This window comes from Equus caballus, chromosome 2, assembly GCF_041296265.1.
Source record: "Equus caballus isolate H_3958 breed thoroughbred chromosome 2, TB-T2T, whole genome shotgun sequence".
Lineage (NCBI taxonomy): Eukaryota > Metazoa > Chordata > Mammalia > Perissodactyla > Equidae > Equus > Equus caballus.
In genome coordinates this window covers 125,257,321-125,401,499 of record NC_091685.1, presented here as the reverse complement: position 1 = coordinate 125,401,499, position 144,179 = coordinate 125,257,321, and the positions used below count along the sequence as shown (strand labels likewise).

At 44.7% G+C, this 144,179-nt stretch overlaps 1 protein-coding gene and 1 long non-coding RNA gene across 6 annotated transcripts; one reads left to right on the top strand and one right to left on the bottom strand.

The window, feature by feature from the left end:
- Nucleotides 1-52,006: 52,006 nt before the first annotated feature.
- PPA2 (inorganic pyrophosphatase 2) lies at nt 52,007-132,755 on the bottom strand. Of its 5 annotated transcripts, none has more exons than XM_070259821.1 (11): nt 132,259-132,755; nt 112,771-112,835; nt 105,265-105,318; nt 103,750-103,869; nt 96,533-96,619; nt 90,990-91,116; nt 70,684-70,811; nt 68,330-68,415; nt 64,565-64,634; nt 53,262-53,298; nt 52,007-52,210 (listed from the first exon to the last, which is right to left on the bottom strand). In XM_070259821.1, the coding sequence occupies exons 1-11, from the start codon at nt 132,281-132,283 to the stop codon at nt 52,182-52,184; spliced, it is 828 nt and encodes a 275-aa protein (XP_070115922.1). In that variant the 5' UTR covers nt 132,284-132,755; the 3' UTR covers nt 52,007-52,181. The 5 variants fall into 5 exon arrangements, with proteins under 5 accessions (XP_070115922.1, XP_070115921.1, XP_023492558.1 ...); XM_070259820.1 differs by having other exon boundaries at nt 53,258-53,298; nt 132,259-132,278; XM_023636790.2 differs by lacking the exon at nt 132,259-132,755 and adding an exon at nt 131,734-131,985 and having other exon boundaries at nt 53,258-53,298.
- On the top strand, nt 131,336-137,039 carry LOC111772601 (uncharacterized). Its single transcript, XR_002806608.2, has 3 exons — nt 131,336-131,432; nt 132,046-132,312; nt 135,729-137,039. It is a non-coding gene; the product is annotated as an uncharacterized lncRNA (long non-coding RNA).
- Nucleotides 137,040-144,179: the final 7,140 nt, after the last annotated feature.

The following is a 144,179-nucleotide window of genomic DNA, read 5'->3' as shown; positions in this document are numbered from 1 at the left end:
TCAGTGTGAGCATCATTCATTCTGAGATTTCCTGAGTCAGAATGAATGAATAATACTTGTCTCTATGCCTCAAAGCAGCTCACTTAATCTCTGGATTTATGTGTGTATTTTTTTATTTTGCCCTTGCCATATGCAAATTCTCTGAGGACAAGGATGGTACCTTATTCATCTTTTATCTTTAGCTCATGTTAAATTTAGCACAATGCTTCAAGCAGGAGAGATTCTCAGTTAAAATGTGCTATATGACTGAAAATCAGAGAAACATAGAAATATTTGAAATGCCCTCACGGAGCTTATCATCTTGTTCTAGAAATAAGAACACAGAAAAGAAGGTAATTCCACCCTTTCTGTGACCAACCCAGGTTTCTCTCCTGAGCTTCAGGCCTGTAGCTCCAACGGCTGGCTGGACACAGGTCTCTGGTCAGATGCTCTGTGGGCACCTCAGATTCAGCTGTCAGCCTTCATCTTTACCCACCTTCACCTCCACACCTGCTCTTCCTCCTCCTGGGGTCCTAGCGTAGGAAATGGCTGCACCATCTGCCTGCACCTCAAGTCAGAAATTTGAGCATCATGCTCTTTCCTCTTTGTATCTCCCATATCATCAGCCTAGCATCCATTCTAAATAATTCTTGATATCTACTTCTTAAGTCCTTCTTTTCCTTCACATGCCACTATCCAGTCTGGGACATCACCAGCTACAGCCTGCACTACAATATTCTGTTTCCCTACTTCTATTTATTAGTAGTTATTTTTTATTAGTAATTATTACTTATTATTCAATTTTTGCCCCTGCCCTATTTAATTGATTTGTGGCATCTTGAAATATTTATTTGGCTGACAAGTTCATTTCAATATATTTCATTACATTGGTGAACTGAAATGTAGTTCTATTCAAGAACTGTGTTCATAAGTGAATTCCTCTAACCAGCAATGAGATCTTACTTCATATCTGCTAGGATGGCCATGATAACAAAAATGATAAAGTATGTGTGCTCCACAAAAAATCTAAGTCCATTGAGCTCCATATGTTTCCTAATTTAATATAAAAGCAATGTTTATACCTGTCTGTTCACCAAAATTTGCGTTTTCACAAAATAATTATCACAAAATAATTTCTTGTTCAAAGTTGAACTTCTTTTTAAACTAAATTTGCAGTAACGGTCACAATAATGCCAACCAAATGAACTTCCAAAATGTTTACTTTGATTTCATGAAGTATATTTTTTAAGAAAATGACCATTATTGGAATTATCTGATTTTCTGTTTGAAGCATCTGATAACAATACTGATACAAAACCAGAATCACTTAACTGATGAAGAATGTCTCGTCTGTCAGTGGAGCCGATCGTCACCCCTCGCTGTTGGTGTGTGCACCGGGAAACCTGGGGTGGAAGATGAAAAGAGCAGTCGTGATCTGATGAAAAGTCATGTTCGCAGAGCGATAAGGAAATGTACTCTCTGCATCTGCATGCATGAGATTGTGTAGTCATACTTTCTTGTAAATACTAAGTTGTGAAAGATGATTTTTCAGAGATTTCTGTCTTCTGCTTTTCATTTGGTTAGTGGTATTTTGTTTGATCATTTTGTTGATCAACATCAACTTTCTCAAGAAATAATAATTCAGTACTTAATTTTTCTTTAAACATGTGCTTTTGACTTTTTTGAATTCATGGCTACTGAAAGGGTTTACTAAATAAAAGGCCATCAAATAAGAAAATCAAATAATTGCAGACAGTCTCTGACTTATGATAGTTTGATTTACAATTTTTTGACTTTACGATGGTACAAAAGCAATACTCACTGAGTGGAAACTGTACTTTTGAATTTGGTCTTTGCCCAGCTAGTGATAATCAGTGCCACCCTGTCTCATGATGCTGGACGGCAGCAGTGAGCCACACAACCACGAGGGTGAACAACCGACACACTTCGAGCCCTTCTGCACCCATCCAACCACTGTCTTCACTTTCCGCACAGTACTCAGCAAACCACATGAGACGGTCAACACTTTATTATAAGATGCTTTGTGCGAGAGGACGTTGCCCAACTGTAGGCTCGTGTGAGCGTTCTGAGCACGTTGAAGTTGGGCGAGGCTAGTTTAGGATGTTCGGTAGGCTAGCTGGATTAAATGTATTTTCAACTTACAATATTTTCAATTTATGGTAGGTTTATCAGGATGTAATCCTGTCGTAAGTTGAGGAAGATTTGCAGCTGTAGATTTATAACATACAATAAATGACAGAACCACTGCAGGGGGACTTTTCTCTTTATGCACCATAGCAAGATGACCTAACTTCTATTTCCTGCTCGTTATTTCTTGTACATTTACCCTTCACGGTCCCGTTTTCCACTGACCATGAAGGTTTCCTGCGTCTCACAGGCTGGCACATCAGGAGAAGAGCAGTTTTATATACTGCACCCACCATGACTCGAGACCTAAAGGACTCAGATGTCGTTATCCATTGGGCTGTTTTATCGTGGGAGGTGCCTTTCAGACTCAACCACATGTTAAGGCGAGAATTCTGTTCACTGACATACATCTCAAGCACTCAAGAAGAGCCCATGGTACAAGCTAGAAGTATAAAGTGGAGTTCCTAATTTGTTAAAAGCTGAAAAACCCCACGCCCCTCCTCCATCGCTCACATCTGGTCTCACATAGCAGAGTCCACCTGCTCAGAATAAGGAGAAAGGAAGAGGTCTAGAAAGCACTGACTCAGCTTCCTAGTCCACAAAGGACCCTGCCACAGTTTCTTTGCAAGAGCTAAGATCTCTCACCTGTGGGCCTGGTTGATGACTCCCCTCCCTTCAGGTATCAGCCTAAATATCACTTCCACAGGGAAGACCTCTTCTTCTGAATCCTAAACCTGAGTACGGGGTTCTTCTTGTCTGCTCTCACTGTGCCTGCGCTTCCCCCTTGTAACGTTCTCTGCGTCATGTTATAATGACCTGATGTCGTCTCTGATCCCCTATTGAACTACAGTGGCCAGGACGATGGGCACGTGTCTTGTTTACCCTTATATCACTAACAGCAGGGACGGCACACTTCGTTAGCCCTTAAAAATACTGTTTAAATACATAGATAACAAAAAAAAGACAGCATATAATCAGTGCCAAATTAGTAGTATAGAGTGACAATACTGCTCAGAGTACAAAGGAGTAAGGGTGCCCTTTAGACATGCTAGACATCACTGAAGATGTATTTGTTCTAGATCCTCAGGAACTCAAATAGGAAGCACCAGGGCCAGGATTAGAGTGGAGGTTAGGGTTAGATTACAGCAGGCTGGGCTCAGGGAGTATGCGATGATTGGAGCAGTTTGCCTCCAGGGTATGCATAAGGACTCAGAACAGAACTGAAGAGACCAGTGGAGACCACATTTTGGAAGGTCTTGGATTCTAGTCTAGGGCATGTTTACTTTATCTTGTAGGCATTGGGAAGCCATTGAAAAGCTGTAGCCAGAGTGTATCACAACATAGATAAACCGGATTACTTTTGCTAAGGAACAAACTGGCAATCCTGAAGCTCGACATCTCCAACTTCCTTAATTCAGACTCAGAGCTGGACCTGCCTTCTAGACCCATAATCATGAACCCACAGAAGCAAAATAAAATAGACAACTAATTTCTGAGGAAATCACGGAGGCTCCTGGGAAGCTGAGACATACCATCTAGGTCTCAAAAAATAAAAGGCACCAGTGTTAGCATCTCGGTAATTGGGAAGAGAATTCAAATGCTACCAGTAATGCAGTTCAATCTACCCCATTTTGGTAATGTCATTGAGGCTAATTTCTCAGTTATGAATTCGAAAACTCTTATTATATCATGTAAACAAGATATTCTCTTCTATTTGCTCCTGACTTTTAAGGCTAACTCCCTCTGTCAGAAATACCTCTTGCCAGTGTAAAAATACAGTCTGTCTGTCTCTCTCACACACACACACACACGCACCTCAGAGCCAAACATGACTGAGAAGGGAATTATTGACATAGCACAAAGCTGTCACCAGCTGTGGTATTAAATGCAGCACTCTGGTAATGACTGCCTGCCTCCCGTGCCTTCACCCCACCTCCCAATGACCTAGCTGCCTTTCATTTTGAACTGAAGCACCCATTACAGCAATCCAGAATGGCTCTTTCTCCATTAACACACACAACATTTCATCATATACTCTCTGGTTGGTTGCCCTTATGCATCCATCTTTCCAGCCACAACACAAAAGCACATGTGGTGCATCTGTCCTGGCTAAGGACCAATGCACATGACAATCCGGGCGGAGTTTATTTCGTCAATCCAAATGGCAAAGGGGATAAAAATAGGAAATTTCACAGTTCAGCAGTAAAATAATAGTAACCTGTTATTTAACTGACATGGACAACCATTCTGTCTTGAAAATATACATCTGACAATTTTCTCTCATTGCCAAAGACTTCCACCTTCCAGAGACACAATCAATAATTTTGCTCATCCAGAGACATAGCTGACAATTTTGTCTTCCAGGGTTTAGATTGACAATTTGTTCTTGAAGAAATGAAACTGACAGCATTGTACCCATCAATCACCACCAAAACTCATCACAGAAGGTAATGTAGCTTAAGTATTTTCCTACTCTGAAGAATACAGGCTTTCCCCCTAAACTTTATTTCTTGCTTTATTTCAATAAAAGAAAAATGAGTCCACCAGAAAAGTTTGTCTTCAACGACAAAAAGAAAGAATTTCTCACAGCTTGCTTGCACATAACACCTTGTTTTCATCATCTATTCTCTGTTCCTGCTGTTATTAACTTGGATGTCGGTTTATTTTAGTCCAAAAGATGTGCTGGTTGCATCATAGGAATGATTCCCATATATTATTGCAAAATCACTAGGAGAGCCTAATCTATTTCTTTTGAGTGGGATAAAAGCATTTTGGACTTAGGCAATGAGGATATCTCTTTTGCTGTGAAAATTCAAAATCTACAAGATTAGCTACAACTGGAAAAATTTAATAGGAATATAATCACAAACACTATTAGATTTTGTCTATCAAATTGTGAAGGTCACAGCCACACTGGTCCCCTGTGGTCCAGGAGACTGGCCCTCTGAGAAGCCTTCCTTCGACTCTGGGTCTCCTGCCACCCACCAAGCCGGCTGACCTGCTGACGTTAGTGCCCACTGTTCCGCTCTTGTGAGGCTGTGTTTCCAGACTGAGGGGGAAGTTTGGAGGAGCAAGGGGGGAACTAAGTCTTTTCTTGATAGGAAGAGTAACATGTTTCCCTTTTATCATCTACTCATGCTACTTCTACCTCAGTCTCTGCACACGGAGGCTCCACATGGGAAAACAAAAACATATCAGCAGATAAAGGAAGTCAAGCAGCAGTAGTCAAGACACGTTAGAAACTGCCCAGACAGCTCTGGGAATTGTTTCTTTTTGGCAGCTGGTTTAAATTCTCTCTAACAGCCATAATGCCTGTGTCCTGTGTTCTTCTTACAAAACCTGTTTGATCCAAAGCACTTTACTAACCGTTTTCAGTGGCAGCAGGCACGAGGGAGCCAGATGCCCCTAAGAACACAGCGTGCGTAGGAGGGCTTCTGATGATGCTCTTCCATCCTCTCTGGCTCCCTCCTGAACCCATGTCTTCCTGCTCTCCTCCTTCCTAGGGGGAGTTTTGTTTGCAATGAACAAGTCTGCTTATTATGAACAAAGGAAACGAAGGAGTTCGAGTCGCCTCTCTTCTTCCTCAGAGCATCTCACACAAGGACAGCTGCTCAGCATCTGTGGGAAATGGTTTTGTGAAAGGGATGGAGAGCATTGATTCACCCTAGTGGACTGGGGAAGTCAAAAGTACAGGGGGCTACCTTAGAGCTCCTGCCACCCAGATGGAGAGAATCAGGGGGCTCCTCACTCAGAGGCCACGTGAAGGAAACCGCAGTTACTTCCCTGAGGAGCCCTTCACCACGGCTGCAAGCAGACACCCCCAGGGCACTCAGCTTTTGGCTCAACAATGAACGGCCCACCTGCCACTGCAGGTGCAGAACGCATGCTGGGGCTAAAGGTCGGGGTGACTTTTGAATCAATTTCTCATAATGTAGCCAATAAAATACCTCATTATGAGCCACCAAATCCTGCAGGCGTTACTGGGACGGATGTATGAATGATGCTTTGCGCTAGACTCTTGGATCTCCACAAAAGAGCAAATGGAATTCTGTGATTTCACCACTTATCAAAATCTGCAGACAAGGAAAAGAAAAAACCCAGCCTCACTCCCCAATTGGCATATACCCCCGCCACAGCCAATTTCATTTAATCTCTCAAATGGGCTTTTATTTTGGAGGGATGGTGTCCCACGATGTCAAATACACATTTCTTTAAAAACCTGCCCTGATTTTGTCTTAAATTGAGGCCAGGCAAAAGAATCAGTGACATGAAGAAAATGGTGCTGCATGTGGCTATTGCAATTTGCAGCTTAAGGAGACAAATAAAGCCCCACATTCCCCACGCTGTTAACCTTTTCTCCCCTGCCCTGATGAGATCCCAAATCCTAATTCTAAATTTCTCAAGTGCTCACCAGGAAAACCTGAATCCCAGACCAAAAGGCCACTGAAAAATGTTTAATGCATTGGAAAATGTGATTTGTTTGTTCTTCAAAACTACGGGCTTGAAAAAAAATAACATATCACAGAGCCAAGCACAAGGACGTTTCCTAGAAACAGCAAACCCTTTTCCCCTGCTGGAGAAAAGGGCTTTCATCACTCCTCCCATCCTCTGTAGCCACAGATGGGGTGATCAACAGTGGACACCTTTCAGAAGGGAACCAGACCCTCAGGAATCTGAGCAATGAGACGCAAGGACTGAGTCAATGATGTGATCACAGGTGCGAGGATCATAAGAAGGGTTAATGAGAAGAAGGAAGAAGAATAAGAGGGATTATAAGAAGAAGGTAGAACTGGGCTGGGGCCGCCATATTGGGCTGTGCCTTGGTAAAACCATTTAGATTTGGGAAGAAGCGGGAATAAAAAGATCACACAGACAGAAACGGCAGGGAAGCACCTCGCTTCCTGCCTCTGCAGTCCTGGCTTCTGCATGGCCTCACTGTTCTTGTTTTCTGTTCTTAAATGTGCACCTTCTACTCTAGCTTACGTGGGTGCTTCTTCCTTACAAGCAATAAAACTTCAATAAAGAATTATAACCGGCCCAAGTTACTAGTTCACGTGTAAGGTCAAATTGTGTATTTATTGAGAATGAAGACACTGCACAACAGGCCAGAAAGGAGAAGTCTTCTGCAGCATGGCGGGCGCTTCCACTCTTGGGCCACCAGGGTCCCTTCCTCCCCTGTCACGGCCTCCAGACAGCCTGGTGCTGTGCAGCTCCCAGACCAGGGGAACCACACGTCTGTCTGTCGTCTAAGCTCTCTGGCTCGCACCGTCGTCCTCCACTTCGGTACTTGGAGATTCTCAGTCTCCTCTGATGATTCCAACAAATCTTTTGAGAAAAAGAAGAGGATTTTTGTTGTTGTTGTTTTACATCATCCAGTTTATTTTCTAAATCCTTGGGCATCCCATAAAGATAGCCTGATTTTTCAAAAGTTTACCAACTCCCACTCTCATAGTCCATATTAAGAAAAGTGACATCAGAGGAAATTTGGGGCACAGACAGTCTGAAAACACAAGATGAAGTGTTATCGAGTGTCAAGAGGTGCTGGTTTCACATCTCTCTCCTTCTCCCACGACGAGCGCGCACACCTTGCTCGTGCCCCTGCAGCACCCCTCAGTTTGCTGGGGAACCGCTTCTACCCGAGCGGGCCCCGCTGTCTTGTGGCTGGGCATCGCCTCCTTCACCCTCTCTCAACATGAGGCCCTGCTCTTTCATCTCTCCCTTCCCTGCAGGCCTCTGGCATTTCCCATTGGGGTTTCTCCAACAGGTCTCACCTACATCCTCTCTTGACCAACATCCTCCTTATCCCAAGATGTCCAGGAAGAACTAGAAGAGACTGAAGACACGGGGACCAGCCCAGCTCTGCCGTCCATCAGATGTGCAAGCTGGTTACTCAGTTTTATCATCTGTATAATGACAAAGAGTTCAAACAGGTAGTCTCCAGGAGCCATCCCAGCTGTAAAGTTCTGTAACTTCATAATGGTTTTTCAAGTGGGAAAAGCTTTGAAAAGTATTTCTCTCATTACTATGTCTTTGTACCCCAGCACTTAGCACAGTATCAGGTACTGGAAGGGCTTCGAATAAACGTCTGTTTGCTGCAATCAGGTATCACTCCTACCACTGATTCGTGGCACAAGCATCAGTCACATTACACTTCCACATCATCAACGTGGAGAAACGGAAAAATGTGTGTTCCTTGTAATTTCAGGTGTCAGTAGCAGGCAGAATAACCTGAAAAAGAATGTTCCCCATAAAAGAAGGGATTGAACTGATCAGAGTGGCCCATGCTTTTCAAGGGCCTGCGAGTCATGAGAAGGGTCTTCAGTCAGGGGCCCAGGCGTTGAAAAGGTGGCAGAGCCCGACAAGCAGGGCGGGCACTCTGGTGGGAGACTGTGATGTGGTCACTCCTTACAATCCTTCACGTTTGCAGCTACATTACCAAATCCACGAGGTCTTAACTGATTGGATTTTCTCATGGGAAATAAAGTGAAATGGTGAAGGTCTTCGCATTGGCTGGTGAAGGCGGGGTTATAACAGTGTGCGTGTGCTAGGACTGACGATGAGTGGGACTGACTGTTCGAAAATAAGTGTGGGAAGTCACAGAAATTCCATGGAGAATCCTGCATGCATAAAAACGGGGATATTGAGGCTTTCACCTAAATCTTCTGGAAACAGAAGCCCCAACTGACATCTGGGTTGCATGTTTATTTCCTTGCCGATAGCGGGCCACAGATGCCTTGCTGGTCTGCTATAAATGTGACGAACTATAAGGCATTAATAAATCAAAATTATACACAAATGGCAGGACGTTATAACTAGGCCAACACCAATTATAATGGAAATACTTCCTTTGAATAAGGCAGAATTCCTAATGACACAACTCATGGAAACAAGCCTCTCATACACTCATGGAAAAATAACCTGCCTTCACTTGGTGAGTGAGACTGTGTCTGCTTGTATACCTACCTAAAAATACCAACTAAAACTAAAAAGAAACTATCTCTGTCTTTTAAAGTTTGCCATATCAATAACATCTAAATCAAAGCTGTCAATAAGGGAAAACCATAAAAGAACCACCTATAATAGGCCAGCGTTATTTTGAGGAGCAGAGAGACTGAAGCGAAAGATGTTCACCCCCTAATTATTGTGCAGTTTTCAACCTGCTCAAGTTGACATTCAAAGAGAGATGTGACATAGTCTGCGTGGCGTTGTCCCTGCCTCGCGAGCCTGCAACCACAGCACATTCAGGACCCACATGACGTAACACGCAAGACTATTCATCTTAGGGTGCACCTGACTCAGCGAAATCATGCCTTGAAAGGGGACAATCACACGCCCTACAATCGTGGAAGTGGCTCAGAGGTGACCAACCAGAAAGTTAGAGAAAAATGGAGTTATGCTGAGGTTAGCTTCAAAAGCCACTCCTTTTCCCCAAAGGGAAATTTTATTTTTTTCTTGAATATAAAAGATAACACGTTTACTGTAGAACAGGTGAGCAATATAGAAGAGAATAAGTGAGAAGGTTAAATGTCACCCAAAACCTACCAGAGACAACCATTGTTGGTTTCTTTGGTGGACATCCCTTTAGACATTTCTTTCTGCAAAAACGCAGTCATAAAATTATACATAAATGAGCTCACAATTCATGCAAGCTGCTCACCCCTGTACTAGCCTGCTTGGGCTGCTCCAACAAATACCACAGACTCGGGGCTTAAACAACAGAACTTAGCTTCTCACAGTTCTGGAGGCTGGAGGTCCAGGACCCGGGGGAGCTGGGCCGGTTCCTGGCAGGAGCTGTCCTCAAGAGTCCTCACAAGGCCTTTCCTCTCTGCGGGAGACAGCGCTGCCGTCCTCCCTCTTCCTATAAGGACACCAGTGCTATAGGACTAGGCCCGCCCCAGTCATCTCATTCAACCCCGGTTACCTCCTAAAGGCTCTATCTCCAAATATGGTCATGGTGGGGGGGCGGGGCAGAGGGAGCAGGGGGAGGCTTCAACATAGGAATTTTAGAGACACGAATCAGTCTATAACATCCTCCATAAAACTGTCGGAGAAATTTAAGTTCATGTCATTAAATATAGATCTATATGATCATTTTAATGCTTTCCTAATACGCCCTTGTATGGATGCACTATCATTTAAACAATCAGCATTTATATTGTTTCTAAAGTTTTTGATGCTCTGAAAGAATCACTGCGATGAAAACCCTTGTCCGTGTGTGTGCATGTGGGTTTGCACCCTTTTCCAATAATCTCCTTAGAATACATTCCAGGTAGAGTCACCTTGTGTGAACTGAGGCTTAGAGAATTGGCACAAAATATGCTGCTCTTCTGGCTATTGTTATCGCCGTGAGCGATGACCTGTTGTCTCTGACCCAGGCCTCCGTGAACCACGCAGCCTAACTCATCGGCTTACGTGTCAGGTAGACCTCAGAGCTCGTGACACGTTTCCACCCTAACACGTGGTCCACCATCCTTGCCAGGATACAGCATTATGCACCTCAAACCTCCTCAGGCTCATGGTTTTTGAAACAATGGAACCTTGTTTTATTTGTAGTTTGTTTATAGGTTTATTGGTCATTTCTATCGCTTTTTTGGTAAATACCCATTTTTCCATTGTGTCATGTATTTTGCATAAAAATGAAAGAGTTCTTTGTATACTTGGAATATCGCCATTTTATCTGTTTGATGTTTATAAAATCTTTTTTTCACCCTAAGTGTACATTTTATTTTTTCCTAAAGTCAAATCTAAAAATCTTTGCCTTATAGGTTTTTGTCTTGGGGTCATGTCTTCCCTTCTTCAAAATATGTGAATTATTGAGTGAGGCCTTTGCAGAAATTCAGGTGGACCAGAGGTTAGCAGGAAAAGTACACCAAACACACACACATACACACCCTTCCTGATTGATTTACCCGGCTTGGTGACAGCGAGGCAGCTGCTCAAAGCAGCGACAAATGCTTCATGCCCAGTGCAGTCTCCTTTGCCACATCTCCACATGCTGCTGCAGTGGGCATGCAGCCCAGCGATGCTACCCCGCGCGTGCTGAGGCTTCGCTGTGCTCGCCACAATCCTGTTATACCTGAACTTACCTCCCTATTCCGGAAGGCTGACACAAACGGCGTCTGGGCTTCATTCCACTTAGGGGACTGGTTCCCACGACCTGGCTCTCCGGAACCAAATTCCGTTTGGCCACATCTTCACTCCTTTCACTCCTCTTCTGCAGACTTAAGCTATTCTCATATACTTTTACTTGGCCAGAAAATTTTAGATTCAATTTTCAAAGTTCCCCATCTCACTCCCCACCCCTAATGCCACTAGGGTGTTAATTATGATTGCAGTAAATAGACTGGTAAAGGAGAAGTGACATCTGAACACATTGCACATGACTGTACATTTATTCAAGAATCCTTTCATGCATCTTGCATTTTACAGTTTTCTTGATATTATCCCATGCATTTCTTGCTAAGTTTGATCTCTATTTTTCATTGTTGATTGTTCATTTAAATAGTATTATTGGTTCAGGTTCAAGATGGTGACTTAGGAGGTTCCTGGACTCACGTCCTCCACAGACACACCAAATCTACAACTGTACAGGTGTCGACGAAAATAATCCATAACCAATCTATAAATGAAAATTTGGGTGAGTTTATTCTAAGCTGAAATCTGAGGACCATGGCCCGGGGCCTTTCTTCCCAAAGGAAGAAAGGGCACCAAAGAAGTGAGGTGCACAGAGTGGTTATATACCCCCAAACAGGCTGTTTCACATATGATTGAAATGTCCCTCCCACAATAGTCACAAGATTGCCCTGTCGGCGCAGCACTTGGTGGACACAGCAGGTAGTGGGTCTGCTATCTTGGTGGGCGTAGCAGGAGGCAAGTCTATTGTCTCAAGCTGGGCCGTCACAGATGAGCGCAGCAATCAGTTTCTAGCCTGAGGAAAGATGCTTAATCCTTAAGGAGATGCCAACGTTGGGAGGGAGAGGGAAGTTGCACCTTTATCTCAAGGGCCTTTGTTCTTGCCATAGGGAATATCTAAAGCAGAAATACAATGCACGCTCAACAGCCACGGTCAGGCCCTTTGGGAAAGACAAGGTCAGGCCGAATTAGGTTTATACCAAATGGCTTCCTCATATTCTTCAATATATCCTATTGTTTGCCATTTTTACTTGTCACAGGGAAGGTAGTCCTCCGAAAGAAATCCAGAAACCAGCTGAGTGGCTCCTACACATTAGGCAAACAAGAAAAAACCCACATCAAAGCGGGTAGGAGAGGCTGAGACACAATCTTGCCATAAACCCCACCCCCAGCGCAGCAACACACAACCAGGAAGGAACTCACAACTCCCAGCTTCTCCCTGAGAAGCAAAGGGTGTGGACCCACATCTGGCATCCCAACTTTTAAGACTTCACTCTGAGAGGCGGGCCCCCAAAACATCTACTTCTGAAAGCCAAAGGGGCTGGCATCCACAAGGCTGTAGTGAACTTCAAAACCAGCAGGGATATCCCCAGGGCACAGCACAGAGGCCCCTGACTGAAACGGGCCCAGCCTTTCATGAACGAGGCCTATCTGCTTATCTTAAAAGCTTTGGCCTGAGAGGCAGGCTTCTATCTTAACATGTATCCAGGCACCCACTTCAATACTCCCCAGCGACTGCAGAGGCCAGCAGGTCTCTGCCTCACTCCAGGTTGCTGCTGTCTCCTGGAAAGGAACGTATGCACACATCTGGCAGCCCAACTTTTCAGGCTGCCATGGGGGGACACACCCCTTGATCACCTTGCTCTGGTGGCCAGCAGGAGCATGTGTTCACATATTCAGTGAGACAGTAGCAAAGGAAGAAGCAGTTCTTAACTGGCTATCCCCCAGGGCTCAGTGCAGGGAGAGCAGACAGAAACACCTAGCTCCCATCCCCTTGCAAGTGGCTATCTGCATACCTTAAAAGCTGCTGCCCAAGGGCCCAGCTTCCAATCAGCCTGCACCTTGGTGCAGACTCAGCTCCTTGCCTTTGGCCTTGGCACACCCTCAACTGTTGGGAGTTGCCAAGAAGAAAGAAGACTGCTTGGATAATCACAAAGGTTTGAGAGACACCCAAGAGGCAGAGTAGGGTTGAACAATGTGACAAATTGAAATGGCAAGCAATAGGATATATTGGAGTATATGAGGAAGCCATTTGGTATAAACCTAATTCAGCCTGACTTTGTTTTTTCCAAAAGGGCCTGACTGTGGCCATTGAGCACGCATTGCATATCTGCTTTAAAACATTTCCTGTGGCAAGGACAAAGGCCCTTGAGATTAAGGTGCAACTTCCCCCCACATTGGCATTTCCTCAGGGATAAGCATCTTTCCTCAGGCTAGGAACTGATTGCTGTGCTCACCTGTGACCACCCAGCTCACCTGTGACCACCCAGCCCGAGACAGCAGACCTGCCACCCTGCTGTGTCCACCGAGACAGCAGACCTACCTGCTGTTTCCATCAATCGCTGTGCTGACAGAGCAGTCTTGCAACTATTGTAAAAGGAACATTTCAATCATATGTGAAACAGCTTGTTTGGGGGTATATAACCACTCTGTGCACCCCACTTCTTTGGTGCCCTTTCTGCCTTCGGGAAGAAAGGCCCCGGGCCATGGTCCTCAGATTTCAGCTCAGAATAAACTCACCCAAATTTTCATTTTCGTTGACAAATGTTTCATCTCCCACAGGAAGCCACTCCTTCAAGACTGGGAGAGAAGGCTGTTTTACCTACTGCACAGAAGCCAGCACAGAGATTCAAGGAAAATGAAGAAACAGAAGAATGCATTCCAAACAAAAGAAGAAAATAAAACCCCACAAAAAGTCCTTAATGAAATGGAGATAAGTGATTTATCTGATAAAGAGTTCAAATAATGGTCACAAAGATGCTCACTGAAGTCAGGAGAAAATACTTGAACAAAGTGAGGATTTAAACAAAGAGATAGAAAATATAAGAAAATACCAAACAGAAATCATAAATCTGAAGAACTAAAAAATTCAATAGAGGGGTCAAGAGCAGACTAGATGAAGCAGAAAAAAGGATCAGCAAATGCAAAGATAGGGCAGTGGAATTCATCTACTCAAAGCAGCAAAGACAGTGAAAAGGAGTGAAGACAGCTGACAAGATTAAACGGACACTATCAAGTGGACTTATAGTCACATATGGGGTCCCACAAGGAGAAGAGAGAGAGAAAAGAGCAAAAAACTTATCTGAAGGAATAACGGCTGAAAATTTCCCTACCCTGGAGGAGGAAACAGACATCCAGATCCAGGAAGCCCAGAGAGTTCCAAATAAGATGAACCCAAAGAGATCACACCAAGACACATTATAATCAAATTATCAAAAGTTAAAGACAAGGAGAGAATCTTAAAAGCAGCAAGAGAAAAACAACTTATTATGTACAAGGGAACCCCCATAAAACTGTCAGCAGATTTTTCAGCAGAAACTTTGCAGGACAAAAGGGAGTGGCACAATATATTCAAAGTGCTGAAAGAAAAAAAAACTACCAACCAAGAATACTCCAGCAAAGTTGTCCTTTAGAAATGAAGGAGAGATAAAGAGTTTTCCAGACAAACAAAAGCTGAAGGAGTTCATAACCACAAGACTGACTCTATAAGAAGTGTTAAAGTGACTTCAAGTTGAAACAAAGGAGCACTAATTAGTAAGAGGAAAACAAGTGAAAGTATAAATCTCACTGGTAAAGGTAAATATATAGTTAAATTCAGAATACTCTAATGTTGTAATGGTGGTGGTTTAATCACTTGTAAGTCTAGTATGAAGATTAAAAGACTAGTAAAAATAAGTATAACTACAATCACTATTAATGGATACACAAGATAAAAAGATGTGATTGTGACATCAAAAAATTTAGAACTGTAGAATGCATTCAAACTCAAGTTGCTATCAACTTAAAATAGACTGTATAAGTATGTTTTATGTAAGCCTCATTGTAACCAAAAAGGAAAAAAACTATAATTTATCAAAAGAGAAAGAGAAAGGAATCTAAGCATACCACTACAGAAAATCATCAAATCACAAAGGAAGAGAGCAAGAAGAAAGAAACAAAGGAATCACAAAATACCAGAAAACAATTAACAAAATGGGAATAAGTACATACCTACCAATAATTACTTTAAATGTAAATGGATTAATTCTTCAGTCAAAAGAGATAGAGTGGCTGAATGGATAGAAAACAAGACTCAAATATATACTGCCTACAAGAGACCCACTTCAGCTTCAGGGACACATATAGATTGTAAGTAAAGGGAAAAAAAAAGATACTTCATGCAAATAGAAGCCAAAAGAAAGCAGATATATTTATAGTCATAGAGACAAAACAGACTTTAAGACAAAGGATGTAATAGGAGACAAAGAAGGTTACTATGTAATGATAAACAGGTCAATCCAAAAAGAGGATAACATTTGTAAATATTTATGCACCCCAAATAGGAGCATCTAAATATATAAAGCAAATATTAACAGACCTAACAGCAGAAATAGAAAGCAATACAAAAACAAAAGGAGACTCCAATACCCCACTTACATCAATGGGTAGATCATCCAGACAGAAAATAAAGAGGAAACATTGTACTTAAATGACACTTTAGACCAGAGGAACTTAACACACATTTGCAGAACATTCCATCCAAAAGAAGCAGAATACGCATTCTTCTCAAGTGCACACAGAACATTCTCCAGGATAGACCATACGTTAGGCCACAACACAAGTCTTAATAAACTTAAAAAGATATAAATCATATCAACCATCTTTTTTGACCACAATTCTATGAAACTAGAAATCAATTACAAGAAAAAAACAGGAAAATTCACAAATATGTTGAGAGTAAACAACATGCTACTGAACAACCAATGGTTCAAAGAGGAAATGAAAATAGAAGTCAAAAAATACCTTGAGACAAGTGAAAATGGAAATATAACATATTAAAACTTATAGGATTCAGCAAAAGCAGTTCTAAGAGAGAAGTTCATAAAGATGAACACTTAAATTAAAAAAGGAAGATCTCAAACAACATAGCTTTACATCTCAAGGAACTAGAAAAACAAAAGCCAACTAAGCCCAAAGTTAGTAGAAGGAAGGAAATAATGATCAGAGTATAAATAAATGAAATAGAGATTTAAAAGACAATAGAAAAGATCAATGAAACAAAGAGCTGGCTTTTGAAAAGACAAACAAAACTGACAAACATTTAGCTAGACTCAGCAAGAAAAAGAGAGAGGACCCAAAATCAGAAATGAAAGAGGAAACGCTACAACTGATACCAGAGAAAAACAAAGGATCATGAGAATACTATGAAAAATTGTATGTCAACAAATTGGACAATTTAGAAGAAACGGATAAATTCTTAGAAATATATAACCTACCAAGACTGACACATAAAGAAACAGAAAATCTGAAGAGACCAATTACTAGTAAGGAGATTGAATGAAAAATCTCACAACAAACAAAAGTCCAGGACAAGATGGTTTCACTGGTAAATTCTACCAAACCTTTAAAGACAAATTAATAGCAAGCCTTCCCAAACTCTTCCAAAAAATTGAAAAGAAGACACCACTTCCAAACTCATTTTACGAGGCCAGCATTACCCTGATATCAAAACCAGACAAGGACAGAACAATAAATGAAAATTACTGGCTAATATCCCTGATAAACATAGATGTAAAAATTCTCAACAAAATATTAGCAAACCAAATTCAACAGTATATTAAAAGGATCATACACCATGATCAAGTGGGATTTATTCCAGGGATACAAGGTTAGTTTGACACACACAATCAATCATTGCAATACTCCACTTTAACAAAATAAAGAATAGAAATCATATCATCTCCTCAATAGATGCAGAAAAAGAATTTTACAAAATTCAACATCTATTCATGATAAAAATTCTCAACAAAGTGGGTATAGAGGGAACTTAGGTCAACATGATAAAGGCCATATGTGACAAGCCCACAGGTAACATCACACTCAACAGTGAGAACCTGAAAGCTTTTCCCACAAGATGAGGAACAAGACAAGGGTGCCCATGTTAGCCACTTTTATTCAACACAGTACTGGAAGTCCCAGCCACAGCAGTCGGGCAAGAAAAGGAAATAAATGGCATCCATATTGGAAAGGCAGAAGTAAAACTGTCACTGCTTGCAGACAGTATGATATTATGTATAGGAAACCCTAAAGACTCCAGCAGGAAACTGCTGGGACTATTAAATTCAGTAAAGTTGCAGGATACAAAATCAATATACAAAATTCAGTTGCAGATCTATACATTAATAACTATCAGAAAGAGAAATCAAGAAAACAATCCCATTTACAATTGCATCAAAAAGACGAAAATACCTAGGAGTAACTTTAACCAAGGAGGTGAAACATCTGTACACTGAAAACTATAAGACATGGATGAAACAAACCGAAGAAGACACAAATAAATGCAAAGATATTCCATGCTCATAGGTTAGAAGAATTAAACTTCTTAAAATGTCCATACTACCCAAAGCAATCTACAGATTCAGTGCAATCTCTATCAAAATTCCAATGGCATCTTTCACAGAAATGGAACAAACAATGCTAGAATTTGTATGAAAGCACAAAAGACCCCAATAGCCAAAGCAATCTTGAGAAAGAAGAACAGAGTTGGAGGCATCATGCTCCCTGATTTCAAACTATATTACAAAGCTATAGTAATCTCAACTGTATAGTACTGGCACAAAAACAGACACACAGACCAACAGAAAGGAGTAGAGAACCCAGAAATAGATCCACAAATATATGGTCAATTAATTTATGACAAAAGAGCCAAGATACAATGAGGAAAGGACAGTCTCTTCAATAAATGGTGTTGGGCCTCATGCAAAAGAATGCAAAAGAATGAAACTGGACCGCTGACTTACACTATACAGAAAAACCAACTTAAAATGGGTTAAAAAGCTGAACATAACACCTGAAACCATAAAACTCCTAGAAGAAAACAGGTGGTAAGCTTCTTGACATTGGTTGGCAATGATTTCTGGATTTGACACCAAAGGCAGAGAAAACAAAAGCAAAATAAATAAATGGGACTACATCAAACTAAAAACCTTCTGCACAGCAAAGGAAACCATCAACAAAATGAAAAGACAACCTAACAACTGCAAGAAGATATTTGCAAATCATATATCTGATAAGGGGTTAATATCCAAAATATATAAAGAACTCATACAACTCAATAGCAAAGAAACACCAAGCAATCCAATTTAAAAATGGGCAGAAGTTCTGAAGATATTTTTCCAAAGAAGACATACAAATGGCCAACAGGTACACGAAAAGGTGTTTAACATCACTAATCATCAGGGAAATGGAAATCAAAACCACAATGAGTTATCACCCCACACCAGTTAGAATGACTGTTATAAAAAGACAAGAAATAAATATTGGTGAGGATGTAGAAACAAGGAACCCTTGTGTATTGTTGTGGGAATGTAAACTGGTGCAGCCATTATAAAAAACAGTATGAAGGTTCCTAAAAAAATTAAAAATAGAACTACCATATGATCCAGCAATCCCACTTCTAGGTATTTATCCGAAGGTAACAAAAATCACTATTTTGAAGAGATTTCTGCACCCTCATGTTCACTGCAGCATTACTCACAATAGCCAAGACATGGAAACAACCTAAGTGTCCACTGATGGATGAAGAGATAAAGAAGATGTCACACACACACACACACACACACACACGGTGGTATATATATACAAAATGCAATATTATTCAGCCATAACAAAGAAGGAAATCCCACTATTTGCAACAGCGGGGATTGACCTTGAGGGCACTATGTCAAGTAAAAGAAGTCAGACAGAGAAAGACAAATACAGTACATTTCACTTAGATGTGGAGTCTAAAAAGCACCAAACTCATAGCTACAGAGAATACATTGGTGTTTGCCAGAGATGGGGCTAGGAGGAAGAGATGGATGTAGATGGTCAAAAGGTATAAACTTTCAGTTATAAGATAAATGCCATGGGGATGTAAGGTATAGCACAGTGACTAAGTTAACAATGCTGTGTTGTATATTTGACAGTTGCTAAGAGAGTAGATCCTAAAAGTTCTCATCATAAGAAAAAAACTAGGGCTGGCCCCGTGGCCGAGTGGTTAAGTTCGTGCACTCTGCTTCGGCGGCCCAGGGTTTTGCCGGTTCAGATCCTGGGTGCAGACATGGCACCGCTCATCAGGCCATGCTGAGGCGGTGCCCCACGTGCCACAACTAGAAGGACCCACAACTAAAATATACAACTGCGTACTGGGGAGATTTGGGGAGAAAAAGCAGACAGAAAAAAAAGATTGGCAACTGTTGTTAGCTGAGGTGCCAATCTATAAAAAGAAAAGAAAAAATTATAATTATGTGTGGTGAAGGATGTTAACTAAACTTATTGTGGTGATCATTTCATAATATATACATAAATCATTACATTGTACATCTAAAATTAATACAATGTTATATGTCAATTATGTCTCAATTAAAAAAATAAGTAAATGAAAATAGTACTATCGTCCATTACATTTTCTAACTAGTTATGGTTAGCATATGGAAAAGTCACTGAATTTTGTATATTTTATAGCCCATCATTTGTTTTTCAGTACTAATAATTTTCCAATGATTAGTTGCAAATATAAGTCATATAGTTTTAGTCTTTTTACTTAGCTGCACTTAAGGTAGCCAGATGAAGTAAAGAATCAAAAATTATGTGTTCAGTTACACAGATAACTCTTTAGCATAAGTATTTCCCATGCAATATTTCAGCCATACTAACACTAAAACATTATTTTTGTTTTTCTGAAATTCAAATTTAACAAGGTTTCCCACAGCACTGCAAGAATCCTGCCCGATGCCGACGCTGATGGCATTGCTGTGCTATTTCGGATTTTACTAGGAATGACTCCTCTTTGTTTCCATGCTGAGTCCTTTAATGACTGTTGATTTTAGGATTATCAGTTCAACAGGGACAGAGACCCTCCCAAATCGGTAAACTGAGTCCCAGCACAGCACTGGCATAAAGCACGTGTTTAACAGATACTGGCTGAACAAATGGTAGGGATGCTTTATCATGCCAGCAAAGTTTAGTAAAGACAAAATGATATAACCAAGTTTTATTATTTTGCAAAACTATGTAGAGATGTTTAACTCAAGTGGCAAACAAGACAGGAATGCGTACTCAGACATGAAACAACGTACGTGAAGTCAACAGCAAACAAGAGCTTAGGTCCCGCCTAGAGTCGTTCCACCCAGGTCCGTATCTCACCTCCGTCTTTGCTGACTGCACGTCAGTTTGCACATCTGTAAAATGAGAATAATGATAGCATCTACTTCATAGAGCAAATACGAGGATACACCGGGCAAATTCACAGTCAGTAACGAGCACAGTGCCTGGCACAGGGTGTGTTCGTAAATGCTTTCTATGGGTAGAAGTTATCATTATGGTCACTCTGTATCGAACACCAGCAAGGGCTAAGCACTGTTCTAAAACTTTTACATGTTATTTCATTTCAAATCATAAAAACAACCACCTTCGCCTTTGCTTTCCCCACTTCAGACAACAGATACTAAGAAAACGGTTGAACTTTTTCAGAAGTCTGTCAATTGGTAATAGGAGACTCACACCAGACAAGCCAGCGATTCTCACATTGTGGTCCAGCAGCATCAGTATACCACGAGTATTAACTTTCTATTGCTGCCGTAACGAATCACCAGAAATTCAATGATCAGAACAACGCAAATGCATCCTCTCACAGTTTCTGTAGGTCAGAAGCCCAGCACAGCGCGGCTCAGATGCCTCTCTGCTGAGCGTCCAGGAGACCTGGCTCAGGGCTGCAGCCCTCTCCAGAAGCTCTGCGGATGAATCTCTTTCAAGCTCCTTCAGGCTGTTGTCAGAAATCAGTTGCGTGCAGTCTCAAGGCCCTGGGTTCCATGAGCTGTTTGGGGCTGTTCTTGGTTTCCAGAGGCCAACCGCATCATTGGCTCCAGCTCCTTCCTCCGTCTCCAAAGCCAGCAAGGGCAGAGGGAACCTTCCTCATGCTCCACCTTTGTCTGACCTCTCTCTGCTTTTAGGGCTCAGGTGACTACCCTGGACCCACCCAGATAAGCCAGGAGCATCTCCCTCCTTCACAGTCAGTCCGTTAGGAGCCTGAACCCCACCTGCTAGTCCCTTCCCAGCAGTTCCTGGATGGTGTTTCAGTGACTAACCAGGGGATGGGGTTCCTGCTGGGATAGCTTTGGAAAGCTGCCTATCACACCAGGGAACTTGTAGAAATTCAAACTCTCTGGCCCCGTCCCAGACTTACAGAATCAGAAACTGTCAGAGTGAGACCCAGAAACCTGTTTTAACAAGCCCATCCACTGATTCTGATTCACACGCGCTAACATTTAAGAACAATTGAGACACGTGGAATGGTGAAAGCACGCGGCTTGATTTCAAACTTAAAGTTAAGCCAAGAAAATCTGTTCTCAATTTTAAAGTGACTCTCTGGGAGGAGCTTACTTTAAACACGTTCTTTTATAACACATGGCTACATTAATTACATTATATCAGATATTACCGAAGCCAGTTTTATTCAGTGGTGATGGATCTCTAATTTTTTTTTATTAAGGTTATAAAAGTTAACATCCTTGTGAAATTACAGTTGTACATCATTATTAGTCATGTTGTAGGTACACCACTTCACCCCTAGTGCCCTCCCCCCACCCCCCTTTCCCCTGGTAACCACCGATCAGTTCTCTTTGTCCATACGTTAACTACCACCTATGAGTGGAGTCACGCAGAGTTCGTCTTTCTCTGTCTGGCTTATTTCACTCAACATAATACTCTCAAGGTCTATCCATGTTGTTGTGAATGGGACAACTTTGTCCTTTTTATGGCTGAGGAGTATTCCATTCTGTAAATATACCACAACTTCTTTATCCAATCATCAGTTGCTGGGCACTTAGGTTGGTTCCATGACTTGGCTATTGTGAATAATGCTGCAATGAACATAGGGGTGCATAGAGCTTCTGAAATTGCTGATTTCAGGTTCTTAGGATATATACCCAGTAGTGGGATGGCTGGATCATAAGGTATTTCTATTCTTAACTTTTTGAGGAATCTCCATACTGTTTTCCATAGTGGCTGCACCAGTTTGCATTCCCACCAACAGTGTATGAGGGTTCCCTTTTCTCCACAGCCTCTCCAACATTTGTCACTTTTGGTTTTGGATATTTTTGCCATTCTAACAGGTGTAAGGTGATATCTTAGTGTAGTTTTGATTTGCCTTTCCCTGATGATTAGTGATAATGAGCACCTTTTCATGTGTCTATTGGCCATCCGTATATCTTCTTTGGAGAAATGTCTGTTCATGTCCCCTGCCCATTTCATAATTGGGTTATTTGATTTTTTATTGTTGGGTTGTGTGAGTTCTTTGTATATTATGGAGATTAGCCCTTTGTCGGATAAATAACTTGTGAATATTTTTTCCCACTTAGTGGGCTGTTTTTTCGTTTCAATCCTGTTTTCCCTTGCCTTGAAGGAGCTCTTTAGCCTGATGAAGTCCCATTTGTTTATCCTTTCTATTGTTTCCCTCATGTGAGGGGTTATGGTGTCCGAAAAAATTCTTTTGAAGCTGATGTCAAAGAGTGTGCTGCTGATATTCTCTTCTAGCAGACTTATTGTTTCAGGCCTAATCTTTAGGTCTTTGATCCATTTTGAGTTTATTTTAGTAAATGGTGAAAAAGAATGGTCGATTTTCATTCTTTTACATGTGGCTGTCCAGTTTTCCCAGCACCATTTGTTGAAGAGACTTTCTTTCCTCCATTGTAGGCCCTCAGCTCCTTTGTCAAAGATTAGCTGTCCATAGATGTGTGGTTTTATCTCTGGGCTCTCAATTCTGTTCCATTGATCCGTGCATCTGTTTTTGTACCAGTACCATGCTGTTTTGATTACTGTGGCTTTGTAGTATGTTTTGAAGTCAGGGATTGTGATGCCTCCAGCTTTATTCTTCTTTCTCAGGATTGCTTTAGCAATTCGGGGTCTTTTGTTGCCCCATATGAATTTTGGGATTCTTTGTTCGATTTCTGTAAAGAATGACATTGGAATTCTGATTGGGATAGCGTTGAATCTGTAGATTACTTTAGGTAGTATGGACATTTTAACTATGTTTATTCTTCCAATCCATGTGCATGGAATGTCTTTCCAACTCTTTATGTCGTCGTCGATTTCTTTCAAGAAGGTCTTGTAGTTTTCATTGTATAGATCTTTCACTTCCTTGGTTAAATTTATCCCAAGGTATTTTATTCTTTTTGTTGTGATCGTGAATGGGATTGAGTTCTTGAGATCTTCTTCTGTTAGTTCATTGTTAGCATATAGAAATGCTACTGATTTATGTATGTTGATTTTATACCCTGCAACTTTGCTGTAGTTGTTGATTGTTTCTAATAATTTTTGTATGGATTCTTTGGGGTTTTCTATATATAAGATCATGTCGTCTGCAAACAGCGAGAGTTTTACTTCTTCGTTGCCTATTTGGATTCCTTTTATTTCTTTTTCCTGCCGAATAGCTCTGGCCAACACCTCCAGTACTATGTTGAATAGGAGTGGTGAAAGTGGGCACCCTTGTCTTGTTCCTGTTCTGAGAGGGATGGGTTTCAGTTTTTGTCCATTGAGTATGATGTTGGCTGTGGGTTTGTCATATATAGCCTTTATTATGTTGAGGTACTTTCCTTCTATACCTATTTTATTGAGGGTTTTTATCATAAATGGATGTTGGATCTTGTCGAATGCTTTCTCTGCATCTATTGAGATGATCATGTGGTTTTTGTTTCTCACATTGTTAATGTAGTGAATCACGTTGATTGACTTGCGGATGTTGAACCATCCCTGTGTCCCTGGTATAAATCCTACTTGATCATGGTGTATAATCTTTTTGATATATTGCTGTATTCGGTTTGCCAAAAATTTGTTGAGGATTTTTGCATCTATATTCATCAGTGATATTGGCCTGTAGTTTTCCTTCTTTGTGTTGTCCTTGTCAGGTTTGGGGATCAGGGTGATGTTGGCTTCATAGAATGTATTAGGGAGTGCTCCATCTTCCTCTATTTTCTGGAACATTTTGAGAAGGATAGGTATTACATTTTCTTTGAATGTTTGGTAGAATTCTCCAGAGAAGCCATCTGGTCCTGGACTCATTTTTGGGGAGGTTTTTGATTACTGTTTCTATTTCTTTACTTGTGATTGGTCTATTCAGATTCTCCATTTCTTCCTGATTCAGTTTGGGTAGGTTGTATGAGTCTAGGAATTTATCCATTTCTTCTAGGTTGTTCAATTTATTGGCATATAGTTTTTCATAGTATTCTCTTATGATCCTTTGTATTTCTTTGGTATCTGTTGTGATTTCTCCTCTCTCGTTTCTAATTTTATTCATTTGAGACTTCTCTCTTTTTTTTTTTTTAGTGAGTCTGGCTAAGGGTTTGTCGATTTTGCTAAGTTTTTCGAAGAACCAACTCTTTGTTTCACTGATCCTTTCTACTGTCTTTTTTGTTTCAATATCATTTATTTCTGCTCTAATTCTTATTATTTCCCTCCTTCTACTGACTTTGGGCTTTGTTTGTTCTTCTTTTTCTAATTCTGTTAGGTGTCGTTTGAGGTTGTTTATGTAAGATTTTTCTTGCTTATTGAGGTGAGCCTGTATTGCAATGAATTTTCCTCTTAGGCCTGCCTTTGCTGCGTCCCAAATAATTTGGAATGGTGTGTTTTCATTTTCATTTGTCTCCCGATAATATCTGATTTCTTCTTTAATTTCTTCAATAATCCATTGTTTGTTCAGTAGCATGTTGTTTAGCCTCCACATTTCTGGCCCTTTCCCAGCTTCATTCTTGTAGTTGATTTCTAGTTTCATAGCATTGTGATCAGAAAAGATGCTGGATATTATTTCAACCCTCTTGAACTTATTGATGCTTGCTCTGTTTCCCAAGATATGGTCTATCCTTAAGAATGTTCCATGCGCACTTGAGAAGAATGTGTAGCCTGCTATTTTTGGATGAAGTGTCCTATATATATCTATTAGGTCCATCTGATCTAATTTTTCATTTAATTCTGTTATTTCCTTGTTGATTTTCTGTCTGGGTCATCTGTCCATTGGTGTTAATGGGGTGTTGAGGTCCCCTACTATTATTGTATTACTGTTGATGTCTCCTTTTAGTTTTGTTAAGAGTTTCTTCACGAATTTTGGTGCTCCTGTGTTAGGTGCGTATATATTTATGACTGTTATGTCATCTTGGTGGAGCGTCCCTTTTATCATTATATACTGTCCCTCTTTGTCTTTCGTTACCTGTTTTGCTTTGAAGTCTACTTTGTCTGATATAAGTATGGCAACACCTGCTTTCTTTTGTTCATTATTGGCTTGGAGTATTGTCTTCCACCCCTTCACTCTGAGTCTGTGTTTGTCTTTGGGGCTGAGGTGTGTTTCCTGGAGGCAGCATATTGTTGGATCTTGTTGTTTGATCCATCCTGCCACTCTGTGCCTTTTGATTGGAGAGTTCAATCCATTCACATTTAGTGTGATTATTGAAACGTGGGGGCCTACTGTTGCAATTTTATCACTTGCTTTCTGGTTCTTTTGCATTTTGTCCTGATGGAGAGCTGTTACTTTGTATTATTCCTTCTGCTTATCTCCTTTGTTCTGGATTTTGTAACCCCTTTCCTTTTCTTGATTTTTCAGGAATGAGTTTCTTCCTGAGCAATCTTGTAGAGGAGGTTTTGTGGTGATGAACTCCCTTAACTTTTGTTTATCTGGGAAAGTTTTTATTTCTCCATCGTATTTGAAGGATATTTTTGCTGGGTAGAGTATTCTTGGAAGCAAGTTTTTATCCTTCAGAGTTTTGACTATTTCATTCCAATCTCTTCTAGCCTGTAAGGTCTCTCCTGAGAAATCTGCTAATAGCCTTATGGGGTTTCCTTTGTAAGTTATTTTCTTCTGCCTGGCTGCCCTTAGTATTTTCTCTTTGTTGTTGACTTTTGCTAGTTTCACTACTATATGTCTTGCGGTTGGTCTTCTTGTGTTAATAAAGCTTGGAGATCTATTGGCTTCTGTGACGTGATGTTCCATCTCTCTTCCCAAGTTTGGAAAGTTCTCAGCTATTATTTCTTTGATCAGGCCTTCTGCCCCCTTCTCCTTCTCTTCTCCCTCTGGTATACCTATAATCCTTATGTTGCATCTCCTAATTGAGTCAGATAATTCTCAGAGAGTTTCTTCATTTCTTTTTAGTCTTAATTCTCTCTTCTCCTCTGCCTGCAGCATTTCTATATTCCTATCCTCCAAATTGCTAATTCTGTCCTCCATATTATCAACCCTACTGTTCAGAGAGTCCAGATTTTTCTTAATCTCCTCCATTGTGTTCTTCATCTCCAGTATTTCTAATTGGTTCTTCTTTATGGTGTCAAGCTCTTTTGTGACATAGCTCCTGAGCTCGTTGAGTTGTCTATCTGAATTCTCTTTTAGGTCGTTGAGTGTTTTCATAATGGCAGTTTTGAAATCATCGTCATTTAGGTTGTAGATTTCATTGTCTGCGGGATTGTCTTCTGGATGCTTATCATTTTCCTTCTGTTCTGGAGATTTAATATATTTTTTCATACTGCTTGATGGCGTGGATTTGTGCCTCCTCATAGAGATAGAGTTTAGTCGCTGTTTCCACTTGTTGCAACTGGTGTATGTGTGTGTGGGGGGGGCAGCTGTTTAGACTGCACCAACCAGGACCCCGTCAGCTGTTACTGACTGGACCTGGACCCCTCCTCGTAGTCACAGTGGTCCTGTGTGGTCCCTCGTCGGTTGTGGGGGCTATCGCAAGGGGGCCTCAGGCTGCTGGTGCCTACTGCTGCAGCCCACCTAGACGCGCTCCCTCCTTGTGGCCTGCAGCGGTGTTGTGGGCTTTCCCATCAGCCAGGAGCAGGATCACCTATAATCTCCGATTTGTCCCTAACAGAGCCCACCAGATCAGACTTGTCCACTATGGGTCCCAGCAGAGCTATGGGTATCTTCTGCAGTCTGTTGTTAGCTCGCCTAGCTGTGCTGCTTTTGCCCCAGGGCCTTTCTGCCTTGCGACTGCCAGTTGGGACCTCTCCACTAGTGCTGTGCAGAGGCTTTCACTGAGGCTGCTGTAGGAACCTGGAGATCCCCCCTGGGCTACGTAGCCATTTCACTGGAGCCCCACTCTGCCCCACTCCACTCTTACGGGATCTCTGGGAGCCCCTTGCCTCGTCTGGGACACGGCCAGAGTCCGTAGGCCTGGCGGTGGCTTGTAAGCTGCTGCCTTGTGGGGAATTCTGCTCTAGGGAGCTTCCTGGTGTTCTGAATGCTGTGCAGGGCCTCCCTGCCAATGGCGAGCAGAGGCCCTCCCTGCTGGGGGGGTGTGGGACCCTGGAGCAACCCCCCGGGCCGCAGAGCCGGGTGTTGGAGCTCCACCCAGTCCCCAGGCACATCCACGGGAAGTCCGGGCACCCCCTGTACCGACCCGGGTGCAGGAGACCGTTAGCCCAACAGCAGCTTGCAGCCTGGAGCTGCCCCAGGGGATCCGCTCACTGGGAGCTTTCCTTTTTCCTGGATCCTGGGCGTGGCCTCCCTGCTAATGGTGAGCAGAGGCTTTCCCTGCCAGGGAGATGCAGGACCCCAGAGCCTTCCCCCGTGCCACAGAGCCAGGCGCTGGAGCTCCAACCGTGTCCCCAAGCACGTCTACGGGAAGTCCAGGTGCCCCTTGCACCGAGCCAAGTGCCGGAGACCGTAAACCCAGCGGCAGCTTGCAGTCTGGAGCCGCCCCAGGGGATCCGCCCACCGGGAGCCTCCCTTTTTCCTGGCTTCTGGGCGTGGCCTCCCTGCTAATGGCGAGCAGAGGCTTTTCATGCCGGGGAGATGCGGGACCCCGGAGCCTTCCCCCACGCTGCAGAGCCAGGCGCTGGAGCTCCAAACGTGTCCCCAAGCACTTCTACAGGAAGTCAGGATGCCCCCTGTACCAAGCTGTGCACCAGAGACCGTGAGCTCAGTGGCAGCTTGCGGTCTGGTGCCGGGCCCGCCAGGAGCTTCTCTTAGTTCTGGCTTCTGGGCGGGGCCTCCCTGCTAATTTCGAGCTGAAGCCTTCCCTGCCGGTGGGTGCGGGGCCCTGGGATTTCCCCCTGGGCCTAGGTGTGATCGCCAGGGGCTTGGGTAGCGGTGTTGTCACCTGTTTCCACCGTTGCTCCGCTGGTGAGTGCACACTCCTGCCCTTGGTGTCTGGCGATGCTATGGTGGAGTCCGTTGGAAGAGAGCCTCCTGCAGGAACTAGGCTGTCCGGGGGTCGGGGGTCAGAGAGCTTTCACCTATTTCCACCTCCTCCCCGGGGGGGGGGGGGGGGGGGGGGGGGAGTCTGTCCATGTTCCGATGTGTAGTAGCACGAGACTTTTAGGCGTCTTGAGATGCTATCTGGATATCCTTTGTTAATCGGTGAATGTTCAATTAGTTGTAGATTCGATGGGGGAGAGACAAAGAAGACCTCTCACTCCGCCATCTTGGTCCCGCCTCTCGATGGATCTCTAATTTTTTTTTTTTTTTTTAAAGGACAATTCATTTTTTTTTTTTTTAAAGATTTTTTTTTTTTTTCCTTTTTCTCCCCAAAGCCCCCCGGTACATAGTTGTGTATTCTTCGTTGTGGGTTCTTCTAGTTGTGGCATGTGGGACGCTGCCTCAGCGTGGTCTGACGAGCAGTGCCATGTCCGCGCCCAGGATTCGAACTAACGAAACGCTGGGCCTCCTGCAGCAGAGCGTGCGAACTTAACCACTCGGCCACGGGGCCAGCCCCTGGATCTCTAATTTTTAATGAATACAAATGAAATTTTTGTTTCCCCAAACAAGTTTTTGTATGTACTTTCTTGAAGAGGAGTCTAGTTTAAGGGGAAAAGTTCTTAATCATGGAGGATAATGTACAATGAAGAGCACATGAGGAGCTCCGTACACAGCCTGAGCCCCTTCAGCCCTGGATAGTAGGGGATGTGAGAAGGACTTTCCAGGAGCCATTCCTCACTTATTTGCCTCCTTGATTTGCAACTTTTTTCTCATTTCTTCTGAAATCTCAGTTTAACTCTCAGATGAAATGAGGCTGATGCAGAAGAAAAGGGGTATAAGGCAAGAGGAGGCGAGAAGACAAAGGCTGGCTCGAAGCGGCAAGGGTTCCAGTTGGCTTCCCAGTTGGCCAGACTGTGTGTATGTGCAGTTCGCAAGTGTAGGCAAGAGAGGAATTATTTCCCAACGAAAACACGCTGAACAACGCTTGTATCCTATACAGCTATGTTACATGCTCTAAAGACGTTCTGAAATGAAAGAAGAATAACGTGCCATAAACCTCCTTCAAATGAAATGCAGAAAGATTGCCACAGCTACTCTGCCCGTGATGTAATCCTCTCACCTGAGTTGTAATGAACTGTCTTCACTTAAACTTGCCTATTCTCTCTAAAATTTGGGGGCTGTGCAATGATAGCTATACATTACACTTGACATATGAATCATTATAGAATGCTTCCTTGAATTTCATTTCATACACCTTGAAAAATCTACCAAAACCTTAGGGGACTTTGGACATATCATAGATTTCTTTGATCATAGCCCACACCATAGGACCCAGGTTCTGAATGACGCTCAAAATCCATCATCTTCCTAGCCTTCTAAGTCCACAAATGCAGTTGAACTTGTCTGCCAGGGTGCTAGATACTAGATGTGTGCGTCCCCCAAATTCACATGTAACGCCCAAGGTGACGGCATTTGCAGGTGTGGCCTTTTGGAAGTGATTAGCTCATGAGGGTGGAGCCCTCAGGAAGGGGATTAGTGCCCGAATAAAAGAGGTCCCAAATGTGAGGACATTGAGAAGATAGTCATCTGGGAACCGGGAACGGGGCCCCCATTAGACACTGAAACTGCTGGCACCCTCACCCTGGACTTCCGGGCTCCCAGAACTATGGAATACATTTGTTTAGAAGTCACTCAGTCTGTGGTATTCCTTGACAGCAGCCTGAGTGGATTGAGACAATCATGTTTTGTTTTGTTGTTGTTGAAGTTTCTTCAATGCCCAACACAACTCCCCACGACAATCCGGAACAGCTCCGGCCAGCGCTGGCGAGGGCCCCGGGCACTCAGCCCTCGCCCAGCCGCACACAGCGCGACGGCGGAGATAAAGGCCACGTGGATCAAGAAACGGTGTAGAGACCTGAGGAGCGGCGGCAGCCCTTCCACCTGTGTTTAAAAACGTCCCGCATAAGCAATCTCCCAGCTAAGCTTGTCGCCTGAAGGGGAGATTAGCTGGAAACAGTGAAAACGGTCTTTCTTGCCACCTTTTCCTCTCCCTTGTGTGTTTCTGAAGCAGAAACAGTTACAATTCTATTTCAAGCTTTAAAAAAAAAAAGGCCCAGCCCGATCCCCGCAGCATGAGACCTGGTTTATCACGTCCCCGGAGGCGTCTACACCGGAGGACCGCCACCAGTGCGCGCGGCGGGACCGCGGCTCTCGGAGTTGGGGCTAATCGGCGTAACGCAGGTGACGGCAGCCGGCTCCCGGGAGAATCGGGGTCCTGATGAGAAGCTGGCTGCGCGGCAGAGGGAGACGGGAGGATGCTGCCGCCCGGCTCCTCCCTGGAAGCCTCGGGTCTCTGCTGGCGCGGGCTCAGTTACCGGCGTTTAGCGCAGAGGAAGTGGAGCCTCCCCGGCCCACGGGCTCCCGGCATTTCATCGGCTCATTAAATACAGGATTTTGCTTTTCAGCCCCGGCTGAACGCGAAGCGCTATCCAAACAGAAAGCACGGCGGAGCCGGCCCGGCTGCCACGCGCCTCCTGGCCTCTGCTCCTCCGGTCCCTCCGGGGCACTTTATTGCCGTCGCAGGACTCACACACAAGTAAACGGCAGGAGGCCGCTCTGCAGCTTCTGATCGGAAGGACTCCAACCTCAGTCACTCACTCAAAAGGCACCTTTTCAGCACGTGTGTGAGAGTAAGTCACGCAGACGTCTTTCCCACCCCAAATGGCTGACGAGGTGGAAGATGACACAGGGAAGTAGACCAGGCAGACTCACATTCTACTAAGCAAACATCAGTTAAGCCAACTAAAACGTCTCAAAGTCAGAAATGCCCCGCGAACGTGAGACAACCTTGAGCAGATCAGGAAAAGTCGGGAAGAGTTCTGGCCTCAGTTCCCCATCCTAACGAGGGATAGCTTGTCCTCTGGGGTAATCTCACATGTAACGACCCTTCCGCATGTGGAGTGGGGCCCGCTCCCCCCACGCACAGGCAGGACGTGCGGCAGTGGCCCTGGGTCAGCACGGTGGAAGCGGGGAGGAGTGGAGAGAAGCGGGCTGGGGTCCTGGACGGCCCCAGCAGGCCCGTGGGTGCCTGCCCCCTGCACGCTTCCAGATTCTTCCTTCTCTTTCCAAAGTAAGCAGCTTACAAAAACTGAGGAAATACATCTAAAAACAATCTGCCGCACACAATCCTCCTAGATTAGTTAGAAAATAACAGCAAGTAGTAAAAAATACAACCGTATGAGTGCAGCGGTGGTAAAATCCAGGCTTTCGTGCGGTCCCGCAGGCACCCTAAGCAGTCCACACTGAGCTGATGAAACCCTGAGAGCAATGGGGTCATGCACCTAAAGAACCAAGAATACGTTTGTGCCTTTTGACTGAGGGATCCCACCTAAGGAATTCGCCTGAAAATAAGTAAATGAATAGAAGAAAAAGTCATATACAGAAAGTTATGCAGAAAAATTACCAAGCCCTGTCAGGCCCTGTGCCAAATACGGATCCCACAAAGATGAACAAGAAATTGTCTTCGGTGACAGACTTCAACCCCTCAGTATCTAGTGGGGGAGATAGGCACACAAACAATCGCAGTATGATGAAAAGAACATGTCCCCTGAGGTATGTGCTAGGTATAGGAGTCAAACAGAGGAGGTAGAAGAAATAAAGGGGCATTTATTCCACACGTATTGTAAGTACCGGGCTGGTTCTGAGAATAAGAAGTAAGCAGCACAGATGGTCCCACACTCAGGATGCCCATGGCGTTCCAGTGATGCCAGGCTCCCACGGCCCCCAAAGGATGAGGTAGCCTAGTGTATTTGGGGAACTGAGGGTAACGTGGTGTTCCTGGAGCACAAGGATTAGGGCAGAGGGCATGGAGAGAGAATAGAGGCTGGCTGTGGGGAATGCATATGCCCAAGAAGGTGCCGAGACTTCACCCTGCTCGATGGAGCATCGCTGAAGGATTAGTGCAGGAGACAGAGTCAGAGCCACATTTCACAAAGGGGATTCCGTCACCAGCGTGGAAAACAAGCTAGGTGGGGCTGGGTGAGCAAGATTGGAGGCAGTGAGGCCAGATGAGAGCCTACTGCACTAGTCCAGGTGAGCAATCGTGAAAGCTGGCACTAGGTTAGTGCCGGAGGGGACACAGAGGAGAAGACCAGCTCGGAAGGTGTGGTGGAGCAGGCCTTTGGCATTCTCAGGGATCTGTCCCGGCAAAGCCCCAATCTGGAGAAGATGGCGGTGCCTACAGAAGCACCTGTTTTCCCCCGAACAACTTTCCAGTCCACTCAGAGATTCCTGTCCTGTGCCTGTCTAAACACCATAAGGTAAATAACTTTTAATTTTTCGTTGCATCTTCCACTTGAGCAGGTTTTGCACTCAGATGGAATGCCCAGGGAAATCCTCCACAGCGACACGGTTGGTTATGGTGCTGATCTGAGCCAGGCCAAAGACGAGACTCCCCTCTTCAGTCTGCCCGCTGGTGTCTTCACTGCTTCCTCCTTCACTTCACCTGTGCCGTCAGCAGTAAGTAGTGAGTGTTAAGTTCTCCATGGAGTCATACTTCATAAGAAATAAAGTTTCATTTTTGTCACTGCAAATGCGACCGCAAGCAAGGCCCCACAAGGCTGAGTGTGAAGGCAGAATGGGTGGGACTGGCTAGAGTTTGTGAGCTGTGAGTCGCTTCTGTGGATCAGCCTTACAACCCCTGCAGTAAAGGTGCCTCAGGTGCGATGAAATCGTGCTTGTAGAGCGGTTAGTACAGTATCTGGCCTGGAGGACGCATTCAGAAAGTGTTGGCAACACAATGCCATTTAAAGTCGTGCAACTGATTAATTGTTGTTCAGTTAATGGGTATGAACCCTCCTCCTCACGCTAAAAGGATTTTAAATACAATTTCAGAATTCATGAAAATATACAAAAATAAGGGCCACAAAGGTATCAAAAAGCATACGCTAAAAAGCGTGTATAATAGTACATAAGGATACCCAAGATCATTGTTAGATGGAAAAAGAGCAAGTTGAAGATGTATATATTGCAGGATCTCATTGGTGTAAAAAGACATAAAAATTTCATCTCAGGAAAATATTTAATTTTATAACTCTTAAAATATCTCCTTGTATTATCAGAATAAACTGATGAAAATATTCACAATGGTTGGAGGAAAATATCCATGCGCTGTTCTCAGGCTAATACGGTTTATGCTGCTGACGACATTTTGGCGTCTCGCAGGCCACAGAAGTCTTCGTACCGAGTGGCTGAGGGTGAGGCTCAGAGACGTCCCAGCTGCTGTGGAGGGGTTTTTAGGTTCATACTCTGTAAACACGTGTATTCCCAGAGTGTTGTTTTGTTTTTTGTGTTTTAATCTTTGAAGAGTTTATATGTCTGTAAAATGTATGATGTCACTGGGATTCACACAAGTTGAAGCTTTTACCTCTAGTATAAAAAGAGAGGTTATGACCCACCACGAAAACACGTGAATGGGTCATCCTTCTGAGGGGTGGCTTCACCAGAGGAAGAGCGTCGGAACGGTGTTGCCAGCATTTAAGAGCCAAATTTAATGCATCTCCCAGGAAGACAGAGGATTTGGGGGCAAGACTTCCTTGAGATGCCAATGAACATACTGAGAGCTGTAAGGCTGAGGGCTTGCTGCTGAAAGTTGGTCCTCCAACCAGCGGCAGCAGATGCCCTGGGAGCTGGTTAGAAATGCAGCATCTCGGGCCCACCCAGACCCACTGAATCAGAACCTGAGTGTTAACAAGATTGCCAGGTGGTTTCTAAGCACAGGAACATTTGAGGAGAACTGAGCTCAAATCAGCCTTGTTTGGACACTGTCATTAACATTTTTTCATGAAAGAGCAGTGTCTGTATTCATTTTTCAATAAACTGTCTTTATTATTCACATTACTACCATATGGTATTCTATTTTAACTACTTGAATAGATATCTCAGAAACTACTGCTTTTATATATAGAAAAATCCTTTTTTTTTTTTCTGTTGGTGAGGAAGATTGGCCTTGAGGTAAAATCTGTTGCCAATCCTCCTCTTTTTTGCTTGAGGAAGATTGGCCCTGTGGCTCTGAGCTAATGTCTGTGCCAATCCTCCTCTATTTGTTTTGTATGTGGGTTGCTGCTATAGCATGGCTTGATGAGTGGTGTATGTACACGCCTGGGATCTGAATCCTCGAATCCCAGGCAGCCAAAGTGGACCACACCGAACTTAACCACTACACCACTGGGCCAGCCCCATGTTTGTATTTTTTTAAATGACCCGCTTTTCAGAAACTAATCATCACTTAAATTGAGAGAGAAAATTACTAAAAGTGATGGACTTTAAGGGTGGCCCAAGATGAGCACAAACCACAAAGTCAAAGATTTACTAGGAGGCAGAATTGACAAGAAGGAGCGAGACTGGAGATGGAGGCAATGGAAGAGGAATTGGTAAGAGCTGCTCCTGGGTTTCCGGCTTAGGCAAGTGGATGTGGGCTGGGGCCCGTTCACCAATGAAAGCTGTATGATTTCGGAAGGAAGAACTAGGAGTTCACTTTTTGGATGGGGTGATGCTTGTCGATTTTCTGGCTGGAGATGTCTAAAAGGCAGCTGCATACACAGGTCAGGCTCCAAGGAGAAGTTCGAGTTGATCAGTGGGTCACTTCTGCCAGGCCGAGGGCAGGCTGCGCCAGCATCAGGATTTGGTCTGCTGCCTTTACTCTGTCTCTAACCGGCTCTAGCCATTTCACCACCAGGGTACCTCTGATATCTTCCACAATGTCTGTGCAACCCAAAATGTGTCAGCCAGGCATGATACATCCACCATGAAACCATATTATCTTTACTCCCCGGCCGTGGAGGGCCCTTGAAGTCCGTCTTATCAAGGGCATCCCTGGCAGTTTCAGGAGGTCTGTGCCAGAAAGGACTGGATCCAGGCAGGACAAGGATAGACCCCTGATGTCATCCTAAACCAGGATGTAGACTGAACGTCCCCCCACCCCGGTTCTCCAGCCTGAAACCAGAGGTCACCACGGCCACTTCACCATCGTGTGCACTCGCTCATGTTGGTTTTGTGTGAGATGTTCCCTGACAGGCGCATCGGCACCCTTGCTTCTAAGATAAATACTGACCCTGGACTGAAGTAGGACTTCGCCCTGAAGGGTGAAGTCTGAAGCTACAAGCGGGGAAGAGGGAAGCGTGTTAGGGAATGTTTCCCACGGTGTGAAATCGTTCCGGAATCTTTCAGAGAGCGGTTAGCTGTTGGCCTTTTTCATATTTTTTGGTTTTAAAACTTGACAGCCCAGCAAATGAAGGCATTTTTTAATTTAGTACAATATTAATAAATTCAAATCATCTCAAAGAGAAACTACTTAGTGTGTTTGGGTCTTTGAATTTTTCAAAAAGTTCCCTATGTACGAACATGCATTATAGCACTCAAGTCTATCGGGCTAATCTTTCTTTTGTAGATAACAGCATCTCTAGACACAACTGCTTCAGGTGCAGAAGAAAAGCGCGCGCATACACATTTCATAATGTTTTTTTAATTAGAGGGGATATTTAAATTCTAAAAATAGACCCTCCTTTAAGCAGGAATGAAACGGCACTGCTGGGACACAGCCTGCGTGTCAGCTGAGCTTGGCTATCTGGGGACGTGACTGCTGCTTTCCGCGTGGGGGATGCCGTCTCACAGCCAGAGAAGAGGAGCTTGTGAGGAGCAGATACGATCTCAGTGTTCACACCAGGAGCTTTCATGACTCTGATATTCTAGAATCTCACTGAAATCGGTGCAGGCGGGGAAAACAATTTAACAAAAATAGTCAACGGCCACATGTGTTTTATATAAACTCAAAGAAAATATCCAAATAATTTACTCATTCTGCTAGGTAGCTTTTCAAATCGTCATCTCCTCAGTGACCCATAGTCAGTAAACGTAGAAGGGAAGCTCAAAGCAGACCCCAAAGATGGGAGGCGGGATGTGAGCCTTCACCAGGCTGGAGGAACTCTACCGCAACCTCAGCTGCCGAGGCGGCTCCTTCTTGTAGTGGACACTTTGGTCAAGAAATAAATGTTTCACGGATATCATGTGACTGACGTTTCTGTGAGCGTCCTGCTCTGATGACAGGTGCAGCAACACAGGAGTTCAAAGGTCAAGTGGACAGGAACTTATGGCCCTGGCCCGTCACCTGGGTTACTTCACAGACTCCATTCGTTTAGCTTCGTGTCAGGCACCATTCTGGATACTTCACATGCATTGTCTCATTTGATCCTCATGTTGTCCTTAGGAAGTCAAGTTTCCGGTATAGAGATGGCTGTCATTTTCTCTTTATGCCCACGTCCTTGTCATATTCCAGGAAGCGATTGACCTTCATATGACAGAAGCCGCAGCCAGATCCACCAGGTTGCAGTTGACTAGACCAGAGGTGGACACCTGACGTCACATGGACTGTGCTGATCAGCTTCATATTTGTAGAAGTTGCAGTTGGATATAGATAAATCAGGTTGGTCTCTGTTGAACATGACAACCGATAAAGGTTCTAACAGAGAGGCCATGTCAGATCCACTTGCAAGTCTTGGGAGAGAATCAAGAATGATGCAGACAGAGCAGCTGGCCTTAAGAGAGACGAACTGACTGAGAAGTCACATTGGTGCCTGACTTTATTTGAGTTCCTGGGTTGCTCGTGAGGCCTGCCACACTGCCTGTCCTTGGGGGTTCATGAGACACCCTGTATCCCTACAATTATTTCTCCTTTCTTCTTAAATTACCTCGAGCAGATTTCATTCAATACAACACAGTGGTCTCTAAGAGAGAATTCTTACCCCATTTTGTTGAAGAGGGAACAGACTCAGAGTTTAAGCAAGTTGCCCAGGATGATGCATATAGTATAAAGTGCAATTCAAGCCCAGATCTATAAGACTCCAAAGTTTGTGTTTTCACCACTAGGTTAATTTAGATCTGAAGATATCACCATACGTTGTGGACTGCTAAAGCCATTTGAATCTACTAAGCTAGAGCCTTTGTGATTTTCAGAAGTGACTTCTGTGTCTTCCTAAAGTTTAATCTGCAAAATGAGTGCTCACTGGAAACAGACAGGCGCAGAGTCTCCCCATTTTCATCCACATCACTAAGTCGAGGGAAGTGAAACTTCTTGTCTTCCAGCTGAGCTGCCTCTTGCAAGGACTCTGATGCTCACTGCTTCTGCAGAGCACATGCATCTCCAGCGGTTAGACCCGTCTCCTCCTAAGGAAAAATTTCATTTTCTTCTGGTCAATTTTCTACGCACAATTTATCACCACTAGACCATCCTTATTGTTTATCTTCATGGACTGTTTCCTAGAAGAAATCGACATGCATTTTTTCTCTTTGCAACTAGCCATGAACCCAGAGTTACTCACGTGATTCTGAACAGCCAGCTTTGGAGCTGTGCTCTTGGCCCTCCTTTGTGGAGAAAGAAGCTCACTTACAGGATCCTCTTACACTCTCTGAGCTCTCTTGGCTCGTGTCCTGGGGTGTGAGGCCTCACCACTCTATCACCCTACATGACTGCTTGGCTCACAAGAATCTGGACTGGGGCCACTCCCTGATTCAGTGATTATGTGCATGGTTTAGGTTAAGATGTTTTTATTGTAGTTCAAGCAAAAAACCGTCACTTGCTATAAATCCATCAATTTTGGTTACTTTAAATTTGTTACACTCAAACATTATAACATCAACAAGAATTTTAAAAAACCATCCAGACACGCAGCACTCTAATAAATCACCTTCCTCAGTTTTCTACCTCCTTTGTGTTCTGTTTACATGTAAACCCTGGACCTAGTTTCATCATAACAGATGCTGCTTTGTATGTAGCTTCCCTTCACCTAACTTTTCAGGAAGCACTTTTCTGTATGGCTAATTTTTAAATTATCATTTGAGTGGCCACATCCACACATGTTAGATGTTGAACTGTTAATGTTTCCAGTTACGTCTTTAAACAACTCTAAATGTGGTAACTACCTCGTTGCTAGGAGACAAGCTCGCCCTCATCCCCAGCCATGAGTGTTGACAAGCATTGGCCACATGCAAACAAACAAAGACCAAGCAGAGAGCTGATCCCAGGATATTAGCAGGGCTTTTGGCCACATGGGGAGTCAGTATGCATCCCCCACTTCCTTGGCCAGAATCTAGGCAGACGTGGGGAGTTTTCTTCACACTTAACTGAGGGTCCAAAAACAACAGAGAAAGAAGCTGGGGACCATGGCGGTGACACCTTCGTTCCTGGGGGCAGTGCAGGTCAGTGGGGGACAGGCAAGACTAGTGGAACTCGTGTTTCTCTGAGCACTGAAAGCTGTGTGCCTGTCTTCTGTCCAAACAGGTCCGCTGTGTTACACAGAAACCTGGTATGGACTCTTCTCCCTTCTGACCACAGCCGAGACTCAGAGGGACCTGCGTGTCTCTAGGAGGGATTATCAGTGGACATCTCTGAATCTCTCCATCTGGACCCTCAGTCAGACTTCTGGAAGACCGGTGAGTCTCCTCTGGCTAGTGGAAAAGCACAGTGATTTCAGCCTGCAGAAATGAAAGTCTGGGCAACCAGCAAACTACTATTTACCCTTAAAAAAACACACTTTTTAAAAAAATCAGTCCATTTCCTCATCAAACACAAACACAGGGAACTACACAGTAACAAGAAAAACAAAAGGGGGACAAAAAGGGGTCTCCGCTGATTCCTATGCTTATGCTGAGTGTCCCTCAGCCTTCCCTTCACAGGGGCTTCACTCTTATTTTAAGACGGGTCGCAGTGTTTGAAAAGCTCAACAATTTGCCACTTCGTTAGTCGGTTACCGGAAGCTACAATGTACTCGATTCGCCTGTCCTCAGTCTGTCTTGGTTCTCAGAAGATCCTGTCTCTGGTCAGCTCCGTTCTTCTGGGTCACACTGCATCCTGATCTGGGGCTGCTCCATCCTGTGAGGCCCCCCTCCAGTCCTGAAGCAGCCTGAACTACCCCCCCTTCTCCTGCCTTCTACAGCAGCCACAGTGGTATCACTCCCAGCTGTTCCTGAGCTGGTTCCCAAGCTCAAGGCTAAGTGGCTCCGCCCGGATCAGCAACCTTGCCATGAACAGGTCAGACTGTGTTCAAACACCACCAATGTAGATTTAATGCAATCAGCCACTTACCCAACAGTTCCAAATTAAATGCAGACGCACTCAACACGTCTGCTAAGTCTTATAAGGGAGGGAATACTATTTGCCAAACTTCAAAAAAGTTTTCATTAAGAGATTTCATTACAGATAGTCTGTTGAGAATGGTAGACATCTTTAAGGTTACCAATGGTAACTCCAAAAAACTAAATTTTAATTAAAAGCTTAAAAACTAAGTTCAGTCAGCTTTCCCCCGACCTTATTTTCCCTGACTACTCTGTGGCGGTTGATGGCTTCTCTGTCCATCCTTCATCTCTACATTGGTACTCACAACACTGGATGAGTTTCCCTCTCTTCCCTGCATGGCGCCTTCCCTGTTCCCTTCACGGTTCATTTACTCCAAACGCCTGCAATTATCACCCACTCGTGGTTCCTGGGTATCAGCTGGAAGTTGCAAGTAATAGAAACCTAACTTGAACCAGCATAAAAATGCAAAAGATACAGGTTTCCTCTGCTACCTGAAAGTAGGGCATTCCCGAGAACCCTTTCATAAAGTGAAGAACAATTACCATTAATTTATATGGGGAAGGTTTTTGAGCGTTCACAGACCCAAAAAATTACCCCCGAATTCATACCAAATAACACACAAAACCTAAAATAACGCTAACACGTAGTAAAAGCAGGAATGATAGGAGAAATACCCAGCCTGTATAAGGTAGAAATCATGTATGTACTGTGTAGTTTCACTTACCAGAATCGGGAAGACGTGGAACACACGGGAAGGCTGAGAGGTGGTGGTGGTGGTGGTGACAGTGAGGGGTCAGGCTGAGTCGTCGGAGGACGGGGCGGTGGGAGGTACAGGAGGTACAGGCGGTGGGGCGTAGGAGAGAGAGGGAGAGAGTCGTCTGTTACCATCTCATCGTCAGCTGAATCCATCAGGGCAGGCAGCTCCCTGACATCTATACCTTCTGACTCTGTCACCTCCATGTCCAGGGTCGAGGTTCGCTGTCTGATATGGAAGGCTTGAAACATGACTACGCTTGACTGCTTAGCCTCCATAACTGGCTCGCTGAGAAACAAATGCTGAACACTGTTCTCACATTTCATCTTCTTCGTAGAAGCAAAATTCCTCTTCGGATTTCTTTCAGTTAGGGAAAACAGGTACAATGTAGGTCTTTCTTCACAGCGAAGTGGTCTAAAGTGAACTTCTGGATAGAGGGAGAAACCAGTATTTAATTTAAGGATCCTAGGCAAGAATGAAGCTGAGCCTTAGGAACACTGAGCATCAGGGACTCAAAACATGTGGGCTTTTTATCTATTCTGTTTTCTTTTTCTGTGTCCATGTCATTTTCCTTTGTGCAGACTGAATTTACATCTCGTTTGTTACAGAGAGCAGGAACTCTGGGCTGTAATGTCTTGGTCTCAATTTCAGATCTCTAAGAAATGATATTGATTGGCTCAGTGTAGGCTTAGGTCTTGAATAAATCAATTTTGACTGGGGATACAGTCAGGGGAAAGGGTCAAGTGCTCGCCTTGGATCCATCAATATGACTAAGTGGTCGTAAGAACATGGTATGTCTAGTTGTCACCTCCAGACTTAACCTCCCACCTGAGCACATAAAGAATTGCAGGATATCGTCACATGCTGCCACTTCAGTTTCAACCAGCCTGAAGCTGACCTCGTCATTTCCCATCCAAACAATTTGCCACCCTCACCCCACCTCTACTCGTTGTGAACGAATGGTACCGGCATTCTCCCAGCATCTCGGCCCAGCCTTGAATCATGCTGTCTCATCTCTTTCTCTCTCCTCTGTGTGCGGTCATCACTTTGTACAACAGTAATAGTTGATATTTAGGGAACATTTACCACGTGACTCTCAGTGGTATATAGATTAGCGCATTTAATTCTCAAAACAAACCCATGAGGTAGTTACTGTTGATAAAGCTGTTTCACAGATAAAGGAACTGAGGCTGAAAAAGATTCAGTAACTTGCCCAAGATCACACAGCTACAAGTAACGGGCGCTAGGAAGCAAATTTAAGTCTGATCTGGAACAAAAGCTTTAACAACGCGCCATGCCATCTCATGGCTTCTGAAACGTTTGTTACTTAATCACTCTGATCTCTCTTATGCTGTGAACTCCTTTGCGATCGCCTTGTGCGCCCACGCAAACAGCCTGGCACTGCCACCCCCACAGCCGTCCAGAGTTCTGGAACTCCCCTGGCACCTAGAGTCAGGTGTGAGAGACCCAGGCTATCAGCGTTCCCAGGATTATGTTCCTTGATGGTTGTACGTTAACATCTCTAATCGTTTTTCAGAGTTTTCTAAAAAAGCAGTTAAGGTTATGAGCTTGTTCTGTTTTTCCTTTAACTCACTCATTCCTCTGTACCTTCTATGTTTTTCATGAGTCACCAGACAACTACAAAAATCCCAAAGTGTAAAATTCTTTAGACGGACGTAACTACTGACTGTTGGCTATGCGGTGGACAGGACTTTTTCTTGACTGGATGTCCTTCATCTTAGGACTCCTATTACTATTTCTAGGAAAAACTTTCCCCATGATGTGCCTCGATTTTCTAAAACAATACTTTTCTGGAAATCCTACTCAGGTGAACTCACAAATCCTCCACCCGAGTCATTTTCCCTTGGAACATGGCGGTAGTGATCCCCTTCACACAACCTTCTGCAGCCCTGTTGAGTTTCCACTGGTCGTAGAAGTTGTGGTTGTGGTAGGCAGACTTGAAAATGTGCCCAATGATCCTGGCCTCCTGGTGCCCACTCCCCGTTTAATCCCTTCCCTCCAGGGTGGCTGGACCCAGTGACTTGCTTTTAGCCACTTGGGTACAGTGTGATTCTGCCGTGTCACTTCCATGATCTGGTTACAAAGATCGCGACTGCCTTTGTGCTGGGAGACCCCTTCTTTCTTGGCCTGTGCGCTCTGAGGAGCAGAGCTGCATGTGGAGGGCCCCGTGGCAGGGACTGAGGGCTCCAGCCCCCAGGGAACCGAATCCTCCTGAGGATCAGGTGGGCCGGAAGGCAACCCCTGCCCAGCCGCACCTGGAGACATCCTGAGACAGAGGACCAGCTCGGCCCCGCAGGCGTTCCCGACCCACGGAAACTCAAGGCAAAGTGTGCTGTGTTAATCCACCAAATTTTGTGATAACTTATGATGCGGAATAGTTAATAAAGTAACAAAACTCAAAAAATCAACTTACCCTTATCACAGTCATGTAATCATGTATTTAACGTTTTGGAAATAATTGTTGTAATAACTGTTTGACTTTCAGGTGAGGCAAACAATAGGCTACTCTTGTTTCTCCTCAGACTGTTCCTATCTGTCACTCACAGCGTCCTCTGCTAGGAACAGAGAAGGAGGCCAATGTGGACCTGAGGCTGTTTCTCCCGGAACACGCCAGCATTTGGGGAGTGGGACAAAGTACCCTCTGAACGTAACATGGGGCCCCTCACTTTAAGGAGAAATTGCATGGGCACGATCATATGACTTGTTCAAGGTAACTTCCTGCCGAGGTCGCTCAGCTAAGACTCATTCTACCACCGATCCCTTGATGTAAGATTCTTGTGTCTAAATACTGCACACCAACAATTTAAATTTCAAAATGTGAAAATAGAGCATAGTAGTTTAAATCAATGAGAACAATAGGAAAAACTCTCTTTATGATCTGAAACGATTTCGACATTAATCCTACAGTGAATGTGAATCTGGCTGCCAATAATCTATTCACCATCACTTGTCGTGAGGGACTCACAATGATGGACGCCTTCTTGTGGTTCTGTCACAACTCTGGCCTTAATGACCATATTCTGTGACAGTAAAGGGCCGGGGGGGGGGAGCATCCACGCCCTGATGATGACATTATTTCCTTATCTGTGAGGCTGTGCTCCTGTTTTCACAAATTACAGGAAGATAATGGTTTTTGTGAATTACTTTCTTGGGAACAAAATTTTTACGCTGATCCTGTCATCACAGGTTTATGTCCTGTATAAAGCAATTGCCAAATTTCTGTTTGCGGAGAAAGTAAACAAAGACTCATTGTCTCTCCCTATTTTCTCCAAAAGGCACAACTGTAAACCATATGTATGGGTGTGCACACAAAACAGTCAAGTATACTCGCCACTCAGGCGATGCTTCAGAGGAGGGGAGGGGGCCTCTGCACCTGGTGGGAAGTCCCTCCTCCCTCCAGGAAAAAGCTCCAATTTAACCCGAAGGCGCAAGTTTTCAAGTGCACATTGTTATCAGCAAATGACACTTCGTCACAATCCCTCCGCATGTCCAGCCCTGAGGCCAGCTCTGAACACTCCCCACATCATATGTTCCTTGTGACACACTGCAGGGAGCTTCCTGGGATGGACTCTTGGCTAGAGAGGATGACTCTGTGCCACAGAGTATTCGGCCAAGGCCAATTCCAGCTCCCACGCCACCTGTTTTCTCTGGAATCCCGTCTCTGTTCTAAATCTTTCATTCCATGCACACTGGAAAAAGCACCGGGGAGTGGCAAGCCCAATTTGTTGCACTTTTGTTTCACACCATGGGAAACATCCACTGGACAGACTCCAGTACAAAGAGAGCATTTGTAAGAGCATGGTCGGTTTATGTCCCTCCCGTTTGCTCCAAGTACTGACACGCCACGAAAAACTGAAGACTGATGCATACTTTCACGGTCCAACACGAGCGTCAGGGGGAACAGAGCTGCAGACTGCCTTCCTGTCTTCCCTGTTCCCAGCGTGGCATCTTGCAAACTGGAAACATGCCAAAGACGAGCAAAAGCTCATTGTCAGGCTCCTAACAAGAATTAAACATACTTTTGCCCCCCCAAAATGCTGTAAGTCAATCACAGGACTATTTTTCAATTTAAGATGCTAAGCCACACACTGTATCCCTGGACTTATGTTTGATCTTTAATTCGCAGTCACATTTACAAGAAATATTACGAGGCTGGGCAGTGGTAAAAATCAAGTTATGATTTGAGAGCGTACCAAGAGGTTCCTATTACAAAAAAGGAATCTCCATATAAAGAGTACTGTTTTGTTCTAAAATCATAAACGTTTTAAAAAGCTGTTAGTTGGGGAAAAAGTTTACAGCAAAGAATGGCAGGCTGGTGTACATCTTCATTTCCACAGTCACAACAGCACACTTGTTTTTAAAGCACACCCCACAAACGGGCGAAAGTTACATTTCTACTTTAAAAGCGGTAAAGTGCACAACACACATGCCCAGAAAGAAAAGCAACACCAGAGCTCCAGACTCGGCCCCAGAAGGCGCAGTTCAGGCCGTCTCCCCACCTGCCAGCTGGGGGCTTTTGCCAGCAACCTCTGCCCTCTCCTCCCTCACGTAACAGGCAGGGATCTCCTCCGTCCAAGTCACTCTGCGTTCTAAACCCTCCTTCAGATTCAGAAAAGCGGGCTGCCGTCTACACCTGCTGTGCTTTCGGCAGGTTTCTGAACTACAGAGACCCTCCCCGCAGCGGTTGCGTATGCTCCCCGCAGCATCCTTGGTTACATCCCAGTGCGTTTGGAGGGGCAGGGCACAGAGGCTGGGGCGGGGGCGGGTAAAAGTCAATGAACTTCTAAAGTCGCCGTGAATAAGTTAGGGTTTTAAATTGCTCTTTAAAACTAAAGAAAAGCAGAAATCGGAGGAGCGACATTTGATATTCTGGGAAGAAAAGGGAAAACTAACTTTTGGTTAGAAAAATATTCCCTGAAACACAGTAGTTTGGAGTCCGTGGAGTTTTAAATGCGACAGATGCATTCAAACGTCTTTCATGAGTTTGTCGCCTGAACCGCTCGTGTGAGACCCACAGAGGCGACGTCCTCTCCTTTCTCACCACGTGTACTTGCTCTCCCACTCTCCCAGATTGTGCAGGTCAGCCGTCCCTGTGCGGCTCGTGGTATTCCTAATCTGAAAATCAGAATGTGCTACTTCTACCTTCAAATTTGGGAGGTCAATTTCAAGCATTAAAATTGTCAAGAACTACACCAAAATCCGTGTAAGAATCCACGCTGGAGCAAGAATTGTGGCCTTGCTCTGAGCCTATTTTCAAGTGTTTCGTGTCTATTTTTGCCTCGTACTCCAACAAAAAAGCAGCAGTGAACATGTGACGGTCAGCCTTACTATTTTCACAATTAACGTCTTGTTTTTACATCAAACTTTTTCTCCTGGGGCATTAGAGGAATCTTGTGTAAGAACTCTCACAATGCCTGAAATACTAATAATAGACAAGATCCTTCGAGAGAATCTTACTTTCTGGATATCACTTATTCCTTGGGGAAAAAACTGGGTAACACCAATTATTGTTTCAAAAAGCATAAATATTCTAGACTGCATTAAAAAGGTGTATGGAATGCATAAAAAATAAAGAACCAGTTTTTTTTTTTTTTAACCCAAGGCTGACGTTTACTGTATTCATTTGAGGTTTCCATAGCAAAAAAGACAATAAAATAATTTCGAAAGGATTTCAAGAAAAATCTCATGAGTAGTAGAATTTTTGGAAGCAAGAATTATGCAACATGGAAAAAGGAAATTTAATACTCAATTTTATGCCTTAAGATGTATGAGTTCTCTGAGTATAGTGAGCAGATCCACAGGCATTAAAAATAAAATGAGCTGAATTGAGCACTGCTCCTTAGGTCAGATACATTAAATCTCCTCTTTTGTGGATCCCTCAGAGGAATAGATTCTTCTGTTTCAAAGATCTTCCATGGGCTTTTGGAACAGAGCAGAGAGACCCCTCAAACACTTCCGGCCGCTGTGGCAGAATCCTGACTCCAGGCGGAAGGCCTGTGGTTTCCAGGAATCCTCTCACCATCTCTAAACCTCACTTAATATGATACATAGAAGGGAAGAGAGTCTTCCTCACAGGAGGTTGTATCAAGGTAACATGACAAACATGAATTGTGAGCATGTGAAACAATGTGCCCGGTTGTCCTGGCACAAGCTTTGCTCTGAGCCAGCTGATGACCCAGCAGTGGAGATGACATGAACGAGTCCAACATGATGACCTGGACACTGGAAGGGGTACACCATAGCGCTATCCTCTCTCAGAGGAGGATGTGACTGACCGACATGAAAGGCTGGGTGGCCTCACAGAGGAGGCAGCATTTGAGCTGGGCTTTGAGGATGAGACAGACTCAGGAGCCACGCAGGCATGGAGAGGGTGTCAGGCAGTGCTGAGGTCAGCAGCCCAAGTCCGGTCCACCTGTGCCCACACCTCTCCTGGAAGCTTGTCAGTATCCTCCACACACAAAGGCCCATGGCTTTACCAGGATGCTGCTGGCTCGGTGGGGGGCCAGCCAAGCCTGATTATGCTTTCACTGTGTGCATCTGTGCTGTCACGGGTGCACCTGTGCTTTCACCACGTGCACCTGTGCTGTTCACCGCATTCACCTGTGCTTTCATGGTGTGCATCTGTGCTTTCACTGGGTGCACCTGTGCTTTCACCACATGCACCTGTGCTTTCACGGGTGCACCTGTGCTGTTCACAGCATGCACCTGTGCTTTCACCATGTGCACCTGTGCAGAGAAGCACTTCCAGGCATGAGATTCTGGCCTGGACCCCGAGACCCATGAAAGCCCCTGCTTCAGGTGGTTCCCTCTGAGCTTGCCAACTGCCCTGTGCCCCTGCTTGAGGGCACAGCACACCTGCCCGCTCTTCAGCTGCTCTACCTGGATGAGACTGTCGTCTGGCCTTCTTTCATGATTTCTTTTAAAACTCTACTGGTTTCATTATTTTATCCATTTCTAATTTAGAACGTTAGCTTTAAAAAGTCATCTTTCTTTTCCTGTTTACCTTTGGACAGAGAACAGGAAGCAGTAACATAATAAGCACAGTTCTGCCTCGAACAAGAAAAATTAGCATACCCCACTCTCTGCTCCCCGGGGAGCTCAGCATAAATATTTGCAGGGCCCAGGTTTCTATTTTTGAGTGGAAGTGTGGGCTAATCTCTTTAAACTTGGATCCAGCATTCAGGATCCAAATTTTGCCCCTAAACTAAGGATATCATTTAAATTAATAAAAACATTAAGATCCAGGAGATAAATAGGCAAAGAAAATAAACAGAATATCCATAAAAGACACTACAACCAGTAAATATGTAGGAAAAGAATTAAACCCCATTATGAATAACAACAAGAACACCAAACACCCTGTCCTGGAAGGCAGGAAGAAGGAGACCAGGAGTCTCTGTACCGCTGGTGGTGGTGTATTCGGAATAGCACTTACAAAAATCTATTTGGCCATAAAAGGTTCTTATTCTATGACTCTTACAGAATTTATACTAAGAAAATGATCTCAAAGGAGGAAAAGCTCTTGGCAAGTTTCTTGGTGATCTTCCTGTTTCCATCCTTGCCCTCCACTGCCCTCACCCCTCACCTCCGGCACGACCTATTTTTAACAGAGTGGGTGACCCCACCCCTGCTCAGGACCCTCCAGCGGCTCGTTGATCAGGTGTAAGGCACGTCCTGATGTCGGCCTACAGGTGCGTCTCCTCCTGTTCTCCCTCCTTCCCCTCCAGCCACACGCCTTTGTTCTGGGGTCCCTCTGCCTCTGTTCTTCCCCTAGGGCCCCACGTGGGCCACTCCTGCTTCTCTTCCACCCTTGTCCCACTCTCCTCTTCCCAGTGAGGCCTCCCTGACCTGCTCAGTCTACACTGCCAATCTCTACTCTTGCCCTGGAACACAAGCTGCACGGCTGGCTCCCATTCCTGTTCTTTCCTTCTACATGCTACGTGAATTATGTGATGATCTTTCTTCCCCAAAATGCAAGGTCCACAAGGGCAGGCATTTTTGTCTGTTTTGCACTAATGTATCCTGAAATCTTGGAATAGTACCTGGCACATATAGGAAGTCAATAAATGATTGTTGAGTGAATGCATTTAAAATGGCATAAATGGGGAAGCATTCCTGAAAACAGAGGGTTGGCTAATCAGTCATCATAATGGGTGTACTGGATTCATGTAATGAAACCCCCCTAATCTTTCTGTGTGACTCAAGCCTCTGCAACCAGTACCCTACGGATCGGGCGTGCTCAAGAGAGAAGAGGAAGCACCAACAGCTTCTCCGTTAGGGTGCACGGGACACCCCCTGTCTCTGGCCTTCAGGAGATGATGGACAGATGCATCGTTGGACCTGACACAGCGAGAGCTCAGTAAATCCTTTTTGACTGAAGGGGAAAAGAGCTTATGCCTTCTCTCCTGGCTGCACTGGGCTTCTCGCTCCTTCTACGGGGAACAATCTGAGAAGTGGAGTCTGTTCTCAAAGGTCATCCCAGCAGAGGAGAGGTCAGGTCAACCACAGAAGCCCTGGTCCGTGGCTGGGGCTCACACGCTTGACAAAGCTGCTGTGTCCTCTGTGGCCACCCCTGTCGTCCCCCCTCCTGTCAGAGCAGGGCCACCTCTCATTGTGTCAGCCCCTCAAGGCTGCCACATCAGAAGCAGAGGCTTGTCTCACTGGGTCCTGGGAAGACGAAGCCAGGTGTGGGGCTGGCGGGCGTGCAGTGATCATGTAACAGTCTGATGACGTAGAAGGCAAGTTATTCCCATCAGGTATAGTACCTTTTTCTCTGATTTGAAACCAAAAAGCACATTTAATCTTTAATGCTAGACTTAGTCTAACTTCTCCCTTTTGTTTCTTCTGACAGGAGGTAAAATAATAGTCTGTGCTTGTGTTCCTACACAGGCAGGCGCCTGGTTTCTTCCTCAAACAGAACACTGAGAAATTCCCAGGATGATCCGTCCCTTGATTTTTTAAACCAATGGGTTAAAAACTTTAATTTAGACCCATGGGGAAGGGGGAAGGGAAATTGTGATTCAGTAGGTCTGGGGGCAAGCCAGAAACCTGGACTGTAAGAAGCATTCTAAGTGATTCCGAGGCAGGTGGCCACAGCCCCCGCCGGCCAGAGAGAGTGCAGGACGATGAGAAGAACAGACGCCACCAGGACTCAAAGATGTGACCCACTGCGTCGTAAGTAACACAGATAAACGAGCAGGCACAAGCCCATCCTGGCCTGTGACAAAGCAAGGAACCCCTTCTGGGAATAAATTGTGCCACTTTGCTCCTAATGAGGAGTACAAAAGCCACCGGAAATGCACGTAGGAAAGGGCGGAATGAAATCCGTGTGCTCCCTCTGTAGAACCGCGGACGAGCGATCCTAAATACACCATGTATGAAATGGTTCTGTCTGTATGTGAAAAGTGAATAAAAGCTAGAAAGTTTAGATATTTGTAATGATAGCAAGTTTGAGAAAAAGGAATCTCGGATGGTCCACCTGCTGATTTTTCATGCCCAGCGGAGCTGCCCGTGGCTGTCACCTGAAACCCCAACCACGAGTCACTTTCGGTTGCTAATTTGTTTTAGGCAGTTTTAACAATGATTCACTCTATTTTTTCCCAGGAGTTTTTCTTCATGTTAGTATAAAGTCTATTCAACTGAATTGCTCCATGCGAATGGGCTGGAAAAAAATCAGATTAGCCAGTCTGGAAGACATTCTGAAACAATCCTGAAATAGTCAGTCAATGAAATACAATGTCACCATAATAATGACTATAAATAAGCAATGAGAAAGATGTTTATAATAAAAGAATTAAAATTCAAAATTATATGCTTATGAAGATAACTATGTGAATCAGATACCATGAAGACACCTGTGACTCATGGAGTTGGGTGGTGGCAAAGAATCTCGGTGCTGATTGCTGGGAGGGGGTCCAACACGAGGCGTGGGGCCCCCTGCGAGGCCAGCAGAAGCGGCTGCTCTCTCGCAACTCTCAGGAGACAAATACGCCACAGGCCGCTGAGCCACAAGCCCGTGACTCCATCCTTGGATGGTCCATCTCATTGTCTACAACTATTGCAATAACAGTTGTTCGTTATCTCCTTTCTATACGTTTCATTGTTTTCAGTTTAAAAAAATCAATATATCAGTAAAATTAAGAACAGATTCTCTTCTTAGATTCTCTGATGACCCTCAGAGAGGCTCACACATTCCCAGACATCTCAAGTGACCCGCTGCTTCAGGAGGGGTAATGGCTCCGACGCCGTGTGCCTGTCCCTGTCTGTGGACGAGCTCTGAGCTCCGCCTACATCATCAGGTGGCTGTGTGTGTAAAGCAGCCTGCACGGCGGGCGGGAAAGCCCTAACATTTAGAGCTGTAGTCATGAGTTCTAGTCCTGGCTCTGAACCTCATCAGCTGTGTGAGACGTTTTGTAAGACCTCGGGCAAGTTACGGAACTCCTCGGGGCCTCGATATGGAGAGGGCAGCGTCCACCTTACAGGGTCTGTGGGTGTGCCACGTCTAAAACAGAGCCTGATATTCAACAGATGCTCAAGAGATGGTACTATTAGCGCAGCAGTGCTCTGTAAAACACACAACACGTGTAACTGCAACGTGATGACGATGGTAATAGAAAGGGAAGGAGGAAAAGAGGGCAGCAGCGCCAGCAAGGGCAGAGCAGAGCAGCACAGCACTGGGAGGGAAAGAACAGACGTGTGCGGAGAGGAGCGAGGAGCCTGGCACGGCTGGAGGCTGGGACTCCTGAGGAAATTGGAGTCTGATTTTTATGCTCAAGAATATGGAAAGCCATTGGAGGCATCTTGAGAAAGAGATGATAAGGCAAGAACCATGCTCTAGGAAAACAGCGCTTTGGAAATGTGGAGGATGGGATGGAGGGAGAAAAAGCAGAGGCAGGACAATCCCTTGGTTAGGAGCCAAGAGGGCAGGACATTGAGCTGGAGGCCTGGGGACGAGGGCAAGCGTGGATCTGAGGGGCATGGAGGGGAGCCGGGAGGCTGTTAGGAGAGTCTGAGTGAAATGTGGGGCAGACCAGCACAGCGTGGATGTGACGGGATGGAGACAACAAAGAAAGAAACCCGTGGAGGATCTCCAGGAGCAACGACAGGAGAGGAGAGGTTCAGCGTGACCACAAGTCTTCAAGTGGGGACAAGGTTGTTCCGTGGCTCAAGAACCAGGGAAGATGACGAGCTCAGTGTGGGACCAGAGGGTCTGGGCACTTAGAGTGACACCCACAGGCAGACCCAGGAGAGACCTGGCCTCTGAGGAAGACTTGGGAGTCACGACCATAGAGATGAGACCCAGAGTTCAGGCTCTCCAAAATCGTAAATTACAGGAGAGGGTCTTAACAAACGTGAACATATCACATGGGCCTGATAAGAGGACAGAGGCGGGCGAAGTGAAGCCCCACCAGCAACGGACTTGAAAGAGGAGAATACGGCATGAAAAGGAGAACAGTGAGACCCACAAAAATCTTACTAACTTCTAAACTTGGGATTTTCACATTCACCTATAGAAACAAAGCTAGTAAGATCATTGGGTTCCTTCAGGTTTAGAAGTTAGAACTGGTCAAAACTCGGTGCTTCCAAACTTCTGCTATGAAATTAAACAAAATATTTTCATATCATAAAAATATCCAACAGAGACTAATTCAGAGGTTTCAGTGTTTATTTATACATTGCATATCTCAAATAGTTTGGGACGAAATGAAGGTTCGACAGGAAGTCAGCAGATTCTCATGGAGCAGGCTGCCCGTGTGCAGCACTGGGGAGCAGAGTCCAGAGCCCCTAGCCTGGCATCCAGATGGCAGACTGCACACGGCCCATCACTTGTCCAGGAAGTGCCACATTTGCTCTGTGAAGACAACGGGGGAGAAGGGGTGAGGGAGGCAGGGAGGGAGGGAGAAGCTAACGTAGATCTTTAGGGAGTGTGTGGGTCTGGCAGTAAAAACAGCCATGCTCAGGACGACACATCCCTGAGTAAAGCTGCTCCCCTTAGACTCCCGTCCACCTGCTCTCACGCGGCCAGGTCCTAACAAAACACACGGACACTCCTAGAGCCTCCCACTTTATTTCCTACCTCCGTCTGGTCATTCTAGTCTCTACTGAATGATACAGAAGTTACTGTCCTGGCTGCAGCAGGAAAGGTCTAGAAAAATACCAAAGTGCAAAAAGTGACTGCCCATCGAACACCCAAAATGAGACAGTACTGCAAAGACCTCATCAGCTTCCCATGAAAGGAACGTGCTGCTTTCCCATGAAGCCACGTCTGCGGATTCGCTCCTTTCTCCACACGTTAGAACTCGACTCATCGTAAACAGTTCTCATTTTCCCTCCAAATTTGCAAGTTGAATATTCTTCTAATGTTTTACCTTAAAAGGCCAAAGGCCTTGCAATAGTTTGAATGACAAATGACGTGTGCATATTCTTGTACTCTGAAGTTTTTACCACAGAACATTTTTACTTGTTTCTCAAAACAGCCTCAAATAATGGTAATAAAAAATATGGTATTTTTAATCCTACTATAAATTTTGATTTTAAAAACCTTCAGTTAAAATCAACGATTCATTAAAATGATGAGAGATAATAAGGAAAATCTCCCAAATTCACATATTTTGAGTCTTTTAAAATTTATTAGAAATGGCTGGAATCTCTCAGCACTTCACCAAAAAAAAGCACAAAATCAAACTATTTTCTTGCCTAAAAGTAATAAATGTGCTCTTTCTCATTTTCTGAAGTTAGGAAATAAGGCAGCTCATCTGGAAAGTTTAATGACTATTTTAAAAAGTATTTTATTCAGTTTATATGACTTCTGAATTAAGCTATTATATTCATTTTTTGCTTTCCACTACTGTAAACAAATTTACACATCCAGCTGGTCAAGAACTGAAATACAGCATACCTACCGTCCTCCTCTCCGTCCTTGTTCACTGAAGACGACACCTGAGAGAAGAGCAGAGTCAGTCTGTTACAAGGAACGCTGAGTGCGGAAACTGCATCCAGAAAAGCGTTTTCACGACCGAAGGGAACAGTTTACACACGATGGGTCTCTAACCCGAACCAAGCAAATACCGCTGTTTGCCCTTGAGCAGCACTGCTCCTTCTTTCAGAGAAGCGGACGCGGCTTGGCGATTGGTCCTCTCATGAGCAGCGGGACCACCGAGGATGAGGGAGAGAGGTCCCCGCAGCTGCTTCATCGGCTGAAGACTCGAGAACCAGGCAAACTCTCACACTCACAGTTTGCACATGCGTGTGTGCACACACACACATTACACAGTTGATTTAGCTTCTTCTAGAGCTCTTAAGTTAATTTATCTGTTTATTTCAATGACTGGGCCACTATTAAGAGCAGACGTAATATCCTCTGTGGCAGACAAATTTGAAAGCAAGGTTTTTCTGAGATAAAAGTTTTTTTTCTAACTAAAAATATGTATTTTTTTAGTTTTTTTAAACATTTCATTGGGAGATCCATCTTTCATAGAGAGGATGCACAAAGCCCAAGAATACTTGGAATAAACCCGCCTGCAGCCGCCGCCCAAGCTGGGGCACGCCAGCCTCCCCGGTTGAACCTCTTCTCCCAGAGGGATACCCACGACCCTGATCGTGTAACACACTTACAGGTTTCAAACTGAATGGTCAACTTCTAATTCTCTGAACGTGCTCACCCTCAACAGGAAAGATCTGACTGCAGCATCTGAGGTTCGAGGCAAAGTACGAATGGAGAGCCACACACCACACACCTGGATATTGGAAAGTTACCCGCGAAGCTAACAAAGGGACGAACAGAACACAAAAGATGTTCCCTCCAACTCTCTTCCACAGTACCCGTTTGCAGGACCTGGAAGCTGTCGTCTGGCTCTCTGAGCACCTCAGAGGCGGCCTGACTATGGCAGAGCAAGGAAGCGAGACCTGTGGCCTCATCCTGCCCCTGGCTCCATCGTCACTGTGAGGGCCGCCCCTGCGAGGGGCAGACATTCCACACACCCCCTCCCTGCACACAGCCGCCCATCCACAGGCCCCTGCAGGACGGGGGCACACAGTCCACAAAGCATGACGGGGACTTGGGGAGGTGCCCACAGACCCTGCGCCAGGCTTGAGCTGTCTGGGCAAAGAATTCCAGGGTCTCAAGGAGCGAGAGGTGATCTAGACTGGGGGGCTTGGGCTCCTGGTGGTGCTGAACTTTGGTTCCTTCATCTTGTCCCGTGGATGAGCACCAAAGCAGGAGCCTCTGAAAAGCAGGACCCCCAGCAGGACCCCCTTGCTCAGGTCTAAGGGCCATATCGAATATGAACTCAGCAAGAAGAAAAATTTAAATTTCAGCAATATTAAAATATTTCCTGTAATAGTCAATGTGTCAGCCTGGAGGGTGTTTTTCGTGAGATTAACATTTAAATCAGTAACTCTGGGTAAAGCAGATTGCCCTCCATGCTGTGGGTGGGCCCCACCAAATCAGCTGAAGGCCTGAATAGAACAAAAAGATGAGCCCCTCAGAACAAGAGGGAATTCTCCAGCAAGGTGCCTTTGGACTTCCTCTGCACCAGCCCTCCCGGGCCCCCAGCCTGCCAGCCCACGGTGCAGGTTTTGGACTTCCAGGCTGCACAACTCTTTTTATATTTATAAAAAGATTGTTTCCCTGGAGAGCCCTAATGTGTTCCCCCAAGTCATAAATAGTTTAAAGTTATTTTTCCTTCCATTCTTTAAGAAAAAGCCTGATCAAGGGCCAGCCCAGTGGTGTACTGGTTAGGTTCGTGTGCTCTGCTTCAGCGGCCCAGGGTTCATGGGTTCGGATCCTGGGCATGGACCTACACCACTCGTCAAGCCATGCTGTGGTGTCATCCCACATGCAAAATAGAGAAAGAGTGGCACAGATGTTAGCTCAGCAACAATCTTCCTCAGCAAAAAAAGAAAAAAAGACTAATCGACTATGCTTTGTTTTATTTTCTGTCATGGGAAAGGATGATGTAATGATGTAAATACAGACCTCTGTACAAGTTTTATGTAAAACGTCCTTGAGATTTTCCAAGTATTTCAAAAAACAAGAAAAATTCTCTTCAGCTTCCTTGCACGGAGACCACGCTTAACCACGGCTGGTTTTGGAGATGGCAGAACTTAAATAAATTTGGGTGTGAAAGTAACACTACAACATAAACGTTATACCAACTGAGATTAGGCCTTTGGGATTTGACGGCTCTCTTTTTCTAAACAGACTATAAAATCGAGTAACCTGCTTATTCTTTGAAATTGTTGCTCTTTAACTTGGGCAGGATGCCTGTTACAAAGTTCGTTAGAAAGTTAGCCATTTATTTAGATTTCCTGCTTAAATGAGCAGCTGCTTCTTGCTGGAGCTGCCAAACATTTCAAAGGAAGAAAATATGTGGTATATAAAATAGAATAATTGAGCAGCTTCTCATTGACCTAAAAAGTATTACAGAAATGGACAAACTACCCTAACTAAAACATTTATCATTACATTTTATTTTTAAATTAATTTCCAGAATGTTTTTATTTCTTCACTCAAAATATTTTCTCGGTTGGTAGAAGATATTCAGAATGTACAAAACCTTATATAAAAGAAAACAAACGTCACGGTAAGTCTAACACTCAGAGAGGATCACTACTCAATTGGGGGTAACTTTTTCTTACATTTTTCAGTATTAACATACGCCCAAAGAGACCAACATTTAAATGTGAAAACAACAACAGTGGTTCCTGACACGCAGCAGCATTAATTTCCCACCTACTGTCAATGGCTTCCTGATCCTTAAACATAACAGCCAAGAGAAGTCTTGCTTATGGAAACGGAAGAACAAAGAGGGGCACACGGCAGCATCGCGTGTCCTCAGGGGTCACCCCCGTCACATTTTCTTGTAAGAACTGAGACAGGACTCCCAGTGACTCACTTCTGGTTTCTCAGCAGGGGAGAACGTGGGCACCCTCTCCCACCTGAGATGAAGTCTCCACACAACAGTGAGTTTTACTTTTCACTCTCATCTGCTATCTCCTCCCCGTTCCCACTCCCAAAATACTTCTCATGAAGATTTGTATCTTTAATTCCTGTCAAACACATCTAGTGTTCTTGTTGTGAAGTATTCCTCTCCTTTTATCAACCAAGGCAAGCTTACCCCAGCCTCTGTGCCCCTTCCGTATAAACTGTATTTTAAATTAACAGGAAGCTCTAGTACAACCCCTCTGCGCTTGGTGTCTCGCCCCCAAACCCCACCGCCCCTGCCAGCAGTTCCCGCACAGGCTACACCTGTGCAAAGTAACTCCCCGGCACGACACCTGGGGCCGAGGCAGAATCCGGGCACCGTGCGACCGAGGGTGGCCATTCCTCCACTTACGGCGGGTTCACAGTCACCCACCAGGGGCGGCTGGGTCCTGGCCTCTGCGTGTGTCCCGGGTCATAAGGCAGGGAGTCCAGATTCACTGCATTTTCACATTCCTTTTCTGATTCTTGCTTTAGAAACCCACAAAACATGACCAATGTTTAGTTATCCATAAACAAAATGTAAGAGTATTTTAAGTTTATGTAAGTTTCATCCTCTTCCACTTCCTTTCAAGAATGTAAATAATTGGCTGATAGCTAACAAAATGATGGATTTACTCTCGTTTCCTTTAAGCTTTTCAGAGGCAAAAAAGGGAAAGAAGCAGGGAGATGCAGGTTGACTAGAATCAGACCCTGACTTACGAAGAAAGGACATGATTTGAAAATCTCTTACAGCGCGCTGTCCCAAAGACGCTCACTCTCAGCGTCACAGGCACACAAACCTGAAGGCACGGACTCGAGCCGCGCCTCACGCGCCTCAGGAGGGCTCTGCCCAGGAGCCAGTCCTGGCGGCCAAGGCTGTCCAGCCGCGCAGGGGCAGAGCGCAGCCCACACCGGCTGCGCGTCAGTGACCAGAAGCCAGGGCTGGCCCCTCCTTCTGGGACGTGAAACTGCTGTCGCCACATCCTCAACGGCTCCACACAGAGATCAAGGGCCCACCTGAAGGAGCACGCTGCTGGCAGTCGGGTCCAACGACCAGAGTGGACTGGAACATCCTACCCTGGCCGCCACTTCTCCTACTTGTAAGTGAGTTTGAACACTCCTCGTTGGCATTCTCCTACCGGAGCACAGACCCCAGAACAGCACTCCTAGGCTGGCTGCCTCTCTGACACGGTGTCTGTGGCCTCAGGAAAAGGGCGCACACAGGCCTCGGTGTGGATGTTTTTGTGCGACTGCCTTCCGTGGTAACCACGCCGCAGACTCAGACGGCGCTCACGTTGATGGGCTGGTCCACCTACACTCCTCACCGGGCCACCTGTCTCGACCTCAAGCCGACGCGTGCTTGGGGACTGCTGGTGAGGGTCAGGGATGGACGAGGCCACACGTGAACCACGACCTGATGTCACTGCCCCCGGACGCTGTTCCCTACAAGCCAGTTACTGAGTCCTGACACCAAACACAGCAAAACCATCCGGAACTCCACACAGCACTGTGGACATGATCGCTTCACTGAAGAAATAAAGCTACCAAACTAGTCAGAATAACACATATTTCTTTGCTGAGCTAACATCCACTGCCAATCTTCCTCTTTTCGGATGGGGTCGCCGCCACAGCACGGCCACTGACAGACAAGCGGCAAAGGTCTGCACCCGGGACCGACCTGGGTGGGACCCACACACTAGGCCACTGGGCCGGCCCAGAGCGACACATTTTCCATCAAAGTTGAAATTCCGTTCAGAGCGTTGCTCACTGTGCACCACGTGCCATCACCGCTGTCTTCTCTCAGCAGAAACGAGGCCACTCGGAGGCAAAGCAGAGTCAGACGGAGGTGCTGTGACCTCTGCAGGAGCATGCTGCCCTCCAGTTCCGCGGGTTTCTAACCTTCCCGAATGCTGTCCCTCTCTCCCGTGAGCCCGGGCGGCGCCCCCGCCGCTGAGAGGAGTGAGGTGACTGTCTCCTGGCCTGAATCCCAGATTCTATGAGTCTCAAACCCTGGGGGCGCCCGGCTGCGCGGGGTCTGAGCAGGTCTGGGAAGCCTTCAGGAAGGAGCGTGGGGCCCTCTCTTGGTCCCACACACACCGAGTTTGTGTGGAACCTCACAAAGTTCAAGCTTTTTTTTTTTTCCAGTAAAATGACTACAGTCACCAAGTATTGGAGAACCTTACAAGTTACCTAATGCAAACTTGCCCCACTTCACGTGACGCCTGCAGGTTTCCATTTCCCCAGAGAGCAGCCACCAAGAAAACGCTTCAGCAGAAGCACGTGCGAGAATTCCGGGGGAAATGCCCAGGTGGGAAAAGGGTTAAGTACCGGAATAAGTTACATTGTGGAAACTACCTTATGCTCTTTCTCCCTCCCCTTCGTCCTGCTAAGTCTCTGGAAACAGAACACTTCTTAGAGAATAACTTAAATCAGGTTGGCTTTTCCGCTTCCCAGCAGTGAAATGGGCTATATCGTGGACTCCCCTCTGCAGGCGACGTAACGCTACGACTAACCACAACAGTGACAACAAAACCCAGCATCCGTGGAGTACTTTCCAGCTGCTCCACACTCAAGCTGGGTCATCTCCTTCAACTCTACATGACAGCTCTATGAGGAAGATACCATTATTAACTCCATTTCATAAATAAGAAAACCAAGGCATAAATAAGTTAAATAATTTGCCTGAAGTTAGAATAAAAAAGCTGAGATTTGGACCTAGACAGTCTGACGCCAGAACAAACTTTTTTCCTTAAAGAAGCTTCATTGGACTAACACCGACATGAAATAAACTGCACGTATTCACAGTGTATAGCTGGATAAATTCTGACATATACACACACTTGTGAAGCCATTATCACAATCAGGATAATAAACATGCTCCCCACCGTCCCCCAGTTCCCCCCGCCCTGTAAAAGGGACTGTAAGACGCCCTCAGCTCTCTCCCAAACCCCCACCAACGGTCTGTTTTGTGTCTGCACTCCCTAAATTTATAGATGGCACGATACGACACGTGATATTGCTGCCTCTTTTCATTCAACTTTTGAAATTCAGCCATGTTGCAGCATGTGTCAATGACTCACTTCTTTTCATTGCCGAGCATCTTCCTTCCTGTGACTACACCACAACTTCTGTACCCCTTCACCTGGGGCGGGACACTGGGTTGTCTCCAGTTTCTGTTTCTTACAGATAAAGCTGCCGCAAACATTTGTGCACATGTCTGTGTATGACACAGCCTTCGTTTCTCTTGGGTAAGCAGCTAAGACTGGAATGGCTACGTCATGGGGCAGGTATGTATTCAACTTTCCAAGAAAATGCCAATCCGGTTTCCAGAGCATTTGTACCGTTTTGCAACTCACCCAGCAGGGCACGGAGGACCAGTCCTCCACATTCCTGCCAGGCTGGTATAGCTAACCCCTCGCACTCCTGGCTCTCCTAAAGTGTATCTAGGCAGGTCACTGTGGTCTTTAATTTGCATTTCCCTGGCGACTAGAAAGTGGCATCAGCTCCTGTGTTTTCAGTGTATCTTCTCTGACAAAGTGACCAAGCAAAACTTTTGCACATTTTTTGGGGGGGAGGGAGTGTTGTTTTCTTATTATTGAATGGTGAGAGTCCTTTACATATTCTGGATACAAGTCCCTTTATCAGGTACATGGTTTTCAAATATTTTCTTGCAGTATGTGCCTTCTTTTCACTCTCTTAAGACTGTCTTTTAAAGAAGTGTTTAATTTTGATGAAGTCCAATTTATCATTTTTAAAAATAGATTATGCTTTTAGTGTCATATCTAAGAAATCTTGCCTAACTAACCCAAGGTCAAAATAGGTTGACGGTTTTGTTTGAAATTTTGGTCTAAGACACACGTTAGACAATCATCATACACAGTGCAAGGTACGGATGGAAGCGGTTTTCCCCATATGGAATAACTAGTTGTTCAAGCACTATTTGGTGAAAAGATGATCATTTTGAAACTCAGTTGTCCCTGTGTATACGTAGGTCTATTTCTGGGTTTGGTTTCGTTGATCTCTTTGTCTACTTTTACACTATTTCTACACTTTGTTGATTATTGTAGTTTTATAAAATGTCTTGAAATCAGGAAGAGACACTATTCCAACGTTACTGTTTACAAACTTACTTGGTCTCTTCTAGGTTCTCAGCATTTACATATGAGTCTGCTGGTTTCTATAAAAAGCGTATTAGAATTTGATTGACATTGCATTAAATCTAAAGATCACTTTAAGGAGAACTGACATCATAACAATATGGAATCTTCCAACCCAAGAACATGACATATCCTCCCCTTTATTTAGTGCTCTGATTTCTTTCGGCAACGTGTTATAGTTTCCAGGGTATAAGTTCTCCACATATTTTTTTCCAGATTTATCCCTAAGTGTTCCATATTTTTGATGCCATTATAAATAATGTATTTATTTTCAATTTCCAAGTGTTTGTTGCTAGTATATAAAAGTACAATTGTTTTTTGTACGTTGATCTGTATCCTGCAAATTTGCTAAAATCACTTATACTAGCAGCTTTTGGGTAGATCTTAGGGCTGTTCTTCCTCTGCGATCTGGATGCCTTCCCCTCCTTTAAACGCCTTACTGCGAGGCTGGAACCTTCAGTGCGGCGCTGAGCACAAGCAGTGGGAGCCAACGGGGCCGGAGTTGTGTTGTGGAAAGGCTTTAAGCACAGATTTGACTGGTTTATGTCCGTTCCTTCCTCAGTGGCTCTGGCAGTGCACGCATTTCGAGCACTGTCCGTTTCGTCCACACGGCTGCCCTTGCTGGCACGGAGCTTCGCAGGGCCTCCCTGTTGTTCTCTGACGTCTCACGCCTGACCCTGGAAACCTGTCTTCTCACTCCTTCCTGGTCACTCTGGCTACAGGCTGATCAATTTATTGGTCTTCTCGAAGAACTAGCTTTTGGGTTCATTAATTTTCTCTTGTTTTTCTGGGCATACAGTTTTTTTAAGTTATGAAATACTTGGAAAATGCAGAGAGTATTATAATACATACCTACTCCCTAGACTTTTAAAAGAGTTATTAACTTTACAACCGAAGTCTCTGTTTCTCCCCACTCATCCAAAATAGAAATCTTATCATTTCCTTCCTTCTCAGAAGTAACTTCTAATCCCAGGCTAACACTGTGTTTACTGTTCTGACCCATGTTTCTAAAACGTGAACGCCGCATCTGTCTGCATCAGGGATGGAAGGAACTGCCTTGGCTGTCTACCTTTTACACCAACGCCCAACCCACGTCCTGCAGCAGACGCTCTGTTCACCCCATCCTGCGCCTTCAGGCTCCATCCACGCAGAGCCGCAGCTTTGCTCCCCACGAGGCACCTGTGGCCAGGACTCCACTGTCGGAACGTAAGTCTGTTCCCCCTGCTGTCTATCAATGGACGTTTACCCATTGCCAGTTTTCCCATGTCTGATCACGTAAACACAGGTATTAGTGTCCATAGACTGTGTATCTAGATGAGTAATTTCTGAGTATGGGTTATAAGCATCTTTGACTTTACTAGAAATCACTTGATTGCTCTTCAAACTAGTTGCACCAATTCATGCTCCCACTGGGCATGTCAGCAAGTATGGGAGGTCTCCTTTTCCCACTGGCTTTGTATATCAGGCTTTTCTAAACGTTTGCCAGTCTGATGCTGGGAATTACTCTGTGTCTTAGTTTGGCCTCACTGATTACTGGGAGATCTGGCAAATTTCCCCTTCACCGGCCATTTAGGACTGTCTCTCGGGAGCTGTCCATTCGCACTGTATGCCCAATTTTCTTCCTACTGGGTTATCTTTTTCTTGTTGATTTGAATAAATTGTTAATCTTTTTCTCATTTATATGCAAACATCTTCTCCCAATCAATGGCTAATCTTTATTTTATAGTATCCCTAGTTGTTTACAGCTTTTTTCTTTCTTTTTCTTTTTTTTTTTTACTTTATTTAAATGTATCAATCTTTTCTAGACTTTTGCTGGCTCTTTACTATCCTGTCAAGTTCAGTGAAAACTCTATCGGGATTCTGATTAAAAACCGATGGATGTCATTAATAAATATGGGAGAAACTGCCATCTTCACAACAAGTTTTCTTTTAAACTATTGTAAATCTAGTCAGCTTTTCTATTTATTCTTGATTTAATATTGGTAATTTATATTTTAAACAAAACTGTCAATTTATCTGTGTTTAGAAAGGTATTGCCAAAAACATCTCAGAATATTCCTTTCTGATTATTTAAATATCTCCTACGTCTGTAATTATGTCTTCACTTTAATTTGTGCCTTCTCTGTTTCATCATCCTTCCTATAATAGGTTTGTCTATATTATCAGTCTTAAAAGAAAGCCCAGTTTTTGTTTTAATTGATCCCTGCCATTATTTCTTTTTCTATTTCATTGAATATTTGCTCTACTCTTTATAATTTTCTTTCTTATAATGTAAAAAGGTAGGACAAAGAACAGAGCAATTGTTGAGTTTAATGTTTGGCCTCTCAATTTTCTTTCCTCATTTCTGCTGTATACATTTAATTTCTCTCAAAAACTATTTCTGCTGCATTGCACAAGTTTGGACACAGTGATTTAGGTGTCATTCAATTTTAAGTATTTTATAATTTGTTTTTTGAGACATGACTTATTTAGAAGTGTTGTTAGTTTCTAAATATATGGATTTGGGTTTTTCTTTTTTACTATTTTCATAACTGATTAGTAACTTTATCATATTGTAGACAGAAAATGTAGCCTGCATGACATCAACTTTTTGGCATTTTTTTGCAACTCTTTTATACTCAATTTTTGCAAGTGTCCACATGTACCAGAAAAAACTACGTATTCTCTAGTTATATATATCTATTAGATTAAACTTATAAATTTTGTTTCAATCTTCTCAACATATTTTCAAAATAACATTTACATATAGTAAAGGATCCTAAAAGTAGCATCTTAAACCCCAGTAGTCATATCAATTGTCGTTAAATATCCACTAGTATTAGATCTGAAAGGCAAATTGCAGGATGTGTACACACATGTGTACATACACACAGTCTCTGTTCCTTACAAGTGCTCTGAACTTTGCTCCCTGAAATAAACCTCCAATTTCTAGTCATATAGTCCTCAAGAACTGGGAAAGAATCCCATGTTCTTTGGCTATAAAGTTGGGTAAAAGTTAAAAAAACTTGACACAATATCCAAAAAATGTAACCGGGTGTTCCTGTGGCTGAACTCCTGCTGCCGGAGGCCACATGCTGTGCCCGGACACCCAGAGTGACAGGACAGAGGGCTCTCCTCTGGGCACCCCAGCGCTCAGAGATCTCAGGAACAAACCTTGTTTTGACACAGCGATGCCTCTGATGAGTGTATATGATTCAAACATCTATGTTCATAAACACAACCCAATAATCCTTTCGACTGTTTCAATTCTCATCTTCCTGAGATCTACCACCTTTCTTAAGGTGTCTCACCTAAGTATCACCAATTACTTCTGTAGATTTTTCTATTTTGTTTCCAAAATGCTTCCAAATAACACCCCTGAGGCTGTCGGCTTTCAGGTTAGTGTACTTGGTTATAGTGACAATATTTTTCCTAATCTGTACATATTGTTGGGTGACATTTAATGACTTTTTTGGTCTCAATGCTACTTCACTTAATTGTATTTTGATCAACATATGCTTCCTGCAACAGTTCTATTAACCATTCAAAGGTTTAGTTCATTTCTTCTCTTTGCGTATTTTAAAAGTATTAATTTACTAATGAATTCAGTTGCTTCCAGGCAGCATGATCACTAAGACATGTAAAATTCCAAGGATATCTTCTTATTAGAAGAAGGAAAGCCTGTGAGACAGCCAAACTAAATGGGAAAAAAAAGGGAAAGAGTCTTACTTATTTCATTTTCCTTGAGCCAAAATGCATCTGCACCAACAGCCAGACGCAATTTAGACACTTGGTGAATAACTCATGGAACAGGACAGCGCAGAAGTGAGCAAATGTATATAAATGACAATAAATTGGTGATGTTAAGACAAACAGCATCATATGAAATTAGTTGAATGGTTAATGTACTTTAGAAAATAGAATTTTAAAATTCAACTGAAAGGTTTTAATTTAAATTCCCTGAATTTAAAAATATAGATTTTAATGTTATTTTTGAACTTTATGCTTCTCAAAAGACTCAATGCACTTCGCTGCTGGGCTTTTCAGGGTTTCTGGTGGACTCCCCAGGACATTATAAGACCATGGAGGCCTCAGGCATCCTTACCGATTCCACTAACGACCTTGCCTCCTCTTGGGTGCAGCGGAAAGGGCTGTCACAGAGCTGCACGTTCGTGCTGGAGAGGAAAGGAAAAGATTATTATTAAATAGGATAAAAAAAGAGCAATTACCAAAAGGAAGTCAGGTCCAACCCTGCAGTGACAGTACAATTCCGGCCAATGAAAAGGGCCTGGAGGGACACGCGTCAGGACAAGCAACACTCGTCCAGGCCAAGCTACAAAGGTAAGCACTCGCAGCGCTGTCCTCTCCAGATTAAACGAGAGCTCACAGCTCTAGACAGCCTCCCAGGGTAGACACGAGGCTGGACCACAACCGCGCTTCACCTTCCTGATGAAAAGGGAAGCCACACTTGCCCCCAGGATGACGGCCACTGGAAGCCGTGCCCCCAAGTGAGGTGAGAGACCTTTTAGCTGGCGACTGAGCCATGCGGTGGAATCTCAGACACGCATGGGAGATTAAGCTGAGTGCTGAGCGGAAACCATACGAATAGGGAACCCGGTTTTCCTACGAGGTGGAGGCTCAGCAAGGCACAGCCCAGCTCCTTCCAGGGCCAGGAAAGGCTCTGTGAAGTGAGAGCTTTCCCACACCACGGGGAACGCACGTCACGTCCTCCTCCTGGAGGACGCACAGGCTGCACTCCTCTCAAACGTGTTAAGTCTGATATCTAGAAATTTCATCAGCAGATTAAAATAGATACAGAACAAGGTAGGAGAGAAGGGAGCTAAAGCCAAATTAATTTTTTTAAACAGAAGAAAACAGTGACGAGCAGACTCTAAGGGGGATAAATGACAGACGACTCTCAAGACGCACCCCCAAGCGGATCTAAGGGATGTGTCACCAAATTTATTTGCCCAATGGCTTTGTAAAATATGTGGGGATAAACACAATAAAAAGGTCTATTTGCCTATTTATCTTTTTAACTACATCTCTCTGTCATCAGACTTTAGCTACACGGCAATTACACTACGTGTCATTTTGCTTTCTATCCAGACTCAAAATGTGGGATTTATTTTCATTCTTGGCATGAATAGAATTTGATGAAAGTTGGCATTATCATCCGGAAGACTAAACTATTTTGTATCCTCTTCTCCACAGCCCATGTTAAGTAAGCTGAAAATTGAAAAAACGTAAGGCCCTTTTTTTTTTTTCTGCTTTATCTCCCCACACCACCCTGCAGTACATAGTTGTATATCTTGGTTGCAGGTCCTTCTAGTTGTGGGAGGTGGGATGCCACCTCAATGTGGCCTGACGAGTGGTGCCATGTCCGCGCCCAGGATCCGTGAACTTAACCACTTGGCCACGGAGCCAGCCCCGCGTAAGGCCTTCTAAGTCAGATGTTTCCCTAAAGAAAGTCAAAACTAAACTTAAAAAGAACAAGGTAAAAAATTAGACGCTGCGCAGCCTTCAGTGCTGGTCCTCTGAAGAGAACACGGCGTATACTAGATATGCTGTGTACCACGTTTTTAACATTATAATTAAACCAAGTAACACATTCCTTGGAAATTCTGGGAAACGATGGTAAGAGGCCGGGGAGCTTCTGCAGCGGTGTTGCAGACGACCTCCAGCACATGGATTAAATTCGAGTTTCAGATAAACTTCAAACTATTTTTTAGTATAAGTCTGTCCCAAATAGTGCATCAGACATACTTACTAAAAAGATGCATTGCTCTGAAATTTAGATTTAACTGTGTGTCCTGTATTTTCAATCTGTCAAATCCGATAACCTATTTCTAAAGGAAAGCTGTTTCCAAAGGGACTTGGAGAGTCTTGCATGATATACCAATTAAAGATGGGTGATTACAAGGCCCCCGTTACTGTTTCTTCAATAGGCTCTTACATTAGCATTTTATATCCAGAAATTTATATCCTGAAAATTTTGAAGCTAAAAAATCTTATTTTGTTGTATTCTTTGAAAATGTGGAGGTAGAATACGGCTGTGCAGAGAGCAGGGTTAGAATCTGGCTTACGTCCCGGCTCAGGTCACTTCTTCCCAGTGTGGTCTCAGTTTCCACGGTTTGAAATGGAGGCAATGATGACACATACCTACAGGGTTCTCACGAGCAGTGATTAGGTAACACACATAAAACACGTGGCACCTGAGAGCCAGCAGAGTTCAATGAGCGTCGGCACACTGTCAGCGTAATCGCCCCCGGTGGGTGACAGCACAATGACCCCAGAGCTAGAAGTAACTCTTCGCTCAGAGTAAACACAACCAGACCCAGCACAGGAGGACCGACACCAGCCAGAGGAAGACGAACCAGAGATGGTCTCCAGCCATGCAGCTGAGGAACCCGGAGAGCGCGAGCCCAGCAGGGCTGCAGAGCTTCTCCGAGAGCACCCGTAGGAGGGAGACGGCAGCACACAGAAGCCATTCTCCCCTGGACAAGCAGAGCCCCGTCTCTTTAGAGGAGCTCACCCCATTAACATAAGGAGCAGCTCAGTCTACAGCTATAGGACAGTCAGCGCTGGAAGACATTCAATCATACCCAGTTTTGTTGTTAATAAATTGTACTATTTAAATGAGAAACACTTACCTAAATTTTAAGACTATGCTGAAAAAGAGAGAGTGGTCTGCAGTGTAAGAGGTAAGAAAAAAAGGAGGAGGAGGTGAAGGGTTGACGGTGTTACTCTGGCTCCAAGAGAGACTCTGGAGCTAGGATACTCACGCGCTTGCGTTGTGACCAAGATGAGCCTCTCGGTGGCTCAGATGAGATGTTCCTTGAGACCAACTGATCCTTCACCCCTGGTGACTCCACTCTAGCCATGTCTTGAACGTCCCTCTTGCCTCCCAGACCTTATGCACCAAAGGGCAGGGGCGCTGTTTGCTGCATTGGCAGCGGGAACCCCGGGTTGGCACAGGACCCGGGAAGACCTGCATCCGGCTGACAAAGCACGTGGTTCCCGGCTCCCTGAGCCCAGAAGGGGCGGCACAGCGCTCTCCACCGTGTGCGCTTCTGCCCCCAGTCGGGCTCACCCAGGCAGCTGTCTCTGTGCCACAATCTCCTAATTTAAGCAGCAGCTGTGCTCACAGATGCAGGAGTGTAGACAGAGAGCTGCCCTGGGAACACTTAGTGGCTCTGAACTACAGCGCCTGGAGACACCGCTGAGGCTCTAAGAAGCCTCAGTAAAGATGAATTGCTATAAAAACCTGGTGTCAAACAAGGTGTGGTAAGACAACTGTAAAACGCTAGGAAAAAAAACCTAAAAATCTCTAAGGGTTTTTAAGTGTAAAGACTTTAAGGATTACAGGATCTGACCTTTATTTTCTACTATATATGATGTTAGAATATATAGAATCTATGTGGGATCTATCTACATAGAGAAGGTCTTAGCTCTATATCCAAGACTGGTGGATAAGTACATTTAAATGTTTAAAGTAAAACAGACTGAGTTATACACATGACTCTTGTCTGACTGCCCTTAGTCAGCCAGCCAGTGACCCACATCATGTTGGGTAAAAGGACTTTCACTGTTTTCATCAAGAAACGATGGGCAGTTACCACGTAAATAAGATAACCGTTGGTTTCACATTGAAAAACCACTAAACTACAAGTGCCTTGGGGACAGGGACCACGCCAGCCCCTGGTTTCAGTGCCCAGCACTCAGCAGTGCCCTCACAACAGGGGCCCCGTGAGCAGTGTTTAAATGAAAAAAACCACAATTCTCTTTTAAAAGAATAAGATCTGAGTAGTAATATATGGCTACTTAGTACCATTAATAATAACATTACATAGAAAAGACAGATTCTTACCAGTTGATAGCCCCTCCATCACACTTCTTCATGAGCAACGCTCTCCAACACTCATGAGTAGACTTAATAACTCCAAGAGCAAACGCCTAGTCCAAACAAAAACAGACACAGCGTCACAGCGTCAGACCAACGTGGAGCTGTCCTCGCCGCGACAGAGACAGCAGGGACGCGAGCTCCGGGCGCAGGCAGACCTGAGAGGTCCAGCTCTGAGCAAGTCACCCCGTCTCACCAGGGCTTAACTTCTTCATCTATAAAGTGGAACTTTGTCAGGGGCTGGCAAACGAGTGCGGGGGGCCACATCCAGCCTGCCGCCTGTTCTGCAGGTGAAGGTTTATGAGCACAGTTGTGCCCACACATTGGTGCACGGCCTGTGACGGCTTTAGCGCTACGACAAAGCGCTGAGTGGCTGTGGCGGAGACCACGTGGCCTACAAAGTCTAACATATTTCCCACCTGGTCCTTTACAGAAAGCCACCTGCCACCCCTGATGCAAATCAGACTCGCTGAAAGAATAAATAAGATGCTGTAGGTAAGGTGCGTGGCCCAGCGCCCGGCTCGTGAGGAAGTGCACACCTGTGCCCTTCATCCTCGACCACTTCGGACTGCCCACTGTCTGAGGCAGTCAGCCTCCTAACACTTGCCAGTTTTTTCTTTGTATGAATTCATACGGCGTCTAGAAATGCAAAATCAACAACAGATACACCTCTTGCCAGATATGCATCTAGCAAGACCATCTAAGGAAAATTTGGTTCATTATTCCAAAGCAGAAAATTCTTTAGATTTTTCCCCAAAATGCTGCTAATTTTCCTTAAGTAGAGTCCTTATGTACTAACTAATTCATACTAGCTCCTTTCTCTGTCAACGATAACTAAATATATCATGATAAGAAATGAAGAAAATAAAGAACCTTGGGACTCGAGCTGTAATAATAATGGGAAATTCAGTTCTGAAGAGAGAAAGTTCTCTCAGGTCTGCTGTCGCCTGAGATACCAGGAGAATGACTTAATGATGAGGAGTCTCACTCAATATATGGGACCAAAAAAAGCCAATTTACCGTCTGGATAATACACGGAGAGATTTTTAACCAAATTATTTAGATAATTGCAATTATTTAGAATTATTTAGAATCAATTCCAATACTTGCATAAAGGAGTTGGTAGGAAAAATCTAGATTACAGCACGGGAGCCCTTTTCAACCATGTTGAAGAGACACAATTTAATCTTCTGAGTTAAGCATGGATTTTAAACAGCAGTGGTAAAAAGCAATGCATGAAATGAGTATTTTCTGAAACAAGCTTGTATAAATGAACTAGTTTTCATTCAGAAAAGAATTAATGTTGTTCAAAATCAAATAGACAAACAAACAAAAAATCCCAAACCACCTCACTATTCTGTAAATTTATCACTTGGCAGTCTTACCCTGAGGCAATAGGGGCCGCAAAAGTACTATATCAGTTTGAAATTTATCTTATCTCAAACATAAAATACAACATATTTTTTAGAGGAAAAAGATACAAAACTATTTTATAAATTTTCAACATTTTAATGTAAGAGAATCCAATTGAAAATAGTAGTTTTATATTTATATTTAGTAAATCCTAGACAAGGCCCTCAAGATCTTAAGGGTTCTTTTAATGTGCCTTTAAAAAAATACTGAGTCTAGCAACAAACTCTGGTGTAGCAAAATACTGCAACTGCTAAGTTTTCATTAACATGGCTTCTTTACTTACAAAGCAGACTTTCCTTAATAGTACCCACTAAAATGTTGGTTTATAATGTGTAATTTATACAGTGCTAATAACTTAAAAAATATTCCGTTTTAGACTTCAACTCTTTGGCCTATTTTCTCCACTCGCGTCATATCAGAGACACTTCACGGTAACTGGTTTTCTAATAGAAAAATCCTAAGACAGATAATTCAGGTGCTTTCCTGATTGTGCGGCAGCCTCATTCAGCCACAGTGGCAGGAACACTGAGGGGGAGCGGGGCTGCCCCTGGACTGACATTCGTGGGGAGGGACCTTCCCCTGTGACCTTCCAGAACTGCAAAGGGAAGGCTCTTCTCCACACCAACAGACTGACCATGAAAACCCTTCACTTTCTAAAATGAAGGCGGTATAGATAGATACATAGATGGAGACAGATAATTATCAGCCTTACTGATTCACTTAGATCTCCTGAAAAAAATTTCTTTAAATAAAAATGATAAAAGAATGTCCTTAAATATGAAAGTCAGTAAAAAGCACTTCTGTTATCCTGTTATATACAAATATTCACATAGGAAATCCCGCAAAGTGAAAGAAGTGTAGAACAGTATCGTGACGTGCATTTTGAAAATAAAGATTATTATCTTCACCTTGTCTTTGAATTCTCCATTGAAAGCAAAGCGGTTTTCTGGTTTTCCTTCTGGCACCTTATAAAATCGAAACCAATTAAGCGTAGCTTCCAAGTAACCTGGTTTGTACTTCTTAACATCGTCAATATCTGTAAGTGAAGACACAAAAAGAGTTTTTGTTCAAAAGTCAAATTTCATTCCTATGAGTGTAGACGCTGGACTGCGGGAGTCAGAGAACACGGGGTCTTGCCTGGCTTCGCCGAGGACAGCCACTCAGCCACCAGCAGACGCCGCGCCCCCTCCGGACTTGTGCCATTTCCCATGAGGAGCGTTACTCCTCCCCTCTAGGAACACTTCTGAGCACCCTCAGACACTGGTTAGCTTCAGGGCACAAGCCGATGGGACGACAGAGTCCTTCTCAAGAGCTCAGAGGCCTAACGAAAGGAAACAGACAGCACACTGCGACCCAGAGAGAAGAGCAGGTGGGACATCGCTCCGCAGGCAGGGAGGGTGAGCGGGGAGGTGACAGCAGCAGGATCTGTGTTTTTGAGCTACTAAGCTAAGGAGGGCTGAAGGGAGTGGAAGGAGCACCCCAATGCTGGCCCAGAGGGCGCCGCACTCACACGCCGATATCCAGTAAGCTCCTCACCGTGTGCCAGCACGTTCTAAGCAGGAAACGGAACAGTGAACAGGAACCACTCCCCGTTCCCAAGGCTCTGGCAGCGGGAAGACACAGGCAAATAAGGAAACCCACAACGTGTTAAGTGGCAAAAGGTCCGAAGAAGAAAAACAAAGCAGGGTAAGAAAGACAGAGACGGTGGACAGGGCACCCTTAAACAGGGTGATCCTGGAGAGGGCCCAGAGTTTTCCATTTCAAATCCTGTAATGATTTACAGGGCTTATTTTTAAGTTCTATTACCACATAAACAGCTTAACCACTACATTTGGAGGACATTTACTCAAATATAGCTGGAAATATTACTGTATGAATAATAATAGATCCCTCCCCAAAAGAAGTCCCAAGGAACATATCCTTTCCAATAAACATCAATTCAACAAGTATGAGGAATAACGAGATAAAAGCAGAAGGCGTAGCTCTCCACCAGGCCGTGCTTACGGGAAACGCACAGTCCTCTCTGTACAGGCCATGAGGGCAAACGACTCCTCAGGGCTTGAAAGGTCAAGAAGTCACGACTGAGCACAGGAGACGGCACCATGCAGGAGACGGCACGGGGATAACTCAGCATCACCTGGTTTCAGACCTGCTCCTCCACCCTGGCGGGAGCCCTTAGCAGGCACGTAGGAAGGGGGACGCATTCTGCAGGCGCGGGTTACACAGAGAGGACTACCCTGCTGCCTGACATGGAAGGCTTTAGCGAAAGGCCAGATGTGTCAGAGGACAAGGAGCATGGCAAGGCAGCGACGGCGGCCCACAGCATTGAGTACACTGCCCAGAGGAACAGAGATTCAAAAATTTACAATATGTCAATGGGCCACACATCTATCTGAAGTAATTCTGGAGGAAATAGCACAAACGTCACAACTAACTAAAGAAAGAAGAATTGCTTCACACTGAACACAGGCTCTGCCTGCTCCATCGGCACAGTCAGCACATGGGCAGGCGGTGGGGGAGGCTGAAGACAGGGAATTCTGAAGATCAAGACCACATCCTTTTAGGATTATACACTGCATCCAGGCCTGGAGTTCTGTCACGCCCCAGACAGAACACTCAACAATATGCACCTGACACATGTCGTTTCCCCTTCAAATTCTTATTATTTTTTCTGCTTATCTTATTAAAAGAGCTTCTTTCCAAGGTAAGCTTTCTACTGATCATTTTTCTATATCCTTTCACTGTTTTTGCAAAAAAAAAAAAAAAAAAGGAAAACCTCCATCAATTGAGTTCCTCCAACTCACTGTTTTCTTATTCAGAGGAAAAAAAAATCTTTCAGTCCTAGAGGTGAGCAACCAGAAACACATTTTAACCAGTGTCAAAATAAACAATCTTCTTTTTTAAATCTTCTTAAACATCATTATTTTTTTGTAGTAATTACAGGCATCTGCTTTAGAAATGGGTATAAATAATAATACATTTAAACCGCAGTTCATACAAACTCTAAAGTCGAGTTAAAGAGTGCTGTAAGAATGTTTCACAAATTTGCATTACTCTCTAAGGACAACTAAACACAATAAACTAAATTGCTAATGAGGAAATTAAACTCACTAATTTGCAATGAAAAGCAAAAACAGCATATATTCCATCACCAATTCAAGGCAAAACCGATGTTCCATCTGTGATAGAGCTTTTTTGATCAAGTTGTGAAATTCTCAAAATCTAAGTGTGCCCAATAGGAGATTGAGTGCTTGCAAAGCACTGCACGTTAGTCACGCTCTTAAAAAAATTACTGAATAGCCCAGGAAATTCTAACTGTTATGAGGCATTCTTACTTCTAGTAACCACCACTAACACATTGAGTGGTTTACTAGCAAAGTTAAAAATAAATAAAGATGAGATTTCAGCACATTAGGTGAATGCACTCATGGACTCAGGACTATAATAATAAAATAAATAAGTAAACAGCTTCTACTTATTTAGCATTGATTAAGGGGCAGACACTGTTAATAAGGGCTTTGTGTGCATTCACTGACTATCATCAGTCCTTCAGACTCCTTGAGAGCATCCATGGAGTAGATACTAACATCAGCTCACTTAAAGAGAAGGAAACTAAGAGACTGCACAACCTAACCTGGACTGAGAAGGTCCTGGTTTCAAATCTTGTCTCTTCCACGCTTTTTCTGACTTTCACAGTCAAACAACTTCTTTGGCCTCTTGTTGCCACCTCTGCGAAGTATCTGGGTTTTATTTTATTTGTTTTTTTATTGCAGTAACATAGGTTTATAACATTATGTAAATTTCAGGTGTACATCGTTATATTTCTATTCCTGTGTGGACTACGTCATGTTCACCGCCCAAAGACTAATTGCACCCCATCACCACACAGGTGCCATCATCCCTTCCCCTCCTCTGTCCCCTCTCCCCCTCTGGTAGCCACCAATCCAACCTCTGTCTCTACGTGATTGATTGTCGTTGTTTTTATCTCCCATTACTCACACCTGACTGATGCCTTCATCACTGTCCCTTATCCCGTCTACACACTCTGTCCCACTGCATACACCTTCTGGTAATCGCTTTTTAACTTACTGACTTTAAATAAGAAAGGAAAAGCCACACTACTCAACACCTATCTCAGCTCTTTCTCTTAAGTTTTGAAGGGGCCTGTTAAGCAGAGACATCAGCAATAAAAACCTGAAAATCTAAGAATGCTAATAAGCAGCGTAACTCTCTAAATACAAGCTAAACTTTTCCATTCTCAATTAATTATATCGTGGGGGAAAAACAGCTGCATTTCCACCAAAAACAAAACATTTCAAATAAGCAATTTAGACATTTGTAAAACCTCCACAGCAAATGCCTTGAGCCAGAATCTCATGTCCAGTAGTCAGTTCAATGAGTCACTCTTCTGAACGCATGAAAAATTCCACCTAAAATCTCAGACTGATTTGCAGTTTATAAAAGAATTTTATATAAATAACCTCATTTGTTCCTCATAAAACTCCTCAGAGTTGAGAAGAATAAGCACATTCATATTAAACATAAGAAAACTACAGTTAAGAAAACATAACAGATTTACCAAAATTTATCCAACTCATTCATGGTAGAAATAGTATTATGTAAATAAATGCCTTCAGGCGGCCGGCCCCGTGGCCGAGTGGTTAAGTTCATGTGCTCCGCTTCCGCGGCCCAGGGTTTTGCCAGTTTGGATCCTGGGCGCGGACATGGCACCGCTCATCAGGCCACAGTGAGGCAGTGTCCCACATAGCACAATCAGAGGCACTCACAACTAGAATATATAACGATGCACTGGGACTTTGGGGAGAAAAAGACAAAAACGAGGAAGATTGGCAACAGATGTAAGCTCAGGGCCAATCTTCCTCACAAAAAAAAGCATTAAAAAAAAAGGAATTCTAATGTAGCTTTTAAAAATCTTCGCTTTTTCTTCTATGCTGTGCAGTAATATTGTTATATTAAAAGAATATACGTATATTTTTATCTTAGTTTTCTTTTATTGTGGTAAAATACACATAACATAAAATTTATCATTTTTAAGTATATCATTCAATGGCATTTGTACCTCCATAATGTTGTGCAACCATCACTATTATCCATTTCCAGAATTTTTACATTACATGTATTTTTTACAATATACATTATTTAAGAAAAGCAGCAACTCTCTAGTAGTCATTTATCCCCAGTCTTGGAATTAATTTTATATGAAAGTTTCTATTTTGATAATTACATAAGTTATTGTCAAGATGAACTAAACCAACAATAAAAGTTAGAATAATCTAGAAGAGCTCTTTTATGTAGTAATCAAGCTAAATTTATTTCAGTTTCTGTTTTTAATTATAAGTCAAACTCTTAATCGAGATCTACTTGACCAGCTCCTGGACGGTTAACAAAGACCCTCGGCGCGCGTAAGCCATTCTGACAGACGTCCACAGCAGTCTGCGCACCGAGTCTGGCCAACTGCTCCAGAAGGAGGCCCACCCTTCGTTCCACAGGCAAATCTCAGCTTCAGCAAGCATCAGGTGTGTTTATCCTCAAAGCGTTTATGTCAATTGTACCTGTTGTTATAATTACGAGATTTAATGAAATATTACATATGGCAGTGACTTCATCAGTACAAAAGAGGGATTTTGTTTCTATAATTAATTTGAATGTTTTGAAATAATTCAATAAAACAGGTTGATAAAAATATCTGCTGTCAAATTAGGCCTGGGTAGGGAAACAGAGACGAGGAAAAGACATAAAAATCCATGATCATGCACGTGCTCTGCCAGTCAGCAGGAAGACGATTTTAGATATTCGAGGTCAAGGCCGGCCTCTGACAAAAGGTATTTTCCTAAATTCTTGGACAAAGTGTGGGAGCAACTCAAACATCTAGAAGGGGAGGATTTCTGGGAGGAAGACCTGGGAGGTGTGTGCCAACATCCTGGGGCACAAGCGTGCTCATGACGTCCAAGGAGGACAGCGAGAAAGCCCTGTGGTTAGCGCAGAGTGGAGAGAGAGGCAGCAGGTGAGGTCAGAGCAACAGCCCCAGGCCAGGCTCTGGGTCAAGGGCCTCATGAGGACTCTGCCTGCACCTTGAGAGCAGCCACGAAGAGCCTAGGAGGCGCGCTCTGGACTGTGTGGGGAAGAGACTGCGAGGGGAGGAGCGGGGGTGGACCCCCAGCGAGGGGCACTCAGTGTCCACGCGGGTGAAGCTCAGCGAGCGCCGGGAGGAACACAATGGTTTGCAGGCACAACAAATGGTCAGTTCTGGGTATTTTCAGAAGGAGAACTGAGAGGTATTAACAATAAATGAAAAACTTAAGAACAACAAAAAGCAGTAAAGATCAGACTTACATAACAAAGGATCAAGGAGCTGAAAAGGACTGGTCTGTACATCGAGTGACAATGGAACTACCGTACAGCTAAATGCAGTCCCCCAAACACCCATCACCTGGTTTCTCCAAAAGCCTCAGAGCAGGTGTCACGACCACTGACACGCGGCGTGCGGCCAGAGCTCCTCTGCACCCAGCTGCTTCCAAGTCTGAAAGTTCAACCAACAACACTCACGTGGCATCTCGGGCCAGAATCCTCACACTAAAGCTAAGGGCACATGACACAAATAACCACAGTTCTATATAAATCCCCTGGAAACTTTATAACTTCCTTTCTCACATGCTCGCTGAAAAGCAAAACAGAAAATAAGGATGCGATACAACAACAAACTTTGAAGTTCAATTTGGTTTTTCCAAGTCAAAGAGCTCTCCATTTAATTCAGCTTTTCTTAACTAATTTTGACTTAGGAATTTATAAAAGCAAAGAAATTAATCTAAGCTATCTCAGTCAAAACCTACCACTCTATCTCTGTAGACACGACAGGATCCTAACACTTTCCACTTTTTAAAAGCAATCTCTTGGCCGGCCTGTGGCCTAGTGGTTAAGTTCGGTGCGCTCTGCTTCGGTGGCCCAGATTCAGATCCCACTCATCAGCAGGCATGCTGTGGTGGCATCCCACATACAAAATAGAGGAAAACTCACAGATGTTAGCTCAGGGCAAACCTTCCTCAGCAAAAAAAAACAAAGCCATTTTTATGATTTATCTTTTCCCTTTATCAGGGATATGATATACCTTTCATGTAATCAAGTTTCTTTCCAGTATAAACCAATTCACTTGTTTCTAAAACCTAACAGAGTGACACAAATTGTGATCTAATAAGCAAAAATAAAAGTTGGCTTTTGAATTGAAAATTTCTTTCTGTCCTTTTTATCTAAGATATGCTCTCTCACATTAGGGGAGTTTCTAGTCACAGGTGTTTGCCAAGACTTCAATTTTACCCAGATTTCAGAATTAAACTAAACATACTTAACACAATACTATATTTTTGCCAAATAAGCAAATAGTAATCATGTAAATGAGGTGAAAAATCAAGTTGATACAGTTCATTTTATACATACAGCTGATGGACAATATGAGAGAGAAATATCTAAAGGATGAGTTTTTCTTTTCATGAGGAAGATTGGCCCTGAGCTAACATCTGTTGCCAATCCTCTTCTTTGTCTTTGAGGAAGGCTGTCGCTGAGCTAACATCCAGTCTTCCTCTGTTTTATGTGGGATGCCGCCTCAGCATGGCTTGACAAGTGGTGTGTAGTCCACGCCTGGGATCCAAATCTATGAACCCTGGTACACTGAAGCGGAGCAAATGTAACCACTAAGCCACCGGGCTGGCCCCAAAAGGATGAGATATTTTTAATCGAGAGACATATGAAAGCACTCGTGAACTTTAAAAATGATTACATACTAAAAACAGAAAAATTATGAAATGTGAAGCATGAGAAAATTATGACAACACATTCAGTAAGCAAACTACAGTAAATCCAAAGATGAGCAATAAAAAATTTTAAATAACTCTCTTGCCAACCAAAAAAGAGCCACATCCAGTCCTCTCAACTTTTATATAATTAAAAATTGGACAAGAAAAACAAACAAAAAAGAAAGTACACTCTTAATAAATAACTTTTTGGTCCAAAAGAAAATAGAAACTCTAACTAAGAACATGCAGAAAATCAGGGCCATAAGAAGACTCGGAAAGTCTGTAAGAAGAATGAGGTGAGCCAGGAGCAGCCTCCCGTTCGGAATCGAGCAGCACTAAATCCAAACGCCAGCCTGGTGCTCACATGCTACGTTATCCGGGGAAAACATGACTTTGCCTGTTTCTTCTTACACTAAACAGAGAAAAAGAAACCAAGGCTGCTGTAGGATTAAATAAGATAAGATATGAAAATCATCTAATAAAAAATAAAGGATAATTCTTAACAAATATTATCATCCCTCCAATTCCCTAAAACCTTGTCCATAGGACGCAGCCAAAGTTGCACTCAGACACAAACCTATAGCCTTACATACTATTATCTCTCAAAAATAAACAAATAAATAAACATAAATTAATGATTTAAAAAATTACTAAATATATTTTCATTGTCTGTTATTTTATTTTTAATATGTATAACTCTGCCAAAAAATCAATGTAGCTAGGCATAGATATAAACAATGTCAACAAACACTAAAGTAACATATAAAAGAAAGGCATCTAACAACTAGAAGGACCTGCAACTAAGATATACAACTATGTACCGGGGGGATTTGGGGAGATAAAGCAGAAAAGAAAAAAAAAAAAGACTACTTAGCAACTAACGCTTTAAAAAAAAAAACAAGAAAGGCATCTGGACACACAGACACACAGATACACATGCACACTTGTTCACAACCTTCTTCTATAAACACACTCTTTTTATGGTAATGATCAGGCCTCAAATGAATATGTAATTAATATCTTATTTAATGATAGACATATTTAACTTTATTTCTAATATTATTACACTTTAGTTCTTATAAAGTTTTTTCATTTCTAGTATGTTTAATATAAATGAACATTTTTTTTTAACATTTGGAACAGAGACGGAATATATAAATAAAATTACTTTTTTTGGGTGGGGGGGGATGAAGATTTGCCCTGAGCTAACATCTGTTGCCAATCTTCCTCTCTTTGCTTGACAAGATTAGCCCTGAGCTAACATCCATGCCAACCTTCCTCTATTTTGTATGTGGGATGCTGCCACAGCATGGCTGACGAGTGGTGTAGGTCTGCATCCAGGATCCAAACCTGGGCTGCTGAAGCAGAGTGTGCCGAACTTGACCACTAGGCTATGGGGCCAGCCCCAAAATGACTGTTATTTTTGAAATGAGACTTTCACTCAGTTTAAGTATATTAACCAAATTATCAGCAATTAAAAACAACACTCAACTTTCCAAAGCAGTTTACTTTACAGAAAACAGAAACTCTGACAAAGATGAGGCACTGAATTCATGTTTCAACACACTCCCTCAGGTTAACCCACAGCCAAGCTAGCCACTTATAAAAAGAGAAAACCAAAAATACTCCAGAACAAGATAAGCACTCTGCAGACTCAGTGTGGAAAGAAAACACCTGTTGGTAAAAGCAGGGTGGCCACATGCGTTATTGCACACACTGGAGTACGGCTGAGCCTCCTATTGAGAGAAAAAGCAGTCAACAGAAACCAGTCCTGAGATGACCCACGCAAACCAGGATTTTAAAGCAGTTAGTGTGAACACATCCAAGGACCTTCAGGAAAACATGGTCACAATGCATAAACACGTGGAAATCTCAGTTGAGGAATAGAAACTGTAAAACTACCAACCAGATGAGGGAGTAGCTGAATGAAAAGTCACGTGGGTTTAATAGCAGAATGCGCATGTGGCAGAGAAAATCAGGGAAGTAGGAGACAGACCAACAGAAATTATCTGGTCTGAAGAACAGTGAGGAAGAAAGACTGAAGAGACACAGAGAGAGTGCCAGTGACCTGTGAGACAATAAACAGTGGTCTACAACATGTGCAGTATGAGTCTCAGAATAAAGGTGAAAGAGAATGGGTGAAAAAATAATAGCAAATAATTTCCCAAATGTGGCACCAACATGAACTCACAGATTCGCAAGTTCAGTATACCCTAAGCCAGACAGATCTAAAGGAAAGGACACGTTAGCATTTATCACAGAAAAACTGCTGAAATCTGACAATAAGGAGAAAATCTCTAAAACAGTCTGAGAAAACAACATATTATACACCAGGTAACAACACATTGACTGTTGACTTATCATCAGAAACAGTGGAGGCCAAAAGAAAAGGGAAGATCTTTACAAATCCCTCCAACTCAAAATTCTACACCAGTGAAACCATGCGTCCAAAACAAAGGCAGGAGAAGACAATTTCAGATCAAGGAAAATGAGGAGAATTCCTCACCAGCAGACCTGTACCCCAAATGATGCTGAAGTTGTCAAGTTGAAGAAAAACGAATCCAGACAGAAACTATAGATCTTCAAGAAGCAATGAAATAGGGTATGAAAGTGCAAATATGTGGGTAAATATAAAAGAACACATACGTGTGTGTGTGAATTTTACTGTTAATTTTTCTAAAGGACATTTATTGTTTAAGACAATATGAAACAAAAGCACAAAGGATGGATGGAGGTTCTGGGAGCAACTGGACCTCGCATGCAACACTGGTAGAAATGCAAAGTGGTCCAGCCACTTGTAGACAGTTTGTTCCTTACGATGTTAAGCACATAATTACCATCTGACCCAGTAACCCTATTCCCAAGCATTTCCCTAAGAGAAATGAAATATACGTTCACACAAAGGCTTGTATTTGAATGTTCATAACAGCCTTATTCGTATTAGCTCAAAATTGGAAACCCAAATTTCCATCAGTAGGTGAATGGATGGATAAGCTGTGGTCCATCCACACAATGGAACAGTATTCAGCAATAAGAGGGAACAAACTACAGTGATTCCACATAAGAGTACGCACGCATCTCCAAAGCACTATGCGAGAGAAAGAAGTCACACACCAAAGACTGATGACTTCAGCAATGTACAAGTGACTCCAAAAGACAGCTGCAATCGTTAAAAATACCAAAATTGTAAGCACAAATGTTTTCTCCCATTAAAATAAGTGAAAATGTACCTATTTTGAAGATATTTTCAGACTTTGCTCAAAATGTTCATTTTTTATCAATGTATGAATGCATGCATTCATTTATTCCCCAATTTCAAGACAACTATCGAGCAGCTATGACATGACAGGCACAGTACAAAGCACTTACAATGGAAAAATTAGTACTAAATACCTAGACAAGCCTAACAGAAAATGTAATGAGACCTTCATTAGTAAATCCACATCATTTTACTAAAAGACATGCTAGAAAGCCTGAAGAAATGGAGAACGATATCACATTGATTGATGTGAAAATTGAATATTTTAAAGACAGCAGAAATCCTTGACAACTGGATTCCAAAATTTGCACAGAGGAATAAAGGCATAAGAAAAACCAAAACCACTTTGAAAAAGTAGAGCAAAAGGAGAATTTGTCTGATATATGTGTTATTATGAGGCTACAGTAATTAAAAGAACGTGGCACTAGCACAGGAATAGAGCAGGGACACCACACAGAACTCAGAAACAGCACTGTAAAAATAAGAATGCAATGTATGATGGAGACATGTCAAAACAGTGGGAAGAGAACAGATTTTTCTGTTGAGTGGAGACCGGAAAATTGTATAATATGGAAAAGAGAAAATAAATCCCACATGAATTAAAGACCCAACTGCAAAAAAAATTTAAAATATAAAAGAATAAAAAGGAAATTTAAAAAAATCTTTCTGACCATGAAATAAGTAATCCTTAAACAAGAATCAAAATGCTGTATTCATGTATAAAAGTGATTGAGGAAATGGAATACATCACAATTAAAAGTACCTGTGAGTCAAAAGGCCAAGCAGATTGTCCGCAGACGAGGGGGAAATATCTGCAACCTAAATAATAAAGAATATCCAAAATATCCAAGCAACTCTCATTATGTCAAAAGAATAAGTTAATTCCATAGAAAAATGGAGAACAATATCCATAGGCAATTCACAGACGGGAAGATACAAATAGCCAATAAATATGGGAATAGATGCTCCATTCCAGCATGAAGCAGAAAAAGTGCAGAATTAGGACAAGATACCATTTTCCATTTATTAGACTGGCAAAAAAGTTTCTTTAAATGTAATAGCACATCAGTGAAGCCTCAAAACCTGTAAATTAGTTATTATTTATTTCCTTTATGTAAATTAGGAAATGGGGGCTCCGTGCCCAAGCTCTCGAAGGGACTAGAGTAACTCCAATATGCTGGCTTTGTATATGGGCAGCAGGCGTATGTGCCAGGGAGATCACCAAATTTGATTAGGCGACGACATCTCCTCAGTGAACACACACCAAAACCATTATCAAGTGTTCTAGAGCCAAGACAAGAACACCCACAGGAAAGGAGGGCAGGTCACCGGGACGGCTCTCCACTTGGAGGAGCCTGTGGGGAGCATCGGGGCCTCGTCAAACCACGTACCCTCACATCTAACTTCCCGTGCACACCCCCAGAGTGAGAACAACCCGCCCTCCCAAGGAGAAGATGCAGAGAAAAAATCAAATGCCGTTTTTATCAGCATAACATGAGGTGAGGAAAGCATATAATCAGCTGAGGATTTGTTGTTTTTATTCTTAGATAAAAACCAGTAACATAAATGTAAGGCCATCTCTCCTTGACTGTATTATTTAAAAAAAAAAAAAGACACTAGGAAATGGCCTCATGCTTGAAATTTTGACCAAGGAGGGTAAAAATCAGAAAAAAGGAGTTTCCAGTTCTACGGGATTTTACCGAAGGCAGCGACACAAACGCACGAAGCTCTCGGTCCAGTTCCAGGAACTTTGCTCACGGGACTGAACACGTGCACCCGGCCTCCACAGTCTGGGGAGCAGAACGCGTGTTCTCAGCGACTCTCACAAACACTCTCGAGCAACAGCAGCTCCATTCCATAACACTCACCCTATTTTCTGCGTCACAAATAGAGGCTCCGGCTCAGAGAATTAATTGTTTTAACAGTTTGTGCCTACTTAGCATCTCTAAACCATCTTCCTGTTTTCCACACTGCTCTGCAAACCTGTGCCAACAGCTCACAGACTAACGCACTGCGCCTTCATTTCAGTTGCCCTGTCCTCCCATTCTCCTTTTCCACAAATTCTACTCTTGTCAACACCTGTACTAAAAACATACATTAGCATGAGGAAAAACCATGGAAATTAACATGCTTCAAAATAAGTAATACCAACCAAAGTACTTCTACATAGAGGCCTACGTGTAATGTATCAGAAAAACCTCTTGAAAAGACTAGGAAGATTTTTTTTCAAAAATATTCATTACCATTCACAAGAAATTTTACATGACCAATAAAATGAAAACCATTCCGGGTGCCTGTGCTTAGCAGAAATGGAAATATTTTTCTAATCCAACTTTAACTTGAAGCACAGAACACAGTGCCCAGGCTTTGGGTCGGACAGACCTCCGCTGAGGTTCCCGCTCCATCACTTAATAGCTCCCCTAAGTACTTGAAAATGTGCCAACGTCCTGAGAAACCCGGCTACGAGCCTTTAAGTTAAACCATGTTTCCTTCAGCACTAACTTCGAAGATAATTTAGATCTTTCTGCTTTTGAAGAAGACAGGCTAAAAATAATAGATTAAACATATTTCTTACAACACCCCAAATTTAGAGATGGGAAAACCCCTGGGATCATCTGCTGATGAGAGGGCCAACCCTGAAACTTCGGAGATGAAGAACCTAAGCCCTCGAGAGGTCACAGGACTTTTCCAAGGTCAGATAACGAACACACAGGAGCAGACTCTAGAATTGAGGTCTCCTGACTTCACCACATCGTGGGAATACAACCAAAACCTCCCAATGCTGGAGGAGGTCAGGGTCCAAAACAGAGGCAAAGATTCCCAGTAACTTAATTCTCCTCTCAATTGTAGTACCTCTTACTCAGTGTGTCCCTCTTTCTCAGCTGCCTCCCCCACACCCCACCCCTACACACCCACGCCTAAGAGGGTATACCAATTAATGAAATCAAAGGAGTGAAGATCAAAAGAGCCATCCTTTTACGGGGACCTCTAATCAAAATCATCCCACGGACGCCCACATTACTGAAGAGCAAACGGTCAGCTCTCCCAGGAAGCGGCACTGTCCACTGTCCACAGGCACAAGCACCTCCTGACAGCCCAGTACTCAGAGGGGCCATGCCATGCCGTAGTGAAGAGCATGGGCCCTGTGGTCCACCTGGATCCCAACAGTGCCCTGTAGGACTTCAGACAGCTACTGACCACCCCCACCAGTGCCTCAGCCTGCTAATCTGAAACAAAAAGGGAGCCCCGCACACCTGCTGGAACCCGTACAAACATCACACAGATCCCCCATAACAAGTGCTAGGCGCAGCTCCTTGGCACACAGTAATGGTTCCAGGGAAGTCAGCTCTCAGGACGACAACAGAGACGGGCCAGCGAGCACACGCACAGAACGCAACACACTGCATTCTCTCTGCTTCCAACAGCTCACACAAGTATCCTCCCTCAAGACCACAACGCTATTCCCTAAGTTTTCCCTAAATGACAGAACTGTGTTTTGGGAAGTAAGGAAATCAGACACCTTATTAATGTGCTTATTTTTTAAATAATAATTACAGGGACACCAGAAGTGTTTATTTAGCAAGTGAACATGTAAGCCCAACAGATTCGGTTTCACGTGTTTATTCTTGTCTGGAAAGACCGTAAAAGACAGCATGTAGTTTTATTTGACTTTTAGATTTCTCTAAACGTAAGCTGAAATTCTGCATATATGAAATACATGCAAATACTGATAATTTTAGGACACGTACAATGACGGCCTTTGAAAAAGTTCCAAGTGCCTGATTTTAAATAATCCTCTTCTTACTCATGTAATTTACTCATCCCAGGATGTATCTACATCAATATAATTGTTCCGATTTTAATTTTTCATCTTTTAAAAGTGTAAGATGACTGCACAGGAATAGTGATTGCAGGACAGCAGACAACAGTTCTCATTTAAGCCCAAACAAAGCAAGAGTTCACTGCTCTGCAAGCTGAAGGAGCTCCCACGCCTAAGTCACTTCCTCAGGACACCTCCACCTGACCCCCTCCTCGGGACCACAGGCAGTTCTGAAGACGCTCCAGCATCTGCTTGGCGGATTTCTGAAGCTCCCCATACAGAAGCTGGTTAATTTAACCAAGAGAAAAATTACACACGCCCTTGCAATTCAATCTTCCTAAAAAGCTCTGAGCCTGGTTATTTCATAACCAAGGGCTATTATCCCTAATGGCCAAGGCAGTCTCAGCAACAATTCAGGTGTCCCAGAGTCTTATTAACTCTTCCAGCCATTACGTACCATTAAGAGCATTAGGGCCCGGACCCTAATTAGGGCGCGTTAAATGGCCCTGGTGCTCTCCAGGTGCTAACAAGCCGGCCAGAGCGGCCCATTCTCTACCAGGGAGCACAAGGAGTTTGTTTTCAAATGCTATTCAGAATTTTTTTAGATTTTCACAGCGGCTACTCCAGTTTCAGAGGGCAAGACTCAAAGATTTAAATAATAATGTTAAAATTACAGAAAGACAGCCAGCAACCACAGTTTCTTTCTAACTGAAATGCATTCTCTGAGGCAATGGCTAGTTTCAGTTCAGTCATATCAAAGATAAAAACTATGAATACTAAAACAGTTTATTACACTTTATCAAAGTCTGTACATATGTTCATTAGGATGAGAGAAGTTATTTCCTAACAAACAAAACAACCTCAAAACTTCCTTGCAGAATCATAACTTATTAAATGAGTCTGGATTAATAAGCAAAAATATATATTATATCATTATTACATATTATATCATATATGTCATATATAGTGTATACTGTATTATATAAATATTATATATATAACATACATACATGGAAGGACATACTGTCTTTAAATTAAAAGAGATTTTGTTTTTAAAAAAGAAAAAATAGGTACGGACCATGTCAAAAAACAGCTTCTTCTACTTAAGGTAGTGAAAATTAATAGGAGGGATTTATTTTTTAAATGTCTAAACAACAATAAAAATGCATAGGAAATAATAAAAAAATTTCTCTGCAAATTTCTGTATTACACACGTCCCCAGAAAACTATAGAATTTTTTTAAAATTTCCAGGCAGCTATCATTCCCCACGCATTTTTAATCTTTCTTCTTGTCGATCTAATAAAAATGCCAAAAAGTGTAGATGACAAATGGTTAAATTGTTATAAAATCACCTACTCCTTTGTGATAAAAATTTCAGTTAATACATAGTAATTTATATTTAAAGTTACTGCATTAGCTATTTTAAAGTTATTTAAGTAGAAAGCAACACAAAAAAGGACATTTCCAACATGTATGGACCCAGAGAATCCATCTCCCAAGCACTTTCTGTAAAAATTTTTGGAAAACGTACATCAGCCAACAGTGAGAAAGGAAAACAGAAAGAGAACTTAGGAGAGAGCGGAACCAGTAACCAAGAGGGCGAGGAAAAGAACCCAGCAATGGCAGCCGGCAGCCGGCCGAGACCCAGCATTGAATAAACGGTGCCACCAACGAGGTGAACAAATTCAGATACTGTAAACGCCGCATATTGGTTTTCAGTGTTTAGATTCAAGAGAGAAAACATGAAAAATATTCACAGCTCAAGAAGAGAACTTGAACGTGATCAATTTTGTCACGCAGTGTGGTGGAGAGCAGCTGGTCAGCGAGGGGCAGAGGAGGAGGGCAGAGCCACGCGCCCAGCTGCGTCCTAGGCAGCCACGCGTCTGCTGAAAATCGGTGGAGCTATCGGTGCAGCTCGAAGTGTGATGCTCAGAGTCATCGCAAGACGACAAAGGAAGAACGAGGAACAGAGCTGAGAAAGGCACAAGAGGCGAACTCCTAATCTTTCAAGCAGCAGCCTGAGTCACCAGGGAAAGACAGAAACCAAGGAACAGGAGTGAGCACACTGTTCCAGACGGGCAGCAACCGCTCTGGAGAACTGGCACCACGGGAAGACAACACAGGAGCCAGACGGGGTGCGAAGCGGGAGGAGGGCGTCACCTCTCCCTTTTCACACCTTTTTCAAACTTCTGAGTTTTTACTTTCAAGTATATGATTATTTTTATAATTTTAAAAAGCGCCATACAAAATCCTGTGTTTGTTAATCTCAGAAGGTAAATGCGGGAGGGACACATAAAATTTTAAAAAGTTGCTTGATTTGAGATTAAGATTGTTGATTAATTTTCAAAGATGTAGAGTAGATAGAGAATAGCATCAAACTTTTAATATCTATTAGCAGTATTTATTTAATCATATGAATCCAAATACACTTTTATCTTACTAGAATAAAATCATAATTTGTTAAAAGAGGCATTTCACCAAATCTCAGAATCATGAAATTGATCCTTTATTTCTGAGGCCGCCTCACCTCTGCCATGGTTCTATTTTTCTTTCTTTTTTTTTGAGGAAGATTAGCCCTGAGCTAAAATCTGCTGACAATTCTTCTCTTTTTGCTGAGGGAGACTGGCCCCGAGCTAACATCTGTGCCCATCTTCCTCTACTTTGTATGTGGGACGCCTGCCACAGCATGGCTTGATGAGCAGTGTGTCGGTCTGCATCCAGGACCCAAACCAGCAAAGCCCGGGCTGCTCAATCAGAACCTGCAAACTTAACTGCTGCACCATCCGGCCAGCCCCCAAGGTTCTATTTTTAACTTGTAACATCATATAAAATAAGCCATGTGCTTACAATGCTTAAGCTCCTCCTGAAATATAAGTTAGGTACCTTTAGAAGATAAATTAATTATACGATATGAGAAAATTATTAAATATTGTAATCAAACCATATAAACTGATTTTTAAAAACGCCTTCACAAATTTAGGAAGCATTCGCCCCGGCAGTTGCTGCGCATCTCTCAGTCCCATCCCTCTGACTCCCCTCCTCCGCAGGTGCTCAGGGAAAGAGACAACCCACAGGCTAAGCAGGGAAGAAACAATGTAAGATTAGGGATGATTCCTGTTCACTAAAATTTGCTTAACCAGCAGGACAACAGAAACTCCATCTTTGGTTTGAAGTAGTTGAGAGAACAGCTGGATGATGTTTGAGATGTATGATAAAAATAAACCAGGACTCAAGTTTGAAAAAAAATAAAAACTTCCCCATAGGGTCACCTAGTATTCCATGATTTATGATTTAAAAAAAAACATTTACAGGGGCTGGCCCCGTGGCCGAGTGGTTAAGTTCGTGCGCTCCGCTGCAGGCGGCCCAGTGTTTCGTTGGTTCGAATCCTGGGCGCGGACATGGCACTGCTCATCAGACCACGCTGAGGCAGCGTCCCACATGCCACAACTAGAAGGACCCACAATGAGAAATATACAACTATGTACTGGGGGCCTTTGGGGAGAAAAAGGAAAAAATAAAATCTTTAAAAAAAAAAAAAAGGGGCTGGCCCCGTGGCCGAGTGGTTAAGTTCGCGCGCTCCGCTGCAGGCGGCCCAGTGTTTCGTTAGTTCGAATCCTGGGCGCGGACATGGCACTGCTCATCAGACCACGCTGAGGCAGCGTCCCACATGCCACAACTAGAAGAACCCACAACGAAGAATACACAACTATGTACCGGGGGGCTTTGGGGAGAAAAAGGAAAAAAAAAAAATCTTTAAAAAAAAAAATAAAAATTTACACCACAATTTCTTCAGCCGTTCAATTTGTGCCTATATCTATTTTTTTCCTTGGGGCACTGTAAAATAAGAGAGCAGAGAGAAGACTCAGGAAGGATGTGTGAATGCGTTACAACAATCTGAAGGCGAGGGAAGGAGGAGTATTCCAGAACACTTGCCGCTTTAAGGCTGCAGAAGTGGCCTCACCTGAGCCACATCTACAAGAGAGAGCACTGCAGGTCCTACCCGCTGCCAACAACACGCATGCACAGGAGAGAATCCTGTCTCCCCTTGGCCTCACTCCTTCTGGAAACAAACACAAATCACCACAACAGCAGAGCACTCAGAGCAGAGCACGGCAACCACACTCATCTAGTCTTTTAACTTCAGGATTTTAAAAACATACCAGGAAGAAGCATTGTTTTATTTTTCATGATGGAGATAATATACACATGTCTCCTTTTAGTGGAACGGAAAACAGTCCTTTTCTTCTTTCAAAACAACAACTTGTTTCAACTGTTGTAGTCTGACGATTTTATCTCCACCTGAATAAGCGTCAGTATTCCCGCAAACGCAGAAAGAGCCGACGAGATGCCCAAAGTGCCGTCACCTCCACTCCGGGCACAAACAGAAATAAAGCAAAAAGACAGCTAAACTTTCCATTATAACCCTGGGGAAAGGGAACAGGGAGGAGGCACCTGGCCTTAGGTAACGTGGTTTCAGTGCTGCCGTGACAAACACCGCAGATTACTGGTCAAGTATGAATGGCTCAGCGGAACACTGCCGACGGACAATGGCTTACATCAGAGAGAAGGAGTCCAGGTCACGGTCTTCCTACCCATGAGATGCGCAAACCTGGGCAGGTTATCTCACTCCTTAGAGCGTCTTCCAAGTTGAGAAGAATAACGGTACTAGAACAGGCACCAGGGCTTGGCAGATGCCGGGAGTCTAGCTCCAACAGTACTGGGTGAAGACTAGCTTACTGCACCTAAGGACTAGTTTACTGCACCCAAGGACTAGTTTACTGCACCTAAGGACTAGCTTACTGCACCTAAGGACTAGCTTACTGCACCTAAGGACTAGCTTACTGCACCTAAGGACTAGTTTACTGCACCTAAGGACTAGCTTACTGCACCTAAGGACTAGCTTACTGCACCTAAGGACTAGTTTACTGCACCTAAGGACTAGCTTACTGCACCTAAGGACTAGCTTACTGCACCTAAGGACTAGTTTACTGCACCTAAGGACTAGCTTACTGCACCTAAGGACTAGTTTACTGCACCTAAGGACTAGTTTATCTAGCGACCAGCTTCACTCAGGCTCAGCCCCTGCAGTGTGACGGGACGTCCCCGGCAGAGTCCGTGACTTCAGAGTGCCACATCACAAATGAATTAGCTAGATGATGTGTTTCGGCGGGCTGTTGCACCATTACATTATGAGTTCTCATTTGAGGAGCAGTTAATGCCTTAAAAAACACTTTAAACTGGCTATTTATTTACTCTTCTTACATATGTATATGTGAGAAATATGATGATAATGAAGCCCAGGGCAAAATAATGAGACAGGTAAGAAACACCTGGCTTATGGACTCAAGTTTCCTACTGCGACTGCAGTTGTCACGTTTTAGTGTGACTCTGAGATGACACGTGCGGTGCTCTTTCAGTCCCTCCCTTTCTCAATGACATGCTGGTCCACGCACAAGAAAAGGTTTTAAATGCACATAAACTAAGAGAGGTTAACATGTAAGTTTCACGAGTTTCAGTTGCCTCAGAAACGGTCTACTTTCCAGCTGAGAAAAGAACTGAGGTCTAGCAGGCACCAAGATTCTGAATATGGATGAAACTCAATGGAAAAGGGGTACAAACGTGAGGAAAAAATTGGTCCGAGAATAACAACAGTGACGGCCAGATGCTTTAAGGGAGCTGTCTCTCATACTGTCAACGACCTCACAAGAAGGTGTACTGACCTCCATTTACAGACGAGCAAACTGGAATTCAGAAAGTTTGAAGGACCTACCCAGAGTGCTTGGGTAGGACACAGCACAGCTGGGGCTCAAACTGGAGTCTGAAGAAACAAAAAACCCTGGAGTCTGCGTGTCTCAGGGAGGGCCGGCTCCTCATCACACAGCTGTCTCTGCAACTTACATTTGGGACACGTCAGACCTTTGTCAGAGGGACTTCTTCCCTTCGCTTGTACAAGGCAGAATACAACAAGGGGTAGAAACAGCTCATGTCCTGATGAACACCCCCCCTTAGTTGTTTTCCTGTTACTCAGTGAACAAGAGAGATTTAGGAAAGAGGAGAAGGGGGAGGGAGCCCACAGACTGTCCTTCCTTCGTCCGAAGCATCATCTGAGTGCACATCCTTTCCTCGCGTTCCTCCTGGCAGTATGACACAACTCACACACAGTCATACCGGACTGCCCTTTACCTTCCGTGCAGACAGATTAAAAGAGACAAAACATCAATTTACCTCCCAAATACATACACTGTGCTTCACATGAGCCCCTTTAAATTCTCACAATTCCAATGGCACGCTGATTGACTTCTGCTTCTGGAAAGCGACAGACTTACCATGAAACTTTGAGGCTTCAGGATCATTCACATTGATAGCAATTAATTTCCAATCTGTTTCACTCTGATCAATAAGAGCCAAAATTCCAAGGATCTTCACACGAATAACCTCTCCACGAGAAAGAACCTTTAAAGTGAAAAGAAATTCAGCATTTGCAAGGCTTTGGAGAAGTGCACTCACACATCGTAAAAATCCAGATGAAAGATTAAAGGTGCTATAGCCTAAAATTTAATAAAGCTTTATTAATTAAAAATAACATAAAAAGTCATAAAGCCTTCTATAATACCCCTTTTAGAATTAAGTATCTTGATCCCTTTTTGTAAATTGATGTTGCTTATAGATCTTGAAATTTAATATACGAGGCCTAGAAACTCACACTAAACAGAAAATAAACCCACGTATATCACTACATGATGTAACCTGGCTTCTGCGGCTCAGGGGTAAAAAGAGACCTGAGCAGCCTTTTAAATTGCTCCACCGTACCTCTTCTGCAAACCACATGCTCAGGTACTAGTGAAACGTACATTTTTAACATCTCAGAATACAGTCTTAAGAAGATAATGAATGACAAGGAAAGATTATGACTATGTTAAAGATACAGACAAAACAGGTTTCATAAAATGCTGTTAAAAGACTTTAAGAGAAACCGAGAAATAGCGCGATGTTGAAGCAGGCGTTCCACAGCTAAAGCAGGTTATTTCAGGGGTTCCTTCAAGCAGTCAATGCCAAATTCATATGCATCAGTCCTTCCACATCCTTTGACTTTTAAAGGTTTAGTCGGCTAGAGAATTTCACCGCACGCTGAAATCTGAACACACGCTTCAGAATAAATTCCTTCATGACGCAAAACGCAGCTTTACACTTGGAAAGCAAGGAATCCAAAAGAAAGTCATTTTAGTGTCTTGAAATTATTTGAGAGAAAAAACAGATCTTAAACCGTAAAGTCAAAAAAACCTTTCAGAAGATTTGCAAATGACTCTAAAATCTTAACATAAATCTGCATGAATCTGTGATTAGTTTACACAACAGATGAGTGTGATTTTATGAACTAAACTGAAATCTCACTTTTAGGGGAATATGCACAATTACATTAACCAGACCCCACATGTTCAGGCTCTGTTAAGAACCCAACACTACATCAGACACCGTGTCTATAAAAAGAAAGAGTCGCCGTTCTCAAAGGTTTGCAGCCTTGCTGGGGAGACAAACTTCACGCCAGGAGAGCCTTTGTCAAACAGCAATGTTCAAATTCTAAGTTATCACATCATTGCCAATGAAAGGCTGGCTACGCTGGTCAACTCAGAGATAAACTAGGTCACTGGCTCTCAACCAGAGGCAGCTCTGTCTTCTAGAGGACCATCGGCGATGTGCGGAGACACTGCTGGTTGAGAGAACTGGGGAGGCATCGCCTGCATCTGGTGGGAGAGGCCAGGGAGGCTGCACAGGACAGGCCCTGTGAGAGAACTGTCACCCAGAATGTGAACAGCGCCACAGCAGAGGGCCTGCAGGAGACTCTGGGGGCGGCAGTGTCTATCAGAATTACTGGGAATCATACATAGTTTAAAAAGCACACTCTAAATGGTTTTATTTTTATTTAAAAAAATTAATTTACTTTGAAATTTCGTACAACATAAGAGCAGATTTGAGATTGTCATGGTTACAGGGCAAGCAGGAAGCGTGACTGGGGATCTGTTTCATCACACTGACACATGTTCTGTGACGTCCAAAGCCACAGAGAGGGCTCAGACAAACCACTGCCTCGTCATAACACCTTTCAACACTAGAAACTCTCAGTCAGACCAAAAACTCAGGATGAGATGCTTAGGAACAAAAGGCAAAGTTCTTATGAACTGGCCCCCTTCACACAAGTCAATTCATTCTAAATCAATTCAACAAATTTATGCGGAACATAGAATGTTAGACACCAAAAGAACAGTCCATAAGCCCTCAAGGAACTGAACCCCCTCAAGGTTCCCAAGCGTGGTCCTCAGCCTCACCCCAGCTTCCAGGCCTCTGCTCCCTCCCCTCGCCATGTGGTGTTGGAAGGGGCTTCCTCCCCAGACGGTTCCAGGACCCCATGCACGGCCAGGAGCACAGTCCCAACAAAGGCCTATTCTTTAGATGGCGACGAAGTCCTCGCTTCATATTTGCTAAATATTGTCTCAGGTCTCACCAACTAAAGGGATGAATTGCTCGGCGGTAAGATGAAGCCTGTTTTCCCAGTTCTGTCATAAAACCATCAGTGCACCCCTCCAAGGAACTGAGCGTGCGTAACCCGTGCTGGCCCCGCTTGCCTGGGAACCACAGTCCACCACGTCTGAAGACCAGTGGAACGACTCTGGACCAAGAACACGGGCACGCCTCAAGGCTATAGGCAGGATCTCACTAGGGTCATCACTGACTTCTCTAGCTATTTATGGAAAAGATTTCAAAAGACAGGACTTTTAAGTCACAAACACGTGGGGTTGAAGTCGTCCTCCACCACTCCTAGATGCGACCTTGGGCAAACGACTTCACATCGTGCGCCAGGACTCGGTTTCTCAACGGTAAAATGGAGACCACGGTACTTATTCCTTGAAGTCAAGAGCAAAGAAATGACGGACACATAGACCAGAACGGAAGGTCTTCCACAGACAGTCACGGCTTCTCTCTGGCTCTTACGTGGACCTATCGGCTCACCCCTGTCGGCAGCTCACCCTCGGGGGCCTGGGAGGAGCGGAGGACACTGATGCCCACAACAGGGGTTCTCCACTGGTTCAGAATTTGAAGAAGGAGGCAAGACTTCCACTGGACCCACCAATACAAGAAAACCACAGGGAGTAAAACTGCTAAGGCTGTCACCCCGTGCACCAGGTTTCTACGGTCACGTAACAAATTGCCACAAACCCAAAGGCTTAAAGCAGCGTAGATCTGTCATCTCACAGCTTCCACGGGCCAGGAGTCCAGGCACAGCACGGCTAGACTCTCTGCTTGTGGCCCAACAAGGCCGAAATCAAGGTGTTGGCCAGCAGGGCTTTGATCGAGGTTCTAAGGAAGAATCCCCTTCAAGCCCGTTCTTCGCAGTTGTAGGACTAGGTCCCTGTTAACCTGCTGAGCGTCAACCAGGGACTGCTACCTCAACCAGAAGCCTGTTGCATCCAGTGGGAAGAGGCCAGGGATGCTGCACAGGGTGGTCCCATCTACCCCATCTGTGTGTAAAACTAGGAATGTGTGTAGGATGAGGGTCTCCCCTGCAGGAAAGGAGAGAGAGAGGGAGAGGAAAAAGAAGACAGGGGGAGAGCATGGAGAGGGAAGACAGAAGAGGAGGTGGGAGACCAAGGACAAAGGGCAAGAGACGGACGAGAAAGTCTAAGAGGAGGATGAAGAAGAGGAGGAGGAGGAAGAGAAAGAAAAGGAGAGAGTAACAAAATAACATGGTCGACGAACAAAGTGACAAAGACTCAGAGCAACTATGTGCTAAATAATATTCTAGAAGCCTAGAAGTGCTGGGAGTTTCCAGAGAGAAGTGACTTGATCCCAACTAGAAGAATTTCCCAACCGCAGCATCCCTGGGTGCGGGCACTGAGCTGACCACCGCCCAGCAAGGCCTGTGCTCAGAGGGGACAGTAAGACTGACAGCAGAGCGCATAACAAAAAGCCACTCTGTCAGTCCACAGAGGGTGAAGGAAAACTCCGGGGGCGATGCTTGAGCTGAGGTCTGAGGGGTGCGCGGGGGAGGGTAAGGGAAAAAAAGCGGAGGAGGAAGACGCTCCATCCACACGCAGGGAACGGCTGGTGCGAGGGCCCGACGTGAGCAAGAGCAGGTATGTCAGAGGAACCGCGAGGTCAGTGCAGCTGGAGCCACTGTGCAAACGAGCAGTGCACGAGGAGAACAGGGAGACAGAAGGCGGGGTCAGGGACCAGCAGAGAGGGGCTGGACAAGAGCCTGGAATCAATGACGGCCGGGAAAATAAGACAGGAGGAAACCAGTCAGGAGCAGAGACAACGCAAGTCAGAGACAGCAGGCGCTAGACCGCTGCACCGAGAACGGAGACACAGACGGGAAGGCTATTTAGACCACAGAACGGGCATTCCATGATTTACGGGATAAAGAGAAGAACCACCAAGGATGACCCCCAGTCCTGGTTTAAGAATGGTCGGGGGAGGCGCCACTCACTGAGCCTGACCACCCTGGGATGAGGAAATAATGGACTCAGTTTGGGACACAAGGAGCTGGAGACGCCCGGGAGACACCCAAGCGTGGACATGGGCAGCTGCGTGTATGGGTCCCAGCTGGGGCGACCAGTCGGAGAGCAAAGCCACGTGCTTGGGATCGGATGACCAAGGGAGCTCCCGATGAGGACGGCAGCTGGACACGGGCCCAGCACTCAACCTGACCAGTGCTTAAGGAGCCTTCAGAGGAAAGCAAGAGGGAACAGAACGAGAGGACATCCAAGGTACCAGAGTCAGTCACAGTCAAGGGACGAGACGGTTCCAGAGGGAGTCACGGTTACAGCATAAAAGGCCAGGGGAGCTCAAGCGAGACAGAACCTGTCGCACAGCCTGTGGCCTCGGCTAATAGAGAGTTACCAGGACCTCGGCGAGGGCAGCTTCCCAACATGACGGGGACAGAAACAACGTGAAGTGGACTGAAGACAAGTGGGAAGCAGGAGCCGAGTGCGTGCACAGATGCTACAATCTCATTCGAAGGGGAGAGAGGAGGCGCCAGGGAGGGGCCCCGAGGACGCGGCTGCAAACGCAGCGCAGGAGGGACGAGAAGACACTGTCCCTCAGGAGCAGGGGCCCTGGTTGTGGGTAAGAAGACAGCTCCTGCGGTCACAGACGGCACGGAAGAGGCACGTGTGTGGGCACTGGCCGCTCGGCCGTCCACGGGGACAAGGTTGGCAAGCTCTTATTGGCCGGTTTCCAGGAGCTCCAGGAAATGAGAGACAGGACACTGTGCTGGGAGGGAAGACAAAGTGCAAGGACGTCCACAGAGAACAACAAAAGCCAGCAACAGTGCAGCAGAAAATAGAAGAAAGAATCGACCAAAGACCCAAATTCCGCGGGTCGCAGCACCCATGGCATCGCAGGCTTTGCTCCTCCCCATAGGACCCGGCAAGCTGGTGGCAGGCAGAGAGAAGAGGAGCAGGCCGTGTCACCAGTGTGAACTTCCTGTCTGGATGATGGGCAAGGAAGCCCAGGACCACTCGGCAAACCTTCCACCGTATTCAGGATTCAGAGCACTTGCTTGAGACCTGCAGACTGCACGCCTGCCACCTCCTCAGCTCTGCTGCCGGGACGCACAGCCACAGACAGGATGTCAGCCACGGGCGCAGCTGCGCTATTTATAAAGACCGGCCGTGAGAGGTTTGACCCGCCGTGGCTGCACTTCACCAAGCCCCAGCATGAGAAGGAGTAAAGGCACGAAAAGGGACTGGAACCAGGGCTCAGTGGGCTAGAACTCTAAGAGCCGAAGAACTGGTGCCTTCCGGGGAGACCTGAACTGGTGTGGCCGCAACAACCTGGAACACATGTTCGAGCCACAGGCTGTCAAACACACCTTTGAGCCTATTTCACAAACATCAATAGGATCATTGTCTCCACAGCAGTCCGTGCTCTTCTCTTTCCGATGGGGATCTTCCCAAGTCTGAAAAAAAGGGACAGGGGAGAAAAACAGGTTAATGCTCACTATAACACATCTTACTCTTTCCACGTGATTGTGAAGTTTTACAGACAGCCATAAGCCAAGGAAGATTCTCAGAAATTACACAGGCTCAGCGCCGCCAACACACCAGCACCTCCCTGCGCTTCGGCGTAATTAGCATGATTTACAGCCCTCCTCCCTGCCGGTCTCACTTGTCCGCATGACCACATCTGACAGTGGGCGGCATTTCCAAACACACGCTCCTCCCAAGTTTAGTCAGCGTCTAATTCAGGTTCACTGGGAGTTTCGGTTCGATGCTCCATCGTCTGTGCCCGCGTCCCCACTGGCTGCCTAACCCTGCTGCCATCATCGCAGCTTCCTCCGACCGGTAACCACACTGGGTCTGGCTTTCAGTGTTTGAAAATAAACTTCCTATTCTTTAAGTGACTTCTATTAGAAGACACCCAGTTTTCCCTTCATAAACTAAAGACAGAATCTACCAAAGAAGAGAGAAATCAATTTCATTCCATTTACAAAATCCTCTACTTTTGCCATCAGATCCCAAGACCTTGACAAACACACAAAAAAGTGTCAACTCTGGCTGTTGGTCACAAAGTACACACAGGGGCATTTTTACAAATGAACAGCATAAGAGACACTTGTTATCAAGTTTCAACATCCCCTACACACTATCCTTCCCAAAAAGCCTCAGAACCACCCAATTCTAAGTGGAACTGGGAGCTTGCTCAGATTTACACTCTAACACGTGCAGAGACCGGGTCATCTCAAGATTGCTATCTACAACTTCAGATTATCCAAGCTTGGTCCCTCTCATTTACACAGATAATTAAAAATGGACTAACTTACACCTAACCCTAGATAAACTCCAGTATTTGCCTTCTGGCCTTAATTATAGTATGTTCAAGAATAAACTGACCCAGCCTCACCCAAAAAAATATATATATATATATCAGTAAACCAAGTCCAACAACATTTGACTCCCCAATATTAGAAATAAAATATAAGAAGAATAAACATAACGTTAAGTGCCCCACTGGCTGTGGGTGAGCGAGGCTTTCCAGGCGGCACCCCCACACCCCCCAGGAGGAAGGCATGATTCACAACCTCACCTTACAGGTGAGCAAACTGAAGCCCAGAGAGTAAACTGCCCACGCTCACAGCTCTAAACGGAGGCCACGGGAGGAGAACCCACGCTGTCAGCCACGATGTCACGACGCCGAATTCTGGCAACGGCAGCAACGGAACGGCCATGACCTCCAGAGATCACCGTATTCTGTCTCATGGCCCTCTTCCTGGAGCTCTGTCCTGTGCTACTGTCCAACCCCCACGGCCTCCTGCCTCCTCTTTCCAGGACACGCACGCCCTCAGGACTCGTGGAGAACCCTCTCTGGGCCACGAGTGAGGAACAGAGATGCAGAGGATGGTCACTGCCCCGTGTTAATAAACGGCACAGCACTTGTCACAAATGCTACAAAACTCACCTAAACGTGCTGGACAAACCAAGATGGGACTGAGCTCAAACTGGAATCAGAAAACCCAGACGCAGAAGGAAGGCGGCCGAGGCCCCTCCATCCTAGTGCAGGGATCCTCTCCTGACCCCCCTCAAGCTCGCTCCCCTCTCAGAAGGAGCAGGAGCCACCCTGGCCCCGAGGAGGACAGCCGGACCCCAGCCTACTTCAGCCACGAACCCCAGACCTCAGTTTCCCCTCCTGTCAGGGAACGGCTTACACGAGACAGCTGCTGGATACGCCCTGCCTGAGTCCCATGACCGTCAGTGGTCCCTCTTCACCGCACGACACCAGCAGGGAGGGACGCTCTCGGGCTCACGAGTGACTCAGCCCGCCCCAGCAGCGCGACCCAGAACAAAGTCCTTCCTGCACCAGAAGGACAGCATCTTCACAGGCGCTGCCCCCCATGGTGCTGGCGGGGGCTTCTGTTTGCTGACTGACTGGTCCACATCCCCTCAGAACCCCAGGTTCAGTATCACCTATCAACTCAGCTGCTTCTGCTGGGGAATATGCATGCAAGTCCAAAATTCTTAAGCCACACGATGCGATGGTGTCCGTTTCTGGGCCAGTTCTTCATGATCCCCTCACAAGTAAGGCACCAGGCTGGCATTTCTACTTCCAGGCCTGCCCTTAAACGCTATATCCACAGGCCTCGGTTCTCAGTACAAACAGATTCACACGAAACAGCTTCTAACTTAACTTGAAACTAAGGTACCATTCCAAGCAACCGCTGGAGAGGACACCTGGACAAAGTAAAGCTCCGAGTTCGCCCTCTTGTGGAGCTTCATGTGCACAGCCAGGCGAGGGACGGGAAAGCAGGCAGGCTGCAGCAGAAACATCCAGAAGAAGAAACGCCAAACCGTCATACTTGTTCCCCCCAGAATTTAGAAGTAACTTCCACAACCGGACAAGAAAAAAGGCAGCCCAACACAAAACAGGCCGCAGACAGAACAGGAAATCAAAGAAGGGGCACAGGAAGACTTGTAATACATGAAAAGATGCCCAGTGTGACGGGAGAGACCCAACTTAAAACCAGAAGGAGACACCATTGCAAAGACCTAAGAATCTGACAATGCCGAATACCAGAAACAACGGAGGCACCTGCACCCGACAGGCGCTTGGCAGGAGTGCCTATGGCTCCAACTCCTTTGTAAACAATTTGGGAACACCTCATAAAGTAAAATGGGTGTGTAACTCACAATTTAGCCATCTGACTCAGCTACAGACCCAGGAGTATACACCTATATATACTACAAATACAGAAAATTTTAGCATGGGCCCAAGAAAAGCATTAAAAAATAGTTAAAAACAACCTATCAACAGGAATATGAATAGTGTTAAACTCATACAGAGGATGGCTATAGAGCTATGCAAACAGATAAGTCAGAACACACAGGTTACTGATCCAGCCCTACCCGTCCTCGTGCAGGTGTCTGAGATTGCCACCTTACAATCCACAGCATCAGCCCATCCCCGTCTGGAATCACCACGCACTGGTCCTTAGCCTCTGAAAACCCGTGAACTGCACAGAGCTGTGCATCCAACGCCTCTGGAGAACAGCCTCCTGACTGATAGGGACCCTGGTCACCTCCTGACTGATCGGGACCCCCGTCGCCTCCTGACTGATCGGGACCCCCAGGGCCATGCCAGTGGAGGGGAGACCCGCTCAGCCTCTGCGTGTACTCTGCCCACTTCAGTGGGAGCAGATGCGCCGCCAGCTGTCTCACCATCAGCAGCTGATGCCTGCAGCGACAGTGGCACCAACACAAACTCACTGTGGGGCTCCACACACTAACGGTCTCACTTACTATTCACGGTGACCTTGTGGGGCGAGTGGTTTGATGACACAGAGAAACAACAGGCCTGCAGAGGCTCAGCCACTGGTCCCAGGTTAAAAGCTAGTAAGTGGTACTTCATGACAGTGGGGTCAATGACCCAAACTCATGACGAAGTTCAAAACAATAAACACAACAACATCACATTAAGACTGAAGAAACCTTGAATCTGTGATTACAGTCCCGTAACATTATCCAACAGGTTTTCTGAATATTTACCCAGAAAGACATAACCCTTGAATAACCCATTAGATGCGGAATTCTGAACAACTGGGGGAAGACAAAGATGATTTCTGCCCAGGCCAAACTCAAACTCTGAGCAAGCATCAGTGCCAGGGCAGGAGGAATCATGGAGGTTAAAGCGTGTGGACAGCGACGGCCTGATGCAGGATGCCCTGAGGACCACAGCTCAGCACAGACGGCTACGGAACGGGGCTCTGCAGCTTCAAAGCCTCTCAGCACGGCAGGCTTGGTACCTTCTCTGAACTAATCTTCTGCTGTTATGAGACGGAAAGAGAACAGCAAAATCCAATACCCACACATGCCTATGAGACCAACGCCACACACGCAACGCATTCACGAACTCACTCATTCCACAAGCACCGACTGATCAGCCACGCTGTGCCAGGGAGCAGGCCGGGCAGCTGGAAGACATCTGTGAACAAGAGACAGACTCCCTGTCCACACGGAGCCAGCATCCCAGCCCGAGGAAGCTGGCAACAAATTAACAGATAACTGAGTTATACAGCATGTTGGACGTCGGCAGGTGTCACGGCAAAGGGAAGAAAATGAACGACCAAAGGCGGAGTGGGCCAGGGGAGGCGGGCTGGAGTCGTACGGGATGCTCAGGGCAGACGTTGCGAGGGAGGTGAGCTGTGTGCACACCCGGGACCTGGGGAAGAGTTCCAAGCCGGAGGACACAGTGCGCGGAAGGTCGGTCAGATGCAGGGTGTGCCCGGAGGGTCAGAGGAACCGATCCGCAAGCCGCCAGTGTGGGGGCGAGGGAGCAGGGGGAGGAGGACGGGGAGCTGGAGCCGAGGTCAGAAACGTAAACAGACCCGGGGCTGCTTGCATTTTAACAGGTTCACTCCGTCTTATCGTTGACTACGAAGTGAAAAGATATTAGGTAGTTATCCTTTCCCAGAAACGAGTGGCCTAACTTCAACTTGTTATAAACATTAGTCTACTAATAACATCAGTTATTCTCGTTTGGTAAGTAACTCCCACGCAGTCTGCAGTGGACCCTGTGCTGAGGACTACCACACTCACACACTCACACTGGCCAAGAGCAGTTTGGGTCTAAAAAGACAGTGAAGACCTCTGCAGAGATGTGGCAGAGAATGCCGGTCTGCTCGTCTTCCTTGTTGGTGCTCGGGCCACACTGCCCCCGTCTGTTGGGAAACATGCTGAGCCCTCTCCACACGCTGTCTGTGCTCACTGTCTCTGGTTGGGTCCCCCAGACGTCCACACCACTGGTCCCCCACCTCCTCTGGGTCTGCGCTCAGGAAGCACCTTCTCGCAGAGGCCTGCTGCCTGTCTGACCCCAACAAGCCCCCCACCCAGCCCCCTCCTTGCCCCACTTCTCTCCAGCACACTCACCGCCGCCCGACAAACCACGCATCGTGTACATTTCCTTTTTCTGGCCTGTCTCTCTGCCCAGAAGGAAAGTCCCAGAGGAATTTGTGTCACTGTTCTCACTACTTCACCTCCAGTTCTGAGAACCCGCCTGGCCAACAGCGGGCTCTCAAAACACGTGCCCTGAATGCAGGAACGGCAGGGAGTCGGCAGCACTGAGGCAGTCGGGCGGAAGGACGGACGCTGTCAGGCGGGCTGGTGCAGGCGGCGGGGCAGACGCAGGGCTGGGGGCACGGGAAGGTGTTCTCTCTGGTTCTCTCAGCAGCCTGCTCAGCACTGGCTACTGAACCTTTGAGGAGGGTCCTCACAGGGGCACGATGTGCGCAGCTGTCTGTTTGCACAGTGCTGTGCTGGTGCTGGGCGGAGGATGGAAGCACGGGAGGCAGGAGTGAGGGCAGGCGCGAGGAGGCCACTGCGGTCCAGTTCTGTTAACTAAAGACAGCCACTGTGCCCAACAGACAGACGACAGCAGACACGCACATCCTGAAAACTCAGACGCTTCCAGAGGAGGACAAAACCTTGTCAGGACTTTGAAGAGATCAACTACAAAAGCTCAGAACGAGTAGACGAGTTTGCAGCGCCCCTTCGGCTCCCCTGTAACCTCTGGTCTCGGTGATGTTCCTTAAAGGAAACAGCACGGAGCACTCAGAGAACCAGGAGCAGCAACAATGAGGTCACGCTCCCGCCCTCCGCCAGGCACTGTTCTGAGATGAACGTGCAGGACTCACCCATCCTCAGCACCACGCGCAGGAGGTGCTTTATCGTCTCTACTTCACAGAGGAGGACGGCGAGGCCAGCAGACGGACAGACTTCCCCAGGCAGAGTACTAGAAAGCAGCAATCTGGCTCCAAACCCACATCCTAGCCACTCACAACGCAGCCTGGATCTGTATTTACATCTCCTTTTTCTTTGTATGCCCAACACCTAACGTGCTGCCCGGCACATAAATCCTTAGTAAGTGTTTAATAAAATAAACAGATGAACTTTACCCCCTGCCTCCTCTATGCCTCCGACTGTCTGTCGGTCTCAGCGCAGCGGCCTCTCTGGCCTCCCCCCATCCACACATCTTCTCCTGCAGACGGCATCCTCTATGTGTCACAAAATGCCTCCACCTTTCACTGCAGGTCCTCCCACGTCTGCCTGCGGCGCCGGGAGTCAGACCCCCTCCTTCAGCCCCCGTTTCAGCAGCGCCTGTTTCACAGAACACATCCGCGTGGGTGCTCCAACTGCGTCTAAGGTAGCCTCACTCTTTAGAAAACATGCTTTTTTCTTTTCCTGTGCAGGTTTATTCTACATAGGCAGCTGTTTTTTTAAGTTGGATAAAGCAAGACACCTTTTTCTCAGCTATTTCCCCAAATGCATCTTGGAATTTCATGTAAAATATTAAAATTAATAAAATAAAAATAAAACAATTAAATATCCAGATAGATGGACAGTCAAATGGCTTTTATAAACATAAAGGCAGACTCTTCTCTCTGTCCCCAAATCCTAGACTTTGGATTCTGCGTATTCTGAGTTTTTCCTCACTAAATAATCTGGAATGAGAGACACTTCCCAGAGTCCAGAGTAAGGAACCACGAGAAGAGAACGAACAGGGAGGAGGAGAGACGGCCGACAGCAGTGTGACTCCGACAGGAGCGGCTCCCGGCACCGAGCCCGGGCTCCCTTCGTCCTCACGCCTCCCACTTAAAAGTGTAAATTCACAATAGTGGATAATTAATCACCTAACTCAGTCCACAGTGAGATCTGAAAAAAGGTAATGCTTCAAAAGATTCATCTGTTGGAGTTTAAACAATAAAATCCTTACTCTCGCGTGTGAGTGTATATTCACGAAGTGACAGCAGAGAAAGCAGATACAGCACTTGGCAGGGCGTCGGACTCGCCAAGCCCAGAAGAACCATGCTCAGAGCACCAACCATGAGTGCTCTATGCACCACCTCCAAGACCCCGAGCAGACGCCTACATTGTTTGAATTTACTGACACAGTAAAACTCCACATTAAAAAACTTTAAATGTACAAATCTCTCAAACTGACATGTCCTCAGAACCAGTTTAAATTCACGTAGTTCACAGGATTTACAAGGCAGTTTTTTCAGAAGACAGAGACGTTCTACCATTATAACAAAAACGTTACCTGAGGGAGGGCGCCGTAATTCCATATATAACCCTTGTGAGGAAAGATATTCGCCACAAAGCGCGGCTTGCCATCCTTCAAATCCTGTTTAATGGGGTTCAACGGCTCCTCCGTGGCAATCTAAGCAGATCACGGAAAAAGGGGGATGAGAAATGAGGAATCCCATATCCAAACTGCATTTTTTAAATCTGCTATTATCAGCTAAATCTTCATATTCCAACATACTGATCAAAGATATTTTAAAATAAATTCAGCCAGCTCTTATTTCTAATTTGCAGTCCTGTGTAAGAAAAACTGTCTGGAAAGGAAATATCCGATGAACTATTTAGGTACGCTATCATTAGTGCACTCATTATTTCTAATGAAAATAATAAAATGAGTGAAATGGCAAGATAAAGATTCATCAGCTTGCTTTCTGTTACTAATCTTGGGCTTTTTACCATCAGTTTTGTGATGATAAATTTACCTCAAAGATTTTCACCAACTGGTTTCATTTCAAAATTACCTTTCTATCAAACTTATCCAAATTGCCATGCAAAAAGAAAAAAACCTATCCTATAAAGAAAACAAAAATTACTGAAGCCATGTGTGAATGAACCAATGCTGCTTAAGTTAGGCAGAAGCTCAGATTCCTGATCCTGGACCTAACTGCGACAGAGAATACCAGACAATGAAACGTTACACCTGAACAAAACCAAAAGAAGAATCTAGGGTCTTTACTCTTTCCTACTAAAATATCAACAAAAAGATACGACCAGGACCTGGTGAAATTACTGACAACTCTCCAAACATAAATTCTGAAAAATATACACCTATATAACAATTCTTAAATGCTTGAAATAGTACTTGCCATCACATCCAAAGTTGTCAGAGAAGGCTTAAGTAACTAACAGATTAAGTGGCATAAATTAAATTTCACTCAGAACTATACGTACGTGATCTTACCTAAGACGATGGAACAATAAAATTCTGAAAAGCAAAAGGGAAGTTCTTGATAGGCTCATGCCTCATGGAAACGACTAAAAAAAGCTAACCAGGGGAACAGAAGATGCTCTTAGACAGAGCTCATAAATCAAGAGCTGGCCAGGAAAATGCTGCCATTCCTGGTAGAGAAAAATCTAAAGAAGAACAAAGTCCTTAGAAACTAAAATTGCCATCAGCCCCAAATATACACGTTTCCGCTGTGTCCATGAACAAAATACATCTCAGACTCTATTTAACAAACCTTGAAAATATTTGTCACTTTAAAGGACAGAGTTGTCAAAGAAAATCAAATGTGTGTGTAACAAACTAGACAAGCAAAAATGGAAAACACTCTCCTTAAAGTGTACATTCAGCTTTAAATAATATTTTGCTTTTTGAAACTAGATTCAAAGTAAGTTCACAAGAACGTTTCATTATAAACAAGTCTGTCAACCATCCCAAATTCAAAATATTATGGCAAACAACTTGAAATAAAGTTCTATATCATTATTGATTATCATTTCCATTTGATATCACAGAATGTTTCCATACCTCCATCTTCGCATTTGTCCAGCGAGGCACTTCGACAACCATATTAAACAAATTCTGCAGTGAAAAAAACAAAGACAGAAAATTGAAAAATTTTACCTATCCTTTATTTTTTCAGTTATCTCCTGTACAAGAATGCTTTAGTTTTTTTCCCACAAAAAATGTTTAGAGTCTGCATCACACATCTGCCTCTGCCCTAAATTTCTAGCAAAAAATTAGGGAAGTCGTTAAAACACAGCAGCCTTGAGGCCATCACATCCCTTCCACTGCAGGAAGAGAAGTTGCTGCCTTTCTGGAAACACCTTCCCTCGCAGTGACAGCTGGAACGGAGTCAGGAAACTGTTTCAGGTTTTCTCTTCAAACTAAAACAGGAGAGAGAGACGGGGTCCACCATGCAGGCCGAGGGCCTCACCCTTCCCGTCTGCAAGGCGGTGTGACAACCTCTGCCCGACTCGGCACACGAGGCTGGTACAAAGATCAACCACAGAATTTAAATGAAAATACACAGAAAATTATGAAATAAAACATTTTGAACATTATAAAACAGCATTTAAATGCAAGCATTATGATCACAAGGTGAGACTAAGGCTGTCGGTGCAGGCAGCTGTAAAGCTCCCAGAGCTGGAGAGGGGCCTTCCTACGCTCAGCTGGCCTGTCCAGACACCTCTGCTTCCCTGAAGTCACAGAAGGACACCGCTTCCCTTCACCACTTCTCAACTCGGCAGAGCGCTTAAAGCAAAGCAGATGCGCAGTCAATGGTGAGTGGAAATAACTTCCTACAGTGATTAGGAATTTAAGCATATAACTGCCTACAGTTTGGCCTCACAAAGAGACAGTCTTACAGTCAGAGCTGACCCGCATGGCATTCTGACGTCAGCAACTAACAGCTTATGGCGGCAGAGCAGGTCTGAACACATCTCTGCAAGTTGGACCCGGACCAGGGCTGGTCTGCAAGCTGAGTGCCATTGGTTCATTCAGAGACATTTACAGCAATTTGGTGGAATAATCCTTATGTCTGTTGAGCCTATTAATAAAATTTGGAACTTGAATTACACTTTTCTAAGAAGTCATTTTGATTGTATTTTTAAAGTATCAGTTCACAAGAGATTAGGAAAAAACCAAAAAACTAGCCCTTCCCCTCAGATCATTTGAGAAGCAGCGATTAAACACACTTATTCTCCATCGTGCCACACCTCAAAATCACCTGGAGAGCTTCAACCAGCTGAAGGGAGAAAGGTCCCCACATATTTGAATTCGGCTGTCCTGAGGTGGAGCCGGGACACGGCTCCTTTTAAAAGCTCTGCAAGCAAGCGGAGCCTGCGGCCAGAGCCTAGCTCCCCTGGCTTAGCACACTGTAAACAGTATCAGGGCCTTTCCAAGTGAAACCCAATGCTATTGAGTCAAAGAATGCTATTTACCCAATTAAATGTAAATGTCAATTGAGTTACAAAAGTAACGACGGTTTTTAGTTTTCCAGATAAGACTGAAGCCCACCGACGGCACAGCCGCACACCCACAACGAGACAAGGAAGCAGGCTGAGGACCGCTGCTCAAACACGGCTGCTCGCTGCACCTCGGCAGCCTCCCCGGTCCTGCTGCCAAGCCCCACTCGCTGTGCTCTGTCACGAGGTAGCCAGCACCAGCTTAAACACCTCTGAAGTAGCTGCTGAAAAGAAAAACCTAAGGAAACGGCAGATGTCCCATAATTTATTCATCCCCGAAAGCCCGGCTATAAGAGAGGACGAGTGTGCGGACGAGAACTCAGAGGGGACAGAGACCATCGACTCACACCCAACACTGACCAAAGCACTCACAGGGACCTGAACTGGGCCACAACAACAGAGAGGTGCGAACGCGAAGCCTGCACAGCACTCTCCCATCATTTGTCCCTGATCACTCATAGCGCACTTCCAGCCAGCTCTTCATTTTCTGGCTAAAATGCACACGACCTGCAATTTTTCAAAGCCAACATCAGTCAGCTTATCCTAGGATCAGTGTTCATGACAAACCAACAGTGGTCTGCTGACATTTATTAGAAAGGCTCAAAGATACAAAGGACACACTGCCATTCAGAAAGTCAGGTGTGGGCCTCCTTCACTTCTTTTCTTCCTCTCCATTCTTCCCTTCTATTTGTATTGAAGAAATCAAACGAAAACCAATAAGATATGAAAAAAGCAGTCAGTAAATTGTATACACTTGGAGAAAAAAATTGGAGGAAATCACCCTTCTTTCCTCTTTCTAACTCTCAAAACATCAAGGAACCTTGGATCTGGCATCAAGTAAACTATGGATGAAAAGCAAAGACAAGGAAAGCAAAAACAAACAAGTGGGATATATACACAATGGAATACTACTCAGTCAAAAAAAAGGATGAAATCTGGCCATTTATGACAACATGGAAGGACCCTGAGGGTATTATGCTGAGTGAAATAAGTCAGAGGGAGAGAGTCAAATTCCGTACGATCTCACTCATAAGTAGAAGATAAAAACAACAACAAACAAAGACATAGATACAGAGATTGGATTAGTGGTTACCAGAGGGGAAGGGGGGAGGGAGGAGGGTGGAGGGGGTGATAGGCACATGTGTGTGGTGATGGATTGTAATTAGTCTTTGGGTGGTGAACATGATGTTGTCTACACAGAAATCAAAATATAATGATGTACACCCAAAATTTATATAATGTTATAAACCAATGTTACCACCGTAAAAAAATAAAAAAAGAAAAAAAACAAGTGGGACAACATCAAACCAAAAAGCTTCTGCACAGCAAACGAAACCATCAATGCAATGAAAAGTCACCTATTGAATGGGAGAAAATATTTGCAAATCACATATCTGATAAAGGGTTAATAGCTAAAATACAAAGGGACTCATACAATTAATACCAAAAAAACAAACAATCCAATTAAAAAATGGGCAGAAAACATGAATAGACATTTTTCAAAAAAGACATAAGGATGGGCAATGGTACATGAAAAGATGTTCAACATCACTACTCATCAAGGAAATGCAACCAAAACCAGAATGAGATATCCCCTCACACCTGTCAGAATGGCTGTTCTCAAAAAAGTCAAGAGGTAAGTGTTGGTGAGGATGTGGAGAAAAGAGAACCCTTGTGTACCGTTGGTGGAAATGGAAATTGGTGCAGCCACCATGGAAAACAGTATGGAGGTTCCCCAAAAAATTAAAAATAGGTCTACCATATGATCTAGCAAATTCCACCTCTGGGTATATATCCAAAGGAAATGAAAACAGGATATTGAAGCCGTATCTGCACTCCCAAGTCCACTGCGGCACTGTTTACAACAGCCAAAATATGGAAACAGCCTAAGTGTCCGTCAATGGATGCATGGATAAAGAAGACGTGGTATGTAAGCCCCAGTGGAATATTATTCAACCAGGAGGAAGAAAAACTCTGTCATCGGCGACAACATGGATGGACCTTGAGGGCATCAGGCTGAGCGAAACAGAAAAAGACAAACACTGTCTGATCTCACTTACATGCGTAATCTTTAAAAAAAAAGCCAAACTCAGAGAAACAGAGAGTAGAAAAGTCGTTGCCAGGGGCTGGCGGGTAGGGGACATGAAAGAGAATTTAAAAAAATCAAAAACTCAAATCAGGCACGTTCTCAGAGTTAAACTTTAAGTTGGCTGTATGGATTTAGAATATATTTTTCCCACTAAAACAACTGTTTCTGGGTTAACGCACAAAGTCTCTAGGAGCCTATAAAGTCTTGAGCCCCAAATGTCCATTCAGCCAACATCTGGGGCAGTGGTTCTCAAACTCCAGGGTGTGCAGGGTGCCCTGGAACACCTGCTAAACATGTAGACTAACCAGTCCACACCAGGCAGAGATTCTGACTGGGCAGAGACGGAATGAGGCCAGGAACCTGAAACTTTAACAAGTGCGCTAAGTGGTTCCAAGGCAGACGGTTTAAGGATCATTTTGACAAACACCAGTTCAGGAAAATACAAGATGGCAGGCAAAGATGGTAGGAATGAAACAGCCCCACAGCTTGTGTGGAAGTGGATTCAAAGGATGGGGTCGTAAGTTTCAGCTGGAGTAGAGAATAGATGGAAACAAGGCTGGGAAGAGGGACCAAGGTGAGGAAGACAGCAGGAAAGTTGCCCGGCACCAGCAGGAGGAAGAGGCATCGAGAGCAGAGAAGTGAGACATCCATTGAACGGTCTGGTCCTTGGTCAAGAGCTAAGAAAGGTTTGACAGTCACATATTTGAAAGACGTGTTGAGAACATATTTATTTTAGCACAGAGTTGGTACAACTATTTTTTCCTTCTCCTCTACCCCCAAAAGGCTTGTTCCTGGATTCCTAACAGCCTTTCAAACCATCTTTTCCCTTATAATAAAAAGATGATAAACTGACCTATTTTCATAAAGTACCTTTACTTTAGACCATCTACCATGATAAACAACTTGCTACTAAAATGGGTTCATTTCCTGATTCTCTCTGGTTTTTCACTTATGAAATGAAATGGTAAGGAGGTACCTGGAAAAGTCAGGTTCATAAACAAGAAGCAGGCAGTGGGTGCCAGGGAACGGGGGAGGGGATGGAGAGTCAGTTTAATGGGACGGAGTTCAGTCTGGGAGGATGGGAAAGTTCTGGAGACAGACAGTGACAATGTTTGCACAACACGTGGAAGTACTTAACGCCCCTGAACTAGACACTTTACACAAGTGTAGTAAATAAAATGGTCAATCTTATGTTACGTATAATTTACTGGAAGAAAAAAAGTGAAACAGCAATATCACCCCAGCTGCCTTAAAGAGATACAGAAGAACAGCAGAATGCACAGGAGGTCTTGCAGGGGGGAAACCGCAGAAGCACTTCCCAAACGCAAGCTATCATCACGGTCTGTAACAGACAATGAAGTGCCTCGCAAAAGTAAAAACCTTCAGATATACGTCATAGTCGTCACTTTGTGCTCTCTTTGTAGGAATGCCATTTTCCTTTAAAAGAAAACATGGTCTTTATGACTATAATTTCACAAGGAATATGGCTGCAGGGCAAGGCAGTGACAATATGCCCATACGAACCGTCCACTGCAGACGCCATCCAGACGCCCGGCGTCTCCTCTCAGCGTCTGCACACCCAGCGCACGAGCAACAGAGCATTTCATAAATAAGTTATCAGAAAAGCTACATCTCTTTCAAGTGTATTTTCCTAGTTTTTACAAAATAAGCAAAGGCTCTGTTCAGTCTTTAAGGAAAGACTGGCGGTTTCCAGTGATTACACTTAAAAGAGTCATTTCGTGACTGAAATCAAACTCCAGGGAGCGTGACTAACGAGCCACGAACACTCGCACCTCCCGCCTGGGAACACCATGGTGTCACAGACACGCCCCATCAGCACTTCACTGTAACAAAGGAGGCAGCGGGTGTGGAGGAAAAATTATGCTGTAGGTAACTTTTACACGCCAAAACGACTACTAACGAAGGAAACAAAACATTATTATTCCAGGTCAGCCCTGTTCCTAAAATGCCACATCCCAGAGAACAGTGTGCAACAGTTCTAATCGGCATGGACGGGAACAGGGGAACCTCCCACACGACCACCGTGTGCACCGAGCTCCACTGGCCCGGAGTCAGCAGCATACCCCACTACCTTCCGTCCTGCCCTGTCCCCAATCCTGCCTAACCCCAAATCTCATACTCCCACACCCCTCCCTCCTCCTGAGGCAGAACAGAGGCCCCCTGGATGTTTACAGCCCACTCTATGTCCCACTTCCACCCCAACCTACCACAGGGTTCCCAGAAACATCATCATTGCTGCTCTCGGGCACATGGATTTTGCCGTGAAGCAGCCCCCAGTCCCTGCTCCTTCCGCTCTGGTGTCACAGCACTCACCACCCTCGGACTGACTCGTTTGTTCTCTGTTCGTCTGTCTCCTCCAACTAGTGGGACCTCCATATACCCTCCTCCCCGCTGCAGCCCTGGTGCCTGGAACACTGTCTAGCTCACAATAAGCATGCAATGATTTTTCTGAGTGAATAAATTATTGAAGAATGAATAAATGAACGCACGTACTTTCAGCCAGAAGCAAGGAGAGGTGGTGGGAGATAAGATATTTCGGTTAGACAGTTCACTGGCCAGAACAAAACACACGGGGACACACACACTCTCCTCTCTCAGACACACAGTCATGGTGACGTGGAGCCCTCCCTGTCCCCTCTCTGGCTTGCTGCTCTCCCTGGACTCCAGCCCCCGTCCTGCAGCTGAACACTTCTCACAAGCAGTGAGCCGGAGGGACTGCTCAGGGCAGCCAAGAGGACGAGCTCGGATGGCCAGCACCTCCGTTCAGATCCCACCTCCACGACAGACTGGGTCCGTGACCATGGCAGGAACTTGAGCTCATTTACAAAGGAAGGTAATGAGCGTGGCCGAGACAGGCTGGGAGGATGCGGCTTGAGTGCTGAGCGTGGTCACGATCTTCATAATTCTCCCCACGGCCACCGCTACTGATGGTCCAGTCCTCAGGGGGCAGCACAGACCCACTTCAGCGCTCCGTACCCGCAGTGTGACGCCTGACATGGCCCTGAGGGGACGCCACAGCCAAGCCACGCCAGCATCTGAGCAGCTCTTCACCAGCCTCTGCCCCTACACGGATCTCCCTGCAGTCCCAGAAAACCCGGCCCCACTAACCAGCCCCATACAGTCTCGACCCCGAATGTAGTCCTGGTTAGTTTCCTCACAGCTGCGCCCTGTAAGACACGGCAATGAAATAAACCAACTAACGCCTCAGATTTTAAGGAAAGACTTCCCAGCTGGTGAGGATTAGTAGCACCCTCTACCTGTCACGCCATCTCGCCACCCAGTCGGCAGAGCGCGCGTGGCCCGGTGACGCTGAGCCCCAGCTCCCCCTGCAGCAGATCCCTACTCCACTCACGTCCTTCCCACCTGCATGTCTGTCAATCAACTTCAGGTCCTAGAGAACAGCTCTTCAAAGCCCCCACCTTTCCAGTTGTACTTGTCCAGCACCTGTTTCATGGAGTGGTCGAGGTGCATGCACTCTGTGGGCAGAAACGCCACCTTGACACCTGGCGTGGACATGCACCAGCTGGTGACCCCAGACAAGTTCACAGAATGCCTTAGGCTTCAGCGTCCTTGGAGGTGAGAACAGCAACTCAGAGGATTAAATAAAATGGTTTATGTTCACATGGTGCCTAGCAAACAGAAAATAATCCACAAATGTGAACGATATTACTATTAAAAATAAGGCTCTTGTTAACCTCCTGAATTCCTACCCTTCCATCTTTATTTCCTGTCCAACTGTAAGCTTTATGGCCCACTTGCCCCTTTCTCCCCAAGTCCTTCTGGAAGAATCTCACACGAATTCTAACTCATGAAGGAGGCTGGCAATCCTGTTATAACAACTCCACTAACCCTCCTGACTTCTGACCACATTCCTTCCTTTCAAGACGCTTCCAAAAAGCATTTTACGGTGATACTAGAAGTGCGTATTTTCATCCCCGAAACCAGTTAGAACAGTACCTCTGTGGAGTCCACCTTCAGAGGGATATCGTGGAAGGGGGAGACGTACTGGCCGGCAGCGTCCTCTGCAAAGAGAAAGACGGATTAAAGCTCTTCAGGGCAACTGCACCCTCGTCCACCTTCAAACTTCAAAGAGGGTTTTCAAAATTAACTTTAACTCTTGATTTAAAGTTTAATTCAACTCTTAAAACTTGCTCCAACCTGATCACCAAAGAGAGACACAAACCAAGGAAACCACATTTGCTGCTGAAATCATTTACTCATCCCTGTGGCTTACAACATCCAAAGCAGAGAGTGCCTAAAATAGACTAAAACACTACAGATGAAAAGTCTCACTTTTGAAAGACTCATTAATAAGTGATGTGACTAAAACTGATGCCAATTTCCCCAGGAGAAACCTAACAACAGGATTTCCAGTTTCCACCCAAATCCAGCCAACAGAGGTCTGAAGGTCCCGCCCAGCTGAAAGAACAGAAACAAATCGTTTGTTTCCAGTCAAAGCGATAAGGATGCTAATATTAAAGTAAGCTTAAAACAAAAACTGCAGTAACAGACACGCGCTTATCTTCAATTGCATACTGAAATGTGTATTTTAAACACTTTTTAAAGTATATATTATTTAAATAAATACAACGATCCAACATGAACTTTCATTGGAATGCATCTGCTTCCAAAAGCTGAGTTTAATACAGCCATAGAAATTTTCACCTTGTAATTCCTAACTCAAGGTGTGTCTTATTTCTGGCCTACTACTTCTTTGGCATAATCTTCAAATTTAGACTTTAAAAATATTTTAACAAAACAAGGACTAGTTGGCACCCCAATAGCAATGAGTACACCCAGCCCCCGAATCTTGATTTCTAAATGCCATTCTCCAATCAAAAGATCGAGAGCTTCTTGAAGAAGGGGCTGATTCCAAGCCTGAGGCAAAGAAAACACAAGACCTAACCCCAGAAATCAACCAGATGCTCAAAAAACAAAAGGCTCGAGGTATGTCAAAAGGAAATGGAGAAAAAAAGAACTCCCAAAGGCCAAGACTGGACAAGTTGAGCAATAAAATAAATAATGGAGCACTGGATTATAACCCAAAGTGTAAAATGAACATACATGAGTCTAAAGTATAAAATGAATATACATGTATTAGTAATTTGTATTACTAATACAAATAAGTGATTTATAATAAAGAAATAAGAGAGAGCAGACAAATCTTCCTTACAGAAGATTCCAAACGATTTTTGTCAACGTCCCCCAAGTGTGGACTGGACTTAGTGACTCGCTTCCAAAGAACAGAACACGCAAAGGGCAGAGCAGTCACACCGCAGCGGAGAGACCGGACAACAGCACCCCACCCAGTGATGCAGTCAGCATCACCAGGGACAGGCCGGGACAGCAGGCACCTCCTGATGTGCTGTGACGAGTGGGGCACTCCATTCTGCGCATTCTTCCCCAAAACCCACAGCCCAGCCTCCCCATGGGAAAGACATCCGACACACCCAAACCAGGAGACATATACAAAATACCTGCCCAATACTCCTCAAAAGTCTCAAGGTCATAAAAACAAGGAAAGACTGAGAAACTGTCAGACCGGAGGAGACCAGTGAAACATGACGTGGTACCCTGAACTGGATCCTGGAAGAGGAAAGTGACATTAGTGGAAAACTAGCGATAGCCAAACAAAGCTGCAGGCCAGTCAGTAGTACGTGCCCATGCTGGTTTCTTAGGTTTGATAAACTTGCAAATGGTAACGGAAGATTTTAACATTGGGGGAAAGTTGGTAGAGATATACTGGAATTCTGTACTATCTTTGCAACTTTGCCAAGTCTAAAATTACCCCAAAATAAAGTTAATTTAAACAAACATACAAAAACAAGCCACGGAGTCAGCCCGATATAGTTAGAAGCACGTAACAAGGGCACCACTCCACCAACACTTGCTCTCCCCGTCTCACGCTGAGTGGGTTTCCCTCAGCGCTGCCCACCCAAGTTCTGGAAGGGAGCAGTCGTGCTGCTGCTGCTGTTTGCTCTGCTGTGCTCCCCACCGGACCCCAGGGCCCAGAAGGCACCGAGCACCGAGCAGGCATCCAGCAAACACGTGCTGAGCAAACATCTGCTACCTTCCAACTGTCAACGTGAACTTTCCTTTCCCACCTAACAACAAGCTGACTCTCAAAGGACCTGTCCACAGGGACGGAAGGGCTCACGGGTAGCAAAGTATATAAAACTCTGGCCACGATCGATAGAGCTCCTGTTCATCAGTTGGAAAGGACGCCCCTTTAACAGCCTTCTCTCTCGCCAACCACATCAAATTTCAAACTCTGCCTGACTTTAGAGTCATCAACAACCAACACAACAACACAAAAAACAAAATTATCTGTTTGTTCATGATTATTTACTTTTGTATAAATAAAGACATTTAAGTGGGTCCCACTTACATATTTTCTATTAAAACAAAATATAGTGGTGGGAATTGAAAATGGTAGAGTCACGGAAAAGAGTGTGGCAGTTTCCCAGTTTCTCATAAACTTAACCATGGGACGCAGAAATCCCACTACTAAATACTGAACCAAGAGAAATGAAACTCATGTTCACCCCAAAAGCTCTAAGCAAATGTTTACAGTGGCGTTATTCAAAACCACCAAAAACTGGGAGCAAATGCCCAACTGGTAGATGGATACACAAATTCCGTTACGCCCACACGATGATGTTTTACTCAGTAGTATACTAGTCCACGATAAAAAGGAACAACGATTGATATACACAACAAACGAATAATCTAAAATGCAGCAGGTGAAGTGAAGAGAAGCCAGACGCTGTTCCACTTAGATGATTCTAGAAAAGGCAAAACTACAGGGGTAAGGGCAGGTCAGTGGCTGCTGGGGGTCGCGCATAGAGGGTGGGGTTGACTCTCAAGAGTGCCCACAGGAAACTCTTTTTGGAGTGGTGGACTGTTCTGTACCTTGTCTGTGATGGTATTAAAACGCATCTATATTTCTATCAAGACTCAGAACTGTTCACAAAAAAGAGTGAATTTTACTGCCTGTAATTTTGTAAATAAACATGGAGCGAAAAAAAATAGGAGGTTAAGAAAAATATATATTAATGTGTAAATGGAAGCTCTTGTTCCAAAGAACAATCCCCAATCTGTGATTCTATTCTCTGCTTTGAGTTACAAAGATACAGCAGAATTCTGAGGATTAGAAAAATACCATCCTTCAGTGGATTCCTTCAGTTGTCACATTTGGGACCTACCACTGTGATGGAGATTAACAATCATGGCAGCTCTGACGATCCTGGAGCTGCACAAACCAGAGAAGTTCATTATTAAAATCAAGGCAGCAGAGGAACCTCAACAGGCGGGCTGGGCCGCCTTCTAAGAGGGAGGAGAGGGCAGCTCCGGCACACCCACGTGGCAGTCAACGTCCCGGTCTTCTAAGTGGGAGGAGAGGGCAGCTCTGGCACACCCATGTGATGGTAATGTCCCCGAAGCTCCAGGGCTCCCACCACCTGGGGACACACCCCGCAGACTTGCTGCGATGCAAGAGTGTGCTACTGGAGTCTGAGGAAAGGGCAGGACCGGACGAGGCCCAGACGGCTGCAGCGGGAGATGGAGAAGCGCGCCAAGGCCCCCCTCTGCAGGGGTGATCCAAGCATCACATTCCAACCCAAGGCGATGCAGCAGACCCGTCTACACTGTTTCCTAGCTGCCATATTGGAAGGTACAAAGAGCAGAAACGGGCAAATGTCTGACACACAGCACACCTAGTAAGGAGCGATTTGGATCAGGAAATAGCATAAATAAAAACATAAAAATGAAGGAACAAAGGATAAAAAAAATTATTTCTGGAGAAATAAAAATAAAATATGGCCTTAGATCTCAGATAATGATAGAGCTTTTATGGGCAATATACCAATAAAGTCGCAGAAGAGCCATAAACTCAGAGGCCAGGGGCCTGACTTCTAGTTACTGAGCTTGATAAAGTCACTCAATTCTTCCAAAACTTAATTTTCTCAATTTCCTCAAGTTAAGCAAATACAGTTTGGCATGTAAAAGGCAACGCGCTAGATGCGTGAATAGGAGAGTCCTAAACATGAGCTCCGCGCACGGTGAGACAGGGCAGGACCGCAGGCGGCAGCTGCCTCGGTCCCTTTGAGCTCAGGGTCCTCTGGACAAGCAGAGAGCCAGCCTTGGCCTGGAGCAAACGGAGGGAGCAGAGCCCGGTCTTCCGGGGTCGGTGCTGAGGGCGCCACGGTGCTCCTTCAGAGGGCATGAGATTCTCTCAGGTGGATTTAAGACGGACCTCCACCCCGGGGCTCCCGAGAGAAGGGCCAATCCCCTTCACACACGAGCCACAGGCACGCACACAGCAGGCATGTCTTCAGGACGTCGGGCTGAGGCGCCCGTCAGAGACGGCCCTTGCTCAGAGCCTCGGCGGGAATCAGCCACACGTCTCACGCTGGAACCTCCCTGTCTGAAGCTCAGCTGGTTGTTTCCTTAGACTTGAAACCAAGGTGTTGTTGCCAATTTTTTTTTTTACACATATGTTGTTTAAACAAAGCAATGCACGTTCATCGTTCATGTTCAACAGTTCCCACGTCTCTCCAGAGAGCCCCGCCTCTTCCTGTAGGTTAGAGGATTTGTTCCTACTTACCAACTTTAGACATTATTTTCTGATTCCAATACTAAGTTTAGTTCATTTGACTCTGACTGATCCCTGTCAAATCTCTACTGTGTAGCTTTATTCCTGGTTCTATCCAACGTATGTTCTCGACTCTACGAACCTCTTTTTACCTCTTTCCTCATGCTTCTCTTCTTATTTTTGTCTTCTGCACTTTCATTTCTTCATTCAATGCTGATAAGCGGTTCTATAATCGCTTTGAATTTTCTATGCCTTCCCTAAGGAAAACCTGGAGTGCTTGTTAAACAGATCTCTGGATCCCATACCCAGGGAATCAGAATCCTAAGGAGAGAAATCCGAATATCTGTATTTTTTTTCAGCCATCCCCAAATAATCCTCATGCTCCGTCAGGTTTGAGAAGCATTGTCCCTGTGCTGATTCTTGGCCACCTGAAACGTTGTGATTCAATCTCTTTCCTGCTCAGCTTCTGTTGTGACCTGTGCTTCTAACTACCTGTCTTCCCCTGTCGGTCATAACCCCATCTATAAGTTAGTCCAGGGTCCTGCAGACGCCATCGCAACGATGGAAGCCTCCTTACCTGCAGCTCCTGTGGGACCTCCCTCCTCAGGCTGCAGTCCAGACGCTTCCCTGGCATCTACGACTCTGCAGTGGTCTCCAGCGGAGGCCCGTCTCCTGCACGCCACGCATTCACCCTCTTTGGTGGACGCACTTGTTCTGCAGGAGCACATCCCCAACCTGTGTTCTGTCAGAAGGCTGCACATGTGCGGTAAACTTCCCAGGTCCTCAAAGGTCTGAAACGTCTCTATCCAATCTTCATCCTCGGTCCGTGGCTGTCTGGGTGGAGAGTTCTACAAGGACGATGGCTCACTCTCAGAATTCTGAAGGCACCGCACCAGTCGAGAGTGTTCAGGTTGCTGTGAGTCAGACTCGGGTCCGATTCTCACCCTTGCAGGTGCCCCGGCCCCCATCCTCCCCCCTTCCTCTGTCCCTGCCCCAGGACTTTCAGGATCTTCTTTACAGCCTCAGTTTTCTGAGATTTCACAGTAAAGCGTCTGGGACTCAAAACACGTGGGTCCTTAAGTTCCTAGATCAAACAATTTCTTCTCCACTTCATCTGCTCTTTCCTTCTGGAGCTCATACTGTCAAATGTCGGACTTCCTGGATTCAATCTCTATGTTTCTTCTTTCTATCTCTTCTGTCTCTTTGACATTTTTACTCTTTTCTGGTAGATTTCTTTACCTTATATTCTAACTTTTCTGTGTTAGTTTTGTAGGCCTGCCATAACAAATTAGCACAAACCTGGTCACTTAAAACAAGAGAACACCATTCGACCCAGCACACCTTGTATTGAGCTCCTTGTACTGACAACCACATTTTAATCTCCAAGAGATCTTTTCTTTGCCTGCCTTTTCTCCATACCCTCTTCTTCCTTTTTAACGAATGCAATAGCTTCTAAAATCTTGGAGGACACCCATTTGACTTTTTAAAATTCAAATTCTTTCTTTTCCTTTTTCCCCCTCATTTAATGTATACTTTTTTTTCCTGTTTAATTTATAAGGTTTCTTTCTATTTCTTCATTCATTCAGTAAATACTTCATGCTGAGCACTGTTTTGGGTACCAGGTATACAAAGTCTCTGCTCTTAGGGCTATTCTGTCCCAGTAGGGGTAGAAAGACAAGGAACATGTGTATACTGCTTTAGGCACCACACACCCACACAGGGAAACACACCAGGGTAAGAAGAGTGAATGACGGAAGGGGTAACACCTGATAAGGAAGGTCAGGGAGGACCCCTGTGACATGCAACGTTGCAGCACAGACCCGAATGAAGTGAGTCAGAAGGTCAAGCAGACACCCCGGGAGGATACGCAGGACCTTGTACACTACGGTAGACATTTAAAATTTATCTTGAGTGAAATAGAAAGCCACTGGGGTTTTGAGCGGAGCCTGGACACGATCTGACTCACATTTTAAAAGGGTCAAGGTGACTTCTGTGTGGAAAGCAGACCATGGGAGACAGAGTGGAAGCCGAGTGAGGAATCGGGAGGCTACCGCAACTGGTCAAGTGGAAGATGATGGTGACCAGTATAAAGCAGCAAGGTGGGCGTGGAGAGGAGTGACTGTCTTCTGGACACATTCCAAAAGCAGAGCTGAAGGGAGAGACCGAAGAACGGGGCGGGGGGGGCCGGGGGGGGGGAGTAACAGGAAGAGGGGCAACAAGAATGATCCCAAGTTTGCTGTTACAGATGTGAGGATGAGTGGCTGAAGAGGCAGGAGTTCTGTTCCATCGTGTGAACCTTGAGACGCTGCTTGGACATCATGTGGGGATACAGGTGGAAAGCCGGACACGGAAACTCTCAGTTCCAGAAGAGACTGGGAGGCACAGACAACATGCATCTAACACCATGGGTCTGGATGGGATCACCTGGAGCAATCACAGTGGCCTGCACACTGACCCTTGGTCAAGTCCAGCCCATGGCCTGTTTTTACTGCTGTAAATAAGGTTTTGCTGGAACACAGCACACCCAGGTGTTCACTCTGGCTGCTCTCGTGCTACATGGGCAGAGCTGTGCAGCTGTGACAGAGAACACATGTCCCGCAAAGCCTACTTACTATCCAACCCTTTACAACCTTGCCTTAGAGAGAACAGATAGAATGGGCTAGGGACTGAGCCCTAGGGCATGTCAAATGTTAGAGTTCAGAAATACGAGAATGACCCAGCAAGGGAGAATGCAAAGGAGAAGCCATCAAAATAGGGTAAGAGAGTGTTGTCCCAGAGGCAAAAGGGAAGAAAAGTGAATCAAGGAAGAGAAAGTGATCGACTGTAAAAAACACTGTTGGGAGGGAAGATCCAAGATGGCGCCGTGAGTAGTCCTCTTTGTCTCTCCCCCTTCAAGTCTACAATTATTTGGACACTTATCACTTGACAAAGGATATCCAGACAGCATCTCAGGACGTCTGAGAGACCCACGCGACTATACATCGGAAGGCGGACGGACTTTCCTCCGGGAGGATGCGGAAATAGGTGAAAACTCTCCGACCCCGACGAGCAGCCTAGTACCCGCAAGCGGCTTTCTTCCAACGGACGCCCCCAGAGGATCTACACACATCTAGGGCAGGAGCGAGAACACAACAGAGGAGCGACGGTGGAAACAGGTGACCAGAACCCTACCTAAACCCCCCGCAATTACTCCTAAACGCAGAGGGAAACTTTGGAGTTGCACACCTGAGCCCGCGGGGAGAATCTCTCCCCGCCATTGGCGGGGAGACCCCGCCTGGTGTTCGCGGCGCCCAGAGGGTCCCAGAGAGAGTCACTGAGGGTACGGAGGTCTCCCAGCTGCCGTTGCCCGCCCTGTGGGAGTAGGGATTGCCGGAGATCTCGGAGAGGACCAGGGCTGGGGGAAGTTTCAAAGGCTGGCTCTGCGACCCGGACGGGAAGCGCCGGAGTTCCACCTGGGCAGCAGACAAAACTCTCTGTCTGCCATTAGCAGAGGGGCCACTCCGAGCATTCACGGCTCCGGGAGAGGCCCGGAGAGAATCCCAGAGGGCGGGGCGACCCCCAGCTGCCGTTGCCCGCCCCGTGGGACTAGGGATAGCCGGAGATCTCGGAGAGGACTGGGGCTGGGGGGAGTTCCAGAGACCCAGCTTCGTAGCCTAGGGGGAAACCCTACAGGCTCACAGCAGCCTTAGGGAAAGCCTCTGCACAGCACCAGTAGAAGGCACCCAGCCACCAGCCACAAGGCTGGAAGACCCCAGGGCAAAAGCAGCATAGCTAGGTGAACTAACCACAGACTGTAGAAGATGCCAATAGCTCTCCTGCGACCCATAGAGGACAAGTGAGATTTTGTGGGTGCCGACAGCAACGGAGCGACAAATATAAGTGATCCCACCCCTGGCCGCTGGAAAAGCCCATAACACCGTTGCAGACCCCAAGGAGAGAGCACATCTAGGTGGGCTACAACAGTAGGCACCAGCAGCCTGAAACCCCCCTGTGACGGCCCCCACAGCAGAGGAGGAAATCCAAAGGGCCACTGTGGCTACGAGGAGGGGCCCAGGCCCAGTTAGCAACTGCGGACAGGGTTCCTGGTTGGTGAAGTATAAACAGCTGCTCCCCCACCGCAGCAGCTGAAACAAGTGAAAGGAGCAACTAAACTCTATCTCCATGCGGAGGCACAAATCAGCAACATCAAGCAATATGAAAAAATACATTAAATCTCCAGAACAGAAAGAAAGTAACAAATACACAGAAAACAATCCCAAAGAAAATGAGATATATAACCTAAATGATGATGACTTCAAAACAGCCATCATTAAAATTCTCAATGAGTTAAGAGAGAGTTCTGACCGTCAACTCAACGAGTTCAGGAGCTATATCACAAAAGAGTTTGATACGATAAAGAAGAACCAAACAGAAATATTGGAAATGAAGAACACAATAGAGGAGATTAAGAAAAATCTAGATGCTCTGAACAGTAGGGCCGATAATATGGAGGAAAGAATTAGCAATTTGGAAGATGGCAATATAGAATTGCTGCAGGCAGAGGAGGAGAGAGAAGCAAGACTAAAAAGAAATGAAGAAACTCTCTGAGAATTATCAGACACAATTAGGAGATGCAACGTAAGGATTATAGGTATACCAGAGGGAGAAGAGAAGGAGAAAGGGGCAGAAAGCCTATTCAAAGAAATAATGGCTGAGAACTTACCTAATCTGGTGAGGGAGATGGATCTTCAGGTAACAGAAGCCAACAGATCTCCAAACTTTATCAATGCAAGAAGACCAACTCCACGGCATATAGTAGTGAAGCTAGCAAAAGTCAACGACAAGGAGAAAATACTAAGGACAGCCAGGCAAAAGAAACTAACCTACAAAGGAACCCCCATCAGGCTATCAGCAGATTTCTCAGCAGAAACTTTACAGGCTAGAAGAGAGTGGAATGATATATTCAAAAATCTGAAGGACAAAAATCTATAGCCGAGAATTCTCTACCCAGTGAAAATATCCTTCAAATACGATGGAGAAATAAAAAACTTTCGCAGATAGACAAAAATTAAGGGAGTTCATTGCCACAAAACCTCCTCTTCAGGAAATCCTCAGGAAAACCCTCATTCCTGAAAAATCCAAAAAAGGAAAGGGGCTACAAAACCAAGAGCAGAGGAGATAAGTAGAAGGACAACAACAGAGAGTAGCAGCTCTACATCAGAACAGATTAAACCATGGGACAAGAAACAAAGGAAACTGAAGAAAAGCGGAAAACAAGACACAAAATGGTAGTGGTAGGCCCCCACATCTCAATAATCACTCTAAATGTAAATGGATTGAACTCCCCAATCAAAAGACACAGAGTGGCAGGATGGATCAAAGAACAAGATCCAACAATATGCTGCCTCCAGGAAACACACCTCAGCCCCAAAGACAAACACAGACTCAGAGTGAAGGGACGGAGAACAATACTCCAAGCTAATAATGAACAAAAGAAAGCAGGTGTCGCTATACTAATATCAGACAAGGTAGATTTCAAAGCAAAACAGATAAAGAAAGACAAAGAGGGACAGTATATAATGATAAAAGGGATGCTCCACCAAGAAGACATAACACTTATAAATATATACGCACCCAACACAGGAGCACCAAAATTTGTAAAGCAACTCTTAATAGAACTAAAAGAAGACATCAACAACAATACAATAATAGTAGGGGACCTCAACACACCATTAACACCAATGGACAGAACATCCAGACAGAAAATCAACAAGGAAATAATAGAATTAAATGAAAAATTAGACCAGATGGACTTAATAGATATATATAGAACACTTCATCCAAAAACAGCAGGTTACACATTCTTCTCAAGTGCACATGGAACTTTCTCAAGGATTGACCATATTTTGGGAACCAAAGCAAACATCAATAAATACAAGAGAGTTGAAATAATATCAAGCATCTTTTCTGATCATAATGCTATTAAACTAGAAATCACCTACAAGAAAAAAGCAGAGAAAGGTGCAAAAATGTGGAGACTAAACAACACGCTTCTCAACAAACAATGGATCATTGAAGAAATTAAAGAAGAAATCAAATTTTATCTGGAGACTAATGAAAATGAGAACACGACATACCAAAACATTTGGGATGCAGCAAAAGCAGTCCTAAGAGGGAAATTCATCGCAATACAGGCCCACCTCACTAAACAAGAAAAAGCTCACATAAGCAACCTCAAACGACACCTAACAGAACTAGAAAAAGAAGAACAAACAAAGCCCAGAGTCAGTAGAAGGAGGGAAATAATAAAAATAAGAGCAGAAATAAACGATATTGAAACAAAAAAGACAATAGAAAGGATCAATGAAACAAAGAGTTGGTTCTTCGAAAGAATTAACAAAATTGACAAACCCCTAGCCAGACTCACCAAGAAAAGAAGAGAGAAATCGCAAATTAATAAAATTAGGAATGACAGAGGAGAAATCACAACAGATACCAATGAAATACAAGAGATCATAAGAGAATACTATGAAAAACTATATGCCAACAAATTGAACAACCTGGAAGAAATGGACAAATTCCTAGACTCCTACAATCTCCCCAAACTGAATCAGGAAGAAATGGAGAATCTGAATAGGCCAATCACAAGTAAGGAAATAGAAACGGTAATCAAAAACCTCCCCAAAAATAAGAGTCCAGGACCAGACGGCTTCTCTGGAGAATTCTACCAAACATTCAAAGAAGACTTAATACCTATTCTCCTCAAACTGTTCCAGAAAATTGAGAAAGATGGAGAACTCCCTAACACATTCTATGAAGCCAACATCACCCTGATCCCCAAACCTGACAAGGACAACACAAAGAAGGAGAACTACAGGCCGATATCACTGATGAACATAGATGCAAAAATCCTCAACAAAATTTTGGCAAACCGATTACAGCAATACATCAAAAAGATTATACACCATGATCAAGTGGGATTTATACCAGGGACACAGGGATGGTTCAACATCCGCAAGTCAATCAACGTGATACACTACATCAACAAAATGAAAAACAAAAACCACATGATCATCTCAATAGATGCAGAGAAAGCATTCGACAAGATCCAACACCCATTTATGATAAAAACCCTCAGTAAAATGGGTATAGAAGGAAAGTACCTCAACATAATAAAGGCCATATATGATAGACCCACAGCCAACATCATACTCAATGGACAAAAACTGAAAGCCATCCCTCTGAGGACAGGAACAAGACAAGGGTGCCCACTTTCACCACTCCTATTCAACATAGTACTGGAGGTGCTGGCCAGAGCAATTCGGCAGGAAAAAAAAATAAAAGGAATCCAAATAGGTAACGAAGAAGTAAAACTCTCGTTGTTTGCAGACGACATGATCTTATATATAGAAAACCCCAAAGAATCCACAGAAAACCTATTAGAAATAATCAACAACTACAGCAAAGTAGCAGGGTATAAAATTAACGTGCATAAATCAGTAGCATTTCTATACACTAACAATGAACTAACAGAAAAAGAACTCAAGAACTCAATCCCATTCACAATCACAACGAAAAGAATAAAATACCTTGGGATAAACTTAACCAAGGAAGTGAAGGATCTATACAATGAAAACTACAAGACTTTCTTGAAAGAAACTGACGATGACATAAAGAGATGGAAAGACATTCCTTGCACATGGATTGGAAGAATAAACATAGTTAAAATGTCCATACTACCTAAAGCAATATACAGATTCAATGCTATCCCAATCAGAATCCCAAGAACATTCTTCACAGGTATTGAACAAACAATCCTAAAATTCATATGGGGCAACAAAAGACCGCGAATTGCTAAAGCAATCCTGAACAAGAAAAACAAAGCCGGCGGAATCACAATCCCCGATTTCAAAACATACTACAAAGCTACAGTGATCACAACAGCATGGTACTGGTACAAAAACAGGTCCACAGATCAATGGAACAGAATTGAAAGCCCAGAGATAAAACCACACATCTATGGACAGCTAATCTTTGACAAAGGAGCAGAGGGCCTACAATGGAGAAAAGAAAGTCTCTTCAACAAATGGTGCTGGGAAAACTGGACAGCCACATGCAAAAGATTGAAAATTGACCAGTCTTTTTCTCCACACACCAAAATAAACTCAAAATGGATCAAAGACCTAAAGATTAGGCCTGAGACAATAAGTCTTTTGGAAGAGAATATAGGCAGTACACTCTTTGACATCAGTTTCAAAAGAATCTTTTCGGACACTGTAACTCCTCAGTTGAGGGAAACAATAGAAAGAATAAACAAATGGGACTTCATCAGACTAAAGATCTTCTTCAAGGCAAGGGAAAACAGGATTGAAACAAAAAAACAGCTCACTAATTGGGAAAAAATATTCACAAGCCACTTATCCGACAAAGGGTTAATCTCCATAATATACAAAGAACTCACACTGCTTAACAACAAAAAAACAAACAACCCGATCAAAAAATGGGCAAAGGACATGAACAGACATTTCTCAAAAGAAGATATGAATATGGCCAATAGACACATGAAAAGATGTTCATCATCGCTAATCATCAGGGAAATGCAAATCAAAACTACACTAAGATATCACCTTACACCCGTTAGATTGGCAAAAACATCCAAAACCAAGAGTGACAAATGTGGGAGAGGTTGTGGAGAAAAAGGAACCCTCATACACTGTTGGTGGGAATGCAAACTGGTACAGCCACTATGGAAAACAGTATGGAGATTTCTCAAAAAGTTAAAAATAGAAATACCCTATGACCCAGCCATCCCATTACTGGGTATCTATCCTAAGAACCTGATATCAGAAATCTCAAGAGTCCGTTGCACCCCTATGTTCATCGCAGCATTATTTACAATAGCCAAGATGTGGAACCAGCCTACATGCCCAGAAACTGATGATTGGATAAAGAAGATGTGGTATATATACACAATGGAATACTACTCAGCCATAAAAAAAGACAAAATTGGCCCATTCACAACAACGTGGATGGACCTCGAGGGTATTATGTTAAGTGAAATAAGCCAGTCAGAGAAAGACGAACTCTATATGACTCCACTCATAGGTGGAATTTAGTATATTGATAAGGAGATCTGATCGGTGGTTACCAGGGAAAAGGGGGGGTGGGGGGAGGGCACAGAGGGGGAAGTGGTGTACCCACAACATGACTAACAAAAATGTACAACTGAAATCTCACAAGGTTGTAATCTATCATAACATTAATAAAAAAAAAAAAAAAAAAAAAACCACTGCTGGGAACTCCTGCGAGCTGAGAACTTACAACTGATGCCTGAGTTTGCTGCACAGAGGTCACGGTGGCCTCGACAACAGCAAAAGTCCGGGAGCGTGCGGTGACCAAAGTCCACCTGAAGCTGGTCCCTGATGATCTGGTTTACGCTGGAGAAGAGACTAGAACACCTGATGTGTGCCCACAACGGAGAGCCTCGTGGAAGGGCCAGCTCCCGGAGACATGTGGGGGGTTCCTGACTGCCAGGACGCAGAGCTCTGCAGGGGTAGCAAGACCACTGGGCCATCCTACTTCCCTCCAACATCTTCATTTCCTACAGAAGGCGCTAACCACCTCTCAGCCCCAGCCTGCACGGTGAAGCTACGTGTGCGATCCCATAACAAAACCTGACTTCACCCCCTGCGTCAGCCTCCACATCCCACACCAACATGTCTGTGAGCCCTCCGAGGTCCTGAAAAGCGGTTCAGCTTCTTCCTAAACTGGTACAGCCCCTGAGCACAGGCCAGAGCAGGGACTTCCTGCATGCTGCTCCATCAATAACCACAACTCCCTCCGTTCTCCTTTTATAGTATTCCAAAATGTCTAGCTCTGATGGCTCCCTGTCTGCTGTTTTAGGATTGTCCTTTTTAATTCACTTACTGTCACTTTAACAGGATATAACCTAACGAACTCTATCAGGCCCATCAATGTACACTGGATACGGCCAAACAGTGTCAAAGCTCGCCCTTCAACTGGACTGAAAGGAGACTTTACTCCATCATTTTGTACGTTATCTACACAATCGTCCCTCATACCTGCGTGGGATTGGTTCCAGGACCCCCTCACCACTCCACGTGGATACCGAAAGCCGTGGACGCTCAAGTCCCTTAGTCAGCCCTCTGTGTCTGCTGGTTCCGCATCCTCACATTCAACCAACGGCAGATGGTAAACACAGCACTACACACAGGATCCGGGTTGGTTGAATCCTCGGATGCAGAACCCGCGGATACGGAGGGCTGACTGTATGTTTTTCTCTCATAACAGCAAGTCCTATCGGGATGAAAGTTTATTACTTGTACTATTGGGTGAGAGAATTTAACGGAATGAGAAAACCATATCTGATTATATGTATATATGCCAAATAGCTACACGTTATGCCAAGTACCAACATACTATTAGATTACATGCTACATTGCTAAAACCATTCGTAGAGATTCTACTGGAAGCGTTAGCTATGATGAAAATCAAACAAACGTAAGTAACTTTTCTATGTTCACACAATAACCATTACTTTCTGTTGCATCAACTCAAATTCTACGATACAAGCCAATCTAAAGAAAAGTTGCAGGAACTCATATATTTAAGACTCGAACACGTATTTTATGGATTATTCACAGGAAATTTTATTAGGTCCAAATGTATGATATATTCAACAGCAGATTCCACCTGCTACACAAATGATGTACTTAGAAAACCTGTAGTAACTTCAACATAAGCATATGCTTACTGTGAATGATCAGATCAGTTCATTGTTAAAGAACTGGGTGACTCATTCTCATGCTAAATGAAAGCAACCTGAACCATCCACAGCACAGTCTCTAAGTTTCTCTGTCATCACCAGCCGCCCACCCCACAGCAACAGAATCCAAACTACGACAAGCACAGCTTCTCCTCATCCTTTACGAAAAGTGTAAAAAACTAAAATAGTGATCCTTCAAGTTACTAACAAAACAAAACAAACAAAAACATGCAGGCTATCCAAGGAACACTGACGTGCAGTGCTGTTTGTGGCCCCACGTAAACAAGTCTAACTTCATTATGATTTCACAATTAATTCAGAGACTGCAGGGCAGTAACCATCAAAACTCTGAGAACCAGGAATTATTCACTGGGACATATTCAAAATACTCAATTTTATCCACATCCCCTTGCTGTTGCCCTCCACAGATCGTAACAATGAGAATTTTTGATCTCAGGTCTTAAAGTAAAAGGGGAAAAAGAACATATATTAAATGCCTACCACGCTACCAAAGATTATCTACTGATAACCTGTACACACGGTCTCATTTAACTGCCCCAGTAATTCTATAGAATTATAACTGCTGTCCTCATTTTACAGACAGAAAAACTGAGCTAAGGGCTGTCAAGTGACACCCAAGATAGTCAAGCCAGACTTACAACCTAAGCGCTTGACAATTAATCTAGAACAATTTCCAAGACACACTTGCTTCTGGAATCTTCAGAAGTCATCTCATCCAGCACTTCCCAAACTGAACTTCACGAAACTCTAGGGTCACTAAGATGCTAACAAATATTCTGAGAACTGGGGCCCTGGGGTTCAAAACTGTGGGACAAGTCACTTTCCATCAGAATTTCCCAGAACTTTAATAGGCACATTGTGACTCTCTGAGAAGGTGATAAAATGGAGTGTTCGGCTAATCTCTTAAACCATGAAGCCCTTTGTTTAAAGAAAACCTGACAACACCCATGGGATGCTTGTGCTCGACTAGGCACAGTCTGGAAAAGGGTCATCCAGCCCAATCTCCTCTTTCAATGATTTCATCAAACAAGGTACAGAGATTAAGTGACTCCTCAAGGCCACACACAGTCACTAACGGGGCCAGGGCCGCCCCGAGGAGGCCTGAGCACTCCACCAGGATGCTCTTTCCCTCCGTCATCCGGTCTCACTCCAGTACTAACTATTTCTACAACCTTCAACACCAAATAACAGGAAAGAAGTGTTACATGAATCATTCTGACTCTTCTGAATGGCAGTGAAGAGAAACCGTTTACAGAAAAGGAGCTCAAAAATGGTCCCCCTCCCACTGCACTCGCCTCTCAGAGACTTGGGATGCATCTGGAAACGATTCCACTGTAATAACGCTGAGTAACACAGTTGGGCCAAGCAGTCCCATAGGCACGTTCTTCTCTGCAGTGAGCCAGAAGTGCGCCCCAGGACCGCACAGACACTGCCAGAGCCAGAGACATCCAACAGTGACACGGTTACTCAGAGCACCTTGCTCCCCGTTTGCCCCTGGTCCCGCGCCCCGCGTTGGGGTCCACAGTCCTGGGCCAAGCATGCCATCTCGTGTTCATCTCAGCAACTGCTGAACCCGCCCCACCTTCCAATGACCATCTCATGGCCTGGCAGCTCCCCAAAGCACACTTCCCTTTCTCCCAATTCTTGCCCATTTACCTCAAAAAAACCTTTTTTCTTCTCTTCTGCCATTTACCCCAACTGAGTGAAAAAGTATTTTATTTGTGGCATTCTAGTCACAGCAAAATCACAAGTTTGGAATATACTTGTAGCTGAAGAAACAGACCAGGGCAAGAGGCCAACAGACCCCAGAAATGCCCTAACGGAGGACTGCCCCAACAGAGACTGGGGAGATCCGTTAGTCATTCAGAGAAGGTCTTGAAGGCCACCGCCAGGTCAGCTGCTGCAGTTCAGAGCCAAAGACACGGGCCTGGGGGAAAGAGACACGGCAACCACCTGCGAAGCACTGCGCCAGAGTTCAGGGCTCTGCAGGGCGAGGGCAAGGACTCCCCATTCCAGAGCCAGCGGGGTCGGGCGCGCCCCACATGCTCCAGGCTCCTTTGGACTGCTCTCTCCCAACCAGCCTCCAAGCAGAATGTTTCCAGTGCCTCTATACTTCCCTTAACTACTGCAGAAGCTACGAATCTCCTGAGGGCAGTACCCCGCCCAGCAGCATCCAGCACACCCCCTAGTATCTACCGACTATTTTGTCTGTGATTAATCACTGTACTTATGCAAATCTAGAATTCTTTCCCCACATATGCGTTAGACAAGCTTTCATCAGCTTAAAAACCTGGCTGTCACTTTGAAAGGCTGTTTCTACAGAAAACTGTTCCCAATATCACCACATGGTAACCTTTTGGAACACAACCCATTTGGGAATTTGGGACTTCCAGTTCAGGGCTCCCCACCACCTGATCGGTCCTGACCAAACAAGGATGAGAGAACATGTAGTCTAGACACGAAGCAACCAATTTTGAAGAAAATAGGAATGTGAGTACCAGCTGCATTATAATCCCAAGACGTTAGGCAGCTCGGTTTTCCCTCTCATCGAATCCCCCTGGACCCCAAGCTCAGGCGGGACCCTGCTGTGGCCGCTCTGCAGGCACAGAGGTCCACAGCGGCCGCGGGCACGGCAGTAGCCTCCACCCGGCCGGCCTGTGAGGCGGGCTCACCGCCGCCTCCCCGGGTTCCCGCAGCCCCGCCGCTCGGACGGGAAACCGGGTCGCCTCGAGGGCCCGGCGGGGCGGCTGGGGGGTGACTGGACCCGGGGGCCGCTGCGGCCGCGCAGGGCGGGTCTGTCCCCGGCAGAATGGGGGCGTGCCCGTGTCCCCGGGGAATGGACGCGAGAGGATGGGGGCGGGTCTGTCCCCAGGAGGAGGGAGGAGGCGGGGAGGATGCAGGCGGGCCCGTGTCCCCGGCGGATGGAGGCGTGGGGGGATGGGGGCGGGTCTGGCCCCGGTAGGAGGCGGGGAGGATGGGGGCGGGTCTGGCCCCAGGAGGAGGCGGGGAGGATGGGGGCGGGTCTGGCCCCGGGAGGAGGCGGGGAGGATGGGGGCGGGTCTGTCCCCGGGAGGAGGCGGGGAAGACGGGGACTGGCCCGGTGTCCCCGGGGGATGGAGGCGGGAGGATGGGGGCGGGCCTGTCCCCGGAGGAGGGAGGATGCCGGGAGGATGGCGGCGGGGAGGCGCACCCGCGGACGTTCTGGGTCTCGGGGCGCCAAGCAGAGGGCACAGGGCGCAGGTCACCTGCGGGCGGGGCCAAGGTGACGGGCCGCTGGGCCTTCCCACCACGCAGGGCGGCCCCAGTGACCGGGGGAGGGGGCGGGCCTTATCCCAGGGAGCCGACCGGGCGGCGGGCGAGGGGACCCGGGAGGCCCAGGGCGGCCCCGCACGACACGGCACGGCGCCCCCCTCCCCGCGCCCCGGCACTCAGCCGCCGTCCCCTCGCGGGCTCCCGAGGCTGGACCGCGCGGCGGAGGGGCGGGCCCGGGGACGGAAGGACGGACAGAGGGACGGACGCGGGGACGGAGCCCCGTACTCACTGAAGAAGAGGCGGTAGCCGGGCTCGCCGGGCCGGCCGCGCTCCTCCGTGCCGTACCCGGCCATGGCGCGGCGCGGGGCCCGGAGCGCGGGGCCCGGGGGGCGGGCGGCGGGGCGCCGGGGCCGCAGCAGCCGCAGCAGCGCGCGCATGGCGGCGAGGGGAGTGGCCGGTGCGCCCGCCGCCCCGAGGAGCCGCCGTCCGGGAGTCTGCGCGCCCGAGGAGCCGGCCCGCCTGCGCCCCCTGCCGTCCGAGGCGCTTGCTCACACCCCGCCCCGAGCCCCGAGGCGGCCCGCCACCGCGCCGGGACCCGCAGGACGAGGCGCCGCCCGCGAGCCCGCCGCCGCGCACGTGCGCACCCGCGCCTGCGTCCCTCACGGCCCCGCCTGCGCCCGCTGTCCGGACGGGACGTTCGCGGTAAGGATGGGGCCCTGACGGTCCCCGCTCCGTGCGCCTCTGCGCTAGATCCCGTCCCACGTGGACACTGGGCGGGCGCGCGCACACTACGGCATCTGTCCCCGTGGCGTACCCATCAGGCCTCCTTGCGAAGACATGACCTTGACCTGACGTACAGCAAGACACGGTAAGTGACCTCCTCGAATGCCAGTCCTCCACGAAGCCCTGTCCTGTGCAGCCAAGCAGGGCGCACGTGTCCCTTCTTGCTCTTACGTGTTCACGCTGCAGTGGCACATGGTACCGTCCCTGTGTGTTTCTGACTGTCATCTTGCCCACGTCACCCTGACCAACCCGTGGGTTGTTAACGTGCCGGGAACTTCAGCTCAGCATCCTTGTCGGTCGCGGCACCAGGCCTGAATATGACGATGGCTCATTTGTCGTTGAGTTAAATTGCGCCGGGAACTGCCTCTCTACCTAACCTCTCTCATCGGCGTATGAAATTCTCGTTATCGACTTTCCAGAAAACTCGTGCAAGCAGTGGTCCATGGGCACTGTCTCCACTTCTTCCTAGGCTTTCCTCATCTCCCCAAATGGACTTCCTCCACCTTCTCAGGCCCATCACTGACGACCTGCTGTCAGGTTGGAAGATCACTGCTCACAGCAAATCGGAGTGAAGAATCCAGAAGAGAGCAGGGAATAAGATTTTTTTAATTACAAGTTAAAACTTTTAAAGACAATTAAGTATTTCAGTGATCCCGTCTATAAACTGAAAGCAAGAGGAGTAGCAATTTTACAGAAAGAGGCAAAAAAAAATGCCTAATGATCATATCAAAAACTGAGTAAAATGGTTTTAGTTAAAAGAGAAGGCATTTTTAAAATAATAATCTCAACATACTGTAATAAAAATTGGTATACAATATAATAATTATAAGAATATAATTCTAACTTAAAATCCTGGCTCTTACAAGATAAGACAAACATCTTTATGCAGATTTTGTTAGCTAATTTATAGTAATTAAGTCACGAGTACAGATCTCATTCTGGTCTAAACTAGGTAACTTCTTGCTCTGGGTGGTCACGGGCCCAGATGAAAAATAGGAGCCGTGCTACTACACAAGAGGGGAGAAATAAATATTGGAGAACAATCAGTGGTCTGCCACAGATGTTGTTCTCTTTCCCTGTAGTGCAATTCTTTTGGAAAGGTCTATGAGAACTCTACATATTTCTACTGCAGTTGTGGACAGGCTCCACATTCTTCCTCTCTGGCACCTGGTTCTTTCAGCATCTCCCGCTATCCATGGTAGTTAAAATTAGAAGACGGGTCTACACCAGTTCCAGAAAGGGTCGCTAGGAGGCGTTGTCGCTGACCACGTGGACTCTCTACTTCCTTTACAGATCCTAAAATGTCTCTGCCAACAGTGGTGGCTTGGATGGCCAGTTACAGTTGTCCAGTGTAGGGCCAAAATTGCCAGGCCTTTATAAGCCCAGTGATTGGATGTGGGGTCCCTGCAGGGGGGCATGATGGGCAAAGCAGCTAAGGCCACCCCTGGAGAGGCTGATGGCTGAAGCAAAAGGTCCTTCATTAGAGCCGCACGTCCAGCGACCACAACTGGGAACCTGCAGTGGAGCCGGGAGCTGGAGCTGGAGCAGCATCAGATAGCCAGGGTGCTGGTTCTGCTTCTGCGGTTAGCATTGGCAAGCATCTCACAAAATCTACCACGGTTATAGTTGTCGTTTTCCGAAAGGCTGGATTATCCTAACAGGGAATAAAAGAATTTTAAAATTGTGGAGTAGTCATTTGTGTGTTAACTTTTATAAAAGCAGAATATGTCTCTAAAATGAATTATTATCCTTACCTACAAAATGATAAAAAAGCAAATTTTAAAAATTGCTAATTGCCATTGCTCATGCTTGCTAACCAATAGCTAACATTGGGGGCAGGGCTGTGATATAAAGCAGTATTCAATAAAAGCAATGAGAATTTTAAAACAACTTATAACATTTTCTCATTTATCTGTTTAGAGACACACAGACTGTGATATTTCACTGGCCTTTTGAATACTTTATCCAAAGGGGCAACTTTAAAAATATGCTCATGTTGTCAAACATTTAAAATATCCATCATATTATCAAATAAATGTTCCAAAAATATTTATAAATGTTACTTAGAGTTCATGTTCATCCACTATTTGTCAGCCACATTTTTTCTTTCTAAATACATGTAAAAATTCTGTCATTTCTCATTTAAATACTATTATTCTATTGAGAAACAAAGTTATTATCACAATACAACAAAACAACAGGAGCTTTGTCTGCTAACTTTAGATCTTAAAATATTATATTACACTATACTATATTAAATTCAATGCTGTAGTGAATTTATTTTTCTTAGTAAAATCAATGATACCTCAAGAGAATAAGACAAGCCACAGACTGGGAGAAAATATCTGCAAAAGATATATCTGATAAAGAACTGTTATCAAAACATACAAAGAAATCTTAAAAATCAAAAGTAAGAAAACAAACAACCTAATTTAAAAATGGGTAAAAGAAGGAAAGAGCAAATAGTGAAAAAGACTGCAAAGAGATTGAGTACGTTGTCGGTGACAGAGCCTGAAGTTGTCCCCCAGTATCAATACTCCTCTTCTCTTATAGCAAACGAATTTTGGGCTGCCCTGAATACAAACTACACTTGCCAGCCTCCCTTGCAATAGGTGTGGCCATGTAAGTAAAGTCCACCAATGGGACAAAATCTAGGAACATTCCTTAAGAAGATGTGGTATATATACAATGGAATATTACTTAGCCATGAGAAAGAAGGAAATCCTGCCATTTGCGACAATATGGATGGAACTTGAGGTTATTATGCTAAGTGAAATAAGTCAGAGAAAGACAAATACTGTATGATCTCACTTATACTTGGAATATTAAAAATTTTTTAAAAAACCAAACTCATTGAAACAGAATAGAATGGTGGTTGCCAGGGGGTGGGGTGTGGGGGAAATGGGGAGATGTTGGTCAAAGGGTACAGACTTACAGTTTTAAGATGAATAAATTCTGAGGACGTACAGCATGGTGACTATAGTTAACGATACTCTACTGTATACTTGAAGTTTGTTGGGAGAGTAGATCTTAAATGTTCTCCCTACACACACGGCCGCGAAAGGTAATTATGTCAGTTGAAGGACATTTTATTGTAATCATTTCACAACATATACATGTATCAAATCATCATATTGTGCAACTTCAACTTACACAATGTTACATGTCAATGATATCTCAATAAAGCTGGGGGGAAGGGAGGCAGTTGGCTTACTCTCTGCCTCTCCCTCCACGTTGTTCCCTGCATTCTGCTGCCTGGCACTTGGACCCACCTTGCCCGTGAAGACAAGGCTGAGCGGGGCTGCGAGCAGGAAGAAGCGTGCACCCCAGAGGCCTTGTGGAGCAGAGCAGCCGTAGAGCTAGAACACAAGCCTTTGGACTTTCACATGAGAGAGATGAACACCTGTCCTATTTAAGCCACTAATATTCTGTTTTTGTTTTTGTTTTCTGGTTCTCCCAGCTGAACTTAATTCTAATCTTAATTTTTTTCTTCTTGCCTAGGAAAATAACTTAGGAGAAGTCCTAACTGAAGGCCCCCTTTACTACCTATACAATTTCATGCAAAAATACTGTGAAGATATTATATGAACTGTTACTTATGAAGTATTTAAAGTAAGAAGTTACTTGTAGTAGTGAGAAAAAATATGTAATAAGTTCAACTTTAAAAACCAACTAAGATGATATTAAGAGAGAATTTTAGTTGAAATTTTAAGCACACTGGCAGAAAACCTTTACCAAAGACATATCTAACAAAAGACTGGTATCCAAAATATACAAAGACCTCTAAAAACTCAACAATAAGAAAACAAACAACCCAATTAAACAATGGGGAAAAGATCTGAACAGATACCTGACCAAAGAAGATGTATAGATGGCAGACAAGCACGTGAAAAGATGCTCAACATCCTATGTCATAGGGAAATTCACATTAAAACAACGAGATGCCACTCTACATCTATTAGAACGGCTAACATCCAGAGCACTGACAGCACCAAACGCTTCGAGGATGTGGGGCAGCAGGAGCGCTCACTCACTGCTGGTGCGAATGGGAAATGCTGCCGCCGCTCTGGAAGACAGTTTGGCAGTTTCTTACAAGACTGAACATACTCTTAGCACACGAGCCAGCAATTGCACTCCTTGGTATTCACCAAAATGAACTGAAAACTTTTCGTCCAAGCGAAAACCTGCACATCGACATTTATAGAAGCCTTATTCATAATTGTCCAAACTGGGAAGCAGCCGACGTGTTCAGTGGGTGAATAGGTAGATAAACTGTGGTCCCTCCAGACAATGGAAGACTGTTCAGGGCTAAAAAGGAAATGCGCTGTCAAGCCGTGAAAAGACATGCAGAAACTTTAAATGCATATTACTAGGCGAGAGAAGCCAATCTGAAAAGGCTGAATACTACGTGATTCCAACTCCACAACATTCTGGAAAAGGCAAAACTATGGAGAAAGTAAAACGATCGGTGGCTGTCAGGGGTTGGAGGCGGGGGAGGGATGAACAGACAGAGCGCAGAACTTCTCTGCAGGAGGCCACGTGATGGAGACGTGTCAGTATACATTTGTCCAGACCAACAGAGTGTACAACACCAAGTGTGAACCCCTGTGTAAACTAAGGAATTCATGTGATAATGATGTGTCGATACAGGTTCGATTGTGACGAACGTACACCCTGACGAGGGCTGTTGATCGTGGGGAGACTGTGCACACGTGGGGTACGGGGTGTAAGGAAAGCCTCTGCACCTTCTGCTCAGTTTTGCTGTGAACCTAAAACTGCTCTAAAAAAATAAAGTTGATAAAATTAAAATGATTCAAAGAGACTTAACACCTCAAGATCTTTTCAAACAATACCTAATGTGGTAATTTAAATTTAGAAAAATATATCATTCCTTTTCTCTGGTTATTAACTGTATTTTCCTTTATCATCTACTGAAAATCATGTTTCATTTTAACTTCCTGATGTGTAGTGCCTGTGAAAGTGCCACTAGTCCCTTCGATGCTGCATTCATAACAGGCATTCGTGCTTCGCTGGAACTGCTCCTGCTTCAGCCCGGACCTACCCTGCACTTCTGTAGCCTCGTATGCAAAATCATTAACCAATTCATGTTATGCAGAATCAAGTTCCCCTGTGGGCATTCCATGGACAGTTTCACACTTTCAGAGATTCTAGTGTACTCTTCTTTATTATGATTGAGAATATTTTGTCTTTTTTTTCTTTTTGCTGAGGAAGATTAGCCCTGAGCTAACATCTGTGCCCATCTTCCTCCACTTTCTGTGTGAGTTGCCTGCCACAGCATGGCTGATGAGTGGTATAGGTCCATGCCGTGCTCTGAACCCACAAACCCAGGTTGCTGACGCAGAACACACCAAACTTAACCACTAGGCCATGGGGATAGTCCCCTGTATCATTTTATTTTTAAGCAAATGTCCTATCTCATTTTTATTTTATAAAATTTTATGCAACTCCACTAACTTAATGGAAAAGCTTAAATTCTCAGAGGTCCTTTTTTGAAGAATTATTGAAGACCTAATATGGAATATAAAAATTCTTTTTTCCTTGTACAGCTATTAAATAGCAACTAATTTTAGCTCCCACCTTGAAGGCTTCTTAAGATAGAAAGGACGAGTTCCTGGATGAAGTGATAGGTCACCGGTCATCGTTTTTCTCTTCGTATTTCACAGATCTCATGTATATCTGCCAGATCCCTACCTGTCTGATAATTCAGCAGCGTGTTTCCCTGAAAATTCTTCAAAGGATTGTTCAACTCAGATACTAGTGAATGAAGAAGGTATGTTATATATTTGGTCCACGTGGAGAGAGATTTCCGGTGGCCCTGACGCCGCTAGCGCCTGACAGAGCACGCGGTGGGATTCCTCCACTCAGTCCTGGCGGCCCAGCCCTTAGATGCCTAACAGCAAACTGTGAATTTTGCTTCATTTTCGGAAGTGACATTGCTTTAATGTTTCTTCCTAACTTTTAACCTCAGAAGAGTCTCTGAGAACAATCCATTTGTTTTAAAGCAACTTTAAGCAGCTACTTGGGGAACGGCCCTGCGGGGTGTCAACACACCACAGCTGGCACAATCAGAAGCAGGGAGGACTGGCGGGGCGGGGGCAGGGCTGCAAAGTGCAGACCCAGGGCCCCTGCGCTCCTGTAGGTCTGTGCCTGCAGGCCTCCCAGGTGCCAAAAGGCCTTGTTCTACCATAAAGTGACAAAGGACAAATGTCAAGATAGCTCCTTCAAGAGTCCGAGGCCCCCTGCAGGGAGGGACCAGGACGCGGGTGACCTGATTTACTGTGTAATTGTGGAAAGATCTGAAGCCGGCCTGGCTAGAAAAGCTGAAAATAGGCATCTGGGGAGAGAGAGGAACTTTGTGAAAAGAGCAGAGACATTTAAATTGTATTTTAAGGAAGTTTTGCCATATGTGGTGAAATGTAACTCTTTCCTAAGGCTTCCTCTGAAGGTTATGGGACATCTATGTCACTCATTAATGCTTTTGGAGTTAGACTTGTGTTTTATTAAGATGTGGTACACTGAGAGGGGCCTCCAGGCAGTTCAGACACACAAAAGTTACGTGTATGTTTAACTGACACATTTATACTGAATCATAGAATACAGACGCATTTAATTTTAAGGATAAAATGTGAGTCGTCAGAGTTTCAAGATGCCGGGAGAGAACTTGGGGTCGCATGTTCTCAAAGGGGCAGTACAGCCCCCAAGGAGGCCTGTTGGAAATTCTCGGGGTTTTTCCTGATGTCACAATGATGGAGGAGCGTTACTGCCGTTTAGTGTGTGGGGCCCAGGGATGCTGTGCGTCCTACGACGCTTGAGACAGCCCTACACAAGAAAGTGTCCTGTGTCCTCCATTGCTCTCAAGTGTCCCATCAGACATTTGTGTACATAGAAAATCTGGGTTTTTTTTAAATTATCTCAGCCTAAAAACTAATGCCATTTTGTATATAACACAAAATACTTTTTGCATTGTTTCAATATGCTTATGGTATTTGAATCTCTAGTGCCTTACACTGAATCAGTCTGCATTACAGCGATTAATTCATGGTGCTTCTACACATGATTACTTCATCCGTCAAGAGGGCAGGTGCCTGAGCACTTGCATGTTGAAATATGTATGATTTTATTTCACATTTCTTTCATGTCTTCCTTATGTGATAGGCACTATATTGATTTTTTGAAAATTAGTGTAATAGCTTTTGTTATTGATCAGTTTCATTTCAGGAGAGTAAAGACACTGTTACAAAAGATTTCTTATTAAACGGGAAGTTTAGTTCACCCATTCACCCACTGATCGACATTTGGATGGTTTCCATCCTTGGCTATTACAAATAATACCACAGTAAACATTCACGTGTAAGTTTCTGTGTAGACAGGCTTTCATCCCTCCTGGGTCATGTGCCAATTCTATGTTTGACTTTTTGAGAAACCACCAAACTGTTTTCCACATAACTGTGCCGTTTTACATTCCTACCAGCAATGTACAAGGGTTCCTGTTTCTCCACATCCTTGCCAATACTTGTTATTATTTTTTTTAATTAGGATAGCCATCCTACTGGGTGTGTAGTGGTATCTCATTGTGGTTTTTATTTGTATTTCCTTAATGACTAATGAAGTTGAACTTCTTTTCCTGTGTTTTTAGCCGTTCGTATATCTTCTTTGGAAAAATGTCTATTTGAGTCCATTGCCCATTATTTAATTAAGCGGTTTGTCTTTTTGTTGTTGAGTTTGATAAACAAATTGTAGCATATTCAATGGAGTATTATTCAGCCATAAAAAGAAATGAAGTTCTGGTGCATTCTACAACTTGGACGGACATCAAAAGCATTACGCTAAATGAAAGATGCCAGACACAAAAGGTCCTGTGTTGTATGAGTCCTTTTGTATGATATATCCAGAATAGGCAAATCCATAGAGACATAAAAAAGATGAGTGGTGGTCAGGGGATGAGGGGAGGGAAGAATGGGGAGTGAGTACTTAAAGGGCATGAGGTGTTCTTCTGGGATGACGAAAATATTTGAAGCTAGAGAGATGGTGGCTCACAATATTGTGACTGCACTAGACACCCCTGAATTGTACACTCTAAAATGGCTAATTGTACGGTACGTGAATTTCAGCCCAATTTTTTAAAAAGGGAAAGTTAGGTCTAATAAGGTTGAAAATAACTACTTTAGGAGTTCCTGACTATTTTTGTTCCATGGACCCTGTTAGCGGCCTCATGAGGCCTGTGAAACTCTTCTCAAAGTAATGTTTGTGAGCACGTAAAGTAAAATACATAGTTAAAGAGTAAACCAATCATATCAAAATGTCTTTACAACAATATTTTAGAAAGCACATTGTGATCCAATAACATACTTGCTTCTTCACTGAGGCATTGAGTGACTAGATCTGCCAGTAGATCCAATAACTACCAAATTTTGAAGTAGTGACGGGTGTAAATGATATTTAGAGACGTCTGCAACATCGGGAAAATAATATAACAATTATATACCATTTCTATTGGAGACAAAAATCCTGGATAGTACTAACGCTACTTAGGATTTGTTGCCTACCTTCATAAATGGTAAACTTTAGTTAGAAGTAAGTGAAAGTAAAGGCGTAATCTTTTTTTAGAGTCTAAGCTCACCGACCCGCTAACTTCTACCTCAGAACCCCCGTGGCAAACATGTCATCTACAAAGGGCAGAGGCACACAGCCCTCCCCTCTGCCTGAGGATGCTTTGGGGGAAGTGGGTAAGAAGAGCAGAAGAGAAGGGAGACAGAGACGGAGGGTGCTGGCACATTGGAGTCCTCGTTAAGATGATTGTGACTAAAGAGCAGATAAGAGAGCTGTCTCTCCTCTACTTATTTCTTAAACGTTTTTCTTCCCTATTTTAAAAGAGATATTTTTTTGAGGAAGACTGGCCCTGAGCTAACAGCTATGCCCATCTTCCTTTGTTTTATATGTGGGGCGCCTGCCACAGCATGGCATGATGAGCAGTGCATAGGTCCATGCCCAGGATTCGAACCAGCAAACCCCCAGCCTCCAAAGTAGAGTGCTCGAACTTAACCACTGCATCACCGGGCTGGTCCCTTAAAGGAGATTTTGATCCAAGTTTTGATGAAACAAATGGCCCAAGAAGCAAATTCACCCAGCAAACAGAGACATAATTGGTTGAAAGATGAGAAATGAGTTTTATTCCCCTTTGTCTAGAAAAAAAAAGTTGTGGTTAGCATGAAGAAATTCCTTTCTGAATGAATGTATATATGTGAAACTAAGCCTGTGTCTTGAGGCCCACATACCTTTTACAAGTAGAAGAGAAGACACGAGTTGTTTCTAACCAAGTCCCAATGATGTGCAGAATACATTTGTGTTAAACTTTCAGTCTTTCTGAATATTTACTAAATTGGACATAATAAAATATATCCATCATACAAGAATCACATGTGATTTAACTACACATTTTTAAATGTCATGAGAAAAATAGAAAATTTTGCTTGATTAAGTGTTATTACTGCTTCTAGGCTAAAGTAATCATGAGAAACTTCAGCTCCAGATGACACATTATAAATCCCTTGTAACATTATAAATATAGTAATCATGGTAACACTCTAATCCAATTCAAGGGTGAGCTACTAAATTGCTAATAATAGGTCCTGGACAAAATCTAATGAGACAACCCATTTTCTCTGCCCACTTTCTAGATTTCCCCTTTAGGCCTTGAGCAGTGAGAATTAATTTTGTTTTTAAATGGTTTAACCATAGAACTTTTATTTATTTATTTATTTTTTTGGTTCTTTTATACTTTTCTAATTACATGGAATAATGGTTTTAAAATTGGATTCAAAAGAACCCTGGGTTCCAAAGGCAATTCCTTGAAATAAATTTCAAGTAACCCATTGCAAGAAAATGTGGACAGGATTAATTTCTATCAAACCTCATGCCCACAGCACAAAAGAATTTAAGAACTCAGGAAAAGAATGCAGAATGACCTCATAATTTCAGTTGGTGATGCTTCTGTTAGAAACTCAGTAGCGTAGGAGTTTTTCCTTGTTTAAAAATCATGTTTTTAGAAAGAGAACTCATCTTCTCCTTCCCTCTTTTATTCAGCTCTTCATTCATCAGTATTTACTGCAGATGTACTGTGTCAGGAGCTATGATAGTAACTGGACATAGGATGATTTAAAAAAAGAGGAAAATTATCTGCCTTCTTGGTATTTAGAGTCTAGTGAAGGATTTAGGGGTTAAACAAATAATCACATCAATCTTTTGACAGGTTTAAAAACGAAGAAGGAAAATGCCGGAAGCCAAGACAGAAAATAGTAGGGAGACTTGATTTAGGTTGAAGATGAGGAAAGGCCCCCATGAGGATGGGACGTTTTGGCTGGTACCTAAAGGAGAAGTGGGAGACAGCCAGATCAGTCCCTGCGGGAGAACGGGGAGGGATTTGGGATTTGGCTGAGGCATAAGTCCAGGTGCAACACACACCAACAGCAGCTTTGGCTGACCACACGGGGTGAGGCAAAATGGTCTGTCAGAACTGTCTCCTAACGGGCCAGAATGGTTGGACCTTTGTAACCTTCCCTCCATCACAGCAGTCATTGAAATGTAAGCCACTGTGGTGAGGGTGTGACCTGGGGCAGGTGGCTCTGCAGCCCATGCATCCCTGAGGGCACCGACAGCTGAAGGCTCTCTGCTAAGAGCATTCCCTGCAGCTGAGGCAACATGCCCTTCCTTGACGGGGGTCTGGGGGGCACATCTTCGTGTCCGTCACAATGCTCAATATTATAATAAGCTTTCACAAATCAATAACAAGCAAAATAATCCAGTAACAAATAGAGTAGAAGACAAAAGTAGGCAATTCATGGATAACTCACAAGTTATCAATAGATACATAAAAATACACTCAGCCCTTCTTAGCAATAAGGAACATGCAAACTAGAACGAGCAGCCTTTTGGTTTTGTTATCCTTGCATTGGCAAAAATTTAATGACTGATGGTCCTACAGCAGATGAAAGTGCAGTTGTTCCGCTGCTCATCCTGGGATTCCTGGACAACATCCCTCCCCATGTGATGGGGCTTCCTCCGTGAAGGAGCATCCTGTCTTCTATTCTGGAGGTCAGCTGTTTCTGAGAGAGGAGTCATAATTTTCGTTTGTTTGCCCAGGAAAGACCTTACCTGTGCTTAGCTATATGCTAATAAATGCAGAGAAACATCTGGAAGGTCATCTCGGAAGCTTACTTCTGTGTTATTTTGTCTTTTAAAAAGGCTTTAGATGATCTTCCAGCAAAAGTGATGCCTTCCACTGTAGCCAAGCATCTTCTTAGCTCTCTGAGCTAAGCGCTTTCAGAGCTCCATTCCAAGCCCACGTGGACGTCTCTTCTTTATGAGCCTGAGACACTCATTAAGGATCGTCACTCTAACTCCCTGCCCTCCAAACAGAATTTAGACAGAAAGAAAGCCAGAGAGGAAGATCGGATGAAACAGTCCACTCTGGGTGGGTCACAGTGAGCAAGAAGGAGAGCGGTAGACAGATCCTTAGAGCCTATGGCACATTGTCAGGATTTTTGAATTTATCCTACACACAGTGGGAACAAGGCGTTCTCAGCACGGAGTGCCGTGATTCAATTTCTGTTTTGTACCTGTCACTGTGGTTGGAGTGTGGCCAATCAATGGGCAGGGGCTAGTATAGCGTGATCTCTATCTTTGAGCACCAATTAAGAAAAAATTTAAATGTTTCTGTACTTTTTTTTTTAAAACTAAATGTTAACATCGTTTTAAAATTTTTATTAGAAAACCAATATCTGCTACTATGTATAAGCATGTTTTGGTTATTTTTCAGTTATTGAAGGGTTTCTCTTTTGTTACAAAATATCAAAATTATCTGACATCTGCTCTGTGGTGCCTGGTGTGATGCAGCACATTTGAACAAACTTTGTAGCTGAGAAGACACTTCTG

Excerpts from the sequence above, each read along its gene's own strand:
- PPA2 (XM_023636790.2), bottom strand. The coding sequence starts at position 131,881 with ATGCGCGCGCTGCTGCGGCTGCTGCGGCCCCGGCGCCCCGCCGCCCGC. Across the intron at positions 70,812-90,989 it reads TGAAGCCTCAAAGTTTCATG|ATATTGACGATGTTAAGAAG; the intron begins GTAAGTCTGTCG and ends CTTCACTTACAG. Across the intron at positions 64,635-68,329 it reads GATGGAGGGGCTATCAACTG|CACGAACGTGCAGCTCTGTG; the intron begins GTAAGAATCTGT and ends TTTCCTCTCCAG.